The sequence below is a fragment of the Aquarana catesbeiana genome, linkage group LG02, assembly GCF_042186555.1.
Source record: "Aquarana catesbeiana isolate 2022-GZ linkage group LG02, ASM4218655v1, whole genome shotgun sequence".
In the NCBI taxonomy this organism is placed as follows: Eukaryota; Metazoa; Chordata; class Amphibia; order Anura; family Ranidae; genus Aquarana; species Aquarana catesbeiana.
This window is the reverse complement of record NC_133325.1, coordinates 27,683,313-27,827,491: the sequence shown is the minus strand read 5'-3', so window position 1 is coordinate 27,827,491 and position 144,179 is coordinate 27,683,313. Positions and strand designations below refer to the sequence as shown.

At 45.1% G+C, this 144,179-nt stretch overlaps 2 protein-coding genes across 3 annotated transcripts; both read right to left on the bottom strand.

Moving 5' to 3' along the window:
• Nucleotides 1–37,836: 37,836 nt before the first annotated feature.
• On the bottom strand, nucleotides 37,837–110,500 carry TPP1 (tripeptidyl peptidase 1). Of its 2 annotated transcripts, XR_012241444.1 has the most exons (14): nucleotides 110,355–110,500; nucleotides 97,933–98,013; nucleotides 92,007–92,146; nucleotides 82,193–82,343; nucleotides 79,752–79,873; nucleotides 76,444–76,622; nucleotides 69,886–70,084; nucleotides 68,426–68,614; nucleotides 48,834–48,906; nucleotides 46,532–46,652; nucleotides 46,284–46,442; nucleotides 40,071–40,205; nucleotides 39,037–39,827; nucleotides 37,837–38,911 (listed from the first exon to the last, which is right to left on the bottom strand). XR_012241444.1 is itself a non-coding variant. In XM_073612696.1 (13 exons), exons 1-13 carry the CDS (start codon nucleotides 110,363–110,365, stop codon nucleotides 39,693–39,695), a joined length of 1,695 nt encoding a protein of 564 aa, XP_073468797.1. In that variant the 5' UTR covers nucleotides 110,366–110,500; the 3' UTR covers nucleotides 37,837–39,692. The 2 variants fall into 2 exon arrangements, 1 of the variants encoding a protein (XP_073468797.1); XM_073612696.1 differs by having other exon boundaries at nucleotides 37,837–39,827.
• A 23,444-nt stretch (nucleotides 110,501–133,944) lies between these two features.
• HEATR1 (HEAT repeat containing 1) lies at nucleotides 133,945–142,305 on the bottom strand. Its single transcript, XM_073612695.1, has one exon. It carries the CDS (start codon nucleotides 142,122–142,124, stop codon nucleotides 135,699–135,701), a length of 6,426 nt encoding a protein of 2,141 aa, XP_073468796.1. The 5' UTR covers nucleotides 142,125–142,305; the 3' UTR covers nucleotides 133,945–135,698.
• Between the last annotated feature and the right edge of the window lie 1,874 nt (nucleotides 142,306–144,179).

The following is a 144,179-nucleotide window of genomic DNA, read 5'->3' as shown; positions in this document are numbered from 1 at the left end:
CAGACCTCCGCGACAAACCACCTGCCCCCTTCCATTAGTACAGACCCCCCCAGGACAACCCCCCCTACATTAGTACAGACCCCCTAGGACAAATCACCCCCCCCACATTAGTATAGACCCCCCCCAGGACAAACCACCTCCTCTACATTAGTACAGACCCCCCAGGGCAAATCACCCCTGCCCCTACATTAGTTTTATACCCCCCCAGGACAAACCACCCCCCCTACATTAGTACAGACCCCCCAGGGCAAATCACCCCTGCCCCTACATTAGTTTAGACCTCCCCGGACAAATCACCCCCCCTACATTAGTATAGACCCCCAGGACAAATCACCCCCCTACATTAGTATAGACCCCCAGGACCAATCTCCCCCCCTGCATTAGTATAGACCCCCCAGGTCAAACCACCTCCTCTACATTAGTACAGACCCCCAGGACAAATCACCCCCCTACATTAGTATAGACCCCCCAGGTCAAACCACCTCCTCTACATTAGTACAGACCCCCCCAGGACAAATCACCCCCCTACATTAGTACAGACCCCCCCCAGGACAAATCATCCCCCCTACATTAGTACAGACCCCCCAGGACAAACCACCCCCCCTACATTAGTACAGACCCCCCAGGACAAATCACCCCACTACATTAGTTTAGACCCCCAGGACAAACCACCCCCCCTACATTAGTAGACCCCCCCAGGGCAAATCACACCCGCCCCTACATTAGTTTAGACCCCCCAGACAAATCACCCCCCCTACATTAGTTTAGACCCCCCAGACAAATCACCCCCCCCTACATTAGTATAGACCCCCCCAGGACAAACCACCCCCTCCTACATTAGTATAGACCCCCCCAGGACAAACCACCCCCTCCTACATTAGTACAGACCCCCCCAGGACAAACCACCCACCTACATTAGTACAGACATCCCAGGACAAACCACCCCCCCCTACATTAGTACAGACCCCCCCCCACATTAGTACAGACTTCCCCGGGACAAACCACCCCCCTACATTAGTACAGACCCCCCCCAGACAAATCACCCCCCCTACATTAGTATAGACCCCCCCAGGACAAACCACCCCCTCCTACATTAGTATAGACCCCCCCAGGACAAACCACCCCCTCCTACATTAGTACAGACCCCCCCAGGACAAACCACCCACCTACATTAGTACAGACATCCCAGGACAAACCACCCCCCCTACATTAGTACAGACCCCCCCCCACATTAGTACAGACTTCCCCGGGACAAACCACCCCCCTACATTAGTACAGACCCCCCCCAGGACAAATCACCCCCCCTACATTAGTACAGACCCCCCTCCATTAGGCTAATTAAAAACACCCGGGCGGCAGCTGGAGAGGAGACGACGGTGTGCAGCCGCGCCGCCTGGGTGGAGAACAGAGCTCAGGCTTGGGCAGCAGGTAGGACTCGGAGTTACACACAGGAGAAGTGGAACACGTCGGGCTCGGGCCACCCCCCGTGACGTCACTGCGCAGCTGCGGCTGGTCTCTCTCTGAACACAAAGACAGCCGCTACGGTCTCCGGCTGTCTCGCCGTTCTCTGACAGGAGGAGGGGGGATGGTGGGCACAGCGGCAGCAGTGGCGGTGACCGGCGGACTCTGACGCTTCAGCAACAGCGCCCCCACCTCTGTGGTGCCTGGGTGTACTGCACCCCGTGCACCCCGGCCAGGATTGGCCCTGCTACATCCAAAATGTCCTAAAAGACGGAAGTCATCCAAGTGAAGACTACAAAGAGTTATTACAACTCTCACTCCTATACCTAGGAGGTTGGTCTAAAAAAGACTTCAGTTTCAGGATCCCAGGGGCACTGCATCAAGCAAGGTGGATGGCAAAGGCAATATATGCACTTAAAATTGTCCTCTTCAGTAAACAGTTGAATATTCCTCAACGACAATTGGAAGGAATGAAACGTGTTGCACATTTTGTCAGTCTCATATATGTTCGCTTTTGGCATGAGGCAATTGTAAGTCGATGGGCTCCAAAGAATGATTTGGATATGCTACAGCTTTTGAGCACTTACCCAGATGCAGACGTCAAAAAATGTGCTCACCTCTCACAGCTGCTAAGAGACACCTTTTGGTATCTGTCAGAAACAAACGTAGGATTGGCTTTTTTGGGCAACCGTATTACTCAGGCTGTTTAGGAAAATATGACTAAGAATTTAGAAACCAAACCTGCAAAGAAAAAGGAAGTGAAACAATTAGAGGGTAAAAAACATGATTTTTGAAGGAAAAGACCTGAGCCATTTTGTTACTAATAAAACAAAGACGTTCTTTGAATTGTGCGGGATCCACAACGTGGCTCAGTCTGAGACTGTGGAACTCGGTGTAAGTGGAGCTGGTATAAGTGGGAGTTAAAAACCAAAGTTAGAGTGAATAAGTCTTGCTAGTTGATTGCTGGGTTTGCTGGGTTGCATTTTTGGGGCTTTTCCTTTTTAGTTTTTCATTTTCCTTTTTCTGTCACTTTTTAAATAGCTTTTTTTTTTTTTTTCTTTTCTCTGGTCCTTCAGTCTATCAATTAGGGGAGTGGTTAATTGCTCACAGGTGCCTATTTAACTGGGTGTAGAACTCAGTCTGAGCGTGCTCAGTCTGAGGCTGTGGAACTCTGTGTAAGTGGAGCTGGTATAAGTGGGAGTTAAAAACCAGAGTTAGAGTGAATAAGTCTTGCTTGTTGATTGCTGGGTTTGCTGGGTTGCATTTTTGGGGCTTTTCCTTTTAGTTTTCCATTTGCCTTTTTCTGTCACTTTTTAAATAGCTTTTTTTTTTTTCTTTTCTCTGGTTCCTTCAGTCTATCAATTAGGGGGGTGTTTAATTGCTCACAGGTGCCTATTTAACTGGGTGTAGGACTCAGTCTGAGCGTGCTCAGTCTGAGGCTGTGGAACTCGGTGTAAGTGGAGCTGGTATAAGTGGGAGTTAAAAACCAGAGTTTAAAACAGGAGGTTATAACAGTACCTGTGTAGTGTGAGTATCTGAGTGTTGTCTGAGTAGTGTGTGTGGATCGTTAGTACTTGTGTATTGTGTACTGTATACTTGAGTATTGCGAGTGCACATAGGTCTGCGACTGTTCTGCGATTGCACGTAGGTCTGTGAGTACCTGTGTATTGTCTTGTTGTGTACCTGTGTATTGTCTTGAGTATTAGTGCCAGGAAGCTAGCTGTTAGGTAATTTGGACAGGGTAAAATCCCCACTAAATTTAATAGGTACGATGCCCGGCAGGTGTGGAGAGGTGACTCTTTGTACATCTTGCCGCATGTATGCGTTCCTTGATCATCCGATCGAGGGCGAATAATGCTGTGCAAAATGTAAGCACATTGTTTCCCTGGAAGCCCAGGTTCTGAATCTGGGGAAGCAACTGTCAGCACTGAGAAGTCCCTCCATACTAAAGGAGAGCCAGGAACGTACACGGCAGGTGCCGGCAGGGGCCAGCACAGAGGCGGGTGGAGACAAAGAGGTGCAGGCACTAGCAAAGAGTAGATGGTTGACAGTCAGGAGGGGTAGAGGGGGAAGTGCCAGAGAGGCCGATCCAGGACTGGAGCATCCCAATAAGTACGCTCCATTGAGTGACATTGGTGAAACCAGTCAGGGACCAGCACTGCTGGAGATGAGGGACTCTCCTAGCTGCCAGGGGAAGAACTCCTCCAGTGAGAGTGGGGGGGGCAGCAAAGGGAAAGGAAAGACAGATTCTGGTGGTAGGGGACTCAATTCTTAGAAGGACAGAGAGGGCAATCTGTAACCAAGACCTGAAGCGCCGAACAGTATGTTGTCTACCGGGCGCTCGGGTTCGGCACATCACGGATCTTGTGGACAGATTACTGGGAGGGGCTGGGGAAGACTCGGCTGTCATGGTGCACGTTGGCACCAATGACAAAGTCAGAGGCAGATGGAGTGTCCTAAAGAACGATTTTAGGGACTTAGGTGCTAAATTGAGGAAAAGGACCTCCAAGGTAGTATTCTCAGGAATACTACCGGTACATCGAGCCACACCAGAAAGGCAGAGGGAGATTAGGGAAGTAAACAAGTGGCTGAAGAGCTGGTGCAGTAAGGAGGGGTTTGGGTTCCTGGAGGACTGGGCCGACTTCTCAGTCGGTAACCGGTACTATAGAAGGGACGGACTGCACCTAAATGAGGAGGGTGCAGATCTGCTGGGAATGAAGATGGCCAAAAAGCTAGAGGGGTTTTTAAACTAGGCGATGGGGGGAGGGTCCAGAGACAGTGATAGCCAGCGCGGAAGATATTCCAGAGGGTAGTATTGGGGGCATTAGTGGTAGGTTAACCGAAGCACAAAAACACAAGGTGAGTATAGTAGCAAGTCCTAGTTGCAATCTTGAAACGCCCAATACGAGGACAATATGCGACTGGTCTAAACTATGTGGCATGTTCACCAATGCCAGGAGCATGGTGGACAAGATGGGTGAACTAGAGATACTGTTGTACAAGGAGAATTTGGATTTTGTGGGAATTTCAGAGACCTGGTTCAACAGCTCTCATGATTGGCTGGCAAACATTCAAGGGTATACCCTATACGCAAGGATAGAGAGGATAAAAAAGGGGGAGGGGTATGCCTATATATCTAGAATAATGTACAAGCGAATGTGAGAGATGACATCACTGAGGGAGCTAGAGAGGATGTGGAATCCTTATGGGTAGAGCTCCAAAGGGATGAAGCTAAGGGGAAAATAATACTGGGAGTATGCTATAGGCCCCCTAACCTGAGGGAGGAAGTGGAGACGGATCTCCTATCACAAATTGGATTAGCAGCAAGGATGGGAAGTGTTATCATAATGGGGGATTTTAATTATCCAGACATAGACTGGGCGGAGAGAACCGCGCATTTATTTAAGGCTCGCCCGTTCCTTAATGTTTTGCAGGACAATTCTATGGGTCAGATGGTAGACGCACCAACTAGAAATAAAACATTACTGGATCTACTGATTACCAACAATACAGACCTGATCACAGATGTGGAAATACGGGGCAATTTAGGTAACAGCGATCACAGATCAATTAGTTTCAGTATAAATCACACAAATAGGAAACATGAAGGGAACACAAAGACACTGAATTTCAAAAGAGCCAACTTCCCTAAACTACAAACCTTGCTAAAAGGCATAAATTGGGATAAAATATTAGGAACAAAGAATACGGAGGAGAGATGGGTTTGCTTTAAGAGCATATTAAATAAGGGCATTAGCCAATGTATCCCATTGGGTAATAAATTTAAAAGAGCGAACAAAAGTCCTGGATGGCTTAACTCCAATGTAAAAATGTATATAAAAGCAAAGGAGAAGGCCTTCAAAAAATACAAGGTTGAGGGATCATCCTCAGCATTCAGACTTTATAAAGAATGCAATAAGAAATGTAAGGGTGCAATTAGGACGGCTAAGATAGAACATGAAAGACACATAGCGGAGGAGAGCAAAAAAAATCCCAAGAAATTCTTTAAGTATGTAAACAGTAAAAAAGGGAGGACAGACCATATTGGCCCCATAAAGAATGAGGAAGGACATCTGGTTACAAAGGATGGGGAGATGGCAAAGGTATTGAATTTATTCTTCTCCTCAGTCTTCACGAGTGAATCGGGGGGGCTTCAGTAACCAAAACTGCAGTGTTTATCCTCATGACACAACACAGGAAGCACCTCCATGGTTAACAGAGGACGGAATTAAAATTAGACTTGAGAAACTTAACATTAATAAATCACCGGGACCAGATGGCTTGCATCCGAGGGTACTTAGGGAACTCAGTCAGGTGATTGCCAGACCGTTGTTCCTAATTTTTACAGACAGTCTATTGACTGGAATGGTACCAGCTGATTGGAGAAAAGCCAATGTAGCACCAATATTTAAAAAGGGCCCAAAAAACATCCCTGGGAATTACAGACCAGTTAGCCTAACATCAATAGTATGTAAACTCTTGGAGGGGATGATAAGGGACTATATACAAGATTTTAGTAATAAGAACAATATCATTAGCAGTAATCAGCATGGATTCATGAAGAGTCGTTCTTGCCAAACCAATCTATTAACCTTCTATGAGGAGGTGAGTTGCCATCTAGATAAAGGAAGGCCCGTAGACGTGGTGTATCTGGATTTTGCAAAAGCATTTGACAGTTCCCCATAAACGTTTACTGTACAAAATAAGGTCCGTTGGCATGGACCATAGGGTGAGTACATGGATTGAAAACTGGCTACAAGGGCGTGTTCAGAGGGTGGTGATAAATGGGGAGTACTCAGAATGGTCAGGGGTGGGTAGTGGGGTTCCCTAGGGTTCTGTGCTGGGACCAATCCTATTTAATTTGTTTATAAACGACCTGGAGGATGGGATAAGTTCAATCTCTGTATTTGCAGACGATACTAAGCTAAGCAGGACAATAACTTCTCCGCAGGATGTGGAAACCTTGCAAAAAGACCTGAACATATTAATGGGGTGGGCGACTACATGGCAAATGAGGTTCAATGTACAAAAATGTAAAATAATGCATTTGGGTGGCAAAAATATGAATGCAATCTATACACTGGGGGGAGAACCTCTGGGGGAATCTAGGATGGAAAAGGACCTGGGGGTCCTAGTAGATGATAGGCTCAGCAATGGCATGCAATGCCAAGCTGCTGCTAATAAAGCAAACAGAATATTGGCATGCATTAAAAGGGGGATCAACTCCAGAGATAAAACGATAATTCTCCCGCTCTACAAGACTCTGGTCCGGCTGCACCTGAAGTATGCTGTCCAGTTCTGGGCACCAGTCCTCAGGAAGGATGTACTGGAAATGGAGCGAGTACAAAGAAGGGCAACAAAGCTAATAAAGGGTCTGGAGGATCCTAGTTATGAGGAAAGGTTGCGAGCACTGAACTTATTCTCTCTGGAGAAGAGACGCTTGAGAGGGGATATGATTTCAATTTACAAATACTGTACTGGTGACCCCACAATAGGGATAAAACTTTTTCACAGAAGAGAGTTTAATAAGACTCGTGGCCACTCATTACAATTAGAAGAAAAGAGGTTTAACCTTAAACTACGTAGAGGGTTCTTTACTGTAAGAGCCGCAAGGATGTGGAATCCCCTTCCACAGGCGGTGGTCTCAGCGGGGAGCATTGATAGCTTCAAGAAACTATTAGATAATCACCTGAATGACCGCAACATACAGTGATATGTAATGTAATACTGACACATAATCACACACATAGGTTGGACTTGATGGACGTGTGTCTTTTTTCAACCTCACCTACTATGTAACTATGTAACTATGTATGTGACAGAATACTGCAGTGATTCTTTAAGAAGCCATGTGAACGCTCTTAAGGTTGTCAATGATACCGCAGAGAGAGGAATTTCTGATAAAAAAAGTATAACAAATCTGTCAGGGATGAACAACAAAAACAATTCTTGTTGAGGGTAGTCGAGCATCACAGAAAAGTCGTCACCAAACGAACAAAACAAGGAATTGCATCGTTCAAAGGTGATTAATATAACATGTTTTGCCTATCACATTACCTATTAATCTTAGTGTATAATTTTAATAGTAATTTAGGTTTGTGATTTCTAGTTTTCCCAATAAAAGTTAACATTGAAAAAGGGGGCGTGGCCTGACCTGACACGAAGATGGCTGCTTAATTCCACAGCTCCTGCCACCTCACAACCTGACATCAGCCTACAGGAGGTTCAACAGCACGATACCTACCTCTTATTATGGGGACCGCTTCCAGGAACACCTCAGCCTCACGTTCCCGTTCACCGAGGGAACACACGGGACACAACATTCCCGAAATGTTCAGGACGGGCAGAGGAAACATGGCGTCCTCCCGTCACAGTTCCTCACAGGCTGCATCTTCCTCCCCAATAGGAGAACCATCCCTCACTCCTCCCGTCAGCTTAACGAGAGTCATCACCACGGAGGAACAACCCCACCACCAGCTCAACATAAACGATCTACGGATGATCGCCACCGACATCAAAGATACTCTCTCTGCTGCCATTTCGGAACTTCGTCTAGATATCCGCGCCCTGACTGACAGAGTCACGGCGGCGGAACACATAGCTGAACAACATGATCTGCAACTACGCAAAACAACCCGCCATGTGGATACCCATACCCTGCAAATGAGAGAAATGCAGAGACACCTCGAGGATCTTGATAATCGGGGCAGAAGACGGAATTTGAGGGTCAGGGGTCTCCCTGAATCCATAGAAGGAGATCAACTGATTCCCTCTGTCACCAGCCTGTTCAATGGCATTTTACACAAACCTCTTCAGACGCCAGTGGAATATGAAAGAATCCACCGTGCATTGAGACCCAAAGGAAGAGACACTGATCCGCCCAGGGACATCATATGCTGCCTGTCGGACTATAAGGTCAAAGAAGAAATTCTTAGACAGGCTAGAAGTATCCCGCAGCTCATACATGAGGGGAAGAACATTCAGATTTTCCAAGACCTGTCAGGCATAACCCTCCAACACCGCAGGAACCTGAAACCCCTGCTAGACACCCTCCGCGCTAACGGCATCACCTATAAATGGAAGTATCCTTTTTGCCTGGCTGCCACCTCGCACGGCCGCACAGCCTTCCTAAAAGTGCCTGAGGACCTTCCTTTCTTTTGCGAGGCATTAAACATCCCCAATGTAGAGGTACCCAAGTGGTACGCGGATTTCCGTCGCTCGGCCGTGAGGAGGGAACAACAACCTGCAGATTCCATGGACGCTACCAATTCAGGCCACAGGAGGAGAAGATCGCCCTCCGCCACAGCGTATCGAGGAACACACAATACTCGCCACCGCAACTTTGACACCGTTGAATCACCATCATCACGGAGAGCCAGACGAGACCGCTAGAATTACAGAGAAGTAATCCATGTCACAGCATTCCACTTTTTATACTAGGCCTCGTTAGGCCACACGTATTCTTTATTTAGGTTTTTCTTTTTTATACAACTAAGCTGTTTTAGTTACTGGGCACAACGTTCAAATGCCCGAACCTAATAACGCTTCCACTAACTAGCACTGTATGCAGAGGTCAACCGTGCTCGGAGCAAGTACACTAACGAGACCAGGCATAATCTCCTCACACCGCGCTTCCTTCTCTGTGGTTCCAATGCACTAGCAGCAAACTACAGTTCCCATACTGCCTCAGGAGCCAGAGCCGGAAACATGTACCTCCCTACGTACTCGATGCGACAATCCGCCTTTTCGCATATTGGCTCACGTCATCGTTGCCCTCAGCACAGGGAGAACGCTCCAGGCGCAATGTGGATACGGGCGATGCCTAACAAGCGCAACACTCACCAAGACCCACAATCAAAAACACAGCTCACTCACAGACGAACGTCACACAGGAATAGCGCGGTGCACCTCCTAAACGGCAACTGCACCGGACGCCAGAGGCTACACGGCACCATCCGAATCCTCACATCGACTGCCTCGCCTCAGAAGCTCATCACACAGACCCCAGCAAGCAGAGACGCGCAACTCACACCTCTGTTGCAATGGAGTCAAGCAATACACCTCTAATTTACTTTATGAACATCTGCTTGAAGGTTGGTGACAAACTCTTTCCATACCACTCATACTGCAGTTACCCCAGAACTTCATAGCGGTAAAGGCAAAGGGCTCCTTAAAGTCTTGGTACCTCCATGCATACATCCTAGACTGTCTCCCAGGTTCCAATAACCGCCCTAAGATATGTCATTTATTTGCAACTGCAACATGACTTGGGTTCTCCCCTCGCGTAGGATAAACCACAGAGGGGAATACCCAACACAAAATGGGATGCAATATTACAGTGTCGTTTGCTTGGCACAGTCTTAGGCACCAGACTTTTATAAACGGGCACGTCCACATAACACACTTAAGGGTGACTAAGTGCTACGCATGGACTATGTGTAAGTTGTTACGCTGTATCTCAGGTTTTAGTTTATTAGATAAAATGGTTGACTACATTAACAGCCGCAGTAAACGCGGAGCGGTAGTGTAAATCCGGATTCACACCTTGGACTCTCCACCATATACATGTCCAGGTATGGTGGTGACTCCAACAGGCTGAGTTAGTCTCATGTGGAGTATAAGAATGAAAACCGCACCCACAAAGCGCTCCCCTACAAGAGTGGTTACTGCGATTATAGGAGTTAATTGGTTTGTTATATTTCCCCTCATGCACCCACAAGCTTAAACAATAATGCTGTGCACATACATCATACTGATTTGTTCAACACCCCTCCCACCAACCCTTCTACATGGTCAAGGGATGGCAGGACATCCACCACTCACATAGATCCTACAGCTATCTCGTGTCGAGCTCTTACCAACCCCCACACGGTAACGGTATAGTGTGGCAGCCTACCCAGCGTAGGCTTAGCACTACTCCTGCGCTGTACACTACCGATCTCTTTTCTTGAACCGAGGACACAGGGTAGCTACTTACCCAAGGTGACTCATCGGTTAATCCCCAGAGTCATACTCGACACAATATCAACAACCCTCCTCAAGATAGCGAGACTCTAATCAGACCCACCCCTTGTTCCCTTACCTATCCTCTCATTTCCCCCCCCCCCCAACCCGACGGAGGCCATGAACCCCAACAGAACATCAAACGGTGTGGTGCAACCACACACTACTCTAAATCTCAAATCTATTAACGTCCACGGTCTGAACACGCCCGAAAAACGCTCCCTTCTGCTCTCCTCACTACGTAAATCCAAAACCCATGTAGCACTTATCCAGGAAACACATTTTAGAACAGACGCAATCCCCAAACTTCATAGTAAACAATTCCCAACAATATACCATGCGACCAATACTGAAGACAAATCAAAAGGGGTTTGCATTCTCATTTCTAAAGACTGCCCGTTCATTGTCTCAGACACACACAACGACCCACAAGGACGCTTAATTTTCATAAAAGGTACCTTATACGGGAAACACATCACAATTGCCAACCTCTACACCCCTAACACACACCAAGTATCCTTTTTTCGTAACACGCTACGATCACTCACGACTTTTAGCTCTGGTATGTTAATCATCGGAGGTGACTTCAACGTACCTCTCAACCCCGCGCTCGACACCTCCAATGGCCATTCTTCCCTCACCTACAGAGTGCTTCGTGCCATAAAAACGCAACTGAACGACCTACTAGTACACGACACCTGGCGCACAATGAACCCTAACAGAAAAGATTATACCTTTTTCTCTCCGCCACACTCCAAATACTCACGAATAAACTATTTTTTTATCTCCCAAGGTGACCTATCATTAATGAAAAACACTACCATCGAACCAATGGTTCTCTCAGATCACAATCCCATAACTCTGACCCTTCATCTTCCCAACACGTCAGTACGTCAACATATATGGAGATTGGACAACTCCCTACTTACCGACTCTGACATTTCCAGCAAAATTTCCCAACATCTAACTAACTATTTCAAGGAGAATGAAATAGATGACACGTCACCAGACATAATCTGGGCCGCACATAAATGTGTTATACGAGGCACTCTCATCTCAATGGCTGCACACCGGCACAAACTTAGGCAAGCAAAACTGGTAGAACTGACTACACGTATCTCTAAAATGGAACAAAAACACAAAAAATCCTTAGCATCCGAAGCACTCTTTGAACTCACGCAAGCCAGAACAGAACTTCTAGAAGAATTACATACCAGGATTAAACGCAAATACACATTGCAGCAGAAATGCTTCTACGAATTTAGGTACAAATCGGGGAAGCTTTTAGCTAGAGCCTTACAAGCCAAAAAAGCAGCCCACAACATACATACAATCAAAGATCCTACTGGTAAATCCTTTGTCGATTCAAGTGACATTGCAAACCAATTCGTACACTATTTCACAGACCTATACAACTTACACTTCCCTCTGCAGTCCAACACCCCAGCGGATAGACAGGAAACAATCAAAACATTTCTCGCCCAATATGCCCCCACCCCCCTCACAACGGAAGAATCAGCCTCCCTAGATTCTCCACTGACACCAGAAGAACTTACAATAGCCTTGAAACAAATGAAGGCAGGAAAGAGCCCCGGTCCTGACGGACTCACAGTGGGGTACTATAAATCCTTTTCAGACATTCTTATTCCCCCCCTTGTCAAAGCTCTAAACAATTTTTCTCCAACCAGTACAGCATCCAAGGAGATATTAGAAGCACACATCACGCTCATCCCCAAACCGGGTAAAGATACTACCATGGTCTCGAATTACCGTCCAATATCCCTCCTTAATGTAGACGTTAAAGTATATGCCAAAGCTATCGCCAACCGTCTCTTACCGCTAATTCCCAAACTTATTTCCACAGAACAGGTAGGTTTTGTCCCCGGTAGGAAAGCCCGAGACAACACCACTAAAGCCCTAGACATCCACCACTGGCTAACCACATCTGACACACGAGGCTTCTTCCTGTCCTTGGACGCGGAGAAGGTGTTCGACAGGGTGGCCTGGGATTTTATGGAAGCTACATTACACTCTATCGGCTTACCATCCCAAATGGTCCAGATGATAATGGCTCTTTACTCCACACCCACAGCCAGAATAAGAGTTAATGGTCGCCTGACGGACGCCTTCTCCGTGTCTAATGGTACGCGACAGGGTTGTCCTCTATCCCCCTTAAATTTATACTCACAATGGAACCTTTACTCTGTAAACTTCGAGAAAACCCAAACATCAAAGGGATAGAAATTAATAATAAACAATTTAAAGTAGCGGCCTATGCGGACGACATCCTATTATTTCTCACAGACCCAATCACTACTATCCCCAACCTCCTTAAAGACTTCGCAACATTCAAATCCTTATCAAATCTCCAGATAAATTTCTCCAAATCCAAAGCTCCTAACATTTCCTTACCCGTCGAGACAGTTACACAATGTAAACGAAACTTCCCATTCGGCTGGGAACCCAAGGCACTCACTTACCTTGGTATTAAAATACCCATGAAATTGACAGAAATCTATCGACTGAACTTCCTACCTATCTTACGAACTATACAGACAGACCTGCACAAATGGACAGGGGGCCCATTTTCTTGGTTTGGAAGGTCAGCTATTTTAAAAATGAATGTATTACCTAGACTGCTCTATTTATTTCAAACTATACCTATTCGTATCCCCTCTGCCTTCTTCTCAACACTCAAGAGGCATTGTAGGAATTTTATATGGTCCTCCAAACAACCCAGACTGAACTGGAACAGATTAACAACCCCCAAACTTCAGGGGGGATTACACGTACCGGACATGGAAAAATACTACTGGGTATGTCACCTTTCCAGAATAGTTGACTGGCACGTTCATAGTACAAACAAAGATTGGGTACATATCGAGAACGCATTCACCCCGATACCAATAAAACTTGTGCCATGGATTAATCAAACTAAAGTTCCAAAAATAGCCTCCTCAAACCCACTTATCACCTCCACACTATCTAATTTCAAAGCAGCGTGCAAAATGCTCAAGCTGAATCCCAATTCCGGTCCCATGACACCTCTGGAAAATAATCCGGACTTCACCCCAGGAATACGCTCCCTCCACCCTGTAACTGACACAAACAGACCAGGACTCCAGGTACATCAATTGTTCCACCAAAAAACTCTCCTAACGTTCCAAGCCCTGACTAGCAAATTTCCAGACTATCATATACCCTTCCATAACTACCTACAGATCCGCCATTTCGTCCATAGCCTAAAACCCACGTCAAACTTGCATAGGGAACTCACACCTTTTGAACTTTTATGTAACAATCCTGAACCCCAAAGACACCTCATCTCATCCTTATACGCACTCCTCTTCTCAAATAAGGAAATCAAAACTGACGAATTAATTAAAAGGTGGGAAAATGATCTGCAACTAGACCTCTCCGCCGAAGAATGGAAGCTTGCCCTCTCTCATATACACAAAGGCTCTCTCAACATATCGACTCAGGAGAATAGATATAAAATCTTTACGAAATGGTATAGAACTCCTGACAGAATTCACAAATTCCACCATAACATCTCTCCACAATGCTGGCGGTGCAACGCGTCAAAAGGTACCCTTTTTCACATATGGTGGGATTGCCCTCTCATTCAAAACTATTGGACCGAAATTCATCACTTAATCACACAGATAACGACATACACCCCTGACTTCACCCCTGCCCAATATCTTCTCCATCACACGTCACTCCCACAACGCACTTATCGAAAATCATTAGTTCTACACCTCATCAATGCAGCAAACTTATGTGTTCCTGTACACTGGAGAACTACATCTACCCCCACCACTACTGAATGGATTCAGAGGGTTGATAGAGTGGCGGAAATGGAAAACCTCATCCATCAAGCCTCGGACACACCATCCAAATACAAGAATACCTGGGCGTGCTGGTTTCATTTTAAATCATCCCAAGCCCAGACCGATTCCGCCAGTCCCTCACCCACTGGTTCAGGTGACCTCTCAAACACACAAACACTTGCATAACCTCCTAGTCTACCACAATATAGACCACCAATCTCCGTCCTCCTTACCTTTTTCATTTCCTTTCCTCCCCTATAATACACTCCCTACCACTTAATAAGTACACCAGAAACCACACAGTGTCTTGGGGAAATACCTCAGAGATTATACCACTTTGCATGGCCAGATTTAACAAGCTCCACACGAGTCTTTTCATATACTCCACACGCTGGGCACAGATAGTTCCCCATAGGGGTGCCCAGGGTTAGGAGTGGAACTGCCTAGGCCAGATACACCAAAATCATCACCAAACATCATAAGGTATGATACGACAGTATGTCACTTTCTCTTAACAATTTTTATCAATCCAATCCTCTTTACCAAATAGAGACAACGGATAGGATATATGCTAACTATTTCTGTTGTTAACATTATTCCATATAATGTACAATATAGACCTTTATATTACATCTGTTAAATCGATTATCTGTTAATCTGTGACATGCGCCTTTATTTCACTTGCTGTACTTTTGTGAAAACTTAATAAAATACTCTTAACAAAAAACATTGAAAAATCGTATTTTTTGCCTACTTTTACAAAATAGATCAAAGTGTGCAACCTCTAAATATTGTCCAATCTTCTTGAAATTTAGCATATATATCTTTTACATCACTCAGACTCGGGGCGTAAGCAAAAATTTTACAGTTTATTTTTTTCCATTAGACTGTATATACAGCGGGGACAGAAAGTATTCAGACCCCCTTAAATGTTTCATTCTTTGTTATATTGCAGCCATTTGCTAAAATCATTTAAATTCATTTTTTTTCCTTATTAACCACTTCAGCCCCGGAAGGATTTACCCCCTTCCTGACCAGAGCACTTTTTACAATTTGGCACTGCGTCGCTTTAACTGCTAATTGCGCGGTCATGCAATGCTGTACCCAAGCAAAATTTATGTCCTTTTTTCCCCACAAATAGAGCTTTCTTTTGATGGTATTTGATCACCTGCGGTTTTTATTTTTTGCGCTATAAATGGAAAAAGACCGAAAATTTTGAAAAAAAAATTATATTTTCTACTTTTTGTTATAAAAAAAATCCGATCAACTCAATTTTAGTCATACATTTAGGCCAAAATGTATTCGGCCACATGTCTTTGGTAAAAAAAAATGTCAATAAGCGTATATTTATTGGTTTGCGCAAAAGTTATAGCGTCTACAAACTAGGGTACATTTTCTGGAATTTACACAGCTTTTAGTTTATGACTGCCTATGTCATTTCTTGAGGTGCTAAAATGGCAGGGCAGTACAAACCCCCCCCAAATGACCCCATTTTGGAAAGTAGACACCCCAAGGAAATTGCTGAGAGGCATGTTGAGCCCATTAAATATTACATTTTTTTGTCCCAAGTGATTGAATAATGATAAAGAAAAAAAAAAAATTACAAAAAGTTTTCACTAAATGATATATTGCTCAAACATGCCATGGTTATACGTGAAATTGCGCCCCACAATACATTTAGCTGCTTCTTCTGAGTATGAGGATACCACATGTGTGGGACTTTTTGGGAGCCTAGCCGCGTACGGGGCCCCGAAAACCAAGCACCGCCTTCAGTTTTTCTCAGTTTTGGAGGCCATGGAATGCCCAGATGGCACAACCCCCCCCCCAAATGACCCCATTTTGGAAAGTAGACACCCCAAGCTATTTGCTGAGAGGCATGGTGAGTATTTTGCAGCTCTCATTTGTTTTTGAAAATTAAAGAAAATACTCACTATACCTCTCAGCAAATAGCTTTGGGTGTCTACTTTCCAAAATGGGGTCATTTGGGGGGGGGGGGTTTGTGCCATCTGGGCATTCCATGGCCTCCAAAACTGTGATAGGCAGTGAAGAGTGAAATCAAAAATTTACACCCTTAGAAAGCCTGAAGGCGGTGCTTGGTTTTCGGGGTCCCGTACGCAGCTAGGCTCCCAAAAAGTCTCACACATGTGGTATCCCCATACTCAGGAGAAGCAACAGAATGTATTTTGGGGTGTAATTTCACATATTCCCATGGCATGTTTGAGCAATATATCATTTAGTGACAACTTTGTGCAAAAAAAAAATTGTCTTTTTCCCGCAACTTGTGTCACAATATAAAATATTCCACGGACTCGACATGCCTCTCAGCAAATAGCTTGGGGTGTCTACTTTCCAAAATGGGGTCATTTGGGGGGGGGGGGGTTTGAACTGTCCTGGCATTTTATGCACAACATTTGGAAACAAAAAAGATGATCTTAGGCCGAGTATATGGATACCAAACACGACATGCTTTAAAATTGCGCACAAACGTGCAGTGGCGACAAACTGAATACATTTTTAAAAGTCTTTACAGGTTACCACTTTAGATTTACAGGTCTACTGATAAAATTACTGCCCTCGATCTGACCTTTGCGGTGATACCTCACATGCATGGTGCAATTGCTGTTTATATTTGACGCCAGACCGACGCTTGCGTTCGCCTTTGCGCGAGAGCAGGGGGGGAGAGGGGTGTTTTTTTTTTTTGTTTTTTTTTTTTCTTTATTATTTTTTTTGCTTTTTTATCTTATTTTTAAACTGTTCCTTTCATTTTTTTAAAATCATTTTTATTGTTATCTCAGGGAATGTAAATATCCCCTACGATAGCAATAGGTAGTGACAGGTACTCTTTTTTGAAAAAATTGGGATCTATTACCCTAGATCTCTCCTCTGCCCTCAAAGCATCTGACCACACCAAGATCGATGTGATAAAATGCTTTCCCAATGGCGCTGTTTACATCCGGCGAAATCTAAGTCATAAAATGCTGGTAGCTTCCGGTTTCTTTGGCCATAGAGATGATTGGAGCCATTCTGGTCTCTGATCAGCTCTATGGTCAGCTGGCCGAATCACCGGCTGCATTCTCAGGTTCCTTGTTGGGACAGGAGAGCCAGAGAAAAACATGGAAGACGGTGGGGGGGCATTCCTTCCCACTGCTTGTAAAAGCAGTCTAGAGGCTAATTAGCCGCTAGGATTGCTTTTACATGAAAGCCTCTGAGGAAGCTAATTAATTAGCGAAACATGTAAGCATCAGTATCTGGTATCTGTGAGGAGGATCCATGGATGACCACCTATTCACCTACTGAAATGCCTCTAAACCTCTTCGCTTCCCTCTGACTAAATGCCAGCATCAGAGCCTGACATCTGCAGCCCAGACAGTGGATACTCTAAGTGTATTACTGACGAGGACTTGAATCTACATAAACAGCTGATTACAGCAAGCACCGTGAAAGCAGGAAGCTGCACTGTGTCCAGCAAGTGGGATCCCTGTTTCCAGCATCAGAGACAGCTACTAACAGATCGTACAGACCTCTTCTGAAAGCCGGTTCCTGTACTCGGATTCCCCCGCTGCTTTTCATGACACACTGCTTGCTGCTCGGCTCCAGCGTATGGTAAAGTCAGTTTCAATTTCATTTTGTATCGTCTAGCTGTCATGCTTCAGTGACTGTGCTATTTACTACTGAATTATTCTGAATAGACAATATTCACAGTGTGAAACGGAGGCTGCAATTGTCACAAGCTGGTATTACTGAAAAGAAATGGAAATGCTACACCACACCTGCACTTTACAATATTTATAAGATTGTTACATCTGTGGTTAAACTATTGGTGATCGAATATGTCTGTCACTATAAGACTATGCCAGTTATCATGATTGGCTAATTTCTATTGATCACCTGATGACTTTACCTTCAATTCAAACAGATTGTATGACCAATCAATATCTATTGGTGTATGTGTGTGTGTGAGAATGAGAGTTGTATGAGGTTATTTAGAAAATGGTGGCAACCTTTTCCTCCTCCAGACTTTAGGTCTTTTAATGTGTACTGGGAATAGGGTTGTAGTTTAATAGTCATTTATATATGGAATTTTACTTTTGGATAGTCTTTAATAAAGATTTGTACCTATATCACTGAATTGTCCTCATAGAAGAGTTCCTTTGTGCTTGTCACGTTTTTCTTTTGGTTTTACATGAAAGCCGACAGCTGTCTGAAAAGAATGATACCAAGGTGATACCTAAACCTGCAGGCATCATTCTGGTATAACCACTCAAAGTCCAGCAACATACCAGTATATTGCTGGTCCTTGTTGGGCATATATTGTAAACTTTTTTTTCGTGCAGCCTGTGAGCTGAACAAAAAAAAAAAAAAAAAGAGATTGATCGGTGGTTATGCCCACCATTAGAATACCTCCCTTCATCCACCTACTTCTAATGATGGGCATACATGCACCATTTCTATATGCCGAAGCATTATTTTAATTGTGGTGGTGAAATCACCTCCTACAGCCCTGGAGTCTCGGCTTTATGTATCATGGGAGCAAACGCTGTTGCTGTCAAGATAAATAAATCCGCTCTGCAGCTGAATGGCGTACCTGAAAACAAAAAAAATGGTTAACAATAAAACACAGTAAAAAAGTAAAGTATAAAAAAATTGCATACCTATAAAGCAAACATGATAAAACATAATAACAATAAAACATTGCAGAATAGAATACAGTAAAAAAGAGCAGAACAATAGAGAGAGAATAGAGAGAGAATAAAACAACTATTTTTTTTTTTTTTTTTATTTTACACAAAAGCGGCGATTAAATGGCGCGGCGGTCCAGAAAGAGCAGCACCGCGGGCCGCCATTAAGTGATGCCCGGCATAGGATAATGATACTCTTATGCCTGCTAACAACCTGCCCCCTCTCACACTCCGCCCAGGGCACCCGCCCCTCTCGCCCACCCCTTGTACCGGCTCTGACTACATGTATAGCCTGTGGCCCTGTCACAGAGCTTATACATCTTGACCCCGTATCTGGCACGCTTGCTGGGAAGGTACTGTTTGAACGACAAGCGGACAGAAAACTTAATCAGGGACTCATCAACACAGACAACTTGATGGGGAGTAAACAAGTCTGCAAAACGTTGGTTGAAGTGGTTTACGAGGGGCCGAATTTTGTAGAGCCGATCGTATCCAGGGTCTCCACAAGGACGACAGAGTTCATTGTCATTGAAGTGCATGAACCGCAAAATCTGCTCGTATCGTGTCCTGGTCATGGAGGCAGAGAACAAGGGCATATGGTAAATTGGGTCAGTGGACCAATATGACCGCAACTCACTCTTTTTAGTTATGCTCATGTTGAGGGAAAGGCCCAGAAAGTGCTTAAATTCAGAAACCGTAATTGGTCTCCAATCTCTGGCAAGGGAGGACTGGGGAATAGTGGCAATGTGTTGACCAGCATACAAATTGCTTTGGTCCACAATAGATCTATAGAGATCTTCGGTGAAAAACAGCGAATGAAAATCAAGTGACGTAAAATCAACTGTTTCATCCTGAATGCCGGATTGGCTGGTGAATGGAGGAAGTATGGGTGCTGCAGAAGTGGTGGGTTCCCAATTAGGATTGGCGAATGCAGAAGGAAGGGCACTATGGGCCCGACGGGCCTGTGTTTGTCTTCTTGGTGGCAGCGGGACATTACTTGTGCTTGCCACCTCGCCAGCTTGAACTGCACTTATGGGACTCGCCATGTCACCACGTGATACTGCAGTGCTGGATTGACTACGACCGGGGTGTACTAGGCCGCTGGTGCTTGCCAGTTCACCAGAAGGAATAGCGGCACTAGTACTGCTCTGCTCCATACGAGGGACCTGCGGTTCTTACAAATCAACGAAAGAAGAACATTGGGGTCTGGTACGCCTGACCTTAGCAGGGACCACAACTCCGTCGTCAGAGCTATCTGTCATAGAGCCGCTGCTGTCTACAGGTTCGTATTCTGAGCCTGAATCTGACAGATGAGCGACTTCCTCTTCACTATCTGTCATGCTCAGAAACGTGTAGGCATCTTCACTAGTGTACCTTCGATTTGCCATTTTGGGCTCTAAATTTAGTGGTACACTAGTGAGACTCACAGGAAAAAAGCTCCTGCCTGTTATCGACTGTATCAAAATGCTACCAAAAAAACGGTTAGTGATCGCAGGGATCAGGCCTGACTCTGCGAACGCTGCAGTTATGTGTGTTTAGTGTTTTGTAAGTGACAGTAATCGAACGATACTGCACTTGGGTGGGCTGGGCCGGGCAGAGGGGCAAAAGGCAGGTGCTAGCAGGTATCTGGGCTGATCCCGCTAACACTGCATTTTTGGGAACCCTAAACTGCTGGGGACGCTAGTATAGATCTGATCAGATCAGATATTGATTCGTTCAGATACTATACCACTAAGGGAGGTGTATGCTGCGTGCGGGTCTGGCACTAACCTGACGCTGCCTGGGGCGACGCAGACCCTATCTTACCATGAAATCTAACTTGTATCACCCGCCGGGTGATCAGGGGGTTAAAGCTTTATTCGGTAATAAACGGCGGGTGCCCTGACACTATAAAAAATTAACTAACCAGCGTCACCCGTAACAGTTATACGGTGATCACTGGTGAAAGAGTTAACTAGGGGGCAATCAGGGGGTTAAAACCTTTACTAGGTAGTATATGGGGGTCCCTGACGCTATTAAACGTTGACGGCGAACCTAAATACTTACCTCCCTAACTAGCGTCACCTGTGACACCAATACAGCGATCAGAAAAATTATCGCTTAGTGACACTGGTGACGGGGGGGGGGGTGATCACGGGGTTAAACCTTTCTTAGGTGGGGGTTAGGGGGGTACCCTAGACCTAAAGGGGCCTACCACTAACTGCCCTACCACTTATAACGATCACAAATGACGCCAATGCAGTAATCAGTAAAAAAAAAAAAAAAAAAAAAAAAGCTGCTATTGGTGTCACTGTGACAGGGGGTGCAGGGGGGTGAAAAGTGTGCCTAGAGTGTTCTACTGTAATGTGTAGTGTTGGTGCACTTACTTGGATGTCTTCTCTACTCTGCGCCGGAACGAAAAGACCGACACGAGGAGAGTTGACATCACTTCCTCTGCCGCTGTTTACATTACAGCAGCAGAGGAAGATTTTCATTCGTTGGAAGCGATCGCGAGGGGGTGGCCACGAATGAGTGGCCTCCCCCTCAGCACGGATTGCTCCCCTGATGATGCCGACCACCTCCGCCTGCGAGAGGCAATTCACATATCAGATACGTGATTTTGCCTGCCTGTGCCATTTTGCCACAGTATATCTGCTTTAGGCAGTCGGCAAGTGGTTAATGTACACACAGCATCCCATATTGAAGAAAAACACAGAATTGTTGACATTTTTGCAGATTTATTAAAAAAGAAAAACTGAAATATCACATGGTCCTAAGTATTCAGACCCTTTGCTCAGTATTTAGTAGAAGCACCCTTTTGATCTAATACAGCCATGAGTCTTTTTGGGAAAGATGCAACAAGTTTTTCACACCTGGATTTGGGGATCTTCTGCCATTCCTCCTTGCAGATCCTCTCCAGTTCTATCAGGTTGGATGGTAAACATTGGTGGACAGCCATTTTTAGGTCTCTCCATAGATGCTAAATTAAGTTTAAGTCAGGGCTCTGGCTGGGCCATTCAAGAACAGTCACGGAGTTGTGAAGCCACTCCTTCGTTATTTTAGCTGTGTGCTTAGGGTCATTGTCTTGTTGGAAGGTAAACCTTTGGCCCAGTCTGAGGTCCTGAGCACTCTGGAGAAGGTTTTCGCCCAGCATATCCCTGTACTTGGCCCAGTTCATCTTTCCCTCGATTGCAACCAGTCGTCCTGTCCCTGCAGCTGAAAAACACCCCCGCAGCATGATGCTGCCACCACCATGCTTCACTGTTGGGACTATATTGGACAGGTGATGAGCAGTGCCTGGTTTTCTCCACACATACCGCTTAGAATTAAGGCCAAAAATTTCTATCTTGGTCTCATCAGACCAGAGAATCTTATTTCTCACCATCTTGGAGTCCTTCAGGTGTTTTTTTAGCAAACTCAATGAGGGCTTTCATGTGTCTTGCACTGAGGAGAGATTTCCGTCGGGCCACTCTGCCATAAAGCCCCAACTGGTGGAGGGCTGCAGTGATGATTGACTTTCTACAACTTTCTCCCATCTCCCAACTGCATCTCTGGAGCTCAGCCACAGTGATCTTTGGGTTCTTCTTCACCTCTCTCACCAAGGCTCTTCTCCCCCGATAGCTCAGTTTGGCCAGACAGCCAGCTCTAGGAAGGGTTCTGGTCGTCTCAAACATCTTCCAGCAGCATTTTTTTGTAACCTTGGCCAGATCTGTGCCTTGCCACAATTCTGTCTCTGAGCTCTTCAGGCAGTTCCTTTGACCTCATGATTCTCATTTGCTCTGACATGCACTGTGAGCTGTAAGGTCTTATATAGACAGGTGTGTGGCTTTCCTAATCAAGTCCAATCAGTATAATCAAACACAGCTGGACTCAAATGAAGGTGTAGAACCATCTCAAGGATGATCAGAAGAAATGGACAGCACCTGAGTTAAATATATGAGTGTCACAGCAAAGGGTCTGAATACTTAGGATTTATGTGATATTTCAGTTTTTCTTTTTTAATAAATCTGCAAAAACGTCAACAATTCTGTGTTTTTCTGTCAATATGGGGTGCTGTGTGTACATTAATGAGGAAAAAAATGAACTTAAATGATTTTAGCAAATGGCTGCAATATAACAAAGAGTAAAAAATTTAAGGGGGTCTGAATACTTTCCGTCCCCACTGTATATACAATCTAAAATACACTGACTGAATATAGTTGACACTGTGTATATAGGGTACGTTGAATGCAGAGTATATTTTATATATATTATATATATAAATATATATAAAATCAAATACACTGCCACTAACTAACCTGTCTGCCTAATCTAGCTCATTCTCTCTCCACTATAACACACTATACAGGTGCTTTGTTAGCAGCCTTCTATAGTGTGAGGCGTGGACTTGGTCCCCCTGTGCCATGATTGGCCAGTTATGGCTCTCGCTGAGGAGCATGCTGTGATTAGCCAAATCGTGCAGGTCAGGTGTATGCTTTGGCCAATCATACAGCATTGCACTGCGGTCTTGCAGTGAATTATGGGGCACTCAAATTTGCTGCGAACACCCCATAAAATTTGCTGTTCGGTGAACGGGCGATCACACGATGTTTGACTCGAGCCTCATCCCTATTAAAGAGGAGTTTCAGTCATATTTTGAAAAGCTGTAGCTGCTGACTTTTTATAATTAGACACTTACCTGTTCCAGAATGCAGCACTGTCCTTTTTTTATTTTTTTTTAATTCTTTATTTAATTTTATATATAAACATACAAAGGTTGTATTCAACAATTATACATATCCTTAAAATACATTGACAGACCCCTTCGTAGCCCCAGTCCTTACCCTCCCTCCTCCCCTAAGCATCCCCCCCCCCCAGGAGATTCTTCGCGTATACATCAGAAAAGGAACACAAGCCCCACAAAGACTGGCAAAAATTAGTTCAACATCCCTTCAGCAAATCTCTCAGATTTCTTGAAGGCTACCCAGCTTGCCCATTTACCTCCCACTATCTCTTGATCCCCATTCGGAGAGTCTACTACTTCACTCTTCTCTATATTATAGGTTTCCTGAATCCTTAAGATCCATTCCCGAATCTTAGGCCCTTCTGCTTTCTGCCATTTTTTAGGGATTACACTTTTTGCTGCATTCAATAACACAGGGATTATGGAAGATTTATACCCTCTGTTCCCTCCCTCCGAACCGTGAAACAGGCAAGCCCATGGATCATACGGGATAATTTTACCCGTAATCTCCTCTATGAGCTGGATCACCTCCAGCCAGTAATTTTTAACTACTGGGCAACTCCACCAGAGATGGGCCATAGTTCCCAGGGCCGTACGTCCTCTCCAACAGTTTGGGGACCTACCGGGTTGGAATTTGCTGATTTTCACCGGAGTTGCGTACCATCTAGTTAGACACTTATAATTTATCTCAATCATTTTCATGTCTGCCGCCGAGCTATGTGTTGCCCCCAGAATGTTCCACACTAGGCTTTCATTGAGGATTACCCCCAGTTCCCTTTCCTATTTTTTAATGAATGGCGGCACTTCCGGCCTCCCTCTATTTGACAGAATTCTATATAGCGCGGAAACATGCCTCCTTGACGTTTCCCTACAAAACAGCTTCTCTATTGGTCTGAGGTCTTCTTCCGCTCTTATAGGCCCTGGAATACTACCTACGAAATGCGAGAGCTGGCCGTATCGCCATCCATTTAACTGCATTAAATCGCTATGCGTGACTAAGTACTGAAAAGTGCAAATTTTCCCTTTATTAGTAATATCTTTTAATTGTGCATCTCTATTTATAATCCAATTTCCTCCCACTTCCTTTATCCCGGGGGGGGAGAACACATTATTTTTTTCTCTCAATGTTTTTATTATTAGGTTTTCAAAAAGAACATAAGAGCAAGCAGATATGTAAAATTGTCATACATTAGGCGTTGTAAGTGATCATAATACTAACAACTTGTACTAAGTTAGTTAACAGTCATAAATCATGCGTATGAATAGTATCAGAACATGTCTAGGAATGAGGAGTGTTCCACCGCTTCCCTCGCCACCCCAAGTAGGTGCAAGCTGTGGCGGGGGAGAGAGAGACACATCCCCTTGTATAGATACCAAAAAAAAAAAAAAAAAAAATATATATAAAAAAAAAAAAAAAAAACAGTCTAACAAGAACAACAATGAACTGAGGACAAGGGTAACAGATGTTGCCGCCATTCCTGTAATTAGGTTGACTGTCTACATATATCAGCGTATTCACTATATTGACATAACAGAGGTACACAGAATAAGTGATCAGAACAATGTGAGCAACTATATAACATATATTAACCTTATTGTTTAGGCTTGTTAAACACTTCTTTGTACCAGATGGACCAGTGAGACCACTTTGCTTGTGTGGAACGTAGACGGCCTTTGCTTGATGCAAACAAACATTCATAAGTACTGTGTAATTGAGTAGTGGTTATGACTTCTGAGCAAGAAGGACTTAGTTTAGAGCGCCAATTACGTGTGATGATCAATTTAGCCGCTAATAGTATGTGTGTAATTATACATCTGAGTGAGTAGGGGAATTTCTCAATTCCCAAATTTAAAATGGCAAGTTCTGGAGAGGGATTTATCTGGATGTGGGTGACACTTTGGATGAGTGTGAAAACATCAGACCAATATTGAGTGAGGAATCTACAAGACCATAGAATGTGTAAGAGTGAACCGTGGGAGCCACACTCTCTCCAACACAATGGAGATCTGGAGGAGTCCATTGTGTGTAGGATATATGGGGTTCGATACCATCTGAAAGCAATCTTATACGATAATTCCCATAAATTGGCTGATTTGGTTGCTTTATATGGCGCATTTAGGGCCACTCTCCATTGCTCTTCTGAGAATTGTGTTCCTAGTTCTATTTCCCATTTATTCTGGGGTTGGGTTTTGGTGAAGATTGATTTATTTTTTAACGTTTGGTAGAAAAGAGATATACCTTTAATTTGAGGGCTTTCCTCAAACCAATATTTCAATAGTTGGCTAGGAACGTTTTGGAATATTGCAGATGAGTGAATTAGGCAGTGGGTAATTCTGAGATATTGATAATCCTCTTTGTTAGGGAGCTTGAACTCCTTTTGAAGTGTCGGGAAGAATTTAAGTGCCCCGGATGTGTATAGGTCTGAAGCTAAAGTAATGCCTCTCATTGTCCACGTTGAAGTATTGATGCCCGGTGTTAGAAGAGAGATCGTTTTTAGTGGGATGGGGATTGGTGATAGGGAGCCTCTATGTGGAGATTTGAGGATCAGATGTTGGAAGGCTGACATGGACGCTAATATGGTAGGGGATAGGAGTGTATCTTTCTTGTGTTTGTGAAGTGTACTGATGATCCAGCTGTGGAGGTCCTTGCCTGGAACTTGTTGAGTTTCTAAGTTCCTCCATAGACACTGCGTGTGTGGCTTAAACCATACCTTTAATTGTGCTAATAGTGTGGCTAGGTAATAGTCCCTGAGGTCGGGTAGTCCCATGCCTCCAGCTGCTTTATGTTTGATGAGTTTAGTGTGTGAGCATCTCGCTTTTTTCCCCTGCCATATAAAGTGGTTTAACTCTGTCTGTAGCTTACGGAAATATGATGCGGGTATCGGAATAGGTAGGTTGCGGAAGAGGTATAATAGTTGTGGAAGCTTAAGCATCTTGAAAGACGCCAGTCTTCCCATCCATGAGAGTGTGAATTTGGCAAGGTGCGCTAATTCGGATTGTAGGGTTTGTAGGTAGGGACTGAAGTTTTCTTGGAATAAGGATTTAGGATTGGCTGTGATCTGTATTCCGAGGTATTTTATAGATTTGTCTGCCCAGAGATATGGGAAACGGTCAGAGAGGATAGATTGGGTAGCAGGGGGGATATTAAGCCCTAGGATATGGGATTTGGACTCGTTGACCTTATGATAGGAGATGGAGCTAAATTCCTGCAGTGTTGAGTACACAGCATCTAGAGAAGATTGTGGGTTTGACAACATAAGAATTACGTCGTCCGCAAAGAGATTAATTTTATGTTCCTCAGTGCCTATTTTTATCCCTACAATGTTTGGTTGGGAGCGAATCTTGTGGGCTAATGGTTCCATAAGGAGGTTGAAAATCAACGGGGATAGGGGACAGCCTTGGCCGGTCCCATTGGATATAGGAAAAGTGGAGGAGAGCATTGCCGAGCAGTAAACCTGAGCTGAGGGTTTGGAGTAAAGAGCCATTATGGCAGATAGGATGTGACCTTGGAATCCAAATTTTTGTAAAGTCTGCTGGAGATATGACCAGTGTATTCTATCAAATGCCTTCTCTGCATCTAGAGCTAGAAGCAGAGAAGGCATTTTTTGAAGATTGGTGTGATGGATTATATTGATTATACGCCTTGTAGCGTCAACTGTTTGTCTCCCTTTTGTGAACCCCGATTGATCCGGGTGGATCAACGCGGGGAGGATGTCAATAATTCTACTCGCTATTACCTTTGCATAAAGTTTCAGATCATGATTCAATAATGATATTGGGCGGAAATTTTGAGGGGAAGAGGCTTCTTTACCAGGTTTAGGCAGTGTAATAATTAAAGCTTTTAACATATCATCAGGGAAAGAGGAAGAGATTGCAGCTGCACTGAATACTAAAGTGAGAGGATCCAATAAAAGAGGTGTGAATTGTTTGTAGTATTCGGCCACAAAGCCATCAGGCCCAGGTGCTTTGTTGATAGGAAGGAGTTTAATAGCTTTTGCTATTTCCTGAGTAGTGAATGGGGAGTTCAAGGTTTCAAGTTGGAGAGTGGACAGAGTGGGTAGATGAATAGATTGTAGAAAGGCTGTTATGTCAGAAGGTGTGGGTTGCTTAGTGTCAGGGTCTCCTTTCAAATTATATAAGGAGTTATAGTATGCGCTAAACGCATTAGCTATATCTTGGGGGTTGAACAATTTTTCTTTAGTGAACGGATGGTAAAGAAAGGGAATGGATGATTTAGTGCGTGACCCTTTAATTTGTTTGGATAGGAGTTTCCCCGCTTTATTACCAGTGGCATATTGGGTAGATTGAAAACGTTTGTGGTTGAATTCAAATTGATCCAATAGTATGGATCGAAGTTCTAAACGGAGTTGGCCTAGTTTAGTTTTTAAGTGATCGGTTGCTTTTTGTTTGTTTGAGGAGTCAAGATCATCAATTTCTTTAATGAGGGTATCAATGCGCTGCGATCTCTTTCTCCTAGCCCTAGAACTTTGCTGAATAAAAATACCCCGCATGTAGGCCTTATGAGCTGCCCATATTGTTGCTGGGTTAGATACTGAGTTCTTGTTGGTAACGAAGAACTGTTCCAGATGGTCCTTTAGAATAGTGCTGTAGGGGTCTTCTGTAGAATGGTAGAGTTCATCCGCCAAAGGAAAGTTGGTGAGTGGTGAAAAGAGTCCTCGAAGGTAATACTCACTGGAGAGTGGTCTGACCAGGTTATCGAGTGAATGTGAGAGGCTGAGATTTTCTGAAGCGTCCACTGATCGGATAGGAATAAGTCTATCCTGGAGTATGAGTTATGACACGGTGAGAAGAAGGTAAAGTCGCGTTCTGACGTGTGTTGGCATCTCCATATATCTTGCAACTGAAATTCTTTCAGGAGAGGACCCAAGGAAAGATTACGGCGTCTAGATGGGATGGAGGAATCCAAATTGAAGTCTGGAGTTAAGTTAAAATCTCCACACCAAAGAAGAGCACCTTTTTGAACAGTGTCAATTTTTCTTTTGAGTTTTCTTAGGAAGTTGATTTGGTGAATGTTTGGCGCATAGACATTTACTAAAGTAAACAAGGAGTTGTTTAGGGAACAAATTAGTATGATGTAACGGCCCTCGTGATCCAGTATCTTGTCATGCAGTTCAAAGGTTATAGAAGAGTTTACTGCTATTAATACCCCTCTCTTCTTAGAATTCGTGCTTGCTGTGAAGATATGCGGGAACTGGCTATTGGAGCAATTGGGTGGAGATGAGGCTTTGAAGTGTGTCTCCTGCACACATAAAATATCGCAGTGAGATTCTTTAGCCAGTGTCCAAAGTGAAGACCTTTTTGCTGGATGATTGAGGCCTTTGGTATTTATCGTTAGGAATGTGATAGGCATTCTGAATGTGGAGGAGACTAAACTGCCAAGGAGATCTAAGATGTTAGCTTGGTAGGAGTACTGTAGAAGTTTTCAGCAAGTGGTCGCTCTATAGAGTATGTGCTCCGAGGTTAAGCTATATGGTAAAATAAGGACTAGAAATGGTCGGCAACAAACAATGATACAAAACTAAATTTAAAAAAAATAAAAGTAAAAAAAAATAATAAGTTAGATAAGAAAACGAAGAACTGTGTGCCAAGTGGCCGAACAGTCGGCCTATCAGGAAAGTGCTGTGCACTTACTTGGCTAACTTGTGGGGAAAAAGTTCAAGTGGCCAGTCAGAGCCACGTAACAGGCCGGGACATTGATGCTGACTTAGTAGGACCCCGTTCAGCGATTAGAGGAGTAGCGGGGGCGCTGATTAAGTTGGGCATCAGGATGCGGGATAGAGTGCCTGTGATTCTCAAATGGTGGATTTGTGTTTTCTGGGATTATTCCCCATGAGCGGAGAAGGTGCAAACCTTCATTCAGTGTAGAAGCTGTGAATTTAGCCTCCTTGTATGTAATCAATAGCTTAGCAGGATTAATCCACTTGTATGGAAGATTATGGTTTCTTAAAGCTTTGGTAACTGTATTAAGTTCCCTACGCGATTGAAGGGTATATTGTGATAAGTCCGCAAAAATTTGGAGGTGTGAATACGGATCCGGTAGGGATTTCTCGTTTCTGGATGCCCGCATGAGTTGTTCCTTGACATGGTAAAAGTGTATGCGTAGAATCACATCCCGTGGAATGGTGTCAGGAAGGGATGGTGGTTTTGGCAGACGGTGGATACGATCAATCACCATTTCCATATTTTTTAGGTCGGGCAGTAATGCTTTGAAAAGCCCTTTAGCATAGCTTGTTAGTTCGTGGGGTTGCACTGTTTCCGCCACTCCTCTAATTTTGATGTTGTTACGACGTGACCTGTCCTCCAGGTCCGCCAGCTTGCGTTTGATCCAAGCGTGATCCGCAAGATTATCCTCATGTGCATCAACGAGGTCGTTTACGGTCGATGCAAAACCCCCAAGCTGGTTTTCAATTTGTGACACTCTGCCTGAGACTGAGGTTATATCAGCATGTAGGCCCTGCATAATGGATAGCATATCTGACTGCAAAGAATTCCTGAGGGTGGATAGCATGTCTTTGAGTGTAGTGTCTAGTATAGGCTGATTATTAGTTGGAAAGCTGGCAAATGGGTCAGGAGCACTGCAGGGGTTAACAGCATGTGTAAGGTTTAGGCTCACCTCTGGCGTTGCTGTGTTGTCTGTGTCTAGCCTCATCCTAGCCTTAGCAGGGCTGCCTGTTTGTGGAGTGCCCGGAGAGGAGGTGGGTAAGCCTTGCTCAGGGTTGGTGAGCTCCATAAACCCCTCTTCTTCGTCCCCAGTTCTGTGGCTCTGTGAGGTAGAGAGCCGTGAGGGGAGAGAAGCAGGCGCTGCAGCCGCGGCGCCATCTTGGATTCGTCCGTCGGCCGGCTGATTCAAATATGCCGTTATTTTCTGAGGGTGCCTTTCCCCTTTCCGTTTGGTAGACATCATGCCACGCTGCAGGGGGAATAGGAGGGTCTCTGGGTGCTTTTCCTGGTCAAAAACGAGGTCCGGATGCGCTGGTGTGAGTCGCTGAATCCCGGGCTGTCACAGAGCTCAGAGGAGAACGTCCATGCTGCTCGGATGCCGGCCACGCCCCCAGAACACATTATTTTTTAAGTAAATTAAAAGGTGAATTATACTCTCAATTATTATTAGAATGAATCTGGTCCCAAATTTTCAATGTGTGATGTGTTATAATATGTGTATCTGGACCTAGATTTCTAAATTGTGGCGGATTCCAAAATAAGTATTTTAACCGTGCCCTACTTAAACCCATTTCTAAATTTACCCATCTTTTATTTGTGTTCCCTTTTACCCAATCTATCGCCCGTGATAATACAATCGCATTATAATATTTTTTAAAATCTGGGATGGCCAACCCCCCCCTCTGTGTTTTCTCTCTGCTTAACACCGTGTATGCTATCCTTGGTTTCTTATTATTCCAAAGAAACCTACTTAATCCTATTAACTTTTTAAAGTAAATTTGAGGCAAAGGGATTGGTAGCATCTACATCTTATAGAACACCTTTGGGGCTAGCACCATTTTGACTGTGTTAATTCGCCCAATCCATGAGATCAGGCGATGCGACTTTCTTTTTATTTCTAATCTAATTTCGTCTAATAGAGGGATAAAATTCAGCAAATAAATCTTCCTCACGGATCCTGTTAACTTTACCAAGTATTGAATGTTTCCCCTCCACGGGAAATGAAATATATCTCTGAGTCTAGCTACTTCCTGGCTGTCAACATTAATATTTAGGGCTTCCGATTTTCCGAGATTGATTTTATAGTTTGATAGCTCTCCATACTTCTTCAATGTAGACAATAGGTTGGGGATCGAGATCCTAGGTTTCGTAATGTAGAGAAGGACATCATCGGCAAAAGCTGGCAGTTTATGCTCCTCCTTCCCCACTATGCAGCCACTGATATCCAGATTTTTTCGGATCGCGGCCAATAGGGGCTCTAAGATCAATATGAACAGGAGAGGGGACAGCGGGCATCCTTGCCTAGTCCTATTCTCCATTGCAAACTGAGCTGAGGCTAAATTATTAACTTTCACGTATGCTGTGGGGTGGTTATACAAAACTGATCCATTTTAGCATTGTGGCTCCCACGCCCATGGCTTCAAGCGTTTTAATCATAAATCCCCAGTCTACTCTGTCAAAGGCCTTCTCGGCCTCTATTGACAGAAATAGACCTGGGGATCCGCTGATCTTAATGGCCTCTGAAATGAGCAAAGACCGCACCCCATTATCTCTTCCCTCTCTCCCTGGAATAAAGCCCACCTGGTCCGGATGAACCAGGTAAGACATTTTTTCCTTAAGCCGTAATGCCAACACCTTTGCATATATTTTGATGTCTGCGTTTATTAACGCTATCGGCCTGTAACTAGAACAGAGGGTGCGGTCTTTGCCCTCCTTAAAAATCAAGATCACCGAGGCCATTAAGGCACCTTCGCACAGTTCGCCTTGCTTCCCCAGCCCATTCCATAGCCGACAAAGCCTTGGGAACAGGGAGTCTTCAAAGCTTTAAAAAAAAAAATAAGAAGTGAAGCCATCTGGTCCAGGACTTTTACCTGGAGGAGATGATTTTAAAGCTAAGCGGATTTCTTCTTCAGTTATAGGACTATCTAGTTCTATTATGTCATTTTCAGTCAAGCTGGGTAGCTTAGGCCCCTACTGTCAGTTGCTGCAATAGGGGCCTATCTATTCCTCTATGGGCTTTATGTATCTGTTCTAATTTATAAATCTCTGTCATAAGATTCTCTTTCTTTTTGGCTCTTTCTTTTTTCACTCCCGCTCCAACAGAAATCAAAACCCCCCTTATATATGCCTTGAAGGATTCCCATAAGACAGCCCCCGAGATCTCTCCATTATCATTTATCAGAAAGAACAAATCAATTTCTTGTTGTATTTTTTCAGCTATCTTATCATCCCTGATTAGATTTTCATTAAGACGCCATGTATACGGGGGCCTTTGTAATTCTTTTACTCTCACTTTCATCAAGACCGGAGCGTGGTCTGACAGCGTCCTGATCTCTATTTTCTTTTCCTCCACCGAATCCAATAGGCTATGATCCACCATCAGATAGTCCAATCTTGAATAGGTCCCGTGCACAGGGGAAAAGAAAGTGTAATCCCTGACCTTAGCATGTTGAACCCTCCATACATCTATCATCTGACAATCATGTAATTTGCGCCCTAAGCTCATCAAGAGATTTTTACTCGTCCCCTGTGCACTTGACGAACTATCCAAGGCTGAATCAAGGCAGAAATTAAAATCTCCCGCTAATATCACCTCCCCCTCTTTAAATTCCATCAAACTATTTAAGATCTGAGAGAGATATTTGGTCGGATTTCTATTCGGACAATAAACATTGGCGAGGGTGAAAATCCTTTCCCCAAGTTTAATCTTTAGGAAAAGAAAGCGGCCTTCCGGGTCAGATTTCCTTTCTATCAGTACATAAGTTATCCTTTTAGAGAAACCGATTGCCACCCACTTCGCCCGTTTTATGGGGGAATCGCTGTATATCCAATTTGGGAAATTTCTTGAATACAACTTAGTACCTGCCTCCTATACCAGGTGGGTCTCCTGCATGAAAACCACATCTGCTCCATAATGCTGCAACTCTCTAAGCACTTTGTACCTCTTGGTAGGAGAGTTCAGCCCTTTAACATTATATGTCAAGCAATTGATATCCATTCGACCCGGTCTTTAAAGCTCCCTTTATTCCCGGCTTATGTGCAATCCATATACGCTCCTCTTGAAAAGAATCTGCAAGGGCACTCCACCTCCCACCCCTCTCACCCCCCCTCCCTCCCCTCTCACCCCCCCTCCCTCCTCCCACCCCTTAGCCACTACCTGGCCACTAGGTCGCAGTGTCAAGATTGCCACTGTCTCGTCCTGTGTCCCCTCGTGCATTAGAGTGTGGCTCTCACTGTGAACAGCAGTGGTCTCCCCCCCTCCAAAGCGGGGGGGGGGGGGAAAGGACACAGAGGTCCCCATACTTCTCTCTCACTTTCCCCCCTTGAATTTCCTGGTTGTTGCATTTCACCAGTTGGGCCTCTCTTAATTTGCTCCAGATCTTTGTCTTATCCTCATGTTGATGGAACTTAACAATGATATCCCTGGGCACGTCCTCTCGCACACTTGGGGGTTTTCTTATCCTGTGGACTCAATCTATTTTTAATTCACTATCTGGGTTTCTACCCAGGATTGGGTTAAAGACTTCCTTCATCACTATGGTCAGATCTTCTCCTCTCTGTTCTGGTATGGATCTAATCCTTAGGTTTTGCCGTCTGTTTTTATTTTCTTGTTTTTCCAACTTGTACAGCATCTCCCGTTGATCCAACTGTAATATTTTTAATTGCTTTTTAAGAGCAGTAATTTCCTGCACCTGTTGTTCCGACACCTCCTCAACTACTTCTACTCGCTTCAGAAGATGACCCATGTCTGTCCTTACATTAAGGATGTCAGCTTTAATTGAGTGTTCTAGTTTGATAAACATGTCCTGCATCTCTGTTTTAGTTGGGAGTGCATCCGTAACAGAGTCCACCTCCATGCTTAGGTCTGGATCCACTTCGGAGGGAATCTCCCCTCTGGGGGTCCCCCCTTGAGCCCCTTTATTTTTAGTTGAGTCGTTCTTTTTGTCTTTTACTCCCTGTTGTCTTATCCATGCTTGGGCTTCTTAGGTATTTTTGAATCGAACTTGAATTTAAGCTGTCTCTGGGCTTATTAGGGTCCGCTGTTTTTTGGGAGTGACCTCTCATGATCTTCTCCACCCTGCTCTTTACTATTTTCCTTTCGTCTGGTTTGCCCTTTCTTGCTTCTGTGCCTCCTTCACCTACTTTACTTCCTCTCCCAACCCCCTTTTTTTCTTTTTCCCTTCCTTTTTTGCGGGTTTGAATTTACAAACTTTCCTTCATACAGCCTCAAGCGGCATATAGTGAGCCTTTCAAAGAGCTCTTCACCATGGCCGGGAGCTAACCAATCAGGGCCCTGTTCAATTAACAGCCTTTAAATGTCTGCACAGAGTTGACCAAAGTCCAGTTTAAAGCACCCATAAGAATTGCAAAATTCACAACTCTGTGTACTGTCCCGTTTGGATACACAGAAACCACATCAGATCTTCCACATTTCAGAATAAAAAAAAAAAAAAAAAAAAAAGGTTCACTACTCTCACTCCAGCTAAGCTTCTCAGCCCACACTTAACTTGTTGAAGGGGCAGCTATTCTGGACCCCCTTTCGGTTCCTTAGGACCTCTGTACTTTACTTTCTCCTTTAAAAGGTACTTTCATAAACCGAGAGATACAGTGCAGAGTGATGTGTTTAAACTCAGCGTCGCTGATCCTACCTGGATCCTGCAGTTTTCAGAGGGGAGACCAGGACTTCCAATGAGGACATCTCTCACCCTCTCCAGGGAAATCCACAGCCTTTTATATAGGTAACCCAGTGCTTCGAGATCCTCCCAGGTCCTCAAGGTCTCTGTCTTTTATTGGGAGCTGTGCAAATGCGATCTTAGGATTCTTGCGTTGTCCAGCTGTAGGGCTGTAGGGGAAGGGATGGAGCAAAGCCAGGGTGTAGGAAAGCCAAAGGGAAGCCGAGGCAGCGTGCTGTTCGCTCCGCCGGGTGAGCCAGGTGCTGTTTGCTATGCACCGATCCACTGGTAAAGTGCAGCCGCTTCTCACGGTCTCCGGCTGCCTCCTGCTGAGCGATACCCCCCGCTGCTCCGAAGGGGAAACTAACTGGCCGTCCACGGGCTCTCACCCAGTGCCGTCCCAGCCACTATCGCCATTCGGACCTCCGTCCTCCACCGCGCCACTGTCAGGCCCCTCCCCCAATCCAAGCACATCACATCCCCACGTGTCCTCCCCTACCTTCTCCCCTGCAGCACTGTCCTTAACCGGCTGGTTTCCTTCACCAAGCTTTGGCTCCTGACACACTAAGTGTGGGCAGCCAGCTATGACTGCTTGCGGCTTCACAGCACCATCAGATTGGTCCCGCAGATTTCTGGGACCTATAACATGTCCTAGACGATTTTGGGGAAGGAGGGGGCGTGAATGTCCACTCAGATTGCCTCGGAAGTGGGGGAATGGGTACCTATCAAAACCCGGTTAGCCCCCCCCCCAAAAAAAAAAGTGTAATACACTACTACAAACATCTGAACTCTGCGTTCCTTACTCCTGTGCAACAACAGAATGCAGGGGTCAGGAGTAAGTAACACAGCTCATTGGCCAGTAATATTTAACACAAAGCTCAGTTCATCAACATGTAATGCAGAGTGCAAAGATCCGTAATGTCTGATACAGGTATCAGGGGTCAGAAACACACAGTGCAGAGGTCAAGAGTAACTAACACACATTTCCCATCACAAGCAAAATGATCTCCTTTCCAGTACAGACACCTTACCCACCAAGATAAAATTGCTGCAGCATAAATTCCCTTCTCCCTTTCTAAAATATTTTCCCAAACCTTAGATGAAGTGGTGCCACTCAGCTGTGTTATGACATGTCACAGCTTGGTATTCACATCCACCCTTATCTGAGGTCTTCGAGGTGGAGTCCGGTGTTCTGCCGAGAAAATTCCCCTCGGCGGATAAGGACCCCCCTCTACTGCGCAGGCGCAGCACTTGCGCAGTAAGAGCCGGCGGAAATAGCCGAATAGAATAGAAATCAGCTGTACATGGTGCCTGTAAGCGGGCTCGCTTGGCTCGCCGCGCTTCGGGCACGGCCTCGCTCGCCGCGCTTCGGGCACGGCCTTGCTTTGCTCGCCACACTTCGTGCACGGCCTCGCTCGCCACGCTTCGGGCACGGCCTCACTTCGCTCTGCACTTTTTTTATTCTCCCTCTAGGTCCACTTGGATGGTGGGGCTTCAACCTGGACCCATGGCGCAGGCGCCGTGTACAGCTGATTGAAGTTTTTCATCTTCAGCTATTTTCGGCGGCTCCTAGTCGTTCGTACTGCGCAAGCGCTGTGCAGTACAGGGGGGGTCCTTATCCGCCGGGGGAACTTTCTCGGCAAGACACCGGCATGGCGGGTCGCAATAAATCATATAACTGCAACCTACCCTTCAACCACAATCGACTGGTTACCATCTGCCCCCATATCTTTAAAGCTACTTCACATCCAAAGAGCTAGCATCTGTAGGAAGAGCGCTCAGCATTAGCAGTCACCATATCTTCAGTTCAGATTTATTTTAAGAGGTGGAAGCTTAAAATCTATCCCATTCACTGACCCCTGTGCCTGAAAGTCCATTATATGGTCCTACAAGGCCTTAATTGGGTCAGAGTTTCTCAGAATGTTTTGAGCAAGTTCTGACTTTCTGATAAGGAACCATTGACACTTACCTTTTAGCTATCTATAAAAAGGAGGGCATTCTTCTCACTGGCCATCAATGCAAGTAGCATTTTTCCCATTGACCACCAATGTAAGAAGCATTCTTCCCACTGACCACTCGTGTATATTTGGGTCCTTCTCCTACTGGACACCAGTGTATGCCGTTCTCTTTACAGGCCCTTAGTGTAAGAAGCCTTTTTCTGACCAACATAAGGAGCATTCTTCCCACTGAGAAACAGTTTAATGGGGCCATTCTCCCAATGACCACCAATCTAAAAGTAAAAGAGGCCCTTTTTCACAGACCCTCAGTGTAAGGAGCATTCTTTCCACTGACCCCCAGTTTAACAGGGTCCTTCTCCCAGTAACCAGCAGCACAAGGAGGCCCTTCTTCCAATAACCAGTGTAAGGGGGCCCTTCTCACAATGACTGGAATCTAAGGGACCCTTCTTCACCAACCATCAATGTAAGGAAGCATTTCAAGGACTTCCACTGTAAAAAGGGCACCTTTCCAATGGCTGTCAATATAAGGGGCATTTCTCCACTGGTATCTAATATGAGGGAGCTCTATGATTTTTAATGTCGGCATTTCCTTTTTGACCATTATTTGTTTCAATAATCTTGCTGAATATAATTTTATTGCATAGAGAAACCCAGGGTGTCAAATAGGCCAATTACACCAAAATCTTTATTCTACATGTGCATCCTAAAACTACCATGCCCACAGAGTGGCAATGCTGCTATGTGATTTTACTGCAGACATAACAGTGTTGTCACCCTATTACAGGAAGTAGAAAAATAACAAGCAGGAGCAGCAGGTAAAACTTATGTTACAGGGGAAACTCTGTCTGCAGTATTTAGTATGTCATGTTTTATTTTTTGCATCGTTACACGTTAAAAACACTTCAGAATTGTAAAAAAAGAAAATCTTTATTAAAATCAAAAATAGCCTCACAAAGCAAACGGATTCCTGATTCCCCCACGTGCCCAGAGTTCCTTGCTTTTCTTCTTACAGCAATCTGAGGATTTGCCCGTCTTCTCCATAAATAAGACGTTTCATAGCTCCTACCTGTGTGTTCTCAGCAGCTTGGTGGGAACTGGTAGTCAGAAAATAATCCTGGGGTACAGACACCCTAATATTCTTTCCCTACACAGATTACATTTGTTACTCTGTAGTGGTGAGATAGATGAAGGGTGGTTTTCCCATTGTTGTAGGTACAGTGCCAGCCAACAATGTTACAACATATTGGAATTGATATACTGAAATTTAATTGCACTTGATCTTGGATCTCCTATATCATCTGATTATACTTTATACTCCCTGAGATGACTCTGTGTCCGGGGCTCCCCGGCATAGTCACAGTAAAGGCAGCACATTGTGCATCTGTTCCCTGAGATAAATAAAGGGAAGGAATAAGTTAACAAGAGGGTTATTGGTTTAAGTGTCCACTTATCAATGTGTTACTTGGGCCTAGATATCACAGGAAAGGTAATTTGTAGGAACAAAAAGGTGTCCAGGAACAAGGGTAAGGAATATCTTCTAGATCAGGGGTCGGCAACCATTAGGTGTCCGTTTACAAGGATTAGACATCTGACACATTAAAGGCCTCCAATCAGCCCCACTTCCTGCATCTTCAGAACTCTGATCGCCCCCCCCGATTCCTGCACCCACAAACCTCCGTTCTGCACCTTCCCACTTCAAATTCTCCCCAGATCATTCCAATTCTTGCACCTTTATACCTCAGATAGCCCCAAATCTTGCACCTTGAGAACTCTGATCAGCCCAGATTCCTGCACCTTCAGATCTCAAATCAACCCCAATTCTTGCGCCCACAGACCTCAGATCATCCCCAATTCCTGCCCCTTTCCCTTCAGATCATCCCCAATTCCTGCAACTTTACACCCTAGATCAGTGAAGGTGAACCTTGGCACCCCAGATCTTTTGGAACTATGATGCTCATGCACTCTGAAGTGTGGATGAGTATTATGGGAAATGTAGTTCCAAAACACATGGAGTGCCAAGGTTCACCATCACTGCCCTAGATCAACCCCAATTCCTGCACCATCAGATCCCAGGTCATCTCCTATTCCTGCACCTTTACACCCCGGATCAACCCCAACTCTTGCACCATTAGGTCCCTAGATCCCCCCCCCCCCCCCCCGGTTCCTGCACCTTTAGACCTCAGATCTGCCCCAATTCCAAAAAAACAGAGACATCTACATTCATAGACTGCAGGACGCAGAGGGGAAGGTCAGGCTTTTTAACTGACAGCTTACTGGGCTGTCAATTACAGCCTATAGCTGTATTTATAGGGAGCAGAGGGGCCCACTGAAAGATCCCCTGGTGCATCAGTCTGGGCCTGTAGGGATGACCACTATAAATAACATTGTGTGCCCACCTTGGGCCCAAACTTTGGATTACCAATCCCTGTTCTATAAAATACACAGTACCAATCCACCACCTCCACACATAATTTGTCACCGGTCCAGAGTAAAATGAGATTGTTTCAGTGCTGTACAACTGGCCATGGTGAAAGGACATCACTGCAGGACACTTCAAATTGCAATATAAGACAATACAACAAACACACATTCATTAAAAAAAAAGAAAATTGTCCATCGTGATTTCACAGACGTGACAAAGTGCAGAGTCTTCAAAAGAGACAGCTTCCCATTTGTAACCGACAGTTGCTACAAGGGCGGTACTACAGCAAAGATTTCAGCAATTCAGGGTAGTTTGGGGTCCCCCATCCAGTTACCGGGTCCCAGCTTGGACTTGCACAAAATCCTTGTCCTAGAACAAGGTCATCGAAACAGCCAAAGTGACAGCCCTCTGTGACCTGCGGGGGAGACAGAGCAAGAAATGAAATATTGTGTGGTGTCCTCGTAACTGCTTACACCAAGGTAGGCAAACTTCAGCCCTCTAGATTCTGCACAATTACAAGTCCCATGAGGCATTGCAAGACTCTGACCGCCGCAAGCATGACTCCCAGAAGTAAAGGCATGATGGAACTTGTAGTTCTGCAATACCTAGAGGGTCAAAGTTTGCCTACCCATAGCATACACCAATGGGTGCTACTTACGTCGAACAGTGCCAGCGTTCCGTTCCCTTGTAGCTTGTACAACGCCGGGTTTAGGAACCCCAGGGGCGATTTCCCTTTCTTTAAACGCTGGTCATTAATCAGAGAAAGAACACCACCAAACACCGGTGTGGAGGCCTGAAGATGAGGTAAGACAAATGAGAGGGGTTAACAAATTAAATCTGAACTTGCACAGTTGTACAGGCTCCTCACCTATATTGAAACTGCTTACTCAAATTTCATTGGACACTGTGCATCAGAAGCCGCGATGGAGCCCACCTCATTTACTGGCTATTATCTAACCCTTTCCACCCCAGCCTGGCTCCCAATAGAAAGACACCATGAAGAACACATGCCCCCCTTCACATCACCCCCAACAGTAGTGTCATCTGCCCCCCTTCACATCACCCCCCACCCACAGTAATGTCCTCGGCCCCACATCACCCCCCCCCCCACAGTGGTGTTATCTGCCCCCCATCACCCCCCCCCCCCACAGTAATGTCCTCGGCCCCACATCACATGACCCCCCCCCCCCCCACAGTAGTGTTACATAGTTACATAGTAGGTTACATAGTAGGTGAGGTTGAAAAAAGACACAAGTCCATCAAGTCCAACCTATGTGTGTGATTATGTGTCAGTATTACATTACATATCCCTGTATATTGCGGTTATTCAGGTGATTATCTAATAGTTTCTTGAAGCTATCAATGCTCCCCGCTGAGACCACCGCCTGTGGAAGGGAATTCCACATCCTTGCCGCTCTTACAGTAAAGAACCCTCTACGTAGTTTAAGGTTAAACCTCTTTTCTTCTAATTGTAATGAGAGGCCACGTGTCTTATTAAACTCTCTTCTGCGAAAAAGTTTTATCCCTATTGTGGGGTCACCAGTACAGTATTTGTAAATTGAAATCATATCCCCTCTCAAGCGTCTCTTCTCCAGAGAGAATAAGTTCAGTGCTCGCAACCTTTCCTCATAACTAAGATCCTCCAGACCCTTTATTAGCTTTGTTGCCCTTCTTTGTACTCGCTCCATTTCCAGTACGTCCCTCCTGAGGACTGGTGCCCAGAACTGGACAGCATACTCCAGGTGCGGGCGGACCAGAGTCTTGTAGAGCGGGAGAATTATCGTTTTATCTCTGCAGTTGATCCCCCTTTTAATGCATGCCAATATTCTGTTTGCTTTATTAGCAGCAGCTTGGCATTGCATGCCATTGCTGAGCCTATCATCCACTAGGACCCCCAGGTCCTTTTCCATCCTAGATACCCCCAGAGGTTCTCCCCCCAGTGTATAGATTGCATTCATATTTTTGCCACCCAAATGCATTATTTTACATTTTTCTACATTGAACCTCATTTGCCATGTAGTAGCCCACCCCATTAATTTGTTCAGGTCTTTTTGCAAGATTTCCACATCCTGCGGAGAAGTTATTGCACTGCTTAGCTTAGTATAGTCTGCAAATACAGAGATTGAACTGTTTATCCCATCCTCCAGGTCGTTTATGAACAAATTAAATAGGATTGGTCCCAGCACAGAACCCTGGGGAACCCCACTACCCACCCCTGACCATTCTGAGTACTCCCCATTTATCACCACCCTCTGAACACGCCCTTGTAGCCAGTTTTCAATCCATGTACTCACCCTATGGTCCATGCCAACGCACCTTATTTTGTACAGTAAACGTTTATGGGGAACTGTGTCAAATGCTTTTGAAAAATCCAGATACACCACGTCTACGGGCCTTCCTTTATCTAGATGGCAACTCACCTTCTCATAGAAGGTTAATAGATTGGTTTGGCAAGAACGATTCTTCATGAATCCATGCTGATTACTGCTAATGATATCATTCTTATTACTAAAATCTTGTATATAGTCCCTTATCATCCCCTCCAAGAGTTTACATACTATTGATGTTAGGCTAACTGGTCTGTAATTCCCAGGGATGTTTTTTGGGCCCTTTTTAAATATTGGTGCTACATTGGCTTTTCTCCAATCAGCTGGTACCAATCCAGTCATTAGACTGTCTGTAAAAATTAGGAACAACGGTCTGGCAATCACCTGACTGAGTTCCCTAAGTACCCTCGGATGCAAGCCATCTGGTCCCGGTGATTTATTAATGTTAAAAGTTTCTCAAGTCTAATTTTAATTCCGTCCTCTGTTAACCATGTAGGTGCTTCCTGTGTTGTGTCATGAGGATAAACACTGCAGTTTTGGTTACTGAAGCCCCCCGATTCACTCGTGAAGACTGAGGAGAAGAATAAATTCAATACCTTTGCCATCTCCCCATCCTTTGTAACCAGATGTCCTTCCTCATTCTTTATGGGGCCAATATGGTCTGTCCTCCCTTTTTTACTGTTTACATACTTAAAGAATTTCTTGGGATTTTTTTTGCTCTCCTCCGCTATGTGTCTTTCATGTTCTATCTTAGCCATCCTAATTGCACCCTTACATTTCTTATTGCATTCTTTATAAATTCTGAATGCTGTGGAAGATCCCTCAACCTTGTATTTTTTGAAGGCCTTCTCCTTTGCTTTTATATGCATTTTTACATTGGAGTTAAGCCATCCAGGATGTTTGTTCGCTCTTTTAAATTTATTACCCAATGGGATACATTGGCTAATGCCCTTATTTAATATGCTCTTAAAGCAAACCCATCTCTCCTCCGTATTCTTTGTTCCTAATATTTTATCCCAATTTATGCCTTTTAGCAAGGTTTGTAGTTTAGGGAAGTTGGCTCTTTTGAAATTCAGTGTCTTTGTGTTCCCTTCATGTCTCCTATTTGTGTGATTTATACTGAAACTAATTGACCTGTGATCATTACGTCACAACCCCCCCCAGGAGTGTCATCTGCCCCCCCATCACATCACCCTCTCACAGTAATGTCATCTGCCCCATCACATCACCCTCTCACAGTAATGTCATCTGCCCCATCACATCACCCCCCCACAGTAGTGTCATCTGCCCCCCATAACCCCCCCCCCCACAGTAATGTCCTCCGCCCCATCACATCACCCACCCCCACAGTAGTGTCATCTGCCTCCATCACATCACCCCCCCTCCCCACAGTAGTGTCATCTGCCCCCATTACATCACAACCCCCCCCAGGAGTGTCATCTGCTCCCCCATCACATCACCCTCTCACAGTAATGCCATCTGCCCCATCACATCACCCCCCCCACAGTAGTGTCATCTGCCCCCATCACCCCCCCTCCCCCACAGTAGTGTCTGCTGCCCCCTTCACATCAACCCCCTCCCTCATTGTAGTTTCCTAACCCTCCCGCCCAAAACAGTGTCGTCTTCCTCCCTTCAGACCCCCCCCACTGTACTGTGCACCCCCTCCCCCCCAATAGCAGTGTCCTCTGCCTCCCCATCCCCCAAAGCAGTGTCTGCTGTCCATTTCTCAATTTCCCATCACAACCCCCCCCCCCCCCACACTGTAGTGCCCTCTGTCTCTCCCCCCCCCCCTCCAACAATGTCTGCTCGGTCCCCTTTACATCACCCCCCACATAGCGCTGTCTAGGTAGCACTTCCTACCTGCCGGTGTGTGTATAGCACAGAGGAGATCAAGAAATGGCACAGTGCTGGGTGGAAGACGGGAGATAGGAGCTACCGGATTTACCTTTTTATAATAACACGCTGGTGATTGGTTGCTAGGCGGTCACAGCAAGCACTCACTGAGCCAGCTCCCACCCCCGCCCTCTATCCAGCACAACGCTGCCTCCCGGTCTCCACTCTGCAGTGAACCAGAGCGGCAGAGCTTTGGGGGAGGCAGAACCCTGCTCACGATCCACCTAGAGCCATCTGCATGTAATTACAGGCTGCCTAGGAAAGCCCGCTCCTCCAGACTGCCATCCACCCATCAAGGCATTTTGAAGTTTGCCCAACTCCTCCCAAGAGCCGCCAACTGCTTGTATAAATGACTAAAGACTTTTGGGAGAAGTGCTGAGGCAGGGTGCTATGATGTTTTCTGGAAGCTATGTGCTGCACCCTGCTGGCCCCTCCCACCAGCCATGATCTGGCTACAGTGCACAGAGAACTTGTAGATCATATGAAATGATGTTAAAGTACATATAAAACCAAGGATAAAGAATGTAGTATATTGTAGGCTTTTCTGATTCCTTACCTTGGACCTGGTGATCCTGCCTGTAGGAAACTTCCTGTCATAGGGTAACCCCGGGATGTTTGCGCCGGATTGGACTACGGGCTGCCATGCCAGCACACACCCCACCTGTACTCTCAGCCTGAGTCCACAAAGTCTTGTTGGCCTGCACTGTACACAGCACAAAGCTGTATGGATGTGCAGCGTAGCAAAGAGCTGTCCAACATCATTACTTGGGGGCCAGCACAATGTAATGAAGCAGCACACCGCTACTTTCAAGAGGATTCAAACCAACTTTACTGATTCAGCACAATAAAGAACACTCCACCTAGCACACCTCTAACACATTTTTGCCCCCTACTCGGGCTTAATCGTACTACTTACAATTAGGCCATAGAAGGGCATAAAAGATGTCAACGAGGTTCTGGGTGGAATCTCCTTGATTGTGCTGGATCAATAAAGCTTGTTTTAAACTGCTTGGACATAGTAGTGTGGGGCTTCCTTACATTATTGCTGGCCTGTGCAGAGAAAAAAAAAAAAAACAGACCTCATGCCCTAAGGCAGTGTTCATCAACCCTGTCCTCAGGGCCCACTAACAGGCCAGGTTTTATGTATTACCTTGGGGAGATGCAGACTAGAATACTGCAATCACTGAGCAGCAAATGATATCACCAGTGATGTATTTCAGTTGTCTTACAAACCTGGCCTCTTAGTGGACCCTGAGGACAGGGTTGATGACCAATGACCTAAGGTGTCTACACTCACTTCCTCTATGGAGGAAGCCATGGTTGTCACTCATACTGGACTAAAAATACGTCTGTCTTTGTTCATCATTTTACGTGGAGGGCAGGGAATTAGCAGTTTGCAGAAGGAAGATAACATTGTTTGTGCTTTCAGGTTAGGTCATAGGAATCCTAGCTCCCAAGTGTCTCTGATTTGGAACAAAGTCCCTCCGTCCCTTTACTCCTCAGGTGTCCCTCATTTTGGCCAGATCTATATAAAAAACTGTACCTGTATATAAAATGCACTTTTTATCTTTCAAAAATTATTTCCCAGTTCTAAACCTTTCATCCAATTTTCTGCATTTGTAAATTTCAAAAGCCAGTATAAAAAGGAATAATAGTGGTAGAATAAAAAAATAGAAGCACTTGTGGGTTTAAAGCGGAACTCCGACATATTTTTCTCTCTTCAAAGCCATCTGTTTTGATGATCTTAATCTCATATTGCATTTGCTAATGTTAGTAATACCGCCACTTTTTTATTTTTATATAAAACTAAACTTTTTGTTTTCTATGTGTTGCATGCTTTTATCTTGCTTGTGGGCATGTGAAGCCTTTTCCGGGGTAAGGTGCTGCTGGCTACCCAGCATGCACCTCCTGATCTCACGCATGTGCATTAAAACACACATTGCAGCGCAGGAAATGTCTCTGGTTGCCATCAACCTTGTGATGCTGAGAGGTGGCGCTGCCCACTGACTCCTGGGAGTTATGACACACATCTCCCAGGAGCCAGTGTGCAGCAGGAAATTGCATACATTGCAGTGGAGGGGAGAGACAGGAAGAGCTAAAGAATGTCTTGAAAACAAGGTAAGCACATAAAAAAACAAAACAAAAAAAAACGCCCATTGCAGTGAGTATGGTCTGTTCTGAAGCGGATGATGTGGAGATGTAAAAGTGGGTGGAACTCCGCTTTAACTAATCATTTTTTTTTGTAGAATTCTCCTTTAAGTGGGCATGGCAGGGGGTGTGTCCTATACCTACATACTTTTGCTAATAGGTGTCCGTCATTCCCATCTCAAAAAGTTGGGATGTATAGGTGGTAACAAAGACACTGCATCTCTGGCAGGATCATCAAGTGTTTTCTGTACTTGCTGAAAATGTTCTAAGCCTGAAAAAATAAAAATGCAGCCACCAGATCCACATTTTTGCCTAGGGTTATTTTACATTGTAAAACAAAACAAAAAAAAAAACCTCCCAGCTCAACTCGCCATCCAGCTTGCTACCAACAAAATGAACCTGTTAAAAACTGGTTTATTTTGCACACATTTGCAAATACACGCATAAGCTGCAGAGGCCGTAATATACATTAAAATATGCTCACAGAGACTGCAAATACTCACCGAGGTGCCAGACACCCACGGAACGGGGAAACGGTTTATCACCACCCAGTAATTGTCCGATAGTGCAGCCACATCAGGATAGGCTCGGCCACTACGGTTGTAGTAGTTGTCTGGTGGCAGTTTCTCTTTGGTCTTTAGATAATGGGATACGGCAGAGACCTGTAGGAGGATGGAACAGCACAGGTCAACGCACAGAAGGATAGGTGAGAGGTTGGGATGAGCACCAAGAAGGACCACCATCGGCTCACCTGGTAATCCGGCATTGGGAAAACATTGCTGAATCCGCCGCCACTAATGAAGTCTGTCACCTCATACGTCACCTGGAAGGGGTTCTTAAAGGACGTTCCACCCACTGTGGTGACATAGGGGCTGTGGATGGACAGAAAATATAATGGGTATTTTGTGATATGTACCAATAAGGGTAATCAATTACAGAAATATTCACACCCCATCAAATCATTCCCCGCATCTATTACATTTTGTACCACCACCCCCTCCCTTTAGAATGTAAGCTCTACAAGCCGGGCCCTCCTGTCCCTTCTGTACTGAACTGTACTGTAATTGTGCTGTCCCCCCTATACATTATAAAGTGCTGCATAAACTGTTGGCGCTATATAAATCGTGAATAATAATAATGCCTCCATCCCTAAATCAGGCAAAAAAAAGGGGGCGAATTTGGGATAAATGAGGCAACTGACAGTACCATGACATGTTTATTATCATAAAAATTGTATAAACTTAGCACATTGCAATAAATGTATGCGTGATAGAGATCTCTCTCTCTCTCTCTCTATATATATATATATATATATATATATATATATATATATATATATATATATATATATATATATATATATATATATATCTATCTATCTATCTATCTATCTATCTATCTATCTATCTATATCTACACACACATACACACTTTAAACATATTACACTGCATATAAAAATGGTATAACAGCACATTTCCAGTTAAGGTAGCAATTTCATATATAAACAAGGCATAAATGTATACAAAACATAAAAAGCAATTCATGTATTATACAGAGATGGTTCAGCAGCACAATCTGATTACCCATATGTAAGGAGATTTATTTACCCCATATTCTGAAGTTGTTGGGAACAGCCAGGGATATGTGGTAAAAGTTACGTAAACAAGTAATGTGTCAAAACATGGCTACATCCTATAATGCACAATGTGTTTCGTAGTAAAATCCACTTCTTCAGAAGCCGATGTATCGGCATGTAAAAAATTTTTTTTATAATATAAATTTATATATATATATATATATATATATATATATATATATATATATATATATATATATATATATATATATATATATACACACACACATACACACATACATACACACATATACACACACATACACCAGTGTAGTCTAGCATTACACTAAATTATCAAGGAAGGATAGCATAAAAGAGGAAAGGAATATCCAGCCGTCATTACTTACATGGGGCGAAGGTCAAAGACATGCGGTGCTGCAAGACAAGGGTCGCTGTGATTGGTCTGTCCTGGGAGCTGAGATATGAACCCATATGCAGAACGGACTAAATGTCCCCAGAACATAAAGTTCTCCATTTGTAACTAAATGAGTCGCATGTGTCTAGTGTCCTCTGCCCAGATTGTGCAGCTCCCCGTCTTAGAATGTCCCTTCGACCTGTAGACTTTGTGCTGTGTCCTAGGTCAGGTCATTCTTTGTTGAGAGGTTATTTTGTCTTTGCATAGCCATTAAACCAGAAGGGAGAATTCATTGTACGGTAAACGGTTGTAGGGTTTGTGCAACTTGGCATCACTGTAGAGACAACATACACTAAATGGCCAAAGGTTTTGTGGACACCTGACCATCACACCTATACAAATTTGTTGGACATCCTATTCTAGAACCATGGCTAATGTAATGAAGTTGCCCTCCCACTCGTTGTGGCTATAACAGCTCCCACTTTAGAAGGCTTTCCACAAAATTTTGGAGGGTGACTGTGGAAATTTGGGCCCATTGGTGAGTTCAGGTACTGATGTTGGATGAGAAGACCTGGCTCACAATCCAACTCAGCCCAAAGGTGTTCAGTAGGGATGAGGTCAGGGCTCTGTGCAGGACACTAGAGTTCCTCCACACCAAATGGGTCAAACCAGGTTTTATGGAGCTGGCTTTGTACACAGGGACACAGTCATGCTGGAACAGAAAAGAACCTTTACCAAACTGTTACCACAAGGCTGGAAGAGTACAATTGTGTAACATATCTTTCCATGTAGTAGTATTAACAGTACCCTTCACTGGAAACATCTGATTTTCATAATTTGGAGGGGCTGCCCGCGTACCAATGACCATATAATGTAGTCTTCAGTAATAAAGCGGACATAATGCAGTGAAGATAAGTGAGCAGTATCATTTCTGCTCAGCTTGTCTATGGCCTTTAGCCATTGCAAGCCATCTATAGCTCAGAAATGAAAGGAAGGATGTTGTTGGTTGGTTGGGTGACGCAAATATTCATACAGAGTGAGGCCCACTTTCACTTTCTCACCTGGAGGCTGGAAAACTTGGGCGGAAAGCGTTTTTGCCTTTAAAGACTTCCATGCAGCCGGCGCCATCATCACCTGGAACATTAACCACAACAGTTAGAGACCCTGACTCCACACTTTTCATTTCAACAATTTTTCCATAAGATTATATGTGTAGTTAATGTGTGCATGTTATTTACCTGTAAAAAATAGGATTTTTATAACAGCTTACCTGTAAAATCCTTTTCTTTTGAGGTACATCACGGGACACAGAGCCTCAGTAATTACTGATGGGTTATAGGGTATCATTAGGTGATTGGACACTGGTCACACCCTAGACAGGAAGTTCAACCCCCTATATAACCCCTCCCCTTCCTGGGGATACCTCAGTTTTGTAGCAAAGCAATATAAGTGTATTAGAAGAGGGGCGGGACCTCTGTGTCCCGTGATGTACCTCAAAAGAAAAGGATTTTACAGGCAAGCTGTTATAAAAATCCTATTTTCTTTCTTGTACATCACGGGACACAGAGCCTCAGTAATTACTGATGGGATGTCCCAGAGCAATGCTATTTGAGGGGAGGGGACCACACAAAGTAGGGTGTAAATCAGACCTGAGGACCTTGTACCGCTGCCTGCAGCACACTACGCCCAAAGGAGATATCCTCATGCCTTCTCACATCCACCTGATAAAATCTGGAGAATGTATGGACTGAAGACCAGGTTGCGGCCTTGTAGATTTGAGCCATAGAGGCCCGGTGATGCACCGCCCAAGAAGCACTAATAGCCCCTGTGGAGTGTGCCTTGATTTGAAAAGGTGGAACTTTCGGTTTCAAACCGTAAGCTTAAATAATCATTTGTCAAATCCATCTTGAAATGGTAGACTTGGCGCTGCCTGTCCTCTATTGGGACCTTCTGGCAGTACGAATAAAACATCCGTTTTGCAAATTTGAGCAGTTGCTTCCAGATAGGCCTTGACTGCTCTTACTACATCCAAAGAATGTAGTGACCTTTCTTCCATAGAACAGGGATCTGGAAAAAAAGAAGGTAGAACAATATCTTGGTTTAGATGAAAATCTGAAACCACTTTCGGTAGAAAGCTAGGATGAGGGCGCAATGCCACTCTATCTTTGTGTATAATTAAATAAGGCTCTTTACCGAAAAGAGATGCTAATTCTGATATTCTTCTAGTAGAAGAAATGGATACCAGAAAAAATTAACTTTGTCAACAAGACCAAGGGAAGTTGACGTATTGGTTCAAAAAGGCTGTTTCTGTAAAACTGACAGAACCAAATTCAAGTCCCAGGGGTTTAGGGGCACCCTAACCGGAGGATTAGGACGCGTTACCCCCTGTATAAAGCTTCGGACTAAAGAATGCGAAACAAGCGGCCGTTGAAATAATACCGACAAGGCCGAGACCTGGCCCTTGATGGTACTCAAGGCCAGCTTCATTTCTAATCCCATTTGTAGAAAGTCAAGAATTCTACTTATGACATATTTTCTGGGATGCCAAGCCCTGGATACACACCAGGAGATCTAAGCTTTCCAGACTCTTATGATAAATCATTCTGGAAGCTGGCTTTCTTGCATTGATTAAGGTACAAATCACAGGACCTGAAAGCCCACGACTCTTCAGAATGTGGGGTTTCAATAGCCAGACCGTCAAATTTAGCCTTTGTAAGGCAGGATGGAACACTGGATCTTGGGATAGCAGGTCTGGACGTGACCGTAGGGTCCACGGGGGACCTACTGCCATCTTTACTATTCCTGCATATGAAGCTCTTCTGGCCATGCTGGGCCAGCAGAAGTACCGACTTCCTTTCCTGCCTGATCCTGCGAAGAAGTCGTGGCAGTAAAAGAATAGGAGGAAATGTAAAAATCAGGGAGAATTGATGCCATGGAGTCACCAACGCATCTGTCCCGCATGCAAGAGGATCCCTTGTTCTTGACACAAATTTATGAAACTTGTTGTTGAATCTGGATGCAAAGAGGTCTACATCCGGAACCCCCCATCTTTGGCATATGGCGAAGAAGACGTCGGGGTGAAGAGACCATTCTCCTGGGAATAACTGCCGGCGACTCAAGTAGTCCGCCTGCCAGTTCTCTACTCCCGGAATGAAGATTGCCGATTTGCACGGCACATGCTTCTGCCCAGATTAAGATCTGGTTTACTTCTCCCTGGGCTGCACGACTCCTGGTGCCTCCCTGGTGATTGATATAAGGCACTGCTGTGGCATTGTCAGACTGGATCCTGACAGGGCAACCCTGTAACCTGAGTGTCCAGGCCTTTAGGGCTAGATACGCCACACAAATCTCTAGAATGTTGATGGGTAAGGTCCTCTCTGTCTTGGACCATCTCCCTTGGACAGTCGACTGTTCCAGGACTGCTCCCCAACCCGAAAGACTGGCATTTGTTGTTACCACTGTCCAGCCAACTAGAAGAAAAGGGTTTTCCCTTTTGCAGATTTTCGGGTATCAACCACCAACTGAGGCTCTGACGCACTGTAGGAGACAGAAGCATCGGGAAATCCAATGCATGAACCTCCTTGTTCCAGGCAGACAGGATACTGTTTTGCAGCAATCTCGAATGAAACTGAGCATAAAGAACTGCTTTGAACGAAGCCACCATCATCCCCAGTAGCCTCATACAAAGGCGAATAGGAGGATCTTTCTTTGCCCTGACTACTTGAATCAGTTCTTTATGGTACTGATCTTTGCCAGGGGTAAAATACCCTCTTCTGGGCTGTATCTATGACCAGACCGAAATACTCTAGTCTTCTTACTGGTTTCAAAGAAGACTTTTCTGAGTTGAGCAGCCAACCTAGGCATTCCAGGTAGCTGACTGTGGTGACCAAGCTTTGGTCCAAGCGGGCAACCGAGCAGTCTATCAAGAGCAGGTCGTCTAGGTATGCTATTACCGTTATACCTTGGGCCCTTAATCTGGCCAGCGGAGGGGCCAAGATTTTTGTAAACACCCGAGGTGCAGTAAGCTAGCCCGAAAGGCAGAGCTATAAACTGAAAGTGGCGTCTTTCTACTTTGAAACGCAGGTACTTTTGATGAGCAGGGAAAATAGGTACATGCAGGTATGCGTCCTTGATGTCTATTGACGCCAGAAATTCTCCTTCTTGTAGGATGGAGATTACCGACCGGATCGAATCCATGCAAAAGGATCGTATCTTTAGGAATCGGTTTAGATCCTTGAGATCTAAAATGGGTCTGACATCTCAATTTGGTTTTGGAACCGTGAAAAGGTTTGAATAAAACCCCAATACCTGCTTTTGCGTGGGAACAACCACAATAACTTTTTGCGACAATAGTCGCTCCAATGCTAGAAGAGAGACTCCTTTTTCTCTGGGTCTCTGGGAACATTTGATCTGAGGAAACGAGGAGAGGGGAATTCTCGGAACTCTAGTTTGTAACCTAGAGTTAATGTGGACATCACTCATCTGTCCTGGAAATCCTCCTACCAGAGCCTTGAGAACTGTAGCAGTCTTCCCCCCACCCGAGCAAGCGGGGGCACTCCTTCATAAAGAGGCATTAGCGTCTTGTCTAGTAGGCTTCCTCCCACAGGACTTCTTTTGTCCCTGGGTCGACTGAGATTTATTTCTTGAGCCTGATGGAGGAGGCCATTGTGACTGCCTGGAGGCTGATGCTCCTGGCACTGGAGACAGAGCCTGTTTAAAAGAGGGACGTATACGAAATCCTCTCCAAACAGCCTTGAACCATGAAGGGGAAACCCAGCCAGAAGCTTCTTACATGGTAATTCGGCTGAAATTTTCAGCCATAAGATTCTACGCATATGTACCAACCCAAGCTCAAGGTGAAAGGTTTGGATGATACAATCTCTGATTGCGTCAACAGCAAACACAAAGCCGCTGGTAGGTTGGCAAACCCCCGGGTCTGCTGTTCAGGTAAAACTTTGAGGACCTGCTTAACATGGTCTCTCAAGTATTGACAGACTGATTGCTGCCACTGCAGGTTGAGCTATTAGGACCTTCTGCCACTGAACCTGCAAAGAAAAAAACACTTTAACAGGAATTCCAATTTCTTATCAGTTGGATCCCTAGGTATCTGAGCATTGTCGACAAGACAAGCCAGACTTATATACGGAGGAATAGTGGCATCAACTGCCGGTATACCCCCCATCTTAATACATTTTTCCTCCATAGGATAAAGTGTTGTTTTTTTTTTTTTTTTTCTAGGCAGAAAAAATGTTTATCTGGGTGATCCCACTCAGAATAAATAAGCTTTTTCATGTAACCATAAAACAGAAAAAGCATGTGTAGTTTGAGGAGGCTCCAGTGAACTCAGATACGGGTAACCTGAATGTGGAGCGGCCCAATCCAGCCCAAAATTTGCACTAACACCTTCTCATCCTGAGAAGCTGAAGAGGGCCCTTCTCCACTTGATTCCTCAGAAGAGGAGTCATAAGTCTCATCCCGATCCTCTGAGAGGGATTCCTCTCCTTTTTCCCCAGAGTTCCTCTGCTTGAGGGTCCTGGGTAACAGAGGGAGACCTAGTGCGTTTTCTTTCACAGAGTAAGGATGCGATTAAGGCCACCAATCTTTTCTCTAATCCATTAATGGTTGAGAAAAGAACCTCCTATGTAATCTATACAGGGGCTGAAGCAGCTGCAGCCCCTGACCCCGACGGCTCACCCTGGTCAGCTTCCCCCAGTCCTTCAGGGGGGAAGGTACTGCAGAAAGGGGGTCCTCAGAGCCTGAGGGAGTCCCTTAGAGCCCCTATTTTTCAGGGTATATGTACCTCTTTTGCCCCTAGTGCAAAACACAAAAAGCAGAGGCACTACCAGAATGCACTGACTGCTGAGCAATGTAGTTCAGCAACTGCCGCTGCTACCGAGTCTCAGTCTGGTGCACAAGTAAATGTTTGCCTGGGAATGCCTGTGTCTCCCACCTCACATGCGCCCCTCTGCTCTGTGTCCCTCCATAGGCCGTGTGCATCTGAAAAGAGTGCACCTTATAGCCTGTATGCAGCCTGCAATGTGAACGTTTCACCACGCTGACGTTGCATTAACGCTCCACCCCCCCCCGCCACCCCTCCCGTCCCCCCTTCGTCCTTTTTTTTAAAAAAAGACCGTTTCCCGCGCGTGCCGAGGCTCTAGATTAGTGATGGCGAACCTTGGCACTCCAGATGTTTTGGAACTACATTTCCCATGATGCTCATGCACTCTGCAGTGTAGATGAGCATCATGGGAAATGTAGTTCCAAAACATCTGGGGTGCCAAGGTTCGCCATCACTGCTCTAGATCCTCGGATAGCATGGGGGGGGGGGCAGGGCGGAGGAGAGAGGAGGGCTGGTGGATGGAAAGCCGCTGTAATGGCGGCGGCGGCGTGCGGTGCGGCATTCTACCGCTTCCCTGTGCCTTTACCTAAGCCGTGGGGGGAGAATCCCTGTAGGAAAAAAACCCCCTTCCCACATCCTACCTGGAGCATGGCTTGGAGGAGCGTACAGCGTGGACACTGAGACAAGACAGATCAAGCATGAAAAGGTATGTGCTCTTGGCAGCCCCCGGTGGTGACTATAGACATAGAATACATTTACTTAAAGGAGAAACCTTATAAGAACTGGAAAAATTCTTAAGTAGTCTCCCTTACCTTATCCAGCTGCAGGGTTCTGTTGCAACAGACCCAATCTTCACCTCTCACGGTGGGCTCCGTTTAGAGAAACCTTCAGAGACTGGGGCCCCCTATGAATAGGAGGATCCACAGTTCTGGCCCCGTAAAGCACCCCGCCAGGGATATGGCTGAAAAAAACAAATACTGGATCCCGGGGTCCAGCTCTCTAAAAAGAGAAGCGTTACAGGTAAAACCTAATTTCTTCGGACACAAGGCCCGGGTTCCATCCAATTCGGCCTGGAAAAGACACTTTGAATGGATCCGGCTGCATGGCTTGCCCCAGTATAGCATATTCCTTTGGAGCTCAGCATAGCACATCTTATTCATGACCAACACCTAAGACACTGGCTAAAAAACTGAGGTATCCCCAGGAAGGGGAGGGGTTATATAGGGGGTTGAACTTCCTGTCTAGGGTGTGACCAGTGTCCAATCACCTAATGATACCCTATATAACCCATCAGTAATTACTGAGGCTCCGTGTCCCGTGATGTACGAGAAAGAAAACCTCCTTTGTGTATACTTCCAAAGGCCCTGAGACTGCTGATGGGTGCCGCCATGTTGAATGTGATGTCAGCAGACTCAGAGCTGTCCCATTACAGTATTCTCTCAGTCATCCCTCATCTGGCTGTTACAGTAAAGGTTATGTAGGAGGAGCTGGGGCAGCACAGACAGTGATTTAACACACTGAGAAGAGGAGAGGCCCATGATGTACAAGGAAGGAGGGTGGCTGTGCTAGGGGATTGACGCTCCTTGAGTAGTCACATTGTCTACCAAGTTCAAAGGTATATTGCAAGTGAATACAAAATAGTTTATAGAAAAAGAAAAAAAACACTGCAAGCAAGCATTTAAAATACTAAAAATGTTTCTTACATTTACCTGCAATATATTATATTGGTCACAGGGTCTCTTTATTTGAAATGCAGCCTTTGTTTGCTGGACAATACATGTTCAGTATTCCAACAACCCAGCCACAGCAGGCTCCCAGTTCCACAAGTTTGATAAATTGATAAATACCCCCAACTTAAAATTTTTTGGCCCCTTTTCTAATTTTTTGTTTTTTACACAATGGCCTTTTAGAATCCAGAAAATACTTTGAGAAACTCAATATAGATGTAGACCTTAAAAGGATAATTTCACCTTTTATAAAAATGTAATGAATGCACATCTTTTTGCAGGTAAAAAAAAAATGCATTTAATTGCCTGTAAAGCATTGCACCCACGATCACTAGATCCCGGGTGTAATGTCTGGATCCAACAGATGCTCAGTCCATGGTCTGCCCATACCTCAGATACAGGCAATTACTGAATTGCAGGAAGAACCAATGAACTACGAGAGCGCTCACACAGCTCTTATGCCGTGTACACATGAGCTGACTTTTCATCTGCCTGAACTCCGAAGGAATTTTCGACGGAGTTCTGAAGGAGTTCCAACTAATCGGACTTGCCTACACACGATCACACCAAAGTCCGATTGTTTTGAACGTGATAATGTACGACCGGACTAGAATAAGGAAGTTCATAGCCAGTAGCCAATAGCTGCCCTAGCGTCAGTTTTTGCCTGTCAGACTAGCATACAGACGAACTGTTTTTACGACCGGACTCGAGTCCGTCGGAAAGATTTGAAACATGTTCTAAATCTAAAGTCCGTCTGATTTTTCAACAGCAAAGGTCCGTTGAAGCCCACACATGATCGAATTGTCCGACAGATTTGTTCCGTCGGACCTTTGCTGTCGAAAAGTCCGGTCATGTGTACACGGCACTAGAGAACTACAAGATGTGGGCCACAGTAGCTGATGTATCGATGATGAATTGGACTCACGTTGGACTCACTCTCTGACACCCCCTTTCCTCTGTCTGATCACAATCTTATCCGTTTCACACTCTCCTTGTCTCCTACCTCCCATGCTGCCAACTCACAAACCACTACCTGCAGAAACCTTCGCAACCTCAACCCTTCCCTTCATTCTGCTACTGATGGCCTTTAGGACAAAATCGCACCCCTGTCCTGCCCAGACCTAACTACTTTCATCTACAACAACAGGCTGTCATGCTCCCTAGACATACTTGCTCCTCTTTCTACACGCAGAACCAGGCCCCATCTGCCACAACCCTGGCAAACAGACAACACCAGAAGTCTCAAGAGACACAACCGTGCTCTTGAGCGAGCATAGCGTAAATCTAAGTCCCTGCAAGACTTTACCCTCTACAAATCTGCCCTTCTCAAATACAACTCCTGCCTCCACACTGCTAAACAAACCTACTACAACACTCATCAAAACCCTCTCATCCAAACCTTGTCAACTCTTTTCTACCCTTAACGCCTTACTTCACCCCCCACTGCCCCCACCCACCAACTTGCTTACCGCTTAACAGATTGCCAACCATTTCAAAAGCAAAATCGGCACAATTCGCAAGGAGATATCCAGCATTCAACTTCCTTCCCTACCCAACACATCAGGTCCAACACCACACGCAATACTCTCCTCCTTCTGCCCAATTACCACCAATGAAGTTGATATACTCCTTTCCATGGCCCACCTCACCACCTGTCCCCTGGACCCTGTCCCCCCACAATTACTGTGACCACCTTCCCACTCTATCCTAAACTCCCTAACCCACATCTTCAACCTCTCCCTTTCCTAAGCCACCTTTGCTTCCCCGTTCAGACATACACTGGTTACCCCATACTTAAAAAACCTTCACTAGACCCCACCCCATCAAATGCCTTGTCCATGACCGAATGAGTGGCTACCTCACGGACAACAACCTTCTCGACCCCCTACAGTCCGGCTTCTGTCCACAACATTCTACTGAACCTGCTCTACTAAAACTCACCAATGACCTACTAACTGCTAAAACCAATGGCCATTACTCCATACTCATACTCTCAAACTACACTCCCTTGGCCCCTGTGATTCTGCTTTATCCTGGTTCTCTTCCTACCTATCTCAGCGCACCTTCAGTGTCACTTACAGCTCCATCTCCTCTTCCTCTCTCTGTTGGGGTACCCCAAGGCTCTGTCCTTGGCCCCTCCTATTCTCGCTCTATACCTCTTCCTGGGCCAGTTGATAACCTCCCATGGCTTCCAATACCACCTCTACGCCGATGACACCCAGATCTATCTCTTCACTCCTCAACTCACCCCCTCGATCTCCCCACGGATCTCAAACTTACTGAATGACATCTCGGTATGGATGTGACACCACTTTCTCAAACTCAATCTTTCTAAAACTGAGCTTGTAATATTTCATCCCTCCCAGTCCCCCCCATGACTTTACCATTAAGATCAACAGCACAACCATTGGTCCCTCCACACATGCCAGGGTGCAGGGTGTAATCCTTGGCTCTGACCTCTCCTTCAGCCTCCACATCCAAACACTGGATAAATCCTGCCGCCTTAACCTCCGCAACATCTCCAGAATTCAACCCTTCCTGACTAATGACACCACAAAGCAACTTATTCACTCCTTGATTATTTCCCGCCTTGACTACTGCATCTCTCTCCTTAATGGCCTACCCTTACGCAGGCTATCCCCCCTTCAGTCTATTATGAATGCTGCTGCTAGACTAATATACCTCACTAATCAATCTGTGACTGCTGTCCCTCTCTGCCAATCCCTTCACTGGCTTCCACTACCCCACCGTATAAAATTCAAACCACAACATACAAGGCCATCCACAACATCGCCCCAAGCTACATCACTAACCTTATCTGCAGATATCACCCAAATCCTCCCCTCCGTTCCGCCCAGGACCTCCTGCTCTCTAGTTACCTCCTCTCATGCTAGTCTTCAGGAATTTTCCAAAGCCTCTCCCATCATCTGGAATTCCCTGCCCCGGTATATCCAATCAGCCATTAACCTGTCCACCTTTAGGAGATTCCTTAAAACTCACTTATTCAGGGAAGCCTAGTCCCCACACCCACCTAACAACTGTCCCCGAGCCACCCCCATCAAATCATTCTCTGCATTTATTACCTTTTGTACCACCACCCCCTCCCTTTAGAATGTAAGCTCTACGAGCCGGGCCCTCCTGTCCCTTCCGTATTGTACTGTAATTGTGCTGTCCACCCTCTACATTGTAAAGCGCTGCATAAACTGTTGGCACTATATAAATCGTGAATAATAATCATGCACAATAAATTCAGCCATATATTAACCACTTCCAGACCGCCCACCGTCGTTATACATCTAGCTGCCATATTAATCTAGCTGCCATAACCCCGGTATCCTCTTCTTAAGCGGGTGGTCCGATTCAAGACAAAAGTGGTCTCCATGGCGGATTAGCCGCAAGATCACTTTTATCGTCGGCGAGAGAGAACCCCCCCCCCTCGGGCCTTCCCGCTGCCCTCCGCCGCCGGTAGCGGTGGAGGCGATCGGATCCTCTCCCTAGCCTGACATGGGAGACGAGTGAGAAGATGGCCCCCACCTGTCTCCATATCATTGCTGGCCAGAAGCAACGTCAAAATGTCACTTCCGCCCATAGCTCTTAAAAGGGCCATTTTTTTTTTTTTTTTTTTTAATTTTTTAAAATTACATTTTAATTTATTTTTTATTGCATTGTAGTGTAAATATGAGATCGGAGGTCTTTTTGACCCCCGATCTCATATTTAAGAGGTCCCGTCATGCTTTTTTTCTATTACAAGGGATGTTTACATTCCTTGTATTAGAAATAAAAGTGACATTTTTTTTTTTTTTTTTTTAAAAGAACAGTGTAAAAGCGTGCAGAAGCAAAACGCATACGTGAGTAGCGCCCGCATATGAAAACGGTGTTCAAACCACACATGTGAGATATCGCTGCGATCGGTAAAGCGAGAGCAATCATTCTAGCCCTAGACCTCCTCTGTAACTCAAAACATGCAACCTGTAGAATTTTTTAAACTTCGCCTATGGAGATTTTTAAGGATAAAAGTTTGTTGCCATTCCACGAACGGGCGCAATTTTGAAGCGTGACATGTTGGGTATCAATTTACTCGGAGTAACATTATCTTTCATAATATAAAACCTGGTGAACGTATGATCTGGAGACCAAATGGCTGCTTTGCAAACCTAAGCCATAGACACCTGCTGGCGTACTGCCCATGATGCACTAACCCATCTAGTGGAGTGTGCTCTAAAATCCCGGGGCGGAACCCTGCGCTTTAATCCATACGCCTGGACAATAGTCTGGCGAATCCACCTGGATATAGATGAACTTGTTGCCGGCTGTCCTTTTTTAGGACCCTCAGGCAAGACAAAAAAGCAGTCAGTTTTCCGAAAAGGAGCTGACATTTCCAAGTAAACCTTTATTGCTCTCACCAGATCCAGTGAGTGCAGCGACTTTTCCTCCCTAGTTTTAGGGTTTGGAAAAAAGGAACGTAGAACGATATCCTGATTCAAATGAAATTTGGAAACTACCTTCGGTAAGAAATCCGGACAAGGTCGCATGACCACTGTCTTGATGAAGAATCATAAATGGTTCCTTGCAAAAAAGGGTGGCTAATTCTGACACCCTTCTAGCCGATGTAATAGCCACTAGGAAAGCTAATTTCCTGGTCAATAGGACCAAAGGAATATGCCTAATAGGTTCAAAGGGCTGACTCTGTAAGGCTGACAGTACCAAATTTAGGTCCCAAGGACATAAAGGCGGTTTAAGCAGTGGCCTCAAGTGTGTTACTCCCTTAACAAAAGTTCGCACCAAGGAATGGGACGCAATTGGTCTTTGGAAAAAAAACGATAAGGCCGAAATCTGTCCCTTAATTGTCCCTAAAGCGAGCTGCAAGTCTACTCCTATTTGGAGAAAAGCGAGCACCTTTGCAATTGTATACCTATGAGGGTTCCACTTCCTTTTCTCACATCAAGAAATGTATGACTTCCATACTCTAATAGATAGCTCTAGAAACTGACTTTCTGGCATTTATCAAAGTGGACAAGACTGAACCCATAACACCACGATCTTTCAATAGTCTGGCCTCAATAGCCAGGCCATCAAATTCAGCGACCGTAAAGAAGGATGGAATATGGGCCCTTGAGACAACAGGTCTGGGCGGCAGGGAAGGACCAACGGGTCCCCTAATGCCAATTTCACAATCTCCGAGTACCATGATCTCCTGGGCCACGCTGGGGCCACTAAGATCACCTGCTTCCGTTCCTCCCGTATTCTGCGTAGTAAGTGCGGCAGAATTTGGATTGGAGGGAAGGCATATATCAGAGCAAACTGATCCCAAGGAACTACTAATGCATCTATCCCGACAGCAAGCGGATCCTTGGTTCTGGATACAAACCTGTCCAGTTTGGCATTGAATCTGGATGCCAGCAGATCCACATCTGGGGTATTGGCAGATCTGCAGAAACACTTCGGGGTGCAGAGGCCATTCCCCTGGTAACAACTTTTGGCGACTTAGGAAGTCCGCCTGCCAATTGTCAACCCCTGGAATAAACACTGCTGACAGAAATAGCACATGTTTTTCTGCCCAGGTCAGTATATGATCTACCTGGACAGATGCTTCCTCTAGGACTGCTCCCCAGCCGAGAAGACTGGCGTCCGTGGTTACCACTCTCCAGGCTACTGGTGGGAAAGACTTCCCCCTTTTTAAGTTGCTGGTTTTTAACCACCAAAGAGGTTCCATAGAACCTGTGGAGATAGAACCATAGGTTGATCCAAAGTTCGAGCAGACTTGTCCCAGGCTTTCAGGATACTGTTCTGGAACACTCTGGAGTGCAACTGTGCATATGGCACTGCGCTGAAAGAAGACACCATTTTGCCCAATAACCTCATGCACAGCCGAACAGAAGGTGTTCCTTCGTTTTTCACCTTCTGTACAAGGTTCACTATGGAGGCGACCCTTAAGGGTGGAAGGAACACCTTTTCTTGGACGGTTTCCAAGACCAGACCCAGATACACCAAGGCTTGGGTTGGACAAAGAGCCGACTTGTCTAAATTCAGCACCCAACCTAAGCGTTGTAAGACCAGCACTGTACTCGACACGTTTTGAACTAGTGTAGGGCGAGAGCCTTTCCTTAGAAGTAGATCGTCCAGATATCCTATTATGGAGACCCCTTGAAATCTTAGGGAAGCAAACACTGGGGCCAGAACTTTTGTGAAGACCCTGGGGGCTGTGGCTAGACCGAAAGGCAATGCCACAAACTGGAAATGACTGCCCTCTACAGTGAAGCGTAGGAACCTTTGATGTGGACCGAAGATCGGCACATGAAGGTACGCATCCTTGATATCTATGGATGCTAAATAGTCTCCCTTTCTCAGGGACCTTATGACCAAACTAACCGATTCCATGCAGAAGGGTCGGACGTCTACAAAGAAGTTGAGAGCCTTGAGGTCCAAAATGGGCCTTACTTCCCCATTTGGTTTCGGCACGGTGAATAGGTTTGGGTAAAACCCCTTGAATCTTCCCTCGTGCGGGACCTTTACAATTACTCCTTGCATCAGCAGATGGTGTAAGGCTAGGAATAGGCATCCCCTTTTCTCTGGGTCCACTGGGACCCTTGAATGTAGAAAACGGTTTGGGAGAACCTCCCGGAACTCTATTCTGTAAACGTTCTTTACAGTGGAAATGACCCATCTGTCTTGAACCAATTTCTCCCAGGCCTCCCCAAACAGCCGAAGCCTGCCCCCCACCCGTAAGAGCGGGGGCGCCCCTTCACAAGGAAGACTTGGAGCTGGGCTTGGGTGGCTTTTGGGTCCAGGGCTTTTTCTGACCTTGTGGCTGAGGCCGTCGATTCCGCTTAGGGGAAGAGGCACCAGGCCCTGGGGGATTAGGAATTTTATAAGAGGGCTGCTTCCCCTTCTTTTTAATAGGAAGCAGAGCGCTTTTCCCTCCTGAGATCTTTTGGATATACTTATCCAGATCATCGCCAAACAGGCGCTCTCCATGAAAAGGAAAGGCAGCAAGCAGCCTTTTACATGGCGTCTCAGCAGACCAGTTCTTTAGCCACAATACTCGGCACATATGAACTGATAACAACGCAAAACGAGACATCTGTTGAATTGAGTCTTTTAAAGCGTCTACCGCAAAGCACAAGGCATGAGGGATCTCTGATAGTTCTTCAGCAGATTCCCCCTGGCAAGGTATGTTCTTTACTATCCTCTTAAAGCGATCCTTTAGGGATTGACAAATCCCAATGGCTGCAATAGCAGGCTGAACCGCTGCACTGGCAACCGAGAAGGAGGCCTTCAATAAGGACTCTAGCTTTTTATCAGCCGGATCTTTGAAAACCTGGGCATTATCCACTGGACAGATTAAGTTTTTATTCACGGAAGATATGGCAGCGTCTACCAACTGTGTGCTCCATTTCTTCCTAAACTTTTCCTCCATAGGGTATAGCACAGAAAACCTCTTGGGAGGTAAGTATATCCTGTCAGGATGCTCTCAGTCTGCATAAATCACCTGCTCCAGTAAAGGATGCAAGGGAAAAGCTTGGGAAATTTGTTTTGGTTGCAAAGATCCCAAAGTAGAACAGGAGAGTGCAGACTCCTGAACCGGGGATAATTTAAACCCAATTAGTACCATCTCCACTAGAGATTGGATAAACAATTTCTGGCAATGGGAGGCTGATATTGGTTCTTCAGAGCAAGAGTCCTCAGCTGAGGAATCTTCAGCCTCCCCTATGTCCTGGGTCCTTTAAGACCAACTCCTCCGGATCCTCTGCCCATTCTTGTTCCAGGTCACCTGGACCCATCTGGCTATAAGAGTCCTGGGGCTCTAGTGACTCACCACTTGGCCCGGGCTCAGGGGAAGGAGACCTATTACGCTTCTTTCCCCCCTGTGTTGCAGAGGCAATCATGCCAGCTATCTTGCCCTCAAGGCCTGCTAAGGCAGATGCCAAATCATCCTTAGTAACATAAGCCGAGGCAGGTATATTGGTAGTGGCCACTATGCCTGACAAGTGCAATGGTTCAGCCAGGTCAGAAGCCGCAGGTCCTTCAGTAGAGACTGAGGCTGCATCAGTATGTGGTTGGTTTCCTGCTATTTGTGGAGGGACTCTTACCCCTGGGCTTGCCTTGTTCCCTGTTGCTCGTCTTTTGGAAGACATTGCTTACATACGAGAAACACCAAGGAGTACTCCCCACAACCACAACTAGTCCTTAACCTGTCACCGCTGTCCAAGACCATCAGATTCACGTGCTCACCATTCGTTTCGCGCACGCCAGGAGCTCCATGCTTATATATCCTAGCATGGGATCGAGCGCACGCATCAGCGGCCGGCGACCTACTGCATGTCGCATGTGTCGTTCTGACGCACGCAGCGCTGTGACGTGGACAGCCGTGGTGCACGCACACACCGGCGGCGCACTCACATGCCGGCGGTGTGCACGCGCACTCGACTGTAAATTTAAAAAAATGCGCGCCATTCGGTCTCTGTAACCCCGGATCAAGATTCACTGGTAGCTTTGAAACAAACAGGGGAAATACATATATGTATATATAATGAACCCCAATGGGGGGTACTCACCATCCCAAGCAGCAGCCTTGCCAGGCCCAATCTTCCCCCATCACGGCGGGTAGCGCCTCTAAGGACCTTCAGGGACCGGGTCCCCCATATATTGGGGTCCACACCCCTGGACCTGTAAAGCACCCTTTGTGGTTTCCTTGGGCAGAGTTTTGACCAGGAATACCAATTTTTACAAGGGTCCAGTGCCTAAAAAGGACACATTACAAGCAATACCTCGTTCTTGAGCCGAGGTTCGGGTACCATCCACTTTAGCTTAGTAAAGCCATCCGAATGGATCCGATTATAACGTCCTCAATGGGACATTCTTTGAAGAAACTGAAGAGCTTCAACAGCCATGACCATCACCTTCAAGACACTGGCGAAAAAACTGAGGCACTTCCTGTATAGGAGGGGTTATATGGGAGGAAGCGTCTTACTATTGGTTGCCAGTGTCCAATCACCTAAAGGTAGCGTATAACCCACATAGTCATTATTATGGTGCCCTGTGTCCCGTGATGTACGATAAAGAAAAAGTGCGCTTGTAAGACCGCTGCACAAATACGGTGTGATAGAAAGTATTGCAACAGCCGTCATTTTATTCTCTAGAGTGTTAGAAGAAAAAAAATATATAATGTTTGGAGGTTCTAAGTAAATTTTCTAGCAAAAAAAATGTTTTTAACTTGTAAACAACAAATCTCAGAAAGAGGCTCCGTCCTTAAGTGGTTAAATGAACTAAGAAATAAACTTGAACATCATGCGAGTTCATCAATAGATAATAATAAAGTAAAATCTAATGTGCAAATAGCAAGACAATCATAAATTATATGAATTGATGAGAAAATTAAACAAAGTCTTATGTGCAAGTGTGCAAACCAATCAGAAAATATACGGAGTTCAATTTGTAGAGCTAATGGCATATGAAACAGTCCAAAGTGACTTGTGCAATTTCTTGTGAGAACAGCATAAAGTGATTATTATTATCTATTGATGAACTCACATGGTATTCAAGTTTATTTCTTAGTTCATTTAATATATGGCTGAATGTATTGTGTATCATTGTATATAAGTGGAGAGGTTTAGGCACTTTATATATGAACACACCAATACAGGTCTTTGAGATTCACACCCACAATCCCTCACATTCCCTTCCCTTTATCAATAAAGGGGATAGTGAGTGTTACATAATGTCACATTTTTTTAATCCTGGTACACACCACACAGCCCTTTCACACTGTGCTGCCTAGGGCGTCAGCGGTAAAGCAGCTCTATTTTTAGCGCCATTTTACCGTCATTTTAGCGGCGCTATTCGGCCTCTAGCGGGGTGGTTTTAACCCCCCGCTAGCGGCCGAAGAGTGATTAAATCCGCCCGCAAAATGCCGCCGGTATCGCAGTGCTGCCCCATCAATTTCAATGGGGAGCAGCGTTGAGTTCACCGCTCCAAAGAAGCTGCCGGCAGGACTTTTTCTGACGCCCTGCCAGCGCACCGATCCAGTGTGAAAGCCCTCGGGCTTTCACACTGGAGTGAATGGAGCAGCTATTTTAGAGCGGTTTGCAGGCGCTATTTTTTAACACTATAGCGCCTGCGAAATGCTCCAGTGTGAAAGGGGTCTTAGTGGTTTTATTAGCACGTGCACCTTTAATTGTAATTTATCACTGGAGGTCAATCTCCAGGTGATAGGCAGCGCCACCCACCCCTGCACATATACACAGTAGCTGATGGTACTTGTATTTCATTCATTTACAGAAATCTGTGAATGAATGACACGGCCGTGATGGTGGAGCCTCACACAGCCACCTGATTTTTAAATTGTGACCAGTGGCAGCTCGTCTATAAGGGGCACACGGGCCCCTGTGCCCGAAGCCCACCCAGTTGTGGTTGACCTGACTGGTGGGGGGTTGGGGCGGAATGATTGTGCGCTGTTTGTCAAAAATACCACTGGCTGCCACGGATTATGTTCCAAAGGTGAACTTGGCCTTTAGATGGATACTTTACATTTCTAAAACACTGTATAATAAACACTTGCCTGATTTTTTTTTTTCAATTAAATATGGTTTTCCACATTGTTTTTTCTTTTTTTTTGTGTCCTATAAGTTATCATTGAATTTTTAAGTTTACACACATGAGAAAATACAGAAGTGTAGAAAAGTGTATAAAATCATGCAGAAGCATCAGAATACAAGCAAATGCGCAAGTAAGGTACATGATACATGACTTTTAGAGCAGTATTCATGTTTCCCTCACAGTGTTGCTGAACTTCTGCAACCTCTTTCATCCACATCCTGTCTATGTGGCATGCACTCGCTCCGGTGTTGGCCAAACATCATTGCTCTAAACCAACTTCCTGAAGGTGACAACAGTGGTCTATGCCTGCAAGATGTGAGCCAGCAGAACTGCTTGTCACCACGAGGCGTCCATGTGATAGGGCAACAACAGAGAAGCACAACTGGCAGACAATTGTCACCCCATAACAGGAAGTGCCTGAATAAGGATCTTCATGGCAGAATCACCAAGTGTTAAGTCAATGAAGCAGAAACTCGCATCAAACTTGCTCATCCATGTCTTTATGGACCTCTCAAAAGGTGTTTTGTTGGGTTGGTCAGGACTCTGTGCAGGTCAGTTCCTCCACCCCAAACTCACACATCCATGTCTTTATGGACCTTGCTTTGTGCATTGGTCCAAATCATTTGGTGGAGGGAGGATTATGGTGTGGGGTTGTTTTTCAGGGGTTGGATTTGGCCCCTTAGTTCCAGTGAAGGGAACTCTAAAGGCGTCAGCATAGCAAGACATTTGGGACAATTTCATGCTCCCAACTTTGTGGGAACAGTTTGCGGGTGGCCTCTTCCTGTTCCAACATGACTGACAAAGCAAGGTCCATAAAGACATGGATGAGCGAGTTTGGGGTGGAGGAACCTGACTGGCCTGTACAGAGTCTTGACCTCAACCCGATAAAAACACGTTTGAGATGAATTAGAGTGGAGACTGTGAGCCAGGCCTTCTCATCCAACATCAGTGCCTGACCTCACAAATGATATGCGCGTCGGGACCCTTTGGGGTAAGACCACGCTATATTATGATTCCTCTCAACGCAACAAATGCTCTTCTGGAAGAATGGTCAAACATACCCATAGACACACTCCTAAACCTTATGGACAGCCTTCCCAGAAGAGTTGAAGCTGTTATAGCTGCAAAGGGTGGGCCAACTCAATATTGAACCCTACCGAATAAGACTGGGATGTCATTAAAAGATTATGTGTGTGTAAAGACAGGCCTCCCAATACTTTTGGTAATATAGTGCATGTTGTCAGCTTGCTTGAGAGTTGGGTGTCAAAGTCACACACTTACAATAGAGTGTCGGATTCAGGTTATGTAGGCATCCTGCTTAAGCTGGAGTATCGCTATCTGAATGTAGTGTTTGCTGCTAGGCCTGGGCTGTGTTTGTGTTATCTGGGTTCATTAAGTTCCCCCAAGTCCAAGGACATTGTTTGCATTTTCTGCTACTGTTGAGTGTTCTTCATTAGACAGTCAGAAGATACAATGAATGGAGTTATATTTATTCTAGCTCATCCAATCACTGAGAGGTTTATGCCAGTTATGAGGGCTGGGGAAGACTATAATAATTTGGAGAGACCTTGTAGAAGGGTCCGTTCCTCCTAAGCTCTACATGTTGAGGAAGTGTGTGTGAAGTATCCAATCCAACACACTCAGACTGCTGTCTGGGGAAGGTGTAGCTTCAGAGAGGTCCAGTATTTGCCTCCAGGCCCTTTGCCTGGGGGGGGGGGGGGGGAAGCTGAACCAGAAGAAGAGTATTGTTCAAATAGTTGCCTGTCTGGGCTTAGACTCCCATTTACACTGGTGAGACCTGTCATGCAATTTGACAGTTCCAAATCGCATGACTTTTTACCGATTTCATTGTGACTTGCATAGACTTTTGTTAAATGAAGTCGCAAGCTGCACTGGAATCAGCAGTGCAAATTGCACTGATGTGCGGCTTTGAAATCACGCTTGCCTAGCGTGATTTCAAAGCCATACCGTTGCAAAAGGGGGCTAAAGGTCCACCATGGGCCTGTGAGAGACATTTGAAGAGTCCTAACCTGGTTTGTAGCCAAGGACAAAGCTATTTAAAGCCTAGGTTCACACTGACAGCGGGAGTGAAATTGTGCGAGTTCAGCTGAACTCACACAATTTAATTCCGGCATGTCAGTCAGACTTCAGGGGGGGGAGATTTTAGAGACATCTGTTCGAATTTCTGCACAGATGTCTATACAAATAGCGCCCCAAAGGCGCCAAAAGTAGTACAGAAACTATTTTTGGGAATCGGTGCGGCATTGCACCGGTTCGGACGGTGCCATAGCCGCCGATTTGGCATGCGATTTGACGTGTCAAATCACATCAACGTGAACCTAGGCTAAAGGTAGCTGTCCATCTGGGCCTACAGAGTTCTACATTAGCTACAGTCACAATCACATTTCATTTAACCAATGAAAGGCCTCATATAGCAAATTTTGCTGATTTAACGCCGACCCCAACCCTGTCACAGTGTATTTGGATTTACCTGAAGCAAAGAGTATGGTGAGGCCCCGAGCTCCAGCCTTCATGAATTCGGTGTTGATTCTCTGCATGTAGGCGACTGATAGACTGTCCTCATCATCGCCATAGCTGATGGTGTGAACCCACGGGATGGACGACATGTTACTCAGCAACAACATCCATTCTAGGAACGGTTCTTGTGATTCATGGCGGCCTGGGAGAAATCGGAAGAAATGGGATTGCCTTCATTTAAGAGTTTGACCATCTTGTATTTACTACTTAAAGTGATATTAAAGCTTCGTGTTTTTTTTTTTTTTTTTTTTTTTTTTTTAGGCAGAACAAACATGTTCTACTTACCTGCTCTGTGCAAGTTTTGCACAGAGCAGCTCTGATCCTCTTCTTTTTGTGTCCCCTGCCAGATCTCCTGACTCCTCCCCCTCAAGCAGTGCCCCCTCAGAGAAAGTTGCTTGTCCTGGGGGCACCATTGCATGCTCGTTCCCGAGCTGCTGCTCTATGCATCCATAAGACACAGAGCCGTTGCTAGGCTTCCCCCTTGCTCTCTCCTCATTGGCTCACTGGCTGCGATTGCTGTCCCAGCCAATGAGGATTGAGAGTCCCTGTACAGCCAAGGCTATTGTGAACATTGCTGAATTGGAGAGGGCTCAGGTAAGGATTGGGGGGGCTGCTGCACACAGGTTTTTCACCTTCATGCATAGAATGCATAAAGGTAACAAAAAAAAAAAAAAAAAAAAAAAAAAACCTTCAGCCTTTAGAATCACTTTTAACACATTTTTCTTTGGGGACTAGAAAAATCTGAACTCATACAATAGACTCACTTCACAAAGCACCAGAATAATGCCCCGTACACACGGTCGGACTTTGTTCGGACATTCCGACAACAAAATCCATGGATTTTTTCCGACGGATGTTGGCTCAAACTTGTCTTGCATACACACGGTCACACAAAGTTGTCGGAAAATCCGATCATTCTGAACGCGGTGACGTAAAACACGTACGTCAGGACTATAAACGGGGCAGTGGCCAATAGCTTTCATCTCTTTATTTATTCTGAGCTTGCGTGGCACTTTGTCCGTCGGATTTGTGTACACACGATCGGAATTTCCGACAACGGATTTTGTTGTCGGAAAATTTTATATCCTGCTCTCAAACTTTGTGTGTCGGAAAATCCGATGGAAAATGTGTGATGGAGCCTACACACGGTCGGAATTTCCGACAACAAGGTCCTATCACACATTTTCCGTCGGAAAATCCGACCGTGTGTACGGGGCATAAGAATACTTATTTTGAAAAAGTGCCTTCTTGTAAGTTGAGTCCGATGAGAATGGAAAATTATAGTAACATGGCTAAAGTAAAAGCCTTTAACCTTGTGAACTGAGCTCATTGTGTCCAATTTCAAGATTTCTCACAAGGGTGTCTACACACCTCTGATTTGCCCCCCCCCCCCCTCTTATACTATGTTCTTACCAGGATTGGTAAATACCCAGGTGGAGATGTTGGCTCCCATGCTCATGATGTACTCCACATCCAGACTGGCCTCAAGACCGGCCCTGCCTGCACCCTGCTGACCCACCACATGGTCCACCTCTGAGCGGTGATCAAAGCTTCCTCCAAATAACTTCATGAACTCTGCCAGGTCGCCTTGGCTGAAGTACTGCTCCAGGAACTGAAGATGGGAGTACAAGAAAGAGTTAGGTGTCAATCATAAAAGATTGTGCCATTATCAAAACCCATTTGCATGGTAAAAACATTCAGGTTATTGTATAAAAAAAAAAAAAAGACTGGACTTACAGTAATACATAGGCTTCAGTTGCTGACTTTGCCTTCTGAAAAAGCTTACAAGTAATTTTGACCAAATAGGTACAAATGACAAACAGAAGCTTGTAACGTCTAATGCTTGTAAAACTTTATTAATCTAAGACTAAATTTCAAAAGAACCCCCGCTTGGAACCATGCCTTCTGATGAGCTTCACCCAACACTGAGCTTAATCATAAATAACTTTTTCTACAATCTCTACAATTAAGCCCTGTGTTGAGTGAAACATCAGAGGAGGACATCCTAGGCAGGACTTCTATAAAGTCTGTCTTGGAAAAATACAGTTTTACAAGCATAGGGTGTTACGGTGTGCTTCTAGCTGTTTTTGTCTGGGTGTTTTCGAAGAAGCTTTCTAGCAGTTGCATAGATTTGGGTGGAGGACCGGAGGAGATGAAGGCAGAGGTGGTGTAGAGATAGAGGTTTAGATTTACAATGGAAAAAAGCTTGTGTGTTCACCCATAAATTGCTCTCTAAGCACGCATTTACAAGAAATTTCTTTCAAAATCCGCACTCAGTGGTACATTACTCCGGCAAAATAAAAAACTACTCCTACAGAGTTGGAAGTTTGTTGACGATGTAACGAGGGGAGAGGCTCCTTCCTGCATCTATGCTGGAATTGCACACCAATTCAAACTTATTGGACACAAAATAAAAAGTGGATAGTACATATCACTGACACTCAAATGGAAATAAGCACAGCTTGTTGCCTACTAAAAGTCAATGATCTTTCTTACAAAAAAATATAATGACTCCCTAACGTGACACTTACTTAATGCTGCCAAAGCGTTGACTCCGGTGAACTAGAAAACCAGAGATACTCCAACCATAAAAGATTGGTTACTGAAGGTCAAACTAATTTATGAAATGGAAGAAACCATCGCTATAAAAAGAGAAACTACAACTCAATTCCACAATAGATGGAGACCTTGGTACATTTTCATTCTATCAGAGCCCTTTAAAAGATTACTTTTCATTTAAAACTTCCTGTGGATTTACTTTTAAGCCCTCCACTCATGCCCACACAACACTACATAAAATAGTACTCCTCTTTATTATCCGTTATTTATTACACATCTTATATCTTTAAAAATGTATATAAGCTTTCATAAGCTTCTGAAGACTATTATCACATATCTTAAGCATTTTGAGTGTTCCTGATAACTGATGACTCAAAAACTCGGAATACTTGTTTAACCTTTGTTTATTCACAGCTATATTGATTCCCTTTGAAAAGAACAAATAATTATCATTGTTTTGCCATATTTCATTTGTTCATTACAAGTCATGTATATTTGAAGTCATATCTTGTTGTTTGTTAGCATATGTAATATCTTTATATACATCATGCTCTGTATTTCATTTTTTTACCTATACAATAAAAACTTTATTGTGAAAAAAAAAAGAAGATAGAGGTTTATGGATACAGGTGGATAAATGGCGATAAAGAAATATAGGTGGAAGAACTGTACAGAGGGGGTGTGGGTGTACAAACAGTGGTGGTATAGGGATGGGAGCGAAAGATTGGGGGGCCACAGGGATAAAGGCATACCCATAAATAGGTGGAAGAATGGTGCTATAGGGATTAAGGAAGAAGAATGTGATTAGAAAGACTGGAGTGAAAATGTATGTGTACGGATGGAAGTGGAGGAGGTGGGTGGAAAAAATGGGGTGATGGAATGCATTGAAGGGGGTGGGCATAGAGGTGAAAAGGACAAATGGTGATATAGAGATGGGACTAAAGAAATGGCAATAGAGGATCCTGGATCTTTGTCTGACATTACTTCCGGTTTTGTGGAACGCACATCGGCTCGGTGGCCACAAGCAGTGGTGCTGAGCTAGGCCCCTTGGCAAGTGACTGCAAATGTCTGTGTTGGTGCCTTTCTTGCCACTATTTTATGTGAGTGCACATAACTTTAAACCTTTGCGTTTAATAAAAACCTACTACACTATATATACACTTTCTCTTTTTTTAATACACTTTCTCTGGTTTTTTGATGGTTTGTCTCTGGTGAATGAGAGTTAAAATGGAACTATAGGCAAAACTTTTTTCCCCCGTTTTGGATAGAGTAAGGGAGGGTTATAACCCATCAGAATTTTTTTTCCAGAAAAACAAAAAAGGAAAATGGATGTGGGCACAACCTGTTCCCTATTCTCAAAAATAATAATAATAGCGATATAGAATCATTCCAAATATATTTTTTAATGTACACCGGGACAGCACTCAATAGATTAAAACCAAATAAATTCCTTTTATTGAACTGAATTAAAATCCACATGCACAAAACCACACATAATGCATACAATCAAACAACTAACCAGTGACTATTCAGTGTTCATATATATCTATTTGTAAATGAATTGTAATGGTGGCCACCTAGAGTAACCAGTTATAAAATAATTATTAGAATTGGCTGCTAAATTTTCAACAAAATAGTATACGGGGGGAATAGAAGCTTCCAACTATATCCATCCATATACCAAATTGGGTTTCAGTTCCTCCTAATCCTGGAAGTAATTCCTAGCACTCGCAGGCTGCTTTGTTGGCTGCATAGGTCTGGTGAATGTGGAATTTATCTGCACGTGGTGAAGCACATTGAAGACAAAAGACACTGTCACCCAGTTATATCGGTGATTAGAAACATACACATACAGTGGATATAAAAATTCTACACACCCCTGTTAAACGGTCAGGTTTCTGTGATGTAAAAACAAAGATAATTAATTTCAGAACTTTTTAAACCTTTATTGTGACTTATAAACTGTACAACTCAGTTGAGAAACTAACTGAAATCTTTTAGGGGGGGGATAAAAATAAAAAACTAAAACAATGTGGTTGCATAGGTGTGCGCACCCTCTTATAACTGGGGATGTAGCAGTGTTCAGAATTAGGCAATCACGTTCAAACTAATGTGAAATTGTAGTCAGTACACACCCGCCATCATTTAAAGTGCCTCTGGTTAACCCCAAATAAAGTTCAGCTGTTCTAGTAGGTCTTTCCTGACATTTTCTTAGTCGCATCCTACAGCAAAAGTCATGGCCCGCGATGAGCTTCCAAAGCATCAGAGGGATCACATTGTTAAAAGGTAATAGTCAGAAGAAGGGTACAAAATAATTTCCAAGGCATTAGATATACCATGGAACACAGTGAAGACGGTCATCATCAAGTGGAGAAAATATGGCACAACAATGACATTACCAAGAACTGGACATCCCTCCAAAATTGATGAAAAGACGAGAAGACAACTGGTCAAGGAGGCTGCCAAGAGGCCTACAGCAACATTAAAGGAGCTGCAGGAATATCTGGCAAGTACTGGCTGTGTGGCACATGTGACAACAATCTCCCTTATTCTTCATATGTCTGGGCTATGGGGTAGAGTGGCAAGATGGAAGCCTTTTCTTAAGAAGAAAAACATCCAAGCCTGGCTAAATTTTTCAAAAACACATCTGAAGTCTCCCAAAAGCATGTGGGAAAATGTGTTATGGTCTGATGAAACCAAGGTTGGACTTTTTGGCCACAATTCCAAAAGTTGTTTGGCGCAAAAACAACACTGGAACACCATATCCACCATGAAGCATGGTGGTGGAAGCTTCATGCTAAGGGGCTGTTTTTCTTTAGCTGGAACAGAGGCATTTGTCAAGGTAGAGGGAATTATGAACAGTTCCAAATACCAGTCAATATTGGCACAAAACCCTCAGGCTTCTACTAAAAAGCTAACCATGAAGAGGAACTTCACCTTTCAACATGACAACAACCCAAAGCATACATCCAAATCAAAGGAATGACTTCACCAGAAGATGATTAGAGTTTTGGAATGGCCTAGCCAGGGCCCAGAAATCTGACTGAAAATCTGTGGGGTGATCTGAAGAGGGCTGTGCACAGGAGATGTCCTCGCAATTTGACAGATTTGGAGTGTTTTAGCAGTGAGTGGGCAAATATTGCCACATTGCTGAGACTCATACCCAAAAAGACTGAGTGCTGTAATAAAATTTAAAATGTGCTTCACCAAAGTATTAGTGTAAGGGTGTGCACACTTATGCAACCAGATTATTTTAGGTTTTTTTATTTTTACTTCCCTCCACCTAAAAGATTTGAGTTTTTTGTTCAACCGAGTTGTACAGTTTATAGGTCACAATAAAGGTGGAAAAAGTTCTGAAATTATTTATCTTGGTCTCTTTTTTTACATCACAGAAACCTGACATATTATATCCACAGTATATTTTCATATACACATTTATTGTATACACACACACATACACAGATCATATGCACATGTGAAGTAAAATTTATGGATGTGATGCATTTATTTGTATTTTTGAATTTTGCATGCAGGTATGGCTAGCGCCTATCTTTATTTATTTTGTACAAAAAGTGGTGGAGTTGTGTTGTTGGGTGGGGTAGAAGGAGTGTGTGTGTGTGTGTGGTACTGGAGTTAAAGAGATGCTCTTGAAGGAATACGGGTGGAAGAATGATGATATACTGATCCAGGGTGATTGAAAGGATGAGGGTGAAGGGGTGTGTATGGTAATGGAAGTAGAGGAAGTTGGTTAAAGTATGGGGGTGATGGAATGCATGTGTGTGTGGGGGGGGGGGGGGGTATGAAGGATGGGGGAAGGAGAAGCTATAGGAAAGGGGTGTGGAGTAGTGGTGGTGTATAGAAAGGGGTGAAAATTTGAAAAGGGGAGGTGGGGGGTGGAGTTCATAGGAGTAAAGGGATCCATGTGAAGTACCGTATATACTCGAGCATAAGCCAAGTTTTTCAGCACATTTTTTATGCTGACCCCCCCCCCGCGGCTTATACTTGAGTGAGGGTCTTGAGTGAGGGTGCAGCCTCACTGTGCCCATCTGAAACTGTGCAACTGTACCTTGTCATGCAGTCTGTTCGGCGGCCGTCCATTGTAACAAAGCCCTGCTTCCTCCTCGTCCGTGATAGAGGAGCACGGATACAATGCTGGGAAACTGTATCATTGTTCCGTCTATCACGGATGAGGAGGAGGCGGGGCTTTGTTACAATGGACGGCCGCCGAACAGACTGCATGACACAGCGGGAGACACCCGCTGTTTTAGTTATCAAAGGTACAGCTGCAAATGGGCACTGATGATACAGGTGGGTACAGCAAGGCTGCAGATGGGCACAGTGAGGCTGCAGATAGGCACTGTTTACCCAGTAGCTGCTGCATTTCCCACCCTAGGCTTATACTCGAGTCAATACGTTTTCCCAGTTATTTGTGGTAAAATTAGGTGCCTCGGCTTATATTCAGGTCGGCCTATACTCGAGTATATACGGTAATAGAATTAGAGAATGGTAATTGAGGGAGAGGAATCTGACTGGAAGAATGGAGGACTGGAGGTGAAAAAGTGTGTGAACAGATGGGAGTGGAGGAGGTGGGTGGAAGGATGGGTGTCATGGGATGCATTGAAGTAAGGGGGTGGAGGGATGAAATAGAAGAACGGTAAGATAGACATGGGGGTAAGGAAATATGGGTGAAGGAATGGTAGGGAAGGGGTATGGGTGTACAAACAGTGATGGAGTGGTATAGGGAAGGGAGTGAAGAACTGAGGGAATAAATGGGTGATCACATGGAGGAATAGGGGTGGAAGAATGGTGATACAGTGATATGAATGTGACCGGAAGGATGGGTGATGGGTTTGAAGGGATACCAATAGAGGTGTAGTGATGAAATGATCCATAGAATGGAGTAGTGCAATGGGTGGGGTGTGGATAGAGAAATGAAGAATGGAGAAGATAGGGTGACAGGAGGCCCAGGAGGAGCTTCCATTTACAATGACATCTCTGATGAGCTCCATAGAAGGATATTTGGATACAAGTTGAGTATTCTGTGTATGGAAGAAAGGAAGTTTAACCTCTACATATGGATAAGCTGCTTTACAGATCAGCTATGGGTGTAGGGCTCTGAGGATGCAGGGTGTTGTTAGATTATTTATTCAATTTGTCTTTTGGGTGAATGCAATAGAGTCGATTCCAACCTAATGCACAACAAGTTAATTTGCACTCTTGTGGCATGTACAGTAAATATGCAGTATATTGTGAATATAAGAGGGGGTATACAGTACATAAAGGGAACATGGAGGAAGAGGGAGTATGGTTCATCACAGTACAGGGCAGGAAGATGGTATATTGCGGATAGATTGGTGGAAAAGAGATATGGCACATTGTGGAAACACATGGAGAACATGACGCTCTGGGTACCTGAGCACAAGCCTGGCTGTTGTTGGGGTGGTTTCCAGTGTCTCTGGATGTCAGGTTATATCTCTCTCGCAGGACAGACGGGGTGACTCCCAGGTGAAAACCTTCCTTTATTCCGACCAGTTTATTCTCACGTCTTCTCAGGGCTTTCCTTACGGGTGGAAACCGATGCAACCCCCCCACTAAGGAGAGAGAGTGACATATATACATATATACACTGCTAGCTATGCTATATATAAGAAATGTTAATAACTTTGATCCTCCATCTGGTAAGAAGGCTCAGAGGTTTAGATGGCATATGACTGAAATCAACCCACTATAATTGTAAGATTTATCAGCGGGATCCGGATTGTGAGCAAAAAAATGAAGGAAAAAGGGCAGGCCATGACATCACAACAGGTGGCACTCTAACCCCTGTCTGTACAGTGATTGGGGGGGTCTATCCTCTCTGTACAGTGATGGGGGGGGGGGTGTCTATCCTCTCTGTACAGTGATGGGGGGGGGGTGTCTATCCTCTCTGTACAGTGATGGGGGGGGGGTGTCTATCCTCTCTGTACAGTGATGGGGGGGGGGTGTCTATCCTCTCTGTACAGTGATGGGGGGGGGGTGTCTATCCTCTCTGTACAGTGATGGGGGGGGGGTGTCTATCCTCTCTGTACAGTGATGGGGGGGGGTGTCTATCCTCTCTGTACAGTGATGGGGGGGGGTGTCTATCCTCTCTGTACAGTGATGGGGGGGGGTCTATCCTCTCTGAACAGTGATGGGGGGGGGTCTATCCTCTCTGTACAGTGATGGGGGGGGGTCTATCCTCTCTGTATAGTGATGGGGGGGTGTCTATCCTCTCTGTACAGTGATGGGGGGGAGGGGTGTCTATCCTCTCTGCACAGTGATGGGGGGGGTGTCTATCCTCTCTGTACAGTGATGGGGGGGTGTCTATCCTCTCTGAACAGTGATGGGGGGGGGGTCTATCCTCTCTGTACAGTGATGGGGGGGGGTCTATCCTCTCTGTATAGTGATGGGGGGGTGTCTATCCTCTCTGTACAGTGATGGGGGGGAGGGGTGTCTATCCTCTCTGCACAGTGATGGGGGGGGGGTGTCTATCCTCTCTGTACAGTGATGGGGGGGTGTCTATCCTCTCTGTACAGTGATGGGGGGGGTGTCTATCCTCTCTGTACAGTGATGGGGGGGGTGTCTCCTCTCTGTACAGTGATGGGGGGGAGGGGTGTCTATCCTCTCTGCACAGTGATGGGGGGGGGTGTCTATCCTCTCTGCACAGTGATGGGGGGGGGTGTCTATCCTCTCTGTACAGTGATGGGGGGGGTGTCTATCCTCTCTGTACAGTGATGGGGGGGGTGTCTCCTCTCTGTACAGTGATGGGGGGGGTGTCTATCCTCTCTGTACAGTGATTGGGGGTGTCTATCCTCTCTGTACAGTGATGGGGGGGGGGGTGTCTATCCCCTCTGTACAGTGATGGGGGGGGGGGGGGTGTCTATCCTCTCTGTACAGTGATGGGGGGGGGGGGTGTCTATCCTCTCTGTACAGTGATGGGGGGGGGGTGTCTATCCTCTCTGTACAGTGATGGGGGGGGGGGTGTCTATCCTCTCTGTACAGTGATGGGGGGGGGGGGTGTCTATCCTCTCTGTACAGTGATGGGGGGGGGTGTCTATCCTCTCTGTACAGTGATGGGGGGGGTGTCTATCCTCTCTGTACAGTGATGGGGGGGTGTCTCCTCTCTGTACAGTGATGGGGGGGGTGTCTCTCCTCTCTGTACAGTGATTGGGGGGGTCTATCCTCTCTGTACAGTGATGGGGGGGGGGTGTCTATCCTCTCTGTACAGTGATGGGGGGGGGGGGGGTGTCTATCCTCTCTGTACAGTGATGGGGGGGGGGGGGGGTGTCTATCCTCTCTGTACAGTGATGGGGGGGGGGTCTATCCTCTCTGTACAGTGATGGGGGGGTGTCTATCCTCTCTGTACAGTGATGGGGGGGGTGTCTATCCTCTCTGTACAGTGATGGGGGGGGTGTCTATCCTCTCTGTACAGTGATGGGGGGGGGTGTCTATCCTCTCTGTACAGTGATGGGGGGGTGTCTATCCTCTCTGAACAGTGATGGGGGGGGTCTATCCTCTCTGTACAGTGATGGGAGGGGTCTATCCTCTCTGTATAGTGATGGGGGGGTGTCTATCCTCTCTGTATAGTGATGGGGGGGGTGTCTATCCTCTCTGTACAGTGATGGGGGGGAGGGGTGTCTATCCTCTCTGCACAGTGATGGGGGGGGTGTCTATCCTCTCTGTACAGTGATGGGGGGGGTGTCTATCCTCTCTGTACAGTGATGGGGGGGGGTGTCTATCCTCTCTGTACAGTGATGGGGGGGGGTGTCTATCCTCTCTGTACAGTGATGGGGGGGTGTCTATCCTCTCTGTACAGTGATGGGGGGGTGTCTCCTCTCTGTACAGTGATGGGGGGGTGTCTATCCGCTCTGTACAGTGATGGGGGGGTGTCTATCCGCTCTGTACAGTGATGGGGGGGGGGGGCTCTATCCGCTCTGTACAGTGATGGGGGGGGGGGCTCTATCCGCTCTGTACAGTGATGGGGGGGGGGGGGGGGGCTCTATCCGCTCTGTACAGTGATGGGGGGGGGGCTCTATCCGCTCTGTACAGTGATGGGGGGAGTCTCTATCCTCTCTGTACAGTGATGGGGGGAGTCTCTATCCTCTCTGTACAGTGATGGGGGGAGTCTCTATCCTCTCTGTACAGTGATGGGGGGAGTCTCTATCCTCTCTGTACAGTGATGGGGGGGGGGGCTCTATCCTCCTTGTACAGTGATGGGGGGGCCCTCTATCCTCCTTGTACAGCGATGGGGGGCCTCTATCCTCCTTGTACAGCGATGGGGGGCCTCTATCCTCCTTGTACAGCGATGGGGGGCCTCTATCCTCTCTTTACAGTGATTGGCGTGTCAATATTTCTTATAAAGGATCTCTGGGTTTGGGTGAGATGGGGGAATGTTGGGGAGGCTTCTGGTGTTCCACAGAGGTGTGGACATTACTGGATCCACCAAGAGCGATAGTGAGGCATGCAGATACGCGGTACAAGGCCAACAACATATAAAATACAGTCGACCTGTGTGCTGTCCTGCAGCAATGCCGAAAGTGAGGAAGTGCTGGTAATTGTAGAGAAGTGTTCTTTGTCTAATCCCAATCCTTCTCTCCCTGAAAATGGCCACCCTCAAGGAATGCTGAGTACAGCGTTCTTGTGGCATACTCTATCCACTGTCTACTTGGTCTTCTCTACCAGGAAGCCTGTCCATAACTCACCGAAGTCTATATGTTCAGCCAGGTCAGGGGTCAGCGAGTAGTGGGATGCAGATCTGACCACGCTTCTGTCTCCATTCACGTACCGGTGGAACTTTACCCCAGGAAGCAAAACCTCTGCAGTGCTGCGTGATAGAGAGAGAGGAAGAGGGTGAGAAATCAGGTGACTGTGTATGGAAAGGGGAATGGGGTAGGTGTATTCGGACATGATAAAAAAAAAAAGAAGAAAACTGATGATGGAGCCCCACAAAATTTAAAGGGAGGGGACCTGGAGATTCAGGGTGTTCAGCTTTGGAGAGTGTATAGATGATGAAAGGGGGGGACTGTATAGCAGTGTTCCTCTGCTTTGGTAAAGGCATGGATCACCTGATTTCTAGTACCCTTTAGCATGGGTTACCTGATCTCAAGTATCCCTTACAGAGCTTCCTGATCTGAAGAACCTCTTAGCACGAGTTACCTGATCTCAAATAGCCCTTTGCATGGGTCACCCGATTTTAAAGTGGTTGTAAACTTCAGACATGAAGTATGAACAAAGCATATCCCTCTATAGTGTGTACTTGTCTCAATCCAGAGCACTAAGTGTCATTTCTGTCTGCTGCTTCCTTCCTCTGCTATCAGCATGAATCAGGTCTGAAGTTTTCCTGACACCAAGAGAAAAAAAAAAATAAATAAAAGTGACGGGGAGGGACCTCCAGTTGATTGACAGCCTCAGCTCTGTTACAGTTTGATCTCAAAGACTGCTTAGCATGGGTCACCTGATCTCAAGTAGCCCTCCGTATAGATCTCCTGACCTGTTAGAGCATATTTAATTACACCACAGGCTACTTTCACACAGCTCTGTTGCAAAAACACAGTAAAAACGCATATGAGTTTTTTGCCGCATTTTTGGTACGTTTTGCATCTGTAAAAAAAGAACACCTATGGGTGCATTTTTGCTGCTTTTTCCTTACAGGGGATTCATGTAATGTGAAAAAAGGACAACCATAGGTGCATTTTTGCTGCCCTTTTGGTGTGTTTACCTTAGAGGGGAATCAAATCCTCCAGACCCTTTATTAGTTTTGTTGCCCTTCTTTTTACTCGCTCCATTTCCAGTACATCCTTCCTGAGGACTGGAGCCCAGAACTGGACGGCATACTTCTGGTACGGCCAGACCAGAGTTTTGTAGAGCGGGAGAATTATTGTTTTATCTCTGGCACCCAATATCACTTTGGGGCCTGTGGAACATAGAGCCATCCCTGTCCTGGAACTCTGCATACAGTTACTGCATTGGCAGAAGGTCCTCCACTGTCCAACAAATATCCATAGATTTTACTCACGAGGTCACTGCGACATGAGAGGAGACAGATGAGGAACCTCCTACATGTGAAATACGCACAGGAATCAAGTGACAAAACCAGACAGGGAAAAAGAAAAACTGTGAAACCACAGATGTGGCTGGTGGGTTATTGCACGAGCAAGGGATTGAGTAACACCTCAGGAAGCTACTGACTTGAGAAATGAAAATGAGAACTTCAGATGACTCTGTGGGAATTTTCCAAACCCAACTCAGCAGAGCAAAGTTCATGAAGACAGAAAAATAAGGTGTAGGGGGAAGACTCACCTCACTAGGACACTCAGCATTGTAGTAGGGTGGTGGGGAACTTGCCCGGCCTATAGGGAAAGACACACCTCACTAGGACACTTTAGATGGGGGGGGGCATTTACTAGCAGCTGTGAAGAGCAACCAATCAGCTTCTAACTTCAGTTTGTTCAGTTAAGATTTGACAATAAAACCTATAGGTGAATTGGTTACTATGCACAGCTGCACCAGGTTCTGTGTGCACCAGTTTTAGTAAATCTTCCCCTTTGTGTTGTTTTAGGATGGAGGGGAATTGCCCAACCTGTAGGGGGAGACGCACCTCACTAAAATACCCTGCATTGTATTAGGGTGGAGGGGGAACTGCCTGGCTTGTAGGGGGAGACACCTCACTAGGACACCCTGCGTATTATTAGGGTGGAGTGAAACTGCCTGGCCTATAAGGGAAGATGCCTCACTAGGACAATTTATTGTCCACACAGGTGCAATTTATTGAAGTGGAAGGAAACTGCTTGTAGGAGAAAGACCTCACAAAAGGACACCCTGTGTTGTATTAGGGTGGAGGGAAAATATTGCCCAGCCTGTATGGGGAGACATCTCACCAGGATACCCTGCGTTTTATGAGCGTAGAGGGGAACTGCATGGCCTTTAGAGGGTGAAACACCAAACTAGGACACCCTGCATTGTATGAGCATGAAAAGAAACTGTCCAGCCTGTAAGGGGTGACATACAGAACTAGGACACCCTGCGTTGTATGAAGGTGGAGGGGAACTGCCTAGTGTGTAGCAGAGACACACATCTCACAAGACACAATTTGGTGCATTAGGCTGGAGAGGAATTATTGGTGAGAAATCTCACCAGCGCTCACCTGACTGGCATCTCACACTGCAGGAAGTCTCCAGTCTGCACGCCGTCACACTGCTGGACTCCATGTTTCCTCAGCCAGGTGAGAACTGTCCGCAGGGTGTCCAGGGAGGGTCGGAGCAAAGCACGGAGATCTTCCAGGGACAGGAAGTGACCTGTATGGGGTGAAGGAGAGACATACATTTATTTGTCAATGGCAGAGAAGAATGAACAGACCACCAATACAGCTCACAATACACCCCACAATGAACTCTCCAATACAGCTGTCAATACTGTACATCCCCCCGAATACACCTCTCATTACAACCCCCCAGAACACCTAACAATACACCTAGTAAACCTCCCAATACACCTCTCAATGCGCCCCCTTAATACACTGGAACTGATATCAAGGGAGATGTTCCATATTACTGATGAACCTTCATGTCATCCCTGACGCCTATATTCCCATTTCCCAGTGTTATGGTGGTCCTCCATTCTCTGTATTCCCAGGCCCAAGTGTTATGGAGGTCCCCTGTCACCTCTATTTCCAGGTCCCAGTGTTATGGTGGTCCTCGGACTCCTGTATTCCCAGGCCTCAGTGTTCTGGTGGTCCCCTGATGCCTGTAGTCACAGTCCAGTATTATGGTGTGCCTTCAATCTCTGTATTCCCAGGCCCCGGTATTACGGTGGTCGCCTGACTCCTATGGTCCCAGGCCCCAATGTTATGGTGGTCCTATCATCTTGTATTCCCAGGACCCAGTGTTATGGCTGCCACTTGACTCCTGTATTCTCAAGACTCAGTGTTATGGCGATCCTCTGACCACTGCATTTCTAGGCCACGGTGTAATAATGGTCCCCCGACTCCTGTAATACTAGGCCCCAGTGTTTCTGTATTCCCAGGCCCCATTGTTATGGCGGTCCCCCACCCTGTGTATTTTCGGGCCCTATTATGGCAGTCTTCCACCCTCTGTATTCCCTGGCCCCAATGTTATGGTGGTCCTCAACTGTCGCATTTCTGGATCTCATTATTAGGTTAGTACTATAACTTTCATATCCTTGGGCTTGCTGTTATGGCATTCCCCCACCATCTGTTTTGCTAGGCCACCTAGTTATGTCTGTCCTTTATCTTCTGTATTTCAATCCATTGTTAAAGTGATTGTAAACGATCACCTTGTAAAACAACCCATTCGGTTTAAAATTTAAATAAAAAAAAAAAAAAAAAAAAAAAAAAAACAGTTTCCTTTTTAAAAAAAATAAATGGTAACATTCTCTCTGTTCTCGGCCGCATAAAAGCTGGGGAGGAGAAGAAGCAGCAGCACACTGACCTTGCCAGTGAATGGCTGCATAACGGGGGGGCGTGTCAGGCCAAGTCTGATCATTGAAGGAGAGTACATTGAGTTCTTAGAATAGATAGAGAGCTGACCACGCTGTGTTCTCCTGCTTAGTGTGGTCAGTTTTTAATAGGAAATCAGAGGGACTGGCAGGAACACCAGGGATTCCACATAAAGGAAGCAAAAGAGAACAGGATACTTTCTCATACACGTACATAATACAGCAGGTACATATCAGGAATATGAATTGTTGGGGTAACAAATTGCTTTAATTCATGTTTATATTGACTGCAATAGCCAAATGCTGTTATTTCCTGGACAGTCCCATGTGTTCTGGGTGCAGTAGGAAACGTGTCTCACTAGGTAGTGTTCTTGTGTTAGCCAGGTCATATGGACAAGCTGGAGGGCCTCTGTTCAGCTCTCCATTTAAAAAGAGACCCTGTCACAAGCCCATCCATTGCTGTGCTTTAACCTGCAGTTTTTTCTAAATTGGTCCCAAGGCAACACTGTTATCCTTATGGTGGTTGACCGGTTCTCAAAGATATGTCATTGTATTCCACTTAAGAAGTTGCCCACTTCTAAGGAACTGGCTTCCATTTTTGCTCGGGAGATCTTTCGCTTACATTGGTCACCCAAGGTGATTGTCTTGGACAGGGGTAGTCAGTTTGTGTCCCGGTTCTGGGGAGCCTTTTGTGCACAGTTGGGAATTCAGCTTGCTTTCTCCTCTGCCTATCACCCGCAGGCTAATGGGGCCGCAGAACGAGCCAATCAGTCCTTGGAGCAATTCCTATGTTGCTAAATTTCTGGCCATCATAACAACTGGTCAGACCTATTACTGTGGGCAGAGTTTGCTCACAACAGTGCCTTGAATTCTGTTTCCCGATTGTCCCCGTTTATGTCGAATTATGGTTGCCTGACTCGTTTGTTCCACAGAGTATTCCTGCGTTAGAGGAGCATCTCCGTGGTCATCGTTCCACTTGGGCACAAGTCCAGGAGGCTTTGCGTCATGCTAATGATAGGTACTGACTCCATGTTGACCGCAGACTCCTGCCTGCGCCTTCCTACCAGGTTGGGGACAGGGTCTGGCTGTCATCTCGCAACCTCTGACTTCGTGTTCCCTCTCTGAAGTTCACACCTTGGTTTATTGGGCCCTTCTTTATTCTTTGCAGGATTAACCCAGTTGCTTACCCATTAGACCTTCCTTCTAACATGCGTATTTCAAATGTATTTCATGTCTCCTTATTAAAACCTTTGGTCTGCAACCGCTTTACCACCTCTGTGCCTCGACCTCACCCTGTACAAGTTGAGAACCATGAGGAGTATGAAGTACAGTCCATTGTTGACTCCCGTAGGTGCATACAGTACCTGGTGCATTGGAAAGGGTACGGTCCGGAGGAACTGTCTTGGGTCTCATCCTCGGATGTACATGCCCCTGTCCTCCTCCATGATTTCCATAGACGTTTCCCCTCAAGCCTGGTGGTCCTCCGAGGGGGAGGGGTCATTAAGGAGGGGGTACTATTAGGGCTGGCCTCAGCCCTTCCTTCTCTGAGCTGGTGGCTCAGCTGTCAGATAATTGCCAGCTCCCATCCCTCTCCAGTTACGCAGCTGTTGTTGATTCTGCTCGTCAGTCTGGCCTACTTAAAGCTGGCCAGCTCACTTGATCTCTGCCTTCGCCTTTGTCAACATCACAGAGACTTTCTCCTGCGTTCCTGTTGAAGACTTGCTCGGCTGACAGCCCTTCTGGCTCCTGATCCTGCTTGCTGTACTACTACATTTATCTCCGGCTCTCTGGCACTGGCTTGGCTGACTACCCGATCCGGTTATTGAACTCTGGCTTGTTTTTACTATGCTTACTCGGTTTACCTTTTTATTATTATTATTATTATTATTAAACAAGTGTGATTTAACTATACTTCTGTCTCGGTCTGATTCATGGTTCCTGATAATAGCACAGACATCTGAAGAATATGGGAGATTATTGTCACATTTATCACACAATATATGCAAAATAATCCTGCGCTGCTCATAAGGGAGAAAAAACAGCTAACACAACCAACAAAGTGTATATGCAAAAAAACAACAAAAAGTGTAGCGCTAAACCATATCTTAAATAACCCTAAATGGGTAGATATACAGTGAAGGGGATCACCAATATAAAGACCTATTCATGGATAGGAAGTCCTGATATAGGTGTTTATGGCTAAAAATGACAATGTTTAGTCCTTAGGTAAACATATTATAAATGGGTAAATCCAGTGTCCCAAAACGGCAGATCAGCTCACTACCACCGAGAGAAAAGAAGGCTTACCAGATGTGGTGGACCCGACAGGGCATACGCCGAATTGGGTCAGATAAGGCTTGGGTGGTAAGAGGCTGTGGATATCTGTGGTATCGCAGATTGCTGGATTCCTCCGACTGGTGCCCGGGTCCTGGAAGGTGTGCAGAGTCTCAAGAGTCTCAAGTGCACTCTGCTTTCACCTCTTATCAGTATGTTCCTTAGCACATGAACTGATTGGCTCCATATGCTGCTCTCATTCACACTCCAGCTCTTATGTGGAGGGACTGCAAGAGGCTGATGCCGGGTCACATCCTGGTTTGAGGGATCCATCCACGGAACACCTCATCCCCCCCCCTGGGATCTACAGAATCATCCATATTCTTGAGACTCTGCACACCTTCCAGGACCCGGGCACCAGTCGGAGGAATCCAGCAATCTGCGATACCACAGACATCCACAGCCTCTTACCACCCAAGCCTTATCTGACCCAATTCGGCGTATGCCCTGTCGGGTCCACCACATCTGGTAAGCCTTCTTTTCTCTCGGTGGTAGTGAGCTGATCTGCCGTTTTGGGACACTGGATTTACCCATTTATAATATGTTTACCTAAGGACTAAACATTGTCATTTTTAGCCATAAACACCTATATCAGGACTTCCTATCCATGAATAGGTCTTTATATTGGTGATCCCCTTCACTGTATATCTACCCATTTAGGGTTATTTAAGATATGGTTTAGCGCTACATTTATCACACAGCCAGTACTTGCCATATATTCCTGCAGCTCCTTTAACCACTAGCCGACCGCCTCACGCATATATACGTGAACAGAATGGCACGGGCAGGCAAAATCATGTACCTGGTACGTGATTGCCTTCCCACAGGCGGGGGGTCCGATCGGACCCCCCCCCCCCCCGGTGCCAGTGGCGGTCGGCTTTTGTCTGGGAGCGTTTAGATATGAGGGGGAGGCCATCCGATCGTGGCCCCCCCCTCGCGATCGCTCCCAGCCAATGAGAAACATCCCCTGCCTCTGTGTAGTACACAGAGGCAGAGGATGTAAAGTCATCTCTCCTCGGCTCGGCAGTTTCCGTTCCGGTGCCGAGGAGAGAAGACATGTGAGTGCACAACACATATACACACACACACACAGTAGAACATGCCAGGCACACTTTACACCCCCGATCCCCCCCCCCCGATCGCCCCCTGTCACACTGACACCAAGCAGTGTTTTTTTTTTTCTGATTACTGCATGGTGTCAGTTTGTGACAGTTAGAAGTGGTAGGGCAGTTAGTGTTAGCCCCCTGTAGGTCTAGGATACCCCCCAACCCCCCCTAATAAAGTTTTAACCCCTTGATCACCCCATGTCGCCAGTGTCACTAAGCTGTCATTTTTCTGATCGCTGTATTAGTGTCGCTGGTGACGCTAGTTAGGGACGTAAATATTTAGGTTCACCGTCAGCGTTTTATAGCGACAGGGACCCCCATATACTACCTAATAAAGGTTTTAACCCCTTGATTGCCCCCTAGTTAACCCTTTCATCACTGATCACCGTATAACCGTTACGGTTGACGCTGGTTAGTTCGTTTATTACCGAATAAAGGTTTAGCCCCCTGATCGCCCGGCGGTGATATGCGTCACCCCAGGCAGTGTCAGATTAGCGCCAGTACCGCTAACACCCACGCATGCAGCATACACCTCCCTTAGTGGTATAGTATCTGTACGGATCAATATCTGATCCGATCAGATCTATACTAGCGTCCCCAGCAGTTTAGGGTTCCCAAAAACGCAGTGTTAGCGGGATTAGCCCAGATACCTGCTAGCACCTGCGTTTTGCCCCTCCGCCCGGCCCAGCCCAGCCCACCCAAGTGCAGTATCGATCGATCACTGTCACTTACAAAACACTAAACGCATAACTGCAGCATTCGCAGAGTCAGGCCTGATCCCTGCGATCGCTAACAGTTTTTTTGGTAGCGTTTTGGTGACCTGGCAAGCACCAGCGGCCTAGTACACCCCGGTCGTAGTCAAACCAGCACTGCAGTAACACTTGATGACGTGGCGAGTCCCATAAGTGCAGTTCAAGCTGGTGAGGTGGCAAGCACAAGTAGTGTCCCGCTGCCACCAAGAAGAAGACAAACAGGCCCGTCGTGCCCATAATGCCCTTCCTGCTGCATTCGCCAATCCTAATTGGGAACCCACCACTTCTGCAGCGCCTGTACTTCCCCCATTCACATCCCCAACCAAATGCAGTCGGCTGCATGAGAGGCATTTTCTTTATGTTCTCCCGAGTACCCCTACCCAACGAACCCCCCCAAAAAAGATGTCGTGTCTGCAGCAAGCGCGGATATAGGCGTGACACCCGCTATTATTGTCCCTCCTGTCCTGACAATCCTGGTCTTTACATTGGTGAATGTTTTGAACGCTACCATTCACTAGTTGAGTATTAGCGTAGGGTACAGCATTGCACAGACTAGGCACACTTTCACAGGGTCTCCCAAGATGCCATTGCATTTTGAGAGACCCGAACCTGGAACCGGTTACAGTTACAAAAGTTACAGTTACAAAAAAAAGTGTAAAAAAAAAAAAAAAAAAAAAAACACACACAAACAAAAATATAAAAAAAAAAAAAAAAAAAAAAAAATAGTTGTCGTTTTATTGTTCTCTCTCTCTATTGTTCTGCTCTTTTTTACTGTATTCTATTCTGCAATGTTTTATTGTTATTATGTTTTATCATGTTTGCTTTTCAGGTATGCAATTTTTTATACTTTACCGTTTACTGTGCTTTATTGTTAACCATTTTTTTGTCTTCAGGTACGCCATTCACGACTTTGAGTGGTTATACCAGAATGATGCCTGCAGGTTTAGGTATCATTCTTTTCAGCCAGCGGTTGGCTTTCATGTAAAAGCAATCCTAGTGGCTAATTAGCCTCTAGACTGCTTTTACAAGCAGTGGGAGGGAATGCCCCCCCCCACCTTCTTCCGTGTTTTTCTCTGGCTCTCCTGTCTCAACAGGGAACCTGAGAATGCAGCCGGTGATTCAGCCAGCTGACCATAGAGCTGATCAGAGACCAGAGTGGCTCCAAACATCTCTATGGCCTAAGAAACCGGAAGCTACGAGCATTTTATGACTTAGATTTCGCCGGATGTAAACAGCGCCATTGGGAAATTGGGAAAGCATTTTATCACACCGATCTTGGTGTGGTCAGATGCTTTGAGGGCAGAGGAGAAATCTAGGGTCTAATAGACCCCAATTTTTTCAAAAAAAGAGTACCTGTCACTACCTATTGCTATGATAGGGGATATTTACATTCCCTGAGATAACAATAAAAATGATTTAAAAAAAAAAAAAAAAAAAAAAAAAAAAGAAAGGAACAGTTTAAAAATAAGATAAAAAAAGCAAAAAAATAATAAAGAAAAAGCACCCCTGTCCCCCCTGCTCTCGCGCTAAGGCGAACGCAAGCGTCGGTCTGGCATCAAATGTAAACAGCAATTGTACCATGCATGTGAGGTGTCACCACGAACGTCAGATCGAGGGCAGTAATTTTAGCAGTAGACCTCCTCTGTAAATCTAAAGTGGTAACCTGTAAAGGCTTTAAAAATGTATTTAGTTTGTCGCTACTGCATGTTTGTGCGCAATTTTAAAGCATGTCATGTTTGGTATCCATGTACTCGGCCTAAGATCATCTTTTTTATTTCATCAAACATTTGGGCAATATAGTGTGTTTTAGTGCATTAAAATTTAAAAAAGTGTGTTTTTTCCCCAAAAAATGCGTTTGAAAAATCGCTGCGCAAATACTGTGTGAAAAAAAAAAAATGAAACACCCACCATTTTAATCTGTAGGGCATTTGCTTTAAAAAAAATATATAATGTTTGGGGGTTCAAAGTAATTTTCTTGCAAAAAAAAATAATTTTTTCATGTAATCAAAAAGTGTCAGAAAGGGCTTTGTCTTCAAGTGGTTAGAAGAGTGGGTGATGTGTGACATAAGCTTGTAAATGTTGTGCATAAAATGCCAGGACAGTTCAAAACCCCCCAAATGACCCCATTTTGGAAAGTAGACACCCCAAGCTATTTGCTGAGAGTCATGTCGAGTCCATGGAATATTTTATATTGTGACACAAGTTGCGGGAAAGAGACAATTTTTTTTTTTTTTTGCACAAAGTTGTCACTAAATGATATATTGCTCAAACATGCCATGGGAATATGTGAAATTACACCCCAAAATACATTCTGTTGCTTCTCCTGAGTACGGGGATACCACGTGTGAGACTTTTTGGGAGCCTAGCCACGTACGGGACCCCGAAAACCAATCACCGCCTTCAGGATTTCTAAGGGTGTAAATGTTTGATTTCACTCTTCACTGCCTATCACAGTTTCGGAGGCCATGGAATGCCCAGGTGGCAACCCCCCCCCCCCCCCCAAATGACCCCATTTTGGAAAGTAGACACCCCAAGTTATTTGCTGAGAGGTATAGTGAGTATTTTGCAGACCTCACTTTTTGTGACAAAGTTTTGAAAATTGAAAAAAAAAAAAAAAAAAAAAATGTCTTGTCTTTCTTCATTTTCAAAAACAAATGAGAGCTGCAAAATACTCACCATGCCTCTCAGCAAATAGCTTGGGGTGTCTACTTTCCAAAATGGGGTCATTTGGGGGGGGTTTGTGCCACCTGGGCATTCCATGGCCTCCGAAACTGTGATAGGCAGTGAAGAGTGAAATCAAAAATTTACACCCTTAGAAATCCTGAAGGCAGTGCTTGGTTTTCGGGGCCCCGTACGCGGCTAGGCTCCTAAAAAGTCCCACACATGTGGTATCCCCATACTCAGGAGAAGCAGCTAAATGTATTTTGGGGTGCAATTCCACATATGCCCATGGCCTGTGTGAGCAATATATCATTTAGTGACAACTTTTTGTAATTTTTTTTTTTTTTTTGTCATTATTCAATCACTTGGGACAAAAAAAAAATGAATATTCAATGGGCTCAACATGCCTCTCAGCAATTTCCTTGGGGTGTCTACTTTCCAAAATGGGGTCACTTGTGGGGGTTTTGTACTGCCCTGCCATTTTAGCACCTCAAGAAACGACATAGGCAGTCATAAACTAAAGGCTGTGTAAATTCCAGAAAATGTACCCTAGTTTATAGACACTATAACTTTTGCGCAAACGAATAAATATACACTTACTGACATTTTTTTTACCAAAGACATGTGGCCGAATACATTTTGGCCTAAATGTATGACTAAAATTGAGTTTATTGGATTTTTTTTAGAACAAAAAGTAGAAAATATCATTGTTTTTCAAAATTTTCGGTCATTTTCCGTGTATAGCGCAAAAAATAAAAAAACGGCAGAGGTTATCAAATACCATCAAAAGAAAGCTCTATTTGTGGGAAGAAAAGGACGCAAATTTCGTTTGGGTACTGCATTTGATGACCGCACAATTAGCAGTTAAAGCGACGCAGTGCCAAATTGTAAAAAGTGCTCTGGTCAGGAAGGGGGTAAATCCTTCCGGGGCTGAAGTGGTTAATGTTGCTGTAAGCCTCTTGGCAGCCTCCCTGACCAGTTGTCTTCTTGTCTTTTCATCAATTTTGGAGGGACGTCCAGTTCTTGGTAATGTCACTGTTGTACCATATTTTCTTCACGGCGTTCCATGGTATATCTAATGCCTTGGACATTCTTTTTGTACCCTTCTCCTGACTGATATCTTTTAACAATGAGATGAGAATGTGAAAGGGGCCTAAGAGATTTTAGCTAGTTTTTCAATTGAGTTGTACAGTTTATAGATCACACTAAAAAGGTGGAAACAGGTTCTGAAATGACTTATCTTTATCTCTTTTGTTTACATCACAGAAACCTGACATTTTAACAGGGGTGTGTAGACTTTTTATATCCACTGTAAAGGTGTCACATACATTGTGTGCCTATGTCACCTGCAGCATGACATTTATTTTTTGAGTTCAGGGTGGAGAACACGAAAAGATAAATCTGCATTTGTTTCCATGACTCTGTCCTTCCTCTGTTCTAGTTATGTGTTCTGTTTGCCCAGAACAAATATCCAAGATTTTGGTGAATAATACTTAGAGGTTATTATATGTCTCAGGGACTCTGGTAATAAATAGAGATCATAACATGACATCATCCCAACAGACTCCACCTAAAACTGAAATGCCCATATGGTGTGGGCATGTTATTAATTTACTATTCTTTCTACCCTCTATAGTTTGGGGTGACTCACCATACTGGGGTGAATCTGGGTCAGATACTCTGCCAACCAGATCCCGTAACTTCTCCACATTCTGCTGCTTCAGGGCAAAGGTCAGAATCACTGATTCGTCACCCGAAAGGCGCTCAGTCTGTGTCCAGCCATCAGGGACCCTGCAAGAGAAAAACAAATGAAATAAAGGAGTTGATAAAGCTTATTATCAGAATTTATTTGACCTATATACACTCTACTTGTAAACAATATGTATAGTAGGTATAAATCATTTAAATACTTACAAAAGTAACTAAGGAAATGATATATATCTTTAATTTAGGTTTACGTGAACCCAATGTTTAATATTTGAAATTTCATGATATTTACCTATATAAGCCCTACTGTAAAACAATGAGCTTACTTTATAGATCCTTGTAAACTTACTTTATGTATCTTTATAACATTGTATACTCAATAAACTTCTTTTGACAAGGAAATAAAGGAGTTGAGATTTCCTATTGAATGTCCAAATACAGAAAGTGAAGATAAATCTCCCCAACTGGACAATTGGGTTAAATTGCTAACTCAATTCCCAGGAATCTAGAGATAAGAAAAATAGGATCCATCCACTGAAACAGGAAACACATGATCCACAATGATAAAATACCAGAATAAAACTAATCGCCTCAATGATGAGAAAGAAATGAAGGCAATCAACATGAACAGGAAGGAAAACTTCAAACCTAGTTTAATATGGATGGGTATACACAGCTTTCCTGGAAGTTTCCTGGATATTCCCCACTCATCTTCCAGCACAGCATATGAGAAGAAAAGGGAAAAAAAAAAAATCACCTACTAAAAGGTAGGACGACTCTGGAACCTTCCTGCTGAAAGCCTGGCCATGGCTGGAGAGAAAGTCTACATGATAATGGTAGATGAAGGCTTGAAAGCGTATCTAGGTGACTGTTTTACAGGTCTGTTCTGGTGGGGCACCACATTTTTTCACAGAGGAGGAGATCAAAGCCCCAGTGGAATAAGCTTTGGTGCCTTGTGGAGGGGTTAGCTGTTGTGCTGCTGGATTTCCAAAATGGCTTTTCTGATCTCTTTGGCTTTTTTTTTTTTTGTAGCTTAATCGCCATTTCTTGGACCAGAAAGCAATACAAATAGGTAGTATGATTTCCTCTAATCCAGGTTTCATAATCTGTAGGTATTGCATAAGGCATCTCCTGACAGACAGACAACGGAATGTCTCTTTTCAATGGCACAGAAGGAGGGTATTACAACTTCTTCAGTTTCATGGAAATGTTTTGCAATGTTTGGTAAGAAGGCTGGATCAGGCTTCAAGATTATTTTATTTGGCAAAAATGAGGCTATAGGGCTGAGACAGAAAGGTCATGCAACTCTCCCATCATTGGATTACTTTTACATAGGCTATCCACCCTTCAGTCCCAGTCTCTGCGGAAAAAAAACAAGGTAGTAAGTTTCTCTGTTGCCTCCTGATAGGCCTAAGGAAACACAATGAAACTGGGACAACTGGTCTGTTCTGATCATTTAAAAATGTGGATCACAAGTTTACAGTTTTTGGAGGGTGGAGCCACTGTCTCATATGTTGTTCTGGAAGACTGCACTCTGCAGCACAACACGATCTAATACTGCTTATATTGGAATGTGCTGCACACAAATGCAACATGTCTTTTTTTTTTTCTTTTTTCTTCAGGTGCAAACTAATGCAGCCCAACGCTCCCGGTGTAAACGGGCCCTTAAAGCCAAACTGAACTTTTAATTCAGCTAAATACATTCTGAGTGCACTAAAACAACATTGTATTTAACCACCTAGAGAAGTAAAAAAAAAAAAAAAAAAAAAAAAACACACACCACACACACACACACACACACACACACACACGGTGGTAGTTTTTTTTTGTAGTCCAGCACTGTTCCTGTGCACAGATTTAAATCTTGTTGCTCAAATATCTCCCAATTTGTCCTTTCAAAGCAATCCTATAACCATGAAAGAGAATCCTCTAGCCAAGTTGTAACTATTTTACATTCTGGGGCAATTTTCTGCCTGTTAGGAGCAGGGGCGGACTGACCATTGAGCCACTCGGGCACTGCCCGAGGGCCCTGGGCCACTAGGGGGCCCCATCAGGGTCACCAGCCTCAGTAAAACCAGGGACAGTATGAATAAATCTATGTTTTTTTTTTTACATCTGTCTGTGTATACTGTGTGTACAGGTATGTGTATACTGTGTGATTGTATACTGTGTGTGTGTATACTGTGTGTCCATGTATGTGTATACTGTGTGTGTGTATACTGTGTGGCCCCATAATCTCTGATTGCCTGGGGGCCCCATAATCTCCTATTGCCGTATTGCCGGGGGGCCCCATGAGTTATCAGTCCGCCCCTGGTTAGGAGTATATGCTGGAAGAAGAAATAGAGAAAGGTGATCCGACTGACCTAGATGGGATAGTGGAATGGCTCTATAGGCTTGCTTAATATTAGAATACACCCTATCCAGTGTGTTTTCACCTCTACTAGCACATCTTACAAACAGATGTAATCTTGGCTGCACCAACCCCAAATTTGCCTTACTGAAATCACCCGCAACTACAAGAACCCCCATCAGGACGTGAACGTTGATACTTGCCTATGACATTTGACAAAATATCGAAAGCCACTGCAGTATCTGCAACTGGCGGTATATACCGCAATAATGATCACCACTGAAAATTCTCTCTGTAAATAAAAAGGTCTACATTTAACCAGCAAGAATTCCAGATCTGGAGAACAGGGAGCATCCTCGACTTTACTGTCAGAACACCAATCAATTTGGACATAAATACAATACATAAGGTGATATGTCACCCCTTATCACCTGTTCTAACCCTAGAAATGCCTCACCACTGTGACGCAACTGTGTGCATTGCATGTGAGTGCATGGCAGATGCGGCGCGGCCCTATTCACTTGAGTGGGTTGCGATTGGAGATGGTCCCGAATGCCGAAGCATTTGCAGCTTAAAGGGGGCAGTTGGAGGACACATAGGTGTGAACAGGGCAGTTGGTTGTCTTTAAAAAGCAGCCACAGATGAGTAGAAAAGCCTGTCCTATGCCAGCATGATGCAGAAAGAGACCCTTGCTCTCTGTGCCGAAGCAGTGGTCTATCTGCTGAGGTCCAACACACCCTCTACTGAGTCAAAGCCAGAGCTCTAAAATCATCAGGGGCTTTGGTCTTTTGAAGCTATAGGTCAGTGGTGGTTGACCTAAAAACTTAAGAGGGCCTCAAGTGCAGCCCCTGGCACCTCCAGAGGGTTGCGCGATAGCAGCGCATTTTTTGCATGCCAGCGTTCAACAATGTTGGTCTTCCTGCATTTTTAAGTGGATTGCAATGGACACTAAAGATGGAGTACAATAACTCCAAGCATTGGTGTCAGTGGATGTAATCATTACCTCCAATATTGGTGTCAGTGAGTGCAATATTAACCACCAGCATAGATGTCAGTGAGTTTAGAAATAACCCCAACATCACTGTCAGTGAGTGCAATAATGAACCCCAGCACTAGTGTCAGTGAGTGAAATAATGAACCCCAGCACTAGTGTCAGTGAGTGAAATAATGACCCCCAGCACTAGTGTCAGTGAGTGCAATAATGACCCCCAGCACTAGTGTCAGTGAGTGCAATAATGACCCCCAGCACTAGTGTCAGTGAGTGAAATAATACCCACCAACATCTGTCAGTGAGCTCAATAATAGCCCCCAGCACTAGTGTCACTGAGTGCAATAATGACCCCCAGCACTAGTGTCACTGAGTGCAATAATGACCCCCAGCACTAGTGTCACTGAGTGCAATAATGACCCCCAGCACTAGTGTCACTGAGTGCAATAATGACCCCCAGCACTAGTGTCACTGAGTGCAATAATGACCCCCAGCACTAGTGTCACTGAGTGCAATAATGACCCCCAGCACTAGTGTCACTGAGTGCAATAATGACCCCCAGCACTAGTGTCACTGAGTGCAATAATGACCCCCAGCACTAGTGTCACTGAGTGCAATAATGACCCCCAGCACTAGTGTCACTGAGTGCAATAATAACCCCAATACTAGCGTCAGCGAGTGCAATAATAACCCCCAGCACTAGTGTCAGCGAGTGCAATAATAACCCCCCAGCACTAGTGTCAACGAGTGCAATAATAACCCCCAGCACTAATGTCAGTGAGTGCAATAATAACCCCCCAGCACTAATGTCAGCGAGTGCAATAATGACCCCCAGCACTAATGTCAGCGAGTGCAATAATAACCCCCAGCACTAATGTCAGCGAGTGCAATAATAACCCCCAGCACTAATGTCAGCGAGTGCAATAATAACCCCCAGCACTAATGTCAGTGAGTGCAATAATAACCCCCAGCACTAATGTCAGTGAGTGCAATAATAACCCCCAGCACTAATGTCAGTGAGTGCAATAATAACCCCCAGCACTAATGTCAGTGAGTGCAATAATAACCCCCAGCACTAATGTCAGTGAGTGCAATAATAACCCCCAGCACTAATGTCAGTGAGTGCAATAATAACCCCCAGCACTAATGTCAGTGAGTGCAATAATAACCCCCAGCACTAATGTCAGTGAGTGCAATAATAACCCCCAGCACTAATGTCAGTGAGTGCAATAATAACCCCCAGCACTAATGTCAGTGAGTGCAATAATAACCCCCAGCACTAATGTCAGTGAGTGCAATAATAACCCCCAGCACTAATGTCAGTGAGTGCAATAATAACCCCCAGCACTAATGTCAGTGAGTGCAATAATAACCCCCAGCACTAATGTCAGTGAGTGCAATAATAACCCCCAGCACTAATGTCAGTGAGTGCAATAATAACCCCCAGCACTAATGTCAGTGAGTGCAATAATAACCCCCAGCACTAATGTCAGTGAGTGCAATAATAACCCCCAGCACTAATGTCAGTGAGTGCAATAATAACCCCCAGCACTAATGTCAGTGAGTGCAATAATAACCCCCAGCACTAATGTCAGTGAGTGCAATAATAACCCCCAGCACTAATGTCAGTGAGTGCAATAATAACCCCCAGCACTAATGTCAGTGAGTGCAATAATAACCCCCAGCACTAATGTCAGTGAGTGCAATAATAACCCCCAGCACTAATGTCAGTGAGTGCAATAATAACCCCCCAGCACTAATGTCAGTGAGTGCAATAATAACCCCCCAGCACTAATGTCAGCGAGTGCAATAATGACCCCCAGCACAAGTGTCAGTGAGCTCAATTATAACCCCCAAGACTAGTATCGGTAAGTGCAATAATAGCCCCAGGATTGGTACCAGTACTATTACGCACCCCCACATTGGTGGTCAGTGGCAGTACAATTTAACCCCCCTCTCATTGGTGGTCTATTACACTGATATTCAACCCCCACACACATTGGTGGTCAGTGACAGTGGGAGATAACCCTCCCTGCATTGCTGGTGAATGTAACCCCCACCCCCTTGCATTATGGTCAGTGAAAGTTAATCCCCAGGGCCCTGGTGGTCATGGAAATGAAAGGTAACCCTCCATCACCCCCCTTCGGTGATCACTTACCCATCACATTCTCCTTTGGCGCCATCTCCCCCCCGGCCAGGATTTTGCTTGTACTGTGGGGGGAGATGGCTCCACCCACAGGTCAGTCTCTCTTTCTCATTCAGTGAGGGAACAAAGCGAGCGTTGCGCTGCCTGGCACCCCACTGCCACTTACTGTAGCCTGCAGGCCCCATACAGAGGGCTGGTAGGCTGAATGCAGTCTGTGGGCCACGTGTTGGGCACCAGGGCTAGGGCTCTGTTCTGTGATGTACCCGGAATGTATTTAATGATTTGAACTGAGAGTTGAATTAGGCTTTGGTCACAAGTGAGCTCTGGAGGTGGCCTCTACCCAAGTTTGGGCAGATGCAGGGTAATTCTGAAGTGACAACACCGACCTGAGACTCTGTTCCGGCTCCAGGTAGACCCAACCTTCCCCGACCGCCAAATCCACCCCGAGGACCACCAGCAGCAGAATCCTGGGGGAAGAAAACAAATCCTGGGATTACCTTGTGAGGTCACCGAAAATGCATCTCCCCGAGGTGAGAAATACACGTACATCAGATGGAGAGACAAGGATTATATGTAGAATGATAGCTACCAAAGAGACATAGAAACTTATATGAAGATGGATTCAGATTACTTTATTAATCACAGGCAATGAGTCCATGTATAGTATATAGAATGATAGAGGTACTAATATTATATACACACACACACACAACTATCAGCCATAACATTATGACCACTGACAGGAAAGTGAATATTGATTATCTTGTGATAATGGTAGGGCTGCAACGAACGATTATTTTCATAATCGATTAGTTGGCCGATTTTTTTTTTTTTTAAGGTTATTAACCGAAACAATAAAGTGTGGTGTATAATTTAGTTAATATGTAAAGTTTAAAAAAAAGGCAATTTATTCCTAAATATTTTTATACGCAGGGGTTAATATAAATAACCAACTATATGGTTGGTGAGTAAAATCTTTAATCCTCTCTGAAAATAACAGACAGAAGAGATATACTGTATATACTATTAGAGGTTGAATCTGGACTCAGATCATTTTTTTTTTTTATTTAAAGAAAAATAAATTCTAGACTGTTTTGCAGATTTTCAAACAGAACTGTAATATTACATGCTTTTCTGAAGCTTCTCCATTGAAGTATATTGAACCAAAAAAACACCCTTTCCAAATACACAGCAGCTGAAAAAAGCATAGATGTGAACGTTAAATGAACTGTAGTGTATTTCTGCAAAAAGCACCACAAAACACATGGGTGGGAACCAGGCCTAAGACATTTAGTAACATAATGGAGTTTAAAAAAAAAAACAAAACAAAACAAAACAAAAAAAACTTGTTTTTTTACTGTGCAACAGTGAAAGTAATATTTACAGTAGAGATTATTTGCTCTTTTTGTACTATATAGGGATAATTTTAGCTTTTTTAACCCCATTATGTTACTGGCCGATTAATCGATTATGAAAATAGTAATTGATTAATTTCATAATCGATTAGTTGTCAATTATTTTATTAGTTGTTCCAGCCCTAGATAATGGCACCTGAAAGTGGGTGGAATAGATTAGTCAGCAAGTGAACATGTTGTCCCTGAAGTTGATGTGTTAAAAGCAGAAAAAATAAAATAAATAAAAAATAAAATGGGCAAGTGTAAGGATTTGAGTGACTTTGACAAAGGGATAGATTGTAATGTCTAGACCAGCCGTTCTCAACCTTTTCAACACAGAGGAACCCTTGAAATAGTTCTCCGGTCTCAGGGAACCCCTGCTAAAAATTTGAAATCTACAACTCGTGATACATTAGTGTGATGGTCAGTGGGAAGAACAGTCCTTACACTTGTGGTCATTGGGAAGAATTCCACCCTTACAGATAGTTAAAAAGATCAATGGTGTCAGTGGGAACTTATCTGAGAGGCAGAAATTGCCCAATGCTGAAGGAACCCCTAACAACCTCTGGAGGAACTCTGGTGGAGAATCACTGGTCTAGACGACTGGGTCAGAACAACTCAAAAAATGCAACTCTTGTGGGATATTCCAGGTCTGCATTAGTCAGGACTGACCAAAAGGGGTCCAAGGAAAGAAAACCGGTGAATTGTGACAGGGTCATGGGTGGCCAAGGCTCAATGATACACATGGGGAGGCTGGCCTCTGTAGTCTGATCTACTAGAGGAGCTACTGGAGCTTAAAATTGCTGAAAAAGTGAAGGCTGGTTCTGATAGAATGGTGTCAGAACTAGGTCCGAAACAACTAATCGATTAATCGACAACTAATTGATTATGAAATGAATTGATTACCATTTTCATAAATAGATTAATCAGGCAGTAACATAATGCAGTTAAAAAAAACCTAAAATTAGCCCTTTTATAGTACAAAAAGAGCAAATAATCGCTACTGTAAATATTACTTTCACTGTTCCACAGTAAAAAAAAAAAAAAATATCCACTTACAGTAGTGATTATTTGCTCTTTTTGTACTATAAACGGGCTAATTTTAGTTTTTTTTAATCCCATTATGTTACTAAACGTCTTAGACCTGGTTCATACCTATATGTTTTTTGCAGAAATGCACTACAGTTCATTTAACATGGTTTCCTATGGGTCACATTCACGCTTTTTTCCAGCTGCTGCATATTTGGAAAGGGTCAAGGACTTTTTTCAACGCAAAAACTGCTTTTTTCGTTCAATATACTTCAATGGAGAAGCTGCAGAAAAGCATGTCATTCGTTTTTACTGCAATTTGTGTTTTTTATTCTGCCCAACAACAAACTGGCCAAAAAAAAAAAAAAAAGCATAAAAAAATGCAAATCGCAGCAAAATCACGTGTGCAAAAATCAAAATGCACAGCAAAAAAAACACTGCAGAAACAGATCATAAGCAAACTGCATAGGTGTGTACCGAGCCTTATGCTGGCCACACCGATCAACTTTTAGACGAGAATATTTATACGAAAAATCTTTGTATATTCGCTGAATGAAAGAATGTTGTTATAAATTTTCTCTTGCTTTTAACCACTTCAGCCCCGGACCATTTGGCAGCTCAACGACCGGAGGACTTTTTACAATTTGGCACTGCGCTGCTTTAACTGGTAATTGCGCGGTCATGCAATGTTGTACCCAAACAAAATTTGCATCCTTTTTTTTCCCCACAAATAGAGCTTTCTTTTGATGGTATTTGATTGCCTCTGTGATTTTTATTTTTTGCACTATAAATGGAAAAAGACCAAAATTTTTTTTAAAAAAATTATATTTTCTACTTTTTGTTATAAGAAAAATCCAATAAACTCAATTTTAGTCATATATTTAGGCCAAAACGTATTTAGCCACATGTCTTTGGTTAAAAAAAAAAAAAAAAAAAAAAAAAAAAAAATGTAAATAAGCGTATATTTATTGGTTTGCGCAAAAGTTATAGCGTCTACAAACTATGGTACATTTTATGGAATTTAGTTTAGCTTTTAGTTCATGATGGCCCATCTCATTTCTTGAGGTGCTAAAATGGCAGCTAAAGTACAAACCCCCAAAATTACTCCATTTTGGAAAGTAGACACCCTAAGGAAATTGCTAAGAGGCATGTTGAGCCTATTAAATATTTTATTCTTTTGTCCCAAGTGATTGAATAATGACAAAAAAAAAAAATTACAAAAAGTTGTCACTAAATGATATATTGCTTACACAGGCCACGGGCAGATGTGGAATTGCACCCCAAAATACATTTTGCTGCTTCTCCTGAGTATGGGGATACCACATGTGTGGGACTTTTTGGGAGCCTAGCCGCGTACAGGACCCCGAAAACCAATCACCGCCTTCAGGATTTCTAAGGGCGTACATTTTTGATTTCACTCCTCACTACCTATCACAGTTTTGAAGGCCATAAAATGCCCAGATGGCACAAAACCCCCAAATGACCCAATTTTTTTGCACAAAGTTGTCATTAAATGATATATTGCTCACACAGGCCATGGGCATATGTGGAATTGCACCCCAAAATACATTTAGCTGCTTCTCCTGAGTATGGGGATACCTCATGTGTGGGACTTTTTGGGAGCCTAGCCGTGTACGGGGCCCCGAAAACCAATCACCGCCTTCAGGATTTCTAAGGGCGTAAAGTTTTGATTTCACTCCTCACTACCTATCACAGTTTTGAAGGCCATAAAATGCCAAGATGGCACAAAACCCCCCCAAATGACCCCATTTTGGAAAGAAGACACCCCAAGCTATTTGCTGAGAGGCATGGTGATTATTTTGCAGATCTCATTTGTTTTTGAAAATGAAGAAAGAAAAGAAAAATGTATTTTTTTTTCTTTTTTCAAAACTTTGTGACAAAAAGCGAGGTCTGCAAAATACCTCACCTTCCCAATCCAAATGCAGTAAGCCGCCGTACCTAATTGCACCGTCTGAAAACTGAAGGGCTCTGACGATCTCTTCCTGGAATTTAAGGAAGGATCCAGTCCGTCCTGAAGCTCTGTATAGCACATGAGCGTTCAGCAAAGCCAATTGAAATAAATAAACAGACACTTTCTTGTACCAGCGTCTGGCCTTACGGGCAACTAGGTACGGCGCCAATAACTGGTCGTTGAGGTCCACCCCTCCCATATTTTGGTTATATTCGTGGACACAGAGGGGTTTTCTCCACAACACCAGTCACCTTAGAAATTTGGACCGTCGTGTCTGCGTGAAGGGAGGTAAGAACGAAAACATTCTTATTGTCCCTCCACTTCATAGTGAGCAAATTATTACACTTCAAGCAGGCTCTCTCCCCCAGACTAAGTCGGGATTCTACAAGCCGCTGGGGTAAGCCCTGGTGATTAGATCGCACGGTGCTACATGCGCCAATTCCATAATCAAACAAGTGACTAAAAAGTGGCACACTTGTGTAATAATTGTCCACGTACAAATGGTACCCCTTTCCGAATAAGGGTGACACCAAGTCCCACACTATCTTGCCAGCGCTTCCTATGTAGTCAGGGCAGTTTGTCGGCTCTACATGACTATCTCTTCCCTCGTAAACCATAAAACGACATGTATAGCCTGTGGCCCTGTCACAGAGCTTATACATCTTGAGCCCGTATCTGGCACACTTGCTGGGAAGGTACTGTTTGAAAGACAAGCGGCCAGGAAACTTAATCAGGGACTCATCAACGCAGACAACTTGATGGGGAGTAAACAAGTCTGCAAAACGTTGGTTGAAGTGGTTTACGAGGGGCCAAATTTTGTAGAGCCGATCGTATTCAGGGTCTCCACAAGGAGAACAGAGTTCATTGTCATTGAAGTGCATGAACCGCAAGATCTGCTCGTATCGTGCCCTGGTCATGGAAGCAGAGAACAAGGGTGAATGGTAAATTGGGTCAGTGGACCAATATGACCGCAACTTACTCTTTTTATTTATGCTCATGTTGAGGGAAAGGCCCAGAAAGGTCTTAAATTTGGAAACCGTAAATTGGTCTCCAATCTCTGGCAAGGGAGGACTGGGGATTAGCGGCGATGTGTTGACCAGCATACAAACTGCTTTGGTCCACAATAGATCCATAGAGAAAATAAAAATCAAGTGATGTAAAATCAAATGTTTACACCTGAATGCCGGGTTGGCCAGTGAATGGAGGAAGTACGGGTGCTGCAGAAGTGGTGGGTTCCCAATTAGGATTGGCGAATGCAGCAGGAAGGGCACTATGGCCACGACGGGCCTGTGTTCGTCTTCTTGGTGGCAGCGGGACACTACTAGTGCTTGCCACCTCGCCAGCTTGAACTGCACTTATGGGACTCGCCACGTCACCACGTGATACTGCAGTGCTGGTTTGACTACGACCGGGGTGTACTAGGCCGCTGGTACTTGCCAGTTCACCAGAAGGAATAGCGGCACTAGTACTGCTCTGCTCCATACGAGGGACCTGCGGTTCATCAAGGACAGAAGAACATTGGGGTCTGGTACGCCTGACCTTGGCGGAGACCACAACTCCGTCGTCAGAGCTATCTGTCATGGAGCCACTGTCGTCTACAGGATCGTATTCTGAGCCTGAATCTGACAGATGAGGGACTCCTTTTCACTATCTGTCATGCTCAGAAACGTGTAGGCCTCTTCACTAGTGTACCTTCGATTTGCCATTTTGGGCTCTAAATTTAGTGGTTCAGTAGGGAGACTCACAGGTAAAAAGGCTGTCAGCGACTGTATCAAAACGCTACCAAAAAAAAAAATTGTTAGCGATCGTAGGGATCAGGCCTGACTCTGCGAACACTGCAGTTATGCGTTTATTGATTTGTAAGTGACAGTGATCGATCTATACTGCGCTTGGGTGGGCTGGGCTGGGCGGAGGGGCAAAATGCAGGTGCTAGCAGGTATCTGGGCCGATCCCACTAACACTGCGTTTTTGGGAACCCTAAACTGCTGGGGACGCCAGTATAGATCTGATCAGATCAGATTGAACCTAAATACCTACCTGGCTAACTAGCGTCACCTGTGACACTAATACGGCGATCAGAAAAAACATTGCTTAGTGACACTGGCGACAGGGGATGAAAGAGTCCTGCGCCACGGACCGGATGGATCGGAAGTACAGGCTGTACTTTATAAAAAGATAAGTTAGAAGAAAAATAAATAAATAACTAGCCAAAAAAGGAGTGGTGGAGAGGTGGTCTTTCATTTAAGACCACCTCTCAAAAGTGGGTGGAACTCCGCTTTAAGAATAAATTGCCTTTTTTTTTTTTAAACTTCACATATTAACTAAAATTATACACCACACTTTTTTTAAGGTTATTAACCTATTCATGAAAACAATAAATCGGCCAACTAATCCCCACGGAGCAATGGAAGAAGATGTCCTGGCCTGATGAACTAAAGAATGGTTTGAGGAACACAACAAGTCTGATCCATGGAGGCCCCATTTCACAACTTACAGGACTTACAAGTGTTTGTTAAACCCCCCCCAAAAAAAACAAAAAAAAAAAAACCCACGTGATTGTGGGGACGCGGTTTAGGGGGCACATGCCGCACCTGCTGTGGTTGGACGCGGCGGGAGCCAATCAGCGGGTCCGGCAGCCATGGCGACCCCCCGATCCTTCAGAAGAGACACAGGACAGCGGTGTGCCGATGAAAACAAAGCACGCCACTGATCTTCCAAGGAGTAAACATGAAAGATTGTTTTTCAGCTAAGCTTAATCACGATCTCTCTCTTCCTCCAGTGAATCCACCCCCCCCCCCTTCCCCACAGTCAGAAACACCTCCCAGGGAACACATTTAACCCCTTGATCATCCCCTAGTGTTAACCCCTTCCCTGTCAGTGTATTTATACAGTGATCAATGCATTTTTATAGCACCGATCGCTGTATTGGCGTCACTGGTCCCCAAAAAGTGTCATTTAGGGTCAGATTTGTCCTCCGCAATGTCGCTTAAAATCGCAGAGCGCCGCCATTAGCAGTAAAAAAAAAATAAAATAAAAATAAAAAAGTCCCTAAATCTATCCCGTAGTTTGTAGACACTAACTTTTGTGCAAACCAATCAATTAGGGCTGAAACAACTAATCGATTAATCGGCAACTAATCAATTATGAAAATAATTACTATTTTCATAATCGATTAATCGGCCAGTAACATAATGAGGTTAAAAAAAATAAAATGAGCCCTTTATAGTACAAAAAGAGCAAATAATCGCTACTGTAAATATTACTTCACAGGTCTACAGTAAAAAAATGAACCCCTTGCAGTAGTGATTATCTGCTTTTTTTTGTACTATAAAGGGCTAATTTTATTATTTTTAACCCCATTATTTTACTAAACGTCTTAGACCTGGTTCACATCTACAGTATGTGTGTTTTTTGATGCTTTTTGCAGAAACGCACTACAGTTCATTTACATGGTTTCCTATGGGACACATTCACATCTATGCTTTTTTCAGACACTGCATGTTTGGAAAGGGTCAGGGACTTTTTTTTTTTTTTTTAACACAAAAGGGTGCTTTTCTGGTTCAATACACTTCAATGGAGAAGCTGCAGAAAAGCATGTAATGTGTTTTTGCAGCAATTTGTGTTTTTTAATCTGCCCAACAACACATTGGCCAAAAAAATGCAAAAACACAAATTGCAGCAAAATCACGAGTGCAAAAATCAAAAAGCAGTGCAGAAACAGACCACAAGCAAACTGCATAGTCCATGTACCGAGCCTTATGCTGGCCACACGGATCAATTTTCAGACGAGAATATTCAGACGAAAAATCTTTGTACATTCGAAAGAATGTTGTTTGAAATTTTCACTTGCTTTTAACATTTCTGTTTAAAATGAATGTAATCTCTGAATGAAAACCACATACACTGTCTGAAAATTCCTTTGACCAAGTAGTTTTCTATTATTTCGAAAATTTTCCCGTCACTGTGGTTGAAAATGAACGTCAATCTGACCCCACTAACAATTAGAAAATCGAAAACGAACGTTCTTAACCACTTAAAGACCAGCCTCGTTTTGGATTTTAGGTGTTTACATGTTTAAAACAGGTTTTTTTGCTAGAAAATTACTTAGAACCCCCAAACATTACATATTGTTTTTTTTCTAACACCCTAGAGAATAAAATGGCGGTCGTTGCAATACTTTTTTTTGCACCGTATTTGCGCAGCGGTCTCATAAATTGTTACCCAACATGTCACGCTTCAAAATTGCGCCCGCTCGTGGAATAGCGTCAAACTTTTACCCTTAAAAATCTCCATAGGCGACGTTTAAAAAAATTCTACAGGTTGCATGTTTTGTGTTACAGAGGTGGTCTAGGGCTAGAATTATTGCTCTCGCTCTACCGGTCGTGGCGATACCTCACATGTGTGGTTTGACCACCGTTTTCATATGCGGGTGCTACTCGCGTATGCGTTCGCTTCTGCGCGCGAGCTCGTCGGGACAGGGCGCTTTAAAATTTTTTTTTTTTTATTATTTATTTTACTTTATGTTATTTATTTTTTCACTGTTTTTAAAAAAAAAATAAAAATTGGATCACTTTTATTCCTATTACAAGGGATGTAAACATCCCTTGTAATAGAAAAAAGCATGACAGGTCCTCTTAAATATGAGATCTGGGGTCAAAAAGTCCTCAGATCTCATATTTAGACTAAAATGCAAAAAAAAAAAAAAAAAAAAAAAAAAGTCGTTTAAAAAAATGACACAAAAAAAATTGTGCCTTTAAGAGAAGTAGGCGGAGCCGACGTAATGACGTCGCTCCGGCCGTCACATGGTATAGAGACGGGTGGGGGCCATCTTGGCCTCACTCGTCTCAGTACCTCAGCGGTGACAGGTCCCGATCTCCTCCGCCGCTACCGACGGCTCCGGTAAGCGGCGGAGGGCGCGGAGGGAGGGGGGGTGGCACCTCTCCCGCCGCCGATAACGGTGATCTTGCGGCGAACCCGCCGCAGAGACCACCATTATCGTGTACAGAAACGCCGGCCCTAAAGATGGATACCTCGGTTGTGGCAGCAGCTGCTGCCGTTACCGAGATATCCATCTTTAAAAAAATTACGTATATATACAGTGGCCGGTCGTGAAGTGGTTAAAATTACATTTTTTTTTTGAAGGAAGACATTGTTTGTTTTTTTTAATACAAAAATTTGATCTCAGAGTCTGATATTTACCAGATTCACCCTTTAATAGTATATACAGTATATCTCCTCTAATAGTATATACAGTATATATCTCTTCTGTCTGTTATTCTCAGAGTGGATTAGAGATTTTGCTCCCTAACCATACAGTTGGTTACCACTGCATAGACATATTTAAGAATAAATTGCCTTTTTAAAAAAAAAAAAAAAACAAACTTTACATATTAACTAAATTATACACCACACTCTCTTTTGAGGTTATTAACCAATTAATCAAAACAATAATAGGCCAACTAATCGATTATGAAAATAATCGTTAGTTGCAGCCCTACAATCAATATACGCTTATTGGGATTTTTTTACCAAAAATATGTAGCAGAATACATATTGGCCTAAACTGATGAAGAAATGTGTTTTTTTTTTTACATTTGTTTTGGATATGCATTATAGCAAAAAGAAGAAAATATTGTTTTGTTTTTTTTTTTTCAAAATTGACGGTCTTTTTTTGAATAGCGCAACTACCACCAAAAGAAAGCTCTGTTTGTGGGAAAAAAAAAGGACATCAATTTTGTTTGGTTACAACATCGCAAGACCGCACAATTATCAGATGCAGTGCTGTATTGCAAAAAATGGCCTGGTCATCCACAGCTCTTCTCTCTCTCTCCCTCACCCCCTAAGTTTAAGTCTTTTCTAAAAACGAGGCTTGCAAATAAATTTTTAGGGCAATCTTCAGGCCGGTCACGTGACTCACAGCTGCTTTACATCTCCGAGACAGGGCTTGTGCGGGAGAGGCTGAGCGGCCACGTGACCTCCCTAGCTGACGTCAGAGAGAGCCCCTCCTGCAGTAGCCATGTATCGAAGCTGTATAGTGGCCGCAAGTCACGTGACCGGCCTGAAGATTTCCCTAAAAATGTATTTACAATCCTTGTTTTTAGAAAAGACTTACACAGTGTGGTATGCTGGCCTATAATAGAGGGACTGGCAGTGTTTTAATATTTTGAGATAACAAACACTTTAAAGGATCTGCTACTGAAGGCTTGGTGCCAGATACCAAAGCATACCTTCAGAGGTCTAGTGGAGTCCATGACTGGATAGGTTATGGTGGGTGATCCTAATGACATGGCTAATTGGTGTATATTTACACACATATAAAATTATAGAGGAACCATCTAAAATGATAAATGTATATTATACATAGAATACCTGAGGACTACAATATGATATCATTTCACCCAACATGTTGCTGTATGTACTATTTGTTTTTTGATGTTGAAAGAAAAAATATATGTAACTTTTGGGGGAAAAAATATCTAAATAAAGAATGCATTGCAATTGCATATCTAAAATTATAGATATGTAGGTTACATAGCATAATAGAGTTACTGCAGTATAGGAGGAAGGGCTGCACAACATATATAATATATTTTTTAAATATTATATATAATTCATTGTGTGACTTGTGTCCCCGCTCCCTCCTGGTAGTGGGATGCTTGTATCTGTCCCCACCCCCCAGCTGGCAGAGGGGGAGCTTGTGTCTGTCCCTGCCCTCCGGTTGGCAGAGGGGGTGCTTGTGTCTGTCCCCACCCCCCAGCTGGCAGAGGGGGAGCTTGTGTCTGTCCCTGCCCTCCGGTTGGCAGAGGGGGTGCTTGTGTCTGTCCCCGCCCCTCCAGGTAAAGTGGCACATATGTCCTTGCCCCCTCCTGCATTAAAAAAAAAATATATCTAGAGTTATAGATATATTGGGGTTGATTACTAAAGGCAAAAAGACTGTGCACTCTGCAAGTGCAGTTACTCCAGAGCTTAGTAAATGAGCAGAACCTCTGCTGACTTCCATCATCCAATCATGTGCAAGCGTTTTATTTTTATTCTAAACATTTTCCTGGGATACTGGTTGTGTGGATATTCAGTATGGGCCTCAGGTCACCGACTCCTCCTGGTAGAGTGGCATTTATGTCTCCGCCCCCTCCTAGTAGAAGCGGCTCTTGTGTCCCCGCCCCCTCCTAAATTTGAGGCCAATCACACGCCTCCCTGACACGGCATGATGGATAAGTATCTGCTTGTATTTCTCAACATTGAGGACACCATTGATCCTGACCAAATCTCCAGCTCCATTTGCAGAAATGCAGCCCCAAACTTGCATGTAACCTCCACCATGCTTCACAGTTGCCTGCAGACACTCATTGTACCATTTTCTAGCCCTTCCCACAACAAACTGCCTCTTGCTACAGCCAAAAATTTCACAATTTGACTCACCAGTCCAGGGCACCTGCTGCCAGTTTTCTGCACCCCAGTCCCTATGTTTTCCCACATAGTTGAGTCGCTTAGCCTTGTTCCTACATTGGATTGATGGCTTTTTGGCCACATTTTTTCCATGAAGACCACTACTGGTCAAACTTCTCTGAACATTAGAATGGTGTACCTGGGTCCTACTGGTTTCCTCCAGTTCTGTGCGGATGGCACTGCTGGACATCTTCTGATGTGGAAGGGAAGTAAGCATGATATGTCTTTCCTCTGCTGTATTAAAACTTCCTGGCTGACCACTGTGTCTACAGTCCCCAACATTGCACGATCAATGGTGTCCTCAATGCTGAGAAATACAGGCAGATACTTATCCATCATGCCGTATCAGGGAAGTGTGCAATTGGCCCCAAATGTATTGTGCAACAGGACAACCACCCCAAACATACAGCCAATGTCATTAAGAACGATCTTCAGCATAAAGAAGAACAGGGAGTCCTGGAAGTGATGGTTTGGCCCCCACAGGGCCCTCTTTCCAACATCAATGAACAATTAAAATACATATTTTTGAAAGCATTCTTACTTTCCAGCATTTCTTCACACCTGCCTATAACGTTTGCACAGTACTGTATATATAGGAGGACAGACAGAGGGAGACATGTATATAATATATAAAGGGGGGAGAGTGAGAGTGTATATATATATAAAGGATGAACGCATATAATATATAAAGGGCGGAGGGAGGGATGTATATAAAATATATACAGAAGTACAGACTGAGGGAGATATATATATATATATATATAATAACTGATAGAGGGAGTAATGTGTGTGTGTTATATATATATATATATATATATATATACACACACATCCCTCCATCTGAGATAGATATATATATATATATATATATATACAGACAGATGGATGGATGGAGGAATATATACACACACTATATAGGAGGACAGACGGAGGGATATACATATAACATATATGAGGACAGAGTTACCGCGGCGACATGGCTCCAGCAAGTGATCTCTCTCTGGGGTTGTTTGTTACATTGTATCTCGGTCATGTCCTGTCTAGCCCCTCCCCACTGGGTGTAAATCATGTGACAGTCAGCTGACAGCAGATCAGTCACATTGAACTCTGACCAGTCATCCTGACTCTATTAGAGGTGGAGCGGTAATCACATGACCCACGATGTATATACTGTATGCACAGAGGAGGGACAGAGGGGATCAGGGGAGCTGTCCGAGGATCCCTGGTTATCACACATGACTCCCCTCTGTGTCACATGCAGTGCTAACTCCTACTGTCCTCACTGGAGGAATTTCCATAATGATCGCTGCAACAATGTATAAGGATTGTCTATAATAAACATTTTCTTACCAAAGAGATACCATGCATGGCAATAAAACATTTACACACTGCTCCCCTCCCTATACACACTGCTCCCCTCCCTATACACACTGCTCCCCTCCCTATATACACTGCTCCCTCCCTATAAACACTGCTCCCCTCCCTATATACACTGCTCCCCTCCCTATATACACTGCCCCCCTCCCTATACACACTGCTCCCCTCCCTATATACACTGCTCCCCTCCCTATACACACTGCTCCCCTCCCTATACACACTGCTCCCTCCCTATAAACACTGCTCCCCTCCCTATATACACTGCTCCCTCCCTATACACACTGCCCCCCTCCCTATACACACTGCTCCCCTCCCTATATACACTGCTCCCCTCCCTATATACACTGCTCCCCTCCCTATACACACTGCCCCCCTCCCTATACACACTGCTCCCCTCCCTATATACACTGCTCCCCTCCCTATATACACTGCTCCCCTCCCTATACACACTGCTCCCCTCCCTATACACACTGCCCCCCTCCCTATACACACTGCTCCCCTCCCTATATACACTGCTCCCCTCCCTATATACACTGCTCCCCTCCCTATACACACTGCTCCCTCCCTATATACACTGCCCCCTCCCTATATACACTGCTCCCCTCCCTATATACACTGCTCCCTCCCTATACACACTGCTCCCTCCCTATACACACTGCTCCCCTCCCTATACACACTGCTCCCCTCCCTATATACACTGCTCCCCTCCCTATACACACTGCCCCCCTCCCTATACACACTGCTCCCCTCCCTATATACACTGCTCCCCTCCCTATATACACTGCTCCCCTCCCTATACACACTGCTCCCTCCCTATATACACTGCCCCCTCCCTATATACACTGCTCCCCTCCCTATATACACTGCTCCCTCCCTATACACACTGCTCCCTCCCTATATACACTGCTCCCCTCCCTATACACACTGCTCCCCTCCCTATATACACTGCTCCCCTCCCTATACACACTGCCCCCTCCCTATATACACTACTCCCCTCCCTATATACATTGCTCCCCTCCCTATACACACTGCCCCCTCCCTATATACACTGCCCCCCTCCCTATATACACTGCTCCCCTCCCTATATACACTGCTCCCCTCCCTATATACACTGCCCCCTCCCTATACACACTGCTCCCCTCCCTATATACACTGCTCCCCTCCCTATATACACTGCCCCCTCCCTATATACACTGCTCCCCTCCCTATACACACTGCTCCCCTCCCTATATACACTGCCCCCTCCCTATATACACTGCTCCCTCCCTATATACAATGCTCCCTCCCTATATACACTGCTCCCCTCCCTATATACACTGCCCCCTCCCTATATACACTGCTCCCTCCCTATATACAATGCTCCCTCCCTATATACACTGCTCCCCTCCCTATATACACTGCCCCCTCCCTATACACACTGCTCCCCTCCCTATATACACTGCTCCCTCCCTATATACACTGCCCCCTCCCTATATACACTGCCCCCTCCCTATACACACTGCTCCCCTCCCTATATACACTGCTCCCTCCCTATATACACTGCTCCCCTCCCTATATACACTGCCCCCTCCCTATATACACTGCTCCCCTCCCTATACACACTGCTCCCCTCCCTATATACACTGCCCCCTCCCTATATACACTGCTCCCTCCCTATATACAATGCTCCCTCCCTATATACACTGCTCCCCTCCCTATATACACTGCTCCCCTCCCTATATACACTGCCCCCTCCCTATACACACTGCTCCCCTCCCTATATACACTGCTCCCTCCCTATATACACTGCCCCCTCCCTATATACACTGCCCCCTCCCTATACACACTGCTCCCTCCCTATACACACTGCTCCCCTCCCTATACACACTGCTCCCCTCCCTATATACACTGCTCCCTCCCTATATACACTGCTCCCCTCCCTATATACACTGCTCCCCTCCCTATACACACTGCCCCCTCCCTATACACACTGCTCCCCTCCCTATATACACTGCTCCCCTCCCTATACACACTGCTCCCCTCCCTATATACACTGCTCCCCTCCCTATACACACTGCTCCCCTCCCTATACACACTGCCCCCTCCCTATACACACTGCCCCCTCCCTATATACAATGCTCCCTCCCTATATACACTGCTCCCCTCCCTATATACACTGCTCCCCTCCCTATATACACTGCCCCCTCCCTATACACACTGCTCCCCTCCCTATATACACTGCTCCCTCCCTATATACACTGCCCCCTCCCTATATACACTGCCCCCTCCCTATACACACTGCTCCCCTCCCTATATACACTGCTCCCTCCCTATATACACTGCTCCCCTCCCTATATACACTGCCCCCTCCCTATATACACTGCTCCCCTCCCTATACACACTGCTCCCCTCCCCATATACACTGCCCCCTCCCTATATACACTGCTCCCTCCCTATATACAATGCTCCCTCCCTATATACACTGCTCCCCTCCCTATATACACTGCTCCCCTCCCTATATACACTGCCCCCTCCCTATACACACTGCTCCCCTCCCTATATACACTGCTCCCTCCCTATATACACTGCCCCCTCCCTATATACACTGCCCCCTCCCTATACACACTGCTCCCCTCCCTATACACACTGCTCCCTCCCTATACACACTGCTCCCCTCCCTATACACACTGCTCCCCTCCCTATACACACTGCTCCCCTCCTTATATACACTGCTCCCTCCCTATATACACTGCTCCCCTCCCTATACACACTGCCCCCTCCCTATACACACTGCTCCCCTCCCTATATACACTGCTCCCCTCCCTATATACACTGCTCCCCTCCCTATACACACTGCTCCCCTCCCTATACACACTGCCCCCTCCCTATACACACTGCTCCCCTCCCTATACACACTGCTCCCTCCCTATATACACTGCCCCTCCCTATATACACTGCTCCCCTCCCTATATACACTGCTCCCCTCCCTATACACACTGCTCCCCTCCCTATACACACTGCTCCCTCCCTATACACACTGCTCCCCTCCCTATACGCACTGCCACCTCCCTATACGCACTGCTCCCCTCCCTATACGCACTGCTCCCCTCCCTATACACACTGCCCCCTCCCTATATACACTGCTCCCCTCCCTTATACACTGCTCCCCTCCCTATACACACTGCCCCCCTCCCTATACACACCGCCCCCTCCCTATACACACTGCCCCCCTCCCTATATACAATGCCCCCTCCCTATATACACTGCTCCCCTCCCTATATACACTGCTCCCCTCCCTATACACATTGCTCCCCTCCCTATACACACTGCTCCCCTCCCTATACACACTGCCCCCTCCCTATATACACTGCTCCCCTCCCTTATACACTGCTCCCCTCCCTATACACACTGCCCCCCTCCCTATACACACTGCCCCCTCCCTATATACACTGCCCCCTCCCTATATACACTGCTCCCTCCCTATATACACTGCTCCCCTCCCTATACACACTGCCCCCTCCCTATATACACTGCTCCCCTCCCTATATACATTGCTCCCCTCCCTATACACACTGCCCCCTCCCTATATACACTGCTCCCTCCCTATATACACTGCTCCCCTCCCTATACACACTGCCCCCTCCCTATATACACTGCTCCCCTCCCTTATACACTGCCCCCCTCCCTATACACACTGCCCCCTCCCTATACACACTGCCCCCTCCCTATATACAATGCCCCCTCCCTATATACACTGCTCCCCTCGCTATATACATTGCTCCCCTCCCTATATACACTGCCCCCTCCCTATATACAATGCCCCCTCCCTATATACACTGCTCCCCTCCCTATGGGGATGTAGTACTGGTATATTATTTACTGGGATATAGTACTGGTATATTATGCACTGGGATGGTAGTACTAGCATATTATGTACTGGGATGTAGTACTGGCATATTATGTACTGAGGTGTAGTGCTGGTATAGTATGTACTGGGATGTAGTATTAATATATTATGTACTGGGATGTAGTGCTATTATATTATATATGGGGATGTAGTGCTATTATATATGGGGATGTAGTCCTGGTATATTTTATATGGGGATGTGGTGCTGGTATATTATATATGGGGATGTGGTCCTGGTATATTATATATGGGGATGTAATCCTGGTATATTATATATGGGGATGTGGTGCTGGTATATTTTATATGGGGATGTAGTCCTGGTATATTATATATGGGGATGTAGTCCTGGTATATTATATACGGGGATGTAGTGCTGGTATATTATATATGGGGATGTAGTGCTGGTATATTATATATGGGGATGTAGACCTGGTATATTATATATGGGGATGTAGTCCTGGTATATTATATATGGGGATGTAGTGCTGGTATAGTATAAATGGGGATGTAGTGCTGGTATATTATATATGGGGATGTAGTGCTGGTATAGTATAAATGAGGATGTAGTGCTGGTATATTATATATGGGGGGTGTAGTGCTGGTATATTATATATGGGGGGGTGTAGTACTGGTATATCATATATGAGGATGTAGTGTTGGAATATAATGATGATTGTTAGGCAGGGAGTGGTGCATTCCTCAGGTGAGTCTTGTCAGGTGACATCATGTGACAGTCACAGGACAGGGACAGCTGTAATCACCCCTTCCCTTATCCAGCGTACAGGCGCTGACCATAGTCCTCCTCTATTTATAGGAAAAGGTTCTCCACCTTGATATGGAAATGAATAGAGAAATGTGCTCTCGGACTCTGGGGCTGATTAGGAGCAGAAATGTGATCTAAGTTTCAATATATATTTTATTTTGTCAAAAGTGGATGAAAAGAATACATCACAAGTTATAGATACAACGTGAGACATTTGTCTTGGGGCGACCAACACGGTCATGTGGAAAACATATTAATCAATGATATTATTACAAAACATATCTGCATAAAACAAACATAACCTGTCAAGTGTTTTGATCAGAAACCCCGGGTGTCAAACATGTTCCCAGGAGCTTTATCCGACGAGAGGTGCAGAAGGGGAGGAACCCCCGCCACCCCAACTGGGGACAAGCTGTGGCGGAGCTTCCCACCCCCCAGCATCCCCCCATCATAGATAATAAAGCTATTAATTAATCTTGTGTAAAGAAAAAGAAAATGTAGAGGGTTATTAAAACAATTCGTAGAACAGTAAGTGTATAAACTAGTCCAACGTTTTCTGGACAAAGGAATAACTTTGAGTCCTGTGAAGGAAAGACTGCTCAGTAAAATACAAACAAGGACACACTCATGGGAACACATGGTGTATATAACAGGGAATTAGAACAGTTACATGTCCGTAAGAATTTAGGTTGTAGTCGAAGTTGGGACCGGGAGCAGGGTGAATCTAGACCCCGGCCCCGGTCACAACCAGTCAGTCAGTGGCTGGGGTCCAAGACTGACCTAGATAGGTAGGTGATAGGAAAGAATACAAGAGGAAAGAAAAGGGAGGAAAAAGAAAGAAGAGATATACGATAGAAGAGGTGAGTACGCGTCGACTGGGGGGAAAGAGAGCCGGAAGGTGACATTCAGGGGGAGATAATTAGAGGGTAACCCCCACAAAGGAAGCCCAGGGTTCCCAAATTCCTTCAAATTTGTCCGAGCGATCCAGGATTACACTTGCCATCTTCTCTTGGTTCATAATCCAAGAGATCTTTCTTTTGGCTAGAAGTGTTGAAACCGATGTTTTTTTCCATGCTTGAGCCAGGGTGAGTTTGGCTCCTAAGATGATAAAGAATATAAGGCGTTGAGTAATCCTGGAGGCTTCTTTCACTGGGAAGTTAAGGAGCGCTATGAGGGGGGACATTTAAATAGGTGTTGAGGTTAGCTTGCCAATCCAAGAAAAGATCTTGTGCCAATATGGTCGAACTCTGGGACAGGTCCACCATATATGGAGCATATCGCCTGTAAGGCCACATCCCCGAAAACATAGGGGAGATGCTGACAGGTACATGCGCACTAGCTTTGAAGGGACCAGGTACCATCTAGTCAACACTTTTAAACTAGCTTCCATGAGGCTGGAGTTAAGGATACCTTTGTATGATTGGGAAAAGTTCCTGTGCTACGTTTCCTATGTCCAGTGTTGGGAAAGGTCAGTTTCCCAAGCCTGCATGTACGACGTCTTGGATTGCGCGGAGGACAGGGCTTTATAGATTACCGAGATGCCCCCCCTTTGCTCACTGGCCTGACCACACCATACTTCATAGGGAGTTATTTGGGGCCCATTCGGGAGTGTTTTACACCTTTTGTGTAAGAAGTTTGAGATTTGAGAGAATCTGAAGGATTCAGAGACAGGCATGTCTAGGTTACTAACACAGAATGCTTTGGAGAGTGGGCCAAGAGGTCTAAGGAAGTGCCCTATTCTGTATAACCCTTTATCGAGCCACCATCTAAATGCTGATATGTCAAGGCCCGGAGGGAAATCAGGATTTGAAAATAAATGTTGCAATGGTTTTGTGGGGGAAGTCAGATGTTGGTTGCAACGCAGACTGTCCCATAGTGCGAAGGAGTGTGAGAGGGTTGGGGAAAGTATGGAGGGTCTGAGTTTTCTATGGCTCCAGAGAAGGTAGTCTAGAGTGTGGAGAGGGACTGCCTGCCTTTCTATGTGAATCCAGTCAGGTTGTTCCCAGCATGAATATACCGCCAAGATCTGGGCTAGATGAGCAGCTTGCAAGTACCAAAGCAGATTTGGAAGTCCCATGCCCCCTTCAGTTCTAGATCTGAACAGGACTGCTTTGGGGAATCTGTGTCCCCCTCTTCCCCAAATGTATTTGACGATTTTAGCTTGGAGTCGTTGTAGGCGAGTTTTGTCTACAGGAATCGGGAGGGCTCTAAAATAGTATAGAATGCGGGGGAGTAGAGTCATCTTAATCGTGTTGATTCTACCCAGCCATGACAGGGATAGACAGGACCACCGGGAGAGGTCTTCCTCTAGTTTTTTGTAGAGAGGTGGGTAATTGGCTTGGTATAGGAGTTCTATCCTGGGGGTCAGTTTGATCCCCAGGTATGTGATGGAGGAGTCCTTCCAGGAGAATCGGAAGCTCTCCCTGAGCCTGGCCAAGAGAGGGTCTGGGATGTTAATATTGAGTGCCTGTGATTTATCCTAGTTAACCCTAAGGCCTGATGCCGCCCTGAATTCTTCTAGGAGATGACATACGTTGGGGAGTGACGTTAGTGGGGAGGAGACAAATAGTAAGATGTCATCTGCAAATAATGTGCATTTATGACACTTGGGGCCACTTAGAATGCCTTGAATATTCGGGTTGTTTCTGATGGCTATCGCTAAGGATTCAATTGCTATGGAAAAGATTAATGGGGATAGGGGGCAGCCCTGTCTGGTGCCTCTAGCTATGGGGAAGGATTCCGAGTAAAATCTCTGCAGACGCACCTGAGCCGAGGGGTTTGAATAAAGGGCATGCATGACATTAAGAAATGAATTCCCAAATCCCCACCTTTGAAGAGTTTTGAAGATATATGGCCATTGGACGGTATCAAAAGCTTTTTGGAGGTCTAGAGAGAGTAAACATCCCTGTCTGTAAGGGCCCCAATCCCAGTTAGAATTGAGAAGAGATATTAGATCAATCGCTCGTCTAGTTTGGTCAGGTCCCTGCCTCCCTGGGATGAAGCCTACTTGGTCTTTGTTAATGTATAATCTAATGAAGGAGGCCAGGCGGTCTGCAAGGATCTTAGTCAGAATCTTTAAGTCATTATTAATGAGAAATATTGGTCTATAGTTACTAACCGAGCTGGCATCTTTATCAGGTTTAGGGATGACCATGATGTAGGCCGTGTTAAGTGAGGCATCTAGTGAAGTCCCCTGCCTGAGTGCGTTAAAGAATCGGGCCATATAAGGGGCAAGAATAGAAGAGACCGATTTGTAATATGGTATAGAGAAGCCATCTGGGCCAGGCGCCGAGTGAGATTTCAAGTGTTTAATAACTGCACATACTTCCTCAGCGGAGAACGGTGGGAACAGCTCTTGGGTCGGCCTTGTGTTTTTTAATTAAGGCTGTATAATCCTTATCTAATTTCTCTATGTCAGCTTTGTTGGCTTTATTGATCTGAGAGGCAATTTGGATCAGATGACCTCTAATTACGGCCTTATGTGCTGCCCAAAGCATGAAGGGCTAGTTTCTGGCTGATCGTTTGTGGTAAAGTAATTGCAGATTATAGTTTCGATTTCTTTGATTCTAATCTGATCACTCAGGATGGACTCATTAAGTCTCCAACGCCTGCAGGGTTTAGGGCCCAACGGGCGCTGAATGGAAAGGATCACCAGTGAATGATCCGACCAGACTACATCTTTGATATATGCCCTGTTCGTTAGGGGGATAGAAGCAGAAGCGATGAGGATATGATCGATTCTCGCGAAGGATCTATGGGGGTTAGAGAAGTGTGTGAAGTCTCGTAGGGTGGGATTTACTTCCCTCCATATATCAACGAGACCTTGTTGAAAGATTAGTTTGGCTATACGAAGACTCTGTTTAGTGGGTCTGGTGAGGCGTTTACCAGGGGGACGAGACTTGTCCAGGCCCTGGTCAAAGGCCAAGTTTGAGTCGCCTCCAAATATCACTGTGCCCTCCAGCAGTGGTGTTAGTGTTGTAAAAAAGCGTTGAAAGAAGGCTAGTTGGCCTCTGTTGGGGGCATAGTACGAAATTAAATAATACAGTTGGTCGTCTAGTTCCCCCACAATGAGGATATAGTGACCATCAGGGTCCCTGTGTTCAGATTTGAGAGTAAATTTGCATCGTTTAGAGATAAAAATGCCCACCCCCTTCATTTTATCCTCCGCATTGGCTAGTGTGAAGAAGGGGAATTTGGAGTGTATAAAAGATGGTTTGAAGCGTTTGGGGAAATGCGTTTCCTGGAGGAGAACTACGTCTGCTTTTTGTGCATGTAGGTATTGGAAGACTTTGCGCCTTTTTGCCGGTGAGTTTAGGCCTTGCGCATTATGTGATATTATTTTAAGTGGTGCATTTACCGGTGGGTCATCAGCCATCGAGCAGTATATGGGGCAGGGCTAGGAAATCTGCAGCACTTACCATCTGATGTCCACGAATGCCAAGACATCACACATAGCGAGCGAAGACCGGTGAGATGTCCTGTTGTTGTCCGGATAATTCCCCCCAGCCGACTTCCACGGGGAAATGTAAAATAAAACATTGTTGGGAAAGAAAAAAGGAAAAGCAAGAAAGAAAGACGGGGGACAAGAGAGTCTCCCGTAGAATGGAGGGGACAGAGTCCTCCATCGGAAAGTGTGTGTCACACTGAAGTCCCACCCGAAGGCAGGGAATGGTCCTGTCCAGGATAGGGTAGACTACCTAAACCACTAGACAGGAGGGGGCGCATGAACACCACTTCAGCAGAGTGGCCGTTTAAAATGGTTTGCGATTAGTATGATAAAGGCACTGGTGCCGGCATTAAAATAGTACCTTCCCTGCTAACAGTGTCGCATACTAAGTAACACGTGGAAGTGAAATTGCATCAGTAAACTGATAATGCTTATAGTAATTAAACAGTTAACAAACAAATACGTGTGGACCTGGACATGTGGGGGTGAGCTGTGAATAAGGGCAAAGGGTGTACAGGAGGGGGAAGCTAAAATGACTGATGGGGAGGGCGTACATCTGGTATTTTTCCCCCCAAAACATTGTGGATTGTATAAAAAGTTCATCGGGGTTAGACAGGCGCCATAAGTACGTCCCTCAACTCCCGCCTAGAAGTAGCGATGGAGCGACCCAATGGGGCCAGTAAAATAAAAAAAGGAAAAAAATTTCTTATTTAGTGTCCTCCCCAGTTTGAGAGTTACCCGAAACCGCCTCGGCCGAGGCGTGAGGTCATCTAAACCGTGAATAGAAAACCTGTCTCAGGAAGCACAAGTGGGGGGGGGCCCGTCGTCTCAGCCGGTAGCTGAGAGGAAATGGAGACAAAAAAAAGGGGTGAGTCCTTGAGGAAAAATTAGTTACAGAAGTCATGGAGGGATAGTTTCCTTGGACTTCTTGGATCGGGCCTTCTCCCAAACCGGATTCAGAGGACTGGTGGGCATATGTCTTTTTGCGGAGTTTGGTTGAAGTCCCGACTGACGGGCATTAGGGTCCTGGTTGATGAGGTCCAGTTGTAGAAACAGCCGTTCTCCTTCCTGCAGGGATCCAAAGGTGTACGCCTTGCCTTTGAAGATTAGTTTAAGTTGGAATGGGAAGAGCCACCAGTATTTAATTTCTCTGTCCATCAGGATTTGAAGTAGTGGCTTTAGGGCCCTCCTTTTTTGGATAGTGAGGGGGGATAAATCAGCAAAGATTTGAAGCTGATGACCCTGGAACACTATTTTAGACATGGATCTTGATTTCCTTATGACCTCCTCCTTGACAGAGAAGAAGAGCGGTTTCACCACGACATCACGGGGGAGTCCGTCCACCCTAGGAGGTCTGAGAGCTCTATGAGCCCTATCCAGCTCCAGTCTGTGTTGGGGCGTATCAGGGAGTAAGTCCTTAATAAAAGATTGTATATTTTCAGGAATGTCCTTAAATGATTCAGGGAGCCCCCTGACTCTAAAATTGTACCTCCGATTTCGGTTTTCGAGGTCATCAAGTTTGGCATTGGCAGTCTCTAATTGCTCCTGAAGGGTCTGAATACAGGCAGTGTTCTGGTTTGTTCTTGAAATGGTGGAATCGAGGTTGGACTCAATGAGGTCCATGCGGGTGCCTATGTGCTGTAGGTCTGCTTTAATGTCATTCGTTATTTTGAGGGCTGTGTTGTGCAGGTCTCTGTCTAGTAATTCAGCAAACTTGGCAAACATTTCAGCCACAGAGGTCGGTTGTAGCAGGCCTGAATCCCCGGGCTGTATTAGCTGGTGTGCCTGGGGGGGGGCTGCATCCATGGGGGAGTACTCCAGTCCTGTCAGGGAGTGTTCTAGGAGAGATGCGGTGGATGCTGGTTCCAGGGGAGAGATACCTGTGAAAGACTCTTGCTGCAGCAGGGAGGGGGATGCTGCGAGCTGGACACAGGGAGGGCATGTAGCTGCAGAGCGGTGAGGAGCGGCCGCCATCTTAGCTGTCTCAGCTTGGGACAGAGCGGCTTCAAATGCGGGCTTTAAATTTCTTTTGACTGCTCCCGAGTACATCGGGAGAGTCCCAGAGTCTTCCGGTGTCCGTGGGGGGGAAATCCAGGCGCCGATCGCCGGTCAGAGTGCCGCTGCGAAGGCCCGGTCTGCTGAAGCGGGACGGAGCTCCCTGACTAAGCGTCCATGTCAGGAGCCGCCGCGCATGCGCCCAGAAATGTGATCTATATAGTAACATGACATGTTTTCCAGTCTTTCAGGTAGTGGCAAAGCTGTCATTGTTAAGCCCCATACACACGATAGGACTTTGTACAAACTTTCCCTTTGATTTTTGTACAAGGGGAGTTGGCCAGAAGTATGTCTTGCATACAGACAGGACTTTTCCAGCCAACTTTCACCAAATCACGTGGTTTTTCAGCTCTTTACCACCACCCTTTGGTCAACTTCTGTATTGTTGTCTGATATTGAGTCAATCTCGCCACTTTTATTGTAAGCCGGGTTCACACTGGTGCGGGGATCCGACTTGGATCCCCGCCAATGCCAGGCACTGTGTTTGGTATGAATCTTGAGGGGGAACTCCACACCAAATTTTAAATAAAAAACCGTCATGGGTTCCCCTCCAGGGGCATACCAAGCCCTTAGATCTGGTATGGATTTTAAGGGGAACCCCCTACGCCGAAAAAACGGCATCAAGGGGCCCCCCCAAATCCATACCCTTACCCGAGCACGCAGCCCGGCCGGTCAGGAAAGGGGGTGGGGACGAGCGAGCGTTGTCCCCTCCTGAGCCGTACCAGGCCGCATGCCCTCAACATGGGGGGTGGGTGCTTTGGGGGAGCCCTGCGGCCCCCCCACCCCAAAGCACCTTGTCCCCATGTTGATGAGGACAAGGGCCACTTCCCGACAACCCTGGCCGTTGGTTGTCGGGGTCTGCGGGCGGGGGGCTTATCGGAATCCGGGAGCCCCTTTAATATGAGGGCCCCCAGATCCCGGCCCCCCACCCTATGTGAATGAGTATAGGGTACATGGTACCCCTACCCATTCACCTAGGGAAAAAGTGTCAATAAAAAAAACACACTACACAAGTTTTTAAAGTAATTTATTAGACAGCTCCGGGGGTCTTCTTCCGGCTTCGGGGGTCTTCTTCCAACTTCGGGGGTCTCTCCGGTTCTTCTGCCGGGCTCCTCTGCTATCTTCTTCTCTTTTGCCGCTCTTTTGCTAGCGGAGGAGCCCGGTCTGCTGCCTTCTGCCCCCCTCCCCCAAAGCACCCACCCCCCATGTTGAGGGCATGCGGCCTGGTATGGCTCAGGAGGGGGGGGGGGGCGCTCGCTAGGGGTCTGGTATGGATTTTAGGGGGGACCCCCACTCCGATTTTCAATGTAGGGGGTTCCCCTTAAGATCCATACCAGACCGAAGGGCCTGGTATTCCCCCAGAGGGGAATTTCCTCTCGTGCCCGCCGCAGTAGGAAAATGTGTTTTTCCTATTGCAGCCAGCGCAAGATGTACAGTACACTGTCGCCGAGAACCAGCGCGATCGGATCGCACTGAAAACATTCTCGCGGCTGCGTACTGTAGTTTGTACAAAAGTCCGATGCTTTTGTGTACACACGATCGGACTTAGCTCCATCGGACTTTTGTTGCCAGAAAGATTGTGCGTTCGCACAGCCAACAAAAGTCCGATGGAAACAGAAAAAGTTTGTCCGATGGAGCGTACACACGGTCGGATGTTGCTCCAAAACAGCTAATTTGCATATTTGTTGTCAAAAAGTCCGATCGTGTGTACGGCCCTTTAAAAACAGGCCACCTTCTTCAGAACTCCAAGGACCATCACAGCTGTGATAATGAATAATGAGACAGTTGTTGCATGTGTAATACCACCAGGTAATGCTTCACAATGCCATTCATTTTGAGACAATGCAGTTGTAGCTGCTAAAGCAGTGCCATGCGTTATCTTGTGCGGCAAAAAAAAAAAATGAAAAATGCTTTATGTACTTTTTTGTTCATTCTTGTACTTTGGATCAGACTCAAAATGAATTAACAGCCTTAATGCACAGTCATGCACAACACAACATGACAAGGTGTGAATGGGTCATTATGGGCTATGTTTTCTAGGCTTGCAGAAAGCGGCACAGCTTAGAAAATTAGTACCAGGCCAGATCCTCTCTGGTATTGGCAAGAACTGCTAATCTGTAATTACCTGTGGTTAGGAACAGATGATCACCCTTGGAGGCAGACTGTCCCTAAATGCAGATAACCATGCCATTGTTCTTTAAATGCGGACAGCAGCTTTGCTTTGCTACAAGCTCAGTGTCTGCAACCACCCATGAATCCAGCCACAGAATGACCATAGAAGGCCATAGACAGGTATCTTCACAGCTATAGTAATAAGTAACAGGTGAAGTTCTCCAGATGTTCAGGTATCAGTTGTGTGAATGAGAAATCCTTTAATTGTGGTCCCTGATCATTTCATCTGTGATTATAAGAAATTCTGGTTCTAGCAAAGCATACTATTATGTTAGACAATTCTACATTTTTGTGTGTTTTTGTGCATTTTATCCACTTCAGCACCAGAAGAGTTTACCCCCTTTATGACCAGGCCAAAGCTTTGCCCACTGTGCAGCGCTCAGTGCATTGCAGGGTGTTCATCGGTGCAAACATCCGGTCAACACCCTGAAAATTTGGGTGATCGGCAAACAGGCAAATGCTTGGCCCAAACTCATGCTCGGACCGAACCGCTCGCCCATCTCTAGTGTCAAGCTGGTGTTAGAGGTGTGTAATAATAGCTGGCTATATGACTAAAGCTGACCATACATGGACTGAAATTTGGCCGGTTCAGCAGGATTGACTGGTTCCTGCTGAACTGGCCAAATTTCAATCCATGCCTGGCCACTGTGGTTGAAGAGAAGTCATTCTACCGATCAACTTTTCTTCAACCAGACTGTTGCAAAAATTTCATACAATCAGTGCTGCAGGCTATAGAATACAAAGACAAAGCAGGAGGGTATGTGAATGGGGAAATCAGATGTTTTTTTTTTTTTTTCAACTGTCACGCTTACCCCTAACACAGGTGGTCAGGCACTATAACTAGCTTCTGTGTTCTTCACCTATAGCAACCCCCCTTTCCCATTGGGCAAGCAGGCGTACTGGTACTCGGTTGCCCCCAGGACTTATACACAATGCTATAGTGCCTGGCCCCCACGCCGGGGAAGGTGCAAACTGAGCAAAGCAAGACAGTACAGGTACAAGGCAGGCAAGCTTCAGAATCTAAATCAAAAGGCAGGCAGAGTTCAGAGAGTAGTCGATCCGAGTTCCTCAACGAGGGAATCCAATCTAGCAGAACAGTCAAACAGGGAGTTTGGAATACGTCTTACAAACACAATATCACAAGTATGAGACTGCAGGCTTGGCTGGCTTAAATCTGGTTTGTTCTCCACCCAGAAACTGGCCACAATCAATCACCTTTTAGAATATAACAGTGCCTGCAAAATCAGCATGTATCAACCTTCTGGCCAGAGGAGAGTATAGTGGCCATAGACCTTTAACACTAGCTTGCCTCCACCTGTCCATGATTTCCTTCTGAAACTAAATTCTCCAAATTTAATGGATCTACAGCTTAGAGGTCACATACTACTCTTAGTTACTTTTGATGAGGACCTCAAGGCCCCAAACCTTGTTTCCGTAGTGCCCTGTTATAGCAGTAATCTCTAGACAGTCTCATGTAATATGTCTCTAGTCTATGACGGTCTTCTGTAACATGTTCCTGGTCTTCAATAACTCCTATAGCATAGTCACAATCTTTAAACATCTCCTGTTTCTAATCATCTCTTTTACCATGTCTGCAGTCTCTGAACATCTCTTTTATTATATTCACAGTCTCAAACCCTCTCGTTTCCTGTCTGTAGTCTCTGACCATCTATTGCAGGTGTCTTCAAGCTACGGCCCTCCAGTTGTTCGGGAACTACAATTCCCATCATGCCTAGTCATGTCTGTGAATGTCAGAGTTTTACAATGCCTCATGGGATGTGTAGTTCTGCAACAGAGAGCCGTAGTTTGAAGATTCCTGATCTATTGTATTGCTTGGAGTGGTTTGCTTTGGATTTGGGTTTATATCTCCCCGAAAAACAAAGACTATTGGAACCTAGGACCTGGATACAGATTTGGGGCAGCTGTGCCCAAACCAGCAATTACTGCTTCACCCCCCCCCTAGACTCAGAATAGATGTTAAATATAATCAGCTCAAAACAACCTGATGCTGAGGTCTCCTGCAATAATCTGTTTAGTAAGGTGACTTTCTCTCATGGTATAATTTCTCCACTGTGTGCCTCCTAGGTGTGAGTTTCCATTGTTAATTAAATCACTTATTGGTTCTGTCTGATAACCCTCTTGTAGATGTAATTAGCTTACTGTCAATTAGATGCACTGATGATATTACTGTTTAAAGTTTGCATTGTTTAGGGTAATGTGATCACCCCTTTTTCTTAACTAAGCCTGTTCGTTCCAGCGACAGGGACGAGCACAGCAGCTCCAGTCGCTGTCTCAGGTCCTAATTGGATAGATTGATAGCAGCAGAAGCTATTGTCGTCAATCAAATCCAGTGACAAGGGAGCCAGGGGAGGGGCAGAGTTCTGCTGTCTGTGTCAATGGACACAGCAGCAGGACTCAGGAGTGCACCTGCATGAGTGCCCCCCATGGAAAGTGGCTCTCCATGGGGGCATTTGAGAAGATGAGGAGCCAGGAGCGCCATGGGGGCACCCCAGAAAAGGAGGACCGGGGCCACTCTGTACAAAACCCTTGCACAGAAGGTAAGTGTTACATGTTTGTTATTAGACCACTTCAGCCCCGGAAGGATTTGCTCCCTTAATGACCGGGCAATTTTTTGCCATACAGCAGTGCATTACTTTAACTGACAATTGCGCGGTCGTGGGACGCTGTACCCAGAATTTTTGTCCTTATTTTCCCACAAATAGAGCATTCTTTTGGTGGTATTTGATTACTTCTGCGGGGTTTTTTTGCGCTATAAACAATAAAAGTGACAATTTTGAAAAACAAAAAAAAAAAAAAATTTTTTTAATTTTTGCTATAATAAATATCACCCACAAAAATCTAAAAAAAAATAATTTCTTCCTCAGTTTAGGCCGATATATATTCTTCATATTTTTGGTAAAAAAAAATATTGCAATAAGCGTATATTGATTGGTTTGCCAAAAAGTTATAGCGTCTACAAAATAGGTGATATATTTATAGCATTTTTATTATTTTTTTTTTTTTTTACTACCAATGGCAGCGATCTGCGATTTTTAGTGGGATTGCGGCGGACAGATCGGACACTTTTTTGGGACCACTGACATTTATGCAGCGATCAGAGCTAAAAATAGCCACTGATTACTGTGTAAATGTCACTGGCAGGGAAGGGGTTAACACTAGGGGGTGATGAAGGAGTTAAATGTGTGTCCTAGGGAGTGTTTCTAACTGTGGGGGGGATGGAACTGCCTGGAGTAGGAGACATATCACTGTTCATAACCAGTATGAACAGCAGATCTGTCTCTTCTCCCCTGACAAAACGGAGATTTGTCTGTTTACATTGACAGATCTTCGTTCTGTCTTTCTCAGGAGCGATTTCCGCTTTGGCTCCGTCGTTGCACACACCCCCTAGTGGTCTTAAAGTGTCCGATGTACAGCTATGGCGATTTGCCCAGGAGAGCCAACCTGCCGCAGTATAACGACGGCCGCTGGTTGGCTACTGGTTAAAAAAAAAAAACTACTAAGTTTTACAATCATAATTTGGCCATTTGGCTAGGATCAAAAAGTATCTGTTCTTATGCGTGTCCAGTAGGGGTGCTGTCATTCTGGCTTGACTTGAGCTGGAAGGGATGGCTATGTACCCCTGCTGGAGTGATGGGGCTTGGAAGGCTAGTACTGGCTCAGAAAGTTTACAATAAAAAGACTTCAAGTTTGCACTTAAGCTAGTGTTGTCTAGTTTGTGGGTGCAATTCTCAGCTATAATACCTGGTTTCTGGCTCCAGCGTGGAGGAAGCTGTATCTTGGTGGAGGCACCCAAGTGCCCGGCGGTCACTTACATTACCTTACAACATAGTATGCAGAATTCCCCCTTTCACAATGGTCCCCTAAATCAGATTCCCCAAAGTCTCTACTTTAGAGTTTCAAGAGTCGCCCCTGACAACATAGACCCCAGAGTTACCCCTTACATCAGACTCCCCAGAGTCCCCATACATTACAGTGCTTAGAGTCCCCCTTTACATCAGAGTCTCTAGAATACACCCTTACATTAGATTCCTCCCTTACATCACAGTTCTCTCTTTAATCAAAGTCCCCATTACATCAGAGTTCCCTGAATAGCCTTACAACAGTTCATGAATTCTCCCCTAAGCCCCGGTTCACACATGGGGCGGCACGACTTGCAGGTCGCCTCACCGAGGCGACCTGCACACGACTTCCACAGCAACTTGCAAAACGACTTCTGTATAGAAGTCTATGCAAGTCGCCCCAAAAGAAGTACAGAAACCTTTTTCTAAGTCGGAGCGACTTGCGTCGCTCCTATTAGAACGGTTCCATTGTACAGAACGGGAGACGACTTGTCAGGCGACTAGGTCGCCTGACAAGTCGCCCCTGTGTGAACCGGCAGTAAATCAGAGCCCCCCCTCCCCCATACACCAGAATCCCGAGAGCCCCCTTACATAAGAGTTTCCTTTAACAACAAGGCCTCCAGAACTCTAGAATACCCCCTTACATCAGAGTTCCCAAGTTTCTACCTTTAACCTCCCTGGCGGTATGATTATTTCGGATTTTAGGTGCTGAAAGTGGTACAATTATTTTGCATGGAAATTTGGCGTTTTATATTGCAGGCCTGTAATTCTTAACAATAACACACTTAAATCTGTCCAAACAAGAGTCTAGTAGATATCCCGGGTATGATAAAGTTTGAAACACAAAAACATAAATTATAATATCATAAATAAAAATAAATAATTTAAAAAAAAAAATAATAATAATAAAATAAATTTCCCCACGATTCACTATCGCTCAATTCTGCAAGTGTTCTAATTTACTATCGCTGTTTTCTAGCTGATCTAAAGCCACTTTTGATGTAAAGGGACACTTTTTGGTTGCTATGGACAATCTCCAGTTTCCAGGCAGAAAGAACAGTATATATAACATAAAACTGCATGCAGGGCATAGGACAAAGCACTGGGGACAAAAGGGATGTGAAATAATTTCATACAGTACTGTAATCTGTAAGATTACAGTACTGTATGTGTTATGATTTTACACTTTTTTGAATTTGCCACCAGGCTCCGCCCCCGTGCGTCGCGCCGCTCGCAGGGAACGGAGCCTGGCACGGAGAGGCTTCGGAGGAGGACGGAGCCCACGGACACTGCGGGGGACATCGCAGGATCCCGGGGACAAGGTAAGTAAAGCCACACCAGGATCCTGCGATGTAATCCCGAGTGTGGCTCGGGGTTACCGCTAATGGTCCTGAATTTTAACCCCGAGCCACACTCGGGAAAACCGCCAGGGAGGTTAATCAAAGTCCCCGTTACATTGGAAACCTCAAGGTCCCCATTACACTAGAGTTCCCTGCATAGCCTCTGACAACATTACTAGAGTTCTCCCTAAATCAAAGCCCCCCCCCCTTACACCAGAATCCCCCCAAGTACCCCCTTACATCAGAATTTCCAGACCCCTCTCCTTACATCAAAATTCAGAGAACAACCCCCCGCCCCCCCCCCCCCCTCCCTTACATAAGTGTTTCCTTACTTCCCAACAAGGCCTCCAGAACTCACCCTTACATCAGAGCTCACCTTTAAATCAGAGCTCACCTTTAAATCAGAGTGCCGAGAATACCCGGTAAAGAAGAGCGGTGTTACTGGGGATACAGAGGAGCGGTACTAATTGGAATAAAGGGGAGCGTGCATTTGGGGATACAAAGGAGCAGGGCCGATCCTAGGGTCACAAATGCCTGGGTGCAGAAATATTCTTGGTGCCCCCACATGGGCGTGGTCATCTTACTAACTCCTCCCTTTTACACATGTTTCTATGGCAACAAGTCCTGCTATAAGTCACTGATCTCCACCGCTACTAATAAATAAAAGCAAATACAAATATCCAAATACACTATACAAATATAGTTTGTAGACACTATAACTTTTGGGCAAACCAATCAATATACATTTATTGCGACTTGTCATCCACTAGTTGGGGGTGGGCAACATCCTCAGCTGTGAGGGGTTCATGCTGGGACTTGCAGTCCTTTTGAGGGGGGGGGGGTCACATCCCCCAAAAGCATCAGACTACAAGTCCCAGCATGAAACCCTCACAGCTGAGGATGTGTCACCAACCCCCAACTAGTGGAGGACAAGTCCCAACATGAGTCCCTGACATTTAAGAATGCCACCCTCCCAAAAGTGAAGAACTACAAGTATGTCAAGGATGACCACTTAGATCTCACAGGTTCATACTGCGATTAGCCAACCTTTTAATACATCTGACCAGAGAAGGCTTCCTAGACCATTAACACTTCCTGGATTTAAAGTTCTTTCAATCGATCCTCCTGTTTATAAAAGATGTTCCAACGCTGCACCTTTCACTGGTCACCTTCCTATCCAGATTACTATATAAAGTCCCCACAATGAACGCTCTGTTCTGGGTTCCTGCAGGTCAAACATTGCATGGATGGGTTGGGACATCTAGAATGCTTTGATAATCTCTCACAAGTCATGTATCCCCAGAGTCCTGGAACAGATGAGATGTCACACATTGTACAGCCGTGGCCAAAATTTTGAGAATGACACAAATATTTTTCACAAAGTCTGCCACCTCCGTTTTTATGATGCCAATTTGCATATACTCCAGAATTTTATGAAGAGTGCTCAGATAAATTGCAATTAATTGCAAAGTCCCTCTTTGCCGTAAAAAAAGGAATTTAAAGTGGAGTTCTACCCGAAAATGGAACTTCCGCTTTTCGGAATCCTCCCCCCCTCCGGTATCACAATTGGCACCTTTCAGGGGAGCATGTCTAATCCAGGTATTTGCTCCCACTTCCGAGCATAGATAGTTGCAGTATCCGCAGATATCTATGCTATATCCGGCACCTCCTCCGCCACCCCCCACGCTGTCTTCTGGGAGACACACAGGTCCCAGAAGACAGCAGGGACCAGTGGAATCGTGCAGCGTGACTCGCTCATGTGCAGTAGGGAACCAGGCTGTGAAGCCGCAAGGCTTCACTTCCTGATTCCCTTACCGAAAATGGTGGTGCCTCCACCCGAAAGCCAAGGGACGGATTGGCTTCGGATGCCGGCATCACGGGCGCCCTGGACAGGTAAGTGTCCATATTTTAAAAGTCAGCAGCTGCAGTATTTGTAGCTACTGACTTTAAAAAAAAAAATTAAAAAAAAAAGAAATTCGGCGGAACTCCTCTTTAATCCCATAAACATTTCCACTGCATTTGTGAAGAAGGCTTTAGGGTACCTAAGAAAGTCCAGCAAGCGCCAAGACCATCTCCTACAGTTGATTCAGCTGCGGGATCGGGGCACCACCGGTACACAGCTTGCTCAGGAATGGCAGAAGGTGTGAGGACATCGGCACGCACAGGGAGGAGAAGACTTTTGGACGATGGCCTGGTGTCAAGAAGGGCAGCAAAGAAGCCACTTCTCTCCAGGAAAAAAATTAAATAAAAATCAGGGACAGACTGATATTCTGCAAAAGGTATGGGGAATGGACTGCTGAGGACTGGGGTAAAGTCATTTTCCCTGATGAATCCCCTTTCCGATTGTTTGAGGCATATGGAAAAAAAAACCTTGTCCGGAGAAGAAAAGGTGAGCAATACCATCAGTCCTGTGCCATGCCAACAGTAAAGCATCCCAAGACCATTCATGTGTGAGGTTGCTTCTCAGCCAAGGGAGTGGGCTCACTCACAATTTTGCCTAAGAACACAACTATGAATAAAAAAATGGTAAAAACAACTTCAGAGAACGTCTCCCAAACATCCAAAAAAACTGTTTCTAAAAACACTTAGGTTAAATATTTTTAAAAAATACTTATACTCACCTAGGTGGATGCAGAATCGGTCCCCGGGCGTCTCTGCACTGAGAACTGAACGATCAAACACTGCTGATGGCTCGTTTCTCTCAGCTCCCCAAGTGGAGAGCTGCTGCCTGTCAGTCGGCAGCTCTCTCCTCTGCTCCTCCTCAATCACTGGAGCACTGAGCTGTGAAGCGGCTTGCTGAGACAGGCATCAGTCCAGGCACCTGGCGGATCCAGACTTTATTGTCATGATGACCCGGTGCCTGGACTGGTTCAAGTGATATCAGCAGAGAGCGGACTTCAGACCATTCTCTGCTGAAAATGGGTCACAGGAGTGCAAAATGAATTGCACTCCTGTGACCCATAGGAGAAGCCCAGCCAAACGAGCTCAGGCTGGACTTCTCCTTTAAGCAGCAGAGTTTGTGAAAAAGAATGTGTGTACATTGTCAAAAATTTTGGCTACGCTGTTTTATGTCTCCAGAATCCCAGATCTATGATCATCTTCTATTAGAACGGAATAGGACCCGGCACAGCTGCTGCACGTAACCAGAGAAGTGCAAACCAATTCATTCCCTCAGTGTACATACATCAACCAATCTCACCCCATCATTGAACTGTATCAATTCATGTGTAATTCTGCAGTAGCGGCACACCTAAAAGGAGCTCTGACAGACAGCGGACATTTTCAAAAGGGTGTGAGGTCATCCGGGTGACGTCTATAACTCTATATGGTCATATTCTGGTGACAATCCAACATTTAGCAAATTCCTTCACTGTACCTGATAACAGTAAAAAGGAACAAAAAAAAAAAAAAAGTAAATGAATCTAATGGGGAAGAAAGAGCAGGAAAAAAGTCTAATATTTCTCCTCTTTATCCAAAACTAATAAGATTTTTAGTGATGCTTTAATATAGATTGTATATTTTCTATGATGCCCTCAAACCCATGTGAAGAGCAAAAAAAAAAAAATAATAAAAAATACCCATTGTAATTCTTTTCTACTATAGTTTACCTATTATTTTTGTTGTATTCTTTTTACTTCTCACAAAAGTCTAGGCCAGAAATCTTCAAACTACGGCCCTCCAGCTGTTGTGGAACTACAAGTCCCATGAGGCATTGTAAAACTCTGACATTCACAGACATGACTAAACATGATGGGAATTGTAGTTCCTAAACAACTGGATGGCCAAAAATTTGAGGACCCCTGGTCTAGGCCATGGCTTGCGTGACTTAGAGAATTGTGACCGAATTAGAACACTTGTAGCAAACACAACTGAACATTGTCTGGGATTTTTTTTTTAACGTTTCAATTTTTAGGTCAAGCTTTTGGTGCATTTCCTTCTTCTTGGTTCAAATTGTTTGACTTAGACAGAGAAGGGAGCACCCTGCCAGCTTCTCCTGAAAAATCACGTTAATGCAAATAAAATAAGTATCACGCTTTACCACGAGGGACAATCATAAGATTTGCAGCAAAGTTCTTATTACTGAAAAGATCTCTGGGGGAATGAAATGTTGATGGATTGCTTCTTTGATCACAAAAAATAAAAACTTATATTCTAGATACAAGGATATCAAGCAAACATTATACCTGAGTAGGCTATGTAGCAATATGTGGAAATAAAGTTACACAAGTATTTTGATAACAAAATATTTATCATGATAACCAGATAATACATAGCACATCAAACATGACATTTTGTAATCAGTTGAAACATTTGAAAGTATAACAATATCTGCCATCACATCACACAAGGATCTCATGTTTTTGTTCCAGGAGTGTCCGAGGATGGATTTACATCGAGGGACACAGTTTTTTTTTTTTATTAAACGCTTATCTCATCTTTATTTTTTTGTCCACTTTTTTGGTGGATGGGTAGGGGGTGCTATGTAGCCTGGCAGGTCAGGAAAGGGGAGGGGACGAGCGAGCCCCACCCCCCCCGCCCGAAGCACCCACCCCCCATGTTGAGGGCATGGGGCCTGGTATGGTTCGGGGGGGTTGGGCGCTCGCTCGTCCCCTCCCCTTTCCTGACCTGCCAGGCTACATGCTCGGATAGGTGTCTGATATGGATTTTGGGGGAGACCCCACACTGGTTTTTTCTATTTTTTTTTACCATTACTTTTTTTTTTTTTTTGTATTTAATCAGCTGTCAGCAGGGAAACCCATTGACAGCTGATGACTTATTGGTTGTTAAGGATACGGCAGCTGGCTTCCCAGGCCCCGCTCCTTAACCAGCTTACACTGCACCCTGATTGGGCAAAGCTTTGACCAATCAGGGCGCGGAATGCACTGTGCAGACCTCAGTGTATTACAAGGTGTTCGTCGGGGCAAACATCCGGTTAACACGCTGCAAATTTGGGCGTTTGGCGAACGGCCGAACAGGCAAATGTTCGGCCGAACCATTTCCCAACCCAAATGAACAGCAGGAAAAAAAAAAAAAAAAGAAAGCAGACATTACAGAATGCAAAACTTCACTCCTCTCAATCAGCATTGACAATTTTTACTCACTATGCTGCTAGCAACAAACCCCCTATGTTGTGGCCAGATATGGTTCAGAAGGGGTGCTCGCTCGCCCCTCCTGCCCCTTTCCTGACCTACCAAGCTTCATGCCCGGATAAGAGTCTGGTATGGATTTGGGGACCCACGTTTCTTTTTTTTCAACCGCCATTTTTTTTTTTTTTTAGCTGCCAGCGGGGAAGCCCATTGACAGCTGATTCATCAGTTGTTTTGGACCTTGCAGCTGGCTTCCCAGCACCACTTCTTAACCAGCTTACAAAGCTTAGCCCAATCAGGGTGCAGAATGTACTGTGCAGCGCGCAATGCATTAAAGGGTGTTCGGTGGGGTGAACATTCGGCAAACACCTTGCAAATTCGGGTGTTTGGCGAATAGCCGAACTGGCAGATGTTCGGCCGAACCTATGCTCAGGCCGAACCGTTCCCCAACCCAAATGAACAGCAGGAAATCATACAAACTAAACAAAACAGACATTACAGAATGCAAAACTTCACTCCCTCAATTAACATTGACTAGTTTTGCTCACTATGCTGGTAGCATTAGTAAACAGACAACATATTTACTTGTTTTCAACTTTTTTTGTTTAAATTTCTTCAGTTACTTCCTGGTTTCCAGGCCTAGGCAAATGATGTCATACATCCCAGGAGTCTGAGGAGGGAAAGAAGGATTTCTCAGCTAAGCACACGCTCCTGCCTACATGTCTGAGCTAAGGGCAGATGGATTACAGGAAGTAAATACTACATGAATCATCTGTTCTTACTCAAGATGGTCACGGCCAAAAAAAATGCTAGGGGTGTGCTTTTCAAAGTAATTTCTCTGCAAAAAAAAAAAAAAAAAAATATGGAAACATGGGGTGCGTTTGATTTAAAACATTAGAAATAAAATAGCAATTTTAATTTGTGGTGCTCAGAATACAGTGTACTTCCGCTTTTACCCGCATTACAGAAATCAACAAGGTAAAAGTTTAGGAAATGTGGCATCTGTTTGCTAGAGATAGTAAAAATGTAGTTTATGAAAGTCGGGGTGCTGAGAAACCCTTCCTCTTCCTCACCTGGGATGTAGGACATTTGCCTAGGCCTGGAAACCAGGAAGTAACTGAAGATAAAACAAACAAATCAAAAAAAAGGAAGAGAAGAGGATGTTTGTCACAGGCAATGCATACTTGGAACACATTTGTCCTAAATATGAGAACCATATTTAAGACCATCTCTTCCTCTAATAATGGGAAAGATGTTCTTGTTCCAGAACACAACATATAAACTCTGGTACACACTAAGGCAGTGAAAAGGGCAGTTCAAATGATCAGAAATAGCTCTGCAATGATTCTCCAAGAATGCTCTCTAGCCGCTTGATGGTCTTCTGGCATTGCTGTTCAACCTCTACACTCTCATCCTCCATGAGTTCTGCTAGGAAAGGGATGGTTTCTGGGAGCAGGGCTAAATAATTCTCTCTTAATTTCTCCACCAAATCAACCAACACAAGCAGTGCAGCAAAGCGAACTTTTGCAGAAGAGTGTCGCATCTTTAAAAGAATCTGGTAGTTAAGCGGCTTCCAAAGAGAGTCATCAGCCATGGCAACAGAGAACTGAGCAATGCACGGGACCAAGCTCTCGTTTACTCTTGACTGGAACTTCTCATCTCCACCAAGCAAGTTTTCAATCTGATCCAGTAAGGGCATCATCAGAGCCTCTGCTCTTTCCTTGGTGAGAAAATGCTTAGTGTCATACAGGAAGACTTTATGCAGGCAGTTGAGAACAAAATCCAGCAGCAGGCAACTCTTCTCACTGTTGTCATCAGACTCAAAAAATGCTTCATCTGTTTTCATGGTGTTTGTCTGATTTAAAATTTCTGCCAATGGCTTGATGAGATGCCCAGCAAACAATGTGAAAAGCCCCTTCAATCTGTCAGCAATACAATCTGCGAGCCGGCAGAAGGTGATGAGTCTCTCCTTTGGGGCTCCTTCTGTTTTAGCCCAGTCAAAAAGCTTGAAGAAGAGTGGCCTGAATGTTGCTTCTGATAGCTTCATGATCATTATGACCAGACAGTTGAGGATATGCCCCTCAACGTTACCCACTTCTTTTAGGTCAGTCTCAGATTGCTCAACTCTATAATCCAAGGCCTTGAGAAAGAAACTTGTAAATTCAGCCTGGTGAGCTGAGAGCTGCAGCTTATCCATTCCAGCTATGTGATCCCTCAAGACATCCATAAGAGGGGAGATGCATTGTTGCTGCTTTGTGTCCACAAGGTGGCAGTAACATTTGGATATTACAGGAAGGAGAACTCTGGTGGTCAGCTTGGTTGACAATGTTGTTTTCAGAGCTTTAATTCTTAACGAAATCTGAGAAGTTGATCCATCTTTAACATCTAATTTATCAAGCAGTGTAACCTGTAGCAAGGACTCATATAAGTAGGGGCTGATGAAATGTGGCAGTGTCTCTAGCACCTTTTGTAGAGCTGTCAATATGCTGAGCAGGTGAATCTCACTTGTAAGCAGTTCTTTCCTTTCTTTTAAGGTGGAGAGTAGAGCTGGCATCAGTCTGGGAAGCTGAGGAATACTCAGGGCCTTGATTACACTGGTAACTTCTGCAATGCACAGCAAAGCACTGCCCAATATGTTCTTTTCCTTCTGCCCCTCTGCAATGATGTCTACAGCCACATTAATTACAGGCACAAACGCCTGCTGCCTCCGAGAACCAAAATGTTTGCAGAGCAGCTTCAAGCTGTATAAGGCAGTCTGTCTGTTGATTGCTTGCTCTTCCTCTTCCATGTTAGAATTCCGTTGTGCAACAATCAGGAGGTCATTAACAAGTCCCAAAAGTAATTCACATTGTTCTTCCCTCCATTGGGCTTGGTGTTGCAATTTATTGTTTAGTATATCCATTGCTTTACGCCTCACAGATGGCAGTTGATTAGTTAGGAGACCACGTAATACTGGGATAAACACTTCTGTAGGCAGTAAAGCGTTTACTTTATCCAGCAGCTCGTATGTTTTGTTTAGAAGTGCACGCCAGAATTTTGCTGTAGGTTTGTCTGCATTTGCTTCCACTGAACGTGCTACTAAGTTGATATAGCAAAGAACTTCTTCCAATAACCCTTGCTCCAGGCTTTTTAAGTCTTCACTTTCACATTTTACAACCTTGCTGATAAAGCTTTGAGATGCCAGGATTTGGGTAATGGAGGATACAGACAAGAACTTAAAGTGGCGTAGCTGCTTGGCTGAGTGAGTTTCCAAACTGAAGAGCTCAAAGTCTTGATTCTGAGGTTTATGTATCTTTCCTTTCATCTGCTGATGCAAATCTTCATTATTTTCTGGCAGTCTGGCAAGAAATCTCAAGAGTTTTATCATGCTTTCTAGCTGTATATAGACATTGAACTTACAGCAGACGGTTATCCAAAAATCGGTATCTCGCTCCAACATTGCATCCTTCTCTTCATTTTTTTCCATCGATTTGGATACATGCTGCTCAAAAAAAAGAACCAGTAGTACCCAGAGAAAGCGCTCGGCCCCTACAATTTCCAGGAGCTGTGACAGAATGGGCAAGCGTCTGTGTTCTGGAACATGAGGAATGGCATCCACAAATACATGTAAAATCTTTTCAACTACTTTCTCCACATCATCTCTCATCTCCTTAGACGATTCCTCTCCTACTTGAATAAGTGAAGGGATCACAGTCTGCACAGTCTTACTGATTACTTGAAAACTGTAACTGTCATCTAAACGCATGACACTGGCACCCATGAAAGTGAAGATGGGCATGATGTTGTGCAGAACTTTGTCTGGGAATATTCCAGCAGCAGTTCCTAGTAGTAGTAAAGCATGATGATGAGTTTGGGGCATCTCAGAGGTCCTCACACACTGGACAATCAGTTCCACACTGAACTTTTCCTCATCCAGAATCTCTTTTGCACTTTTCCCATTATCAGCTAAAAGTTTTTGACAGATGTTGTGCAGGCAGCTGAGGATCAGTTGTTGGTTGTACTCAAAGTTTTCCTGCTTAAGATTTGAAGACTCAAGGCACCTAGAGAGCAGGTAAAAGAGGGTAGGGACCAATAAATGTGGTTCTTTTAGTTTCTTCTTGTGCTGCAACAGCTCCAGAATAATAGTGGTTCTGGGCCAGTTCACATTTTCTTCCACCTGTGTGTCAGTCTTTGGCTTCTGCATTTTAGACCTCCTTGTTTGGCGCACGGATAATATGCGTTTGTCTCTTCCAGGAGGTTCAAGTTCTGCACTGATGAGTCCAGCATTTATAGAGAGAGATTTAAAAGCACTGGTGATGGCTTGGGAACTTGCAGTATTTTTGTTGTCCACCAGTAAATCAAACATGACACCAAGAAGCTTCTGCTGAACACTTTCATCATTTATAGCAGCAAAGAATGCTTTATTGATTTGTCTTAGTGTAACGATTTGGAAGGTGGGTATCCCACTGTGAATGACTTGGGGAGTCTTCAGAACTTGCACAAACATATCTAGGCATTGCTGGTTCTTGGGCAAGAGAGAAGCAGAATGCTTGTTAAATTTTCTGAGAATGAGCTGAAGCAAAAGTGCCTCGTCTACGTGACCTTCATCTATGGCATTATGTGCAACCTTCTCCAACAGTCTCTCCAAAACTGGCAAAAGCTGAATGAGAACAACCTCACCATTTACATCATGTAGCGCCATGAGCAAGACTTTGCCAATGTAGGTCGGGCAGCTTGTTGTTTGCAGTACACACAAGAGTTGACCCAAAGCATTTGAGCGCTTAAGTGCATCCTTAGATGGATCTGAAGTACTTGCACTCATAAATAGATTACCGAGAAGCAGTGACACATAGGCAGAATCAGCAACAATCTCTTCAGTTCTTTCCATCAGAGCCTGTATGACTGGGGACATTGGGGAATCCTTTACAATATTTAGTACATTTAGACAGGCAATGGCAGCTTTCCTTACCTCCTTAACTGGACTAGTCAGATTGACCAGCAAGGATACCACCACAGGAGAAGACATCAGCATTAACTGTTTTTTCCTTGCTGGAGTCTCAGAAGCAAGGAAGCTCTGGCCGATGTAAAGCGCTTGGGTCTGCAGCACTGCATTTACCATGCAGCCAAGTGAACTTGTGAGGTTGTAGCACGATGTCCATAACAGGGAAAGGAAGCCAAATCTTTGAAAAGGATCCTTTAAGTGTTCCTTGAATAAAAGTCCTAGGAGAGTTCTAAAGCTGACATTATGCTTTCCCTCACTGGCCCCCCACACAATCACATCAAAAAGACCAACAAGAACTTCCAGGTAGCTGAAGCTCACACTGTCCATTGTCTCAGGATTCCACCATAAATCACCGCTTGGAAAAGATTTTGGACGTCTTAAACTTTCTATGAATGTCTTTAGCCTCAACATCAGCAGAACCGCTTCCTCCGATTCTGCACTGTGCTCAGCATTTAGCTCATCAATATATTTGGTCAGCAGCAGTTTGTGCAGCTCTTCCCCACTGGTGTAATCGATCAGCCACTTGTCTTCAGCAATCTGTGCTGAGCTCTCCAGTTGTCTCAGTTTCTTGTCAAGCAATTCGAAGATTTTTTTTGCAACCTGTAGCCCAGGATCCTGGTATTGCGAGTATCCTTTCACTAGGGCATGGCTGAGCACATAAAAAGTTAATTTCTCTCTTGCAGTGAAAGCATTCTTTTCCACGAGTTGTACCAGGTCCTCTAGCATGTTTAAAAGGGAGGAGGAATCAATTCCAGCCATGTTATTTGATAGCAGGTGAGCCAAGTTCATGTTTATTACAGTAAAAGAGTTTTCAGGTTTAGCCTGCTTCAAGCTGCCATCCAGTGCCTTTCTCCAGCCCTTCAGCAATGGATGCAGATTACATACAGAGCTTCTTCCCAGGTTAACAGCCAGACTGTGTTCAGCCGAATTAAAATCTCTGCTTGTGAATATCATATAAGGTATTATTGTCATCATCATTTTGTTGCACAGTTGTGGATAATCTATTATTGATTTGTTTAGGATTATGAGGTTTGCAGCTTCTTGAAGTACTTTGCACCAGTCATCATCCTTAGAGAGATCAGTTCTATAGAATAAGGTAAGAAGATCTGAAACGATATGTTCGGTGCCTGTGAAATGATTGTGGTACACCTTTAAAGAATTCAAGGTGGACAAAAGTACCTCAACGCTGTCATCCATGAGGCGAGCCATGATAGCTTCCTTAAAGAAGGATTCATCAAAACCTGGCTTAGAGGTCTCCATGATGTTGTTAAGGTGCAGGAGAGCCTGTTTTCTCACTGCTGGCTGTGGATGGTTTAAGCGGAGCAGGAGAGATGTATGACAGTCTTCCAGTAGCTCATGACTCCCTCTGCTGGTGGAGAGTGTAATGAACTGGTGGAATAAACCCTGCTCTTCCTGAGCCAACACATTCTTCAGCTGTTTCTCCAGCACCAAATCCAAAGATTGGGGGTATTTGGTTTCCAAAAGCCTTATGAGAGGCAGGAAGCTTTCTCCCAACTCAGTCATTTTGTTATCGTCCTTACAGCATTGTTCACCAAACGAGAAGTACTCATCCAGAAAAGACTGAGCTAACTTCTTAGACAGCTTGGCTTCCAGCGTGATATCGTGGAGTATCGCTTCGAGAATAGCTTTACATGCAACGGGACTTACCACGTCAGCTCCTTCACCTACTGAGCGAATGATGGAGGAGACCAAATTCAGTAGAAGGTATTCTAGAAACGAGGAGATGTCATAGGAGCTGGAGATTTCCTTCAGGACGCTGACCAGCTCGGGCACCTTGCAGAGATGAAGAAATGGCTTTTCCCCCACATCCGACGACTGCTGATTCTGCAGAAGTACAATCAGACACCCTACACCTTCTCGGAGGAGAGACGGCGTTTTGAGGAGTGTTCTGCTGACCTGAGATGCCAGGGCTTTCACCAGAGAAGGCGCCAGAACGGATTTCGATGCCAACTGGCAGATGATGATGAGCGTGGACGATTTGTATTCCACCAGGGAAGTCTTTAACCCCTTCTGTATATAAGGAAGGAGCTTGGCGACCAGCATGTCGGAAACGTTACCGGAGTCCAAAGCGGCCACTATACTGGAGACATAAAAGGACATCCAGATTCGGAGTTTGGCTGTGACCCCTGCGTGTTTGGACAGTTCCTTCACAGACTTGGTGACTGAGCTGCAGATGAACTCCAAAAACCCCATGTCCGTGGAACAATGCGTGACCAGAGTGCTGCGGGCCAATGGGACGCCGGCTTTCTGAATGGGGTGCAGCCAGTGCCATTTATGAGTCGGGTCCGAGATCCTCAGGAGCTGAACGACCCGGACAAAGACTTTGGTGTCATAATAGGGCAGGACGCAGCCCATCACACTGTCCTGGTTGTACACGTGGACCTGGAAGCGGTGGATCAGCCACTCCAGACACTTGTGGGCCGATTTGATCATAAAGTATGGAGAGAGATGTGTGAGGAACACAGAGATGTCCTCATCCAGCTGCTGGGACACGGCCTTGGTCTGCACACTGCGCTCCACACTCACCGAGCTCCTACTGAACAGAGTCTCCTGGAAGGCCTCGAACGAACAGTCAATCCCCACCAGTTCATCCAGACCCGTACATCCGATCGCATAGAACGTCTCCCTGTCCAGGACCGAGGCTTCCTTGGATTCAAACAGAAGAGAGGCGGCATGTTTCCGCTGAGAGAGGCCGGCCTCCGTCTGGGGGAGAGCCAGGCGCTTCAGTTGGTGCGCTAAAGAAGTCATCGCTGGAGGTCCTCTGCTTCCCGCCCGGGAACGTTCCGGTCACTCGTTTGTGCGGCCCGATTACCGAGCAGCCGATCTATTCACAAGCAATTCCTCTACACCACATGGGCTACGGAGCGCGTCTTCACCCGGAACTAGTTCCCGGAGCTCACTTCCGGTCTACGTCACAACTACTAGAGGGAGGGGGGGGGGCGTGGACGCAAAGGCTAAAGCACTGCAGAGAGGGGACCGGGGGGCGAGGCAGGTATAAGGAGGGTTGGAGCGGTGGGTGGATGTGCTTGCAGCCGTCGGCTGTGAAGAGGAGAAGCCAAGTAGTGTTTCGTCAGATTAGGCGACCCGTTAGAATGTCTAACGGAAGTGACGTTCCGTCACCGCCATCTTGCTACACCCTGCACTTTCGTTACCAATTAAAAATAAGTAAAATTTAAAACTCCGGTGGGTGTAACAAGATGTCCGCTTTCCCCCTTCTCAGTGTAACCTTACTATGGAGGAGTGCGGGGTGTAGCAAGATGGCGGCGACGAACATCACTTCCGTTACCATTTAAACATAAGCGTAAAATGCAAAACTCCGGTGGGTATAACAAGATGTCCGCTTTCCCCCTTCTCAGTGTATCCTTACTATGGAGGAGTGCGGGGAGTAGCAAGATGGCGGCGACGAAACGTCACATCAGTTACTAATTAAAAATAAGTGTAAAATGCAAAACGCCGGTGGGTGTAACAAGATGTCCGCTTTCCCAATTCTTAGTGTATCCTTACTATGGAGGATTAAAAATATGGATTCAAAATAAGTGTAAAATGCAAAACTCCAGTGGGTGTAACAAGATGTCCGCTTTCCCCCTTCTCAGTGTATCCTTACTATGGAGGAGTGCGGGGTGTAGCAAGATGACGGCGATGGAACGTCACTTCCGTTACCCATTCTAACGGGTCGCCTAATCTGACTAAACACTACTGGGCTTTTCCTCTTCACAGCCCATGGCTGCAAGCACATCCACCCACCGCTCCGACCCTCCTTATACCTGACCCCCCCCCCCCGGGTCCCCTCCCAGTGTTTCCTCAAATTAGGTGACCCGTCAGAATGTGTAACGGAAGTGATGTTCCGTCGCTGCCATCTTGCTACTCCCCGCACTCCTCCATAGTAAGGATACACTGAGAAGGGGGGAAAACGGACATCTTATTACACCCTTCAGGGTTTTGCATTCTACACTTATGTTTAATTGGTAACGGAAGTGACGTTTCGTCGCCGCCATCTTGCTACTCCCTGCACTCCTCCATAGTAAGGATACACTGAGAAGGGGGGAAAACGGACATCTTGTTACACCCTTCAGGGTTTTGCATTCTACACTTATGTTTAATTGGTAACGGAAGTGACGTTTCGTCGCCGCCATCTTGCTACTCCCTGCACTCCTCCATAGTAAGGATACACTGAGAAGGGGGGGAAAGCGGTCATCTTGTTACACCCTTCAGAGTTTTGCATTCTACACTTATGTTTAAATGGTAATGGAAGTGATGTTCGTCCCGCCATCTTGCTACACCCCGCACTCCTCCATAGTAAGGTTACACTGAGAAGGGGGAAAGCGGACATCTTGTTACATCCACCGGAGTTTTGCATTTTACACTTATTTTTAATTGGTAACGGAAGTGATGTTTCATCGCCGCCATCTTGCAAGTCCTCACACTCCTCCATAGTAAGGATACACTGAGAAGAGGGGAAAGCGGACATCTTGTTACACCCTTCAGAGTTTTGCATTCTACACCTATGTTTAATTGGTAAAGGGAAGTGATGTTCGTCGCCGCCATCTTGCTACACCCCGCACTCCTCCATAGTAAGGATACACTGAGAAGAGGGGAAAGCGGACATCTTGTTACACCCTTCAGAGTTTTGCATTCTACACTTATGTTTAATTGGCTACGGAAGTGATGTTAGTCGCCGCCATCTTACTACACCCCACACTCCTCCATAGTAAGGATACACTGAGAAGGGGGAAAGCGGACATCTTGTTACACCCTTCTGAGTTTTACATATTACACTTATTTTTAATCGGTAACGGAAGTGAT

What these genes read in the sequence shown, in the direction of transcription:
- HEATR1 (XM_073612695.1), bottom strand. Translation starts at nt 142,124, where the DNA reads ATGACTTCTTTAGCGCACCAACTGAAGCGCCTGGCTCTCCCCCAGACG.
- TPP1 (XM_073612696.1), bottom strand. An exon ending in GAGCCGGAACAGAGTCTCAG is followed by an intron (nt 92,147 to 97,932) that starts GTCGGTGTTGTC and finishes TTTCTCTTGCAG; the next exon opens with GGTCCCTGATGGCTGGACAC. An exon ending in CGTGGGTGTCTGGCACCTCG is followed by an intron (nt 40,206 to 46,283) that starts GTGAGTATTTGC and finishes CCTCATCTTCAG; the next exon opens with GCCTCCACACCGGTGTTTGG.